The sequence below is a fragment of the Erpetoichthys calabaricus genome, chromosome 4 (genome assembly GCF_900747795.2).
Source record: "Erpetoichthys calabaricus chromosome 4, fErpCal1.3, whole genome shotgun sequence".
Taxonomy (NCBI): Eukaryota; Metazoa; Chordata; class Cladistia; order Polypteriformes; family Polypteridae; genus Erpetoichthys; species Erpetoichthys calabaricus.
In genome coordinates, this window is record NC_041397.2 from 250,469,453 (window position 1) to 250,591,348 (window position 121,896).

Genomic DNA, 121,896 nt, shown 5'->3' on the forward strand with positions numbered 1-121,896 from the left:
TACTATTGTGCTCCTTTACTTTGTCACACTCCTGATAAAGGCTAAACATCTGAAAAATCTTTAACCTTATATTTTCCACTTTTTTAGAATGTAAATAATCTTTACTTATTTTTTCATATAATAACTTAACATACATAAAATTCTCAAACTTCCATTTGATCCGATTCAGGGTTAATGGAAATCAAAGCCTATCCCAGGCACCTTATATCTGTATGTATGCTATAAATATCCATATTACTAACCGAGAATGCTAAACCGGATGATGGACGCAGGCACATCCGGCCATGGGCCGTAGCTGCAAAAAGACGTACTGCGCCGGCGCAACAAACAGTCCGCGAGAGTCGGCTGAGGACCCGAGAAAGGCGGACAAAAGAGGGCGAGAGAGGCGGATGAGGGTCCGCGAGAGACGCAGGCGCAAAAAGAGTCCGACAAGAGCACAGAAAACAGGAGTGAGCACATACAGAAAGGAGTCACAAAAATGAGGCTCAACAAGCACCAAAATAAGGAAAAAAAACATTAAAGAGTACTCAAACGAGGGGAAAGCACGAAACACATTGCACACGAAACTAAACACACCAAAAAAAAAAGAACAGACGAGCGCACAATAGCAAGGCACGACCATACCCCCGCCACCCTACAGGCACGGGACGGGACGGGACGGGACACACACCAAGAGGGGGATTCAACAAGCCCATGGAAGACCAAAAAAAAGAACACAAAACCACCCCACAGACCCTACAAGCAAGGGACGGGACACACACAAAGAGGGGGATTCAAACAAGACACAGGAACACAAAAAGAAACAAAACGCTCGCGCAACAACGATCCCCCCCCACACATCCATAAGAAAAAATGTCTCGACTCCAAAAACGCAAAGCTCAACTAAAGCTTCTAACTAACGATGTACCTAAAAGTAAAAACTTTATGAACTGCATTAGATCCTACAATAGTTCATTTGCTTTTGCATATACCGGAGTAAATATCAGGCCACCAAAAGGCAATGGACCATACTGCTTTCGCATATGTGCACAAATACTGCATCGCATTGGAACAGTGCACCCTGAAACAAATCAACAACGCAAATATGCACAAATCTACATCCTAGATCTACATGACGCAAACTATCAATCAAAGTGCTGCATCGCAACAGGCACGGATTCAAAACGAAACACCTCCCGTCTCAGACATACGTTAATGGCAGCGAAGGGTAGAACAGGATTATCACACAGCACAGGCAAATCGATTACAGCTCCAAAACAACACGTCCCAAATACTACACATGCAACAACGCGCCTCTCAAACGGCACAAGGAAAACATACACCAGGAAAATTCATTCGGATTAATGAATGTCATTTGCAATCATTGTCATTCAGTTCACTTCCCTGAAGAAACAACTGGCAATACAAGTTATACATTTACACGTTGTTGTCAAAAGGGTCAAATTAGACTGCCTTCTTTACATTCATATACTGAATATCTACAGAGGCTTATAACTGACGATGTACCTGAAAGTGAAATCTTTATCAACTACATTAGATCCTACAAATCGGTATCCACTATGAACATTAACGGTGGCACTGCACGTGACATCCGTCTTGAAAAAATGTTGTTTATTGATGAATGTTCAATGGCATGAAGTCACTTACTCAACACCATTCATAAACTTCTACAAACGTTTATGAATAATAATATTCGATTTGGAGGAAAGGTACTTTTATGAGGAGGAGATTTTAGACAGTGATTAGCTATTCTTCCAGATGCCATGCACTCAGCTATTGTTCAGTGCACCTTAAAATACGCAGACAATTGGCATTACTTTCAAAAGATTCAGTTAGTAAAAAAGATACGATGTCCAGAACCAGATCATAACAATTGCTCATTACAACTGAGAGATGGTACACTCACCAATACAGATGGACTTCAGCCACATATTATTACAATTCCTCAAGCCTTTATCTGCGACGACTTAGTTACAGAGACATTTGGAACAGCAATCTCATTAGACCAAATGCCCCTTTTAACACAACGCACCATATTATGTCCAAAAAATATTAATGTGGAAAACATAAATACCCAAGTCATTCCATTACTTCCTGGAGAGACACAACTCTTTCTAAGCTCTGACAAACTTGACTCTGATCACAACAATAACCATTTTAAATGACCTTACAAGTTCTGAGCTGGAATTACCTTTTACACTTAAACGGCGTGTACAAAGAAATTTTCAAATAAACCTTTACACTGTGCCACACACTTTATTGTTTGATTTCTATTTGCATCATCTACACCGTCACACTATTCTATATCTCATTCATACATCACGCTCTTTGTCATTCCCAACACCAGGGGTTGGCGAGCGAAGCCCACCCCACAGACCCTACAAGCAACGGACGGGACACACACAAAGAGGGGGATTCAAACAAGACACAGGAACACAAAAAGAAAGAAGACGCTCGCGCAACAACAATCCTCACCCAAACACACACACACATCCATAAGAAGTGACACCCAAAGCCACATATTCTAAAGTGAAAGTCAACACCTTCACACTAGACAGCATAGGTGTCAGCATAGGTGGATCTCCTTACAATAAAGCACTATTAACCGTTCAACTGCAGAAAAGGAAACATATTAACAGTGACTGTGATCCTCCGGAGTGGCAGCAAATCTGTTAATAAATGGTCGTACATGTCACTCAATATTCAAAATACCGGTCCCAATCACAGAGACATCAGTATCCACTATGAACATTCACAGTAGCAATGCCCGAGACATCCGTCTTGCAAAACTGATAATTATTGATGAATGTACAATGGCATCCAGTCACTTACTCAACACCATTGATAAACTTCTACAAACGTTGATGAATAATAATATTCCCTTTGGAGGAAAAGTTCTTTTATTAGGAGGAGATTTTAGACAATGCTTAGCTATTGTTCCACATGCCATGCGCTCAGCTATTGTTCAGTCCACCTTAAAATACGCAGACAATTGGCATTGCTTTAAAACAATACAGTTGGTACAAAACATGCGATGTCCAGATCCAGAATATAACAGTTGGCTAATACAACTGGGAAATGGTACACTCACAAATACAGATGGACTTCACCCAGATATTATTTCCATTCCACAATCCTTTATCTCAGACGACTTAGTAAAAGAGATATTTGGAACAGCAATCACATTAGACCAAATACCCCTGTTAACACAACGCACTATATTATGTCCAAAAAATATTAATGTTAATCACATTAATAACCAAGTCATTTCATTACTTCCTGGAGAGACACAGATCTTTCTAAGCTCAGACAAAGTTGACTCTGATGACGACAATGAACATATAAATTTCCCCTTAGAATATTTGAACACTATTAACCCTGCCGGATTACCACAACACGACCTTGCCCTTAAAAACGGAACAATAATCATGCTATTAAGAAACCTTAACACAAAACAGGGTTTATGCAATGGCACACGGTTAGTCGTCAACACCATGACACACAATGTTATTCAAGCAACAGTTCTTACAGGATCACATGCTAACAATACTGTTCTCATTCCTAGAATTGACCTTACAAGTTCTGAGCTAGAATTACCTTTTACATTGAAACGCCGACAGTTCCCCATTAAACCTGCATTTGCCATGACCATCAACAAATCACAAGGACAAACCATGGACAAGGTTGGCATCTACCTCTCTGAACCCGTTTTTGGACATGGACAACTTTATGTTGCCTTCTCATGTGTTCGCCGTTCATCTGACGTTAAAGTTACAATTATAAATAATCCATGCCAAGGAAGACTCATTCAAGGACAAGACACCATCTTTACTACTAATGTTGTATACAAAGAAATATTCCAATAAAACATTAATATATGACAAACACTCTATTTGTTATTTCTATGGGCATCATCCAAAGCTGCACACTATTCTATATCTAATTCATACATCTGACTCTTTCTCATGTCCCAACGCCAGGGGTTGGCGAGCGAAGCGAGCAGGGGGCGGAGCCCCCTAGTATACATAAGAACAGATAATCATGAATGTATAAAGTAAATGTTTAAAAACAGACTGTTAAAGCTATAAAATGTAAAATCCAACGATGGTAGTAATTTAATTAACTATTACCACATTGAGTAAATGAACAGGACCTGTGACAGACTGTGTGATTAACCCAACTCATTGATTTACTTGGATCAGTGGTTCATTTTGATTCATAGATGGCACTGATTTTGCAATTCATTCATAGCTGCATCTTTTGTTCCTAATGAGATTAAAAAATGCAAGTGTTTTTTTGTAGCATGTACAATAATAAGGGTAAGTAATTAACTGTGTGGTAATGACTATATAGGCCATTTCAAGCTATATGTCAAACAGTAATACATTTCTATAAATATAGCTGAAGTTAAAACTGTTTGGGTGTTATTTTACATATAATTAATACATTTCATGTTGATGGTGGCCAATAGAATTGAAATAAATGCAATCATCGGAATAACACTTTAAACGAAGACATAGGAATAAAAAGCATGGTCAACCATTATACACTAAAATTATTTCTATTTAATACGCATATGGGAGTGGAGAGATGTAGCCATGCTAAGAATATCTGAAGAACCAAAGAACTATTGCACTGAAATCTAATATATATCAGTAAATGGATTGGTAAATGGAAAGCTAAACTAATCAGTAAATGAAGTGGTGAACTGAAGGCTGTGTTAATCAGTATGTCATCTGCTTCTGAGTTACTGCTGCAGTTATACAACTGTCAACAAATCAAAAATGGGACAATTTGCTGAATGGCTTACCCCAACATATATAGCAAAATAGCATATCCTTCTGTTTGGCTTTATTATTTAACACTTGATACATTTACTACAATAAACTTATTATATAAAAATGTATTTTTTGAATTTCTCATTTTATTTCTGCAGGGTTTGTGCAGTTCTAACAAAATTACATCAAAAACTATAGTTTTTTTATAGTATCTGTCCTACAGTGCTCATAGTGTCTGAAAAGCAAACAATACTACACAAGATTACAAATACTAATAAAAACAAAAACGAATGAAAATGTTAGTTACTGTTAGCACGGACAGTGCATGAGGTTCTTCAGTTTGGAGTTGGGTGTAATTCTCTGAGAGTGGACCTTGCAAAGCTTGAACTGCAACTCATCCAAAGAACTAAAAACGGGTGTCACAGAATCTCAGCCTTTTCTCAAGGTTACGTAATAACAAGTAGAGAGAAGATGCTTTGGGGTCAGTGTAAACGCAAGAGTCTTGGACAATTATTCAGTCATGATAGGCACACTTCTGGGCTGTGTTGGGAAACAATTTTTGCTGTGTGTTACTTGTTTTAAGTTCCCTGCCCAGTATATTTTCACTCTAGCCATACATCCTTCCTAATTGTGTTCCTCATTTTGTTTTGTAATATGTTTCTGAAAAAAATATTTTTGTTCTTTTTTTCAGAATGCATTTGTTATTTTTAATGTTATTTCATTAAATTCATTTTGCTCCAGTAATTATTTTTTCTTTGGGGCATCACCAATTTCGTATTTTTGTTTGAATGCCATTTTTTGCTTCTAGTATGCAAGGGCACCACCACTTTGCATGTCTGGTTGCCATAATGCTACATAGCTACTACACATGTAATGCATGTGTCATGTGACCTGTGACATCATGGTGGTTACAGTATATTATAAAAGATGAAAGCAGGCATTAAACTACATGCAAACCTTGCCTAAAATGATTTCAATTTAGATTTTGGAGAAAGCTATTAAATTTACATTCTGGGTCATTTTGTTTTATGCCTTTTTTCGTGATAAGGCTGGATAGGTTGAGGCAACTGCAATCCTGAACTGGGTTAAGTAGGTTTAGGAAAAAATAGATGGATGGAGGTATAGATAGCTATTGAGAGTTTTAACAAAAGAGGATCTTTTTCACACCAAGAACTCTCTTGCGTCTTTGTTAGGACTTTACTGGGGCTTTATGCCTGCATTCTGTTTGTATCTGTGTCATTCTTGTTCGTGGTTGGTGTTTATTATTCTAATTTGCTTTCTTTTGTTATTTGTACTTATTTATTTTTTATTATCGTTAATTGTGTGTTAATGCTTTTCTTTCTATTTAGCTAGTCTGTTCAGCTTATGCCCCCCTGTAGTTTAAATGTTCCTCCAATAGAGACAGAGCACCATAATTATACAGATGTGCTGCTTTTAGGAAAGCCCCCTCAAACCTCATTTAAGGAAACTTCCAGTCACAACATGCCGAGAGATAAAGTTCTGTCTTTGCCTTTGGACACTTTATTCTTAATTTCAGATATTCTGAATTTAGCTTTGTGAGATTTGTTTTTTTTGTGGGATTTGTTCCCTATTTGTTACTGAGTTATAGTTTTATGTGCTTTGGTTTATGATCAACAAGATTCTTTAGTGTCAAGGCTTATAGGCTTGTTTTTGACTTTTTAGGTATAAGCCTTTATGATATCTTCCATTAATGTTCCAAAATGTTGAGAATTTTTTAATTCTACCTTTGTGTTTTTATAGTGTGCTATCCGTGCCATTTACTCTTTTTGTTGATTAATTAGAGATCTTCTTTTGTTAATTTTTTTCTTAAAAGCTAAATTAGAGTTTTTAGCAAATTTAGCAAATTAGGCTGGTATTTGGTTTCCCTTCTTTCCCAGTTTTGAATCACAATACTCTTTTACTTTCATGCTAATAAATTCAGTAACTTTTGTTTTGTAATTTTCCTGTTTTTCTAAAAACCTCATTCATACTTATTTATAAAATGTTCTGCTCCATATAAAAATAGTATGCAACTCTAGCAAAACACTTTACCTACCTACAAGAAAACAGGTATAGAAACCCTCTCGACATTAAGACATTATTAAAACTTTCTTTTCCCATAGTAGAATATTTACCCTGTGGAAAGCAATTATAAGTAAAAAATAATCAGCTTGGGTTGGTGCATTTGGTTTTTTTTTTTTTGCTTTTTACAACCTGTCAAAGACATGAAATAGAATAATACCTTCAGTGACTTTTCTCTGTATTTGCATGTGTGAATGTCTCTTCACCGGCACTTCCTTTCTCAAGCGTGTTCTCATAATGTCTTCTTCTAAGATTTTGTCATTATTTTTGAGGCATCTTTCTTGCCTCCTGTTTGGTTTCATATTTTCTGTCTTTGAAGGTGACTCTCTCAGCATGCCTTGTATGCTTTTACTCCTCCTTGTGCATCTCACACTCACACTTCCTCTTTTGTTGCAGCACCAGAGCCAAACTCAATCAAAAAGAAAATCAAAAGAAAAGAAAGCAACCTAGTGGGTTGTTAGAGGTAGGAGGTTGTGGAGGACTTTGTAGAAATTACAAGTAGATTTCAATCTATAAATCCAAACTACACATTAATTTATTTATGTATTGTTTCCATATTTACTCTTTGAAGATGAGGAATAGTCAGAGTGCACAGTCAAGTGGCAGCATCAAAACTAAGAAGTCATGAAAGGTAATGTTTACAACCATTGTCCTCCAGACAGCAGTACTCATTTAGCAAACAGGAGTCAGAGAAGAATCACTAAACCAGTACATCTCTTTGGTTTTTTGGAAAAAATTTTGATTAGCAAAAACAATTGGACTCCACATTCCCATGTTTATTCTCAGGCTTTAAACAATTTGCAAAAGTGACAGATATTCCAGTATATCTAAAGCTAACAAGCAACTTATACATGCAAAAAACATTTTTCTCTATTATAAAGTCCTTTAAATTATTTAAGTATTACAGTTTATAAAGTGTTAGCAAATAAAAAAAAACTTTCAATTATTCCTGTAGTTTATGCAAAATTAACATGAGAACTGGGGGAACGTGCGGGCCAGTCAATGGCATCAATGCCTTTGTCATTCAGGAACTGCCTATACACTCTGGCCACATGATGGAAGGGCCCATTACACCAGCATAAGGTCTAACAATGGCTCTGAGGATTTCATCCCAGTACCTAACAGCAGTCAGGGTACTGTTCTCTAGCACATGGAGGTCTGTGTGACCCTCCAAGGATTTGCCTCCCTAGACCATCACTGACCCACTACCAAACTGATCATGCTGGATGATATTGCAGGCTGCGTAAGGTCACCATGGTGTCTCCAGACTCTTTCACATCTCAGTCTGAACCTTCTTTCATCTGTGAAGAGAGTGGTGAGCCAATGCCAGAGCTGAAATTGTGGTATTCTCTGGCAAATGCCAATCAAGCGCTGTGAGAATAGGTCCAACTAGAGGATTTTGGGCCCTCATGCCACCCTCATGGAGTCTGTTTCTGACAGTTTGGTCAGAAACATGCACAACAGTAGCCAGCTTGAGGTCATTTTGTACAGCTCTAGCAGTTCCTGTTTCTCCTCTCACAAAGGAGCAAATACAGGTCCTGCTAGTGGATTGATGCCCCCTCCAGCTCTCCTTGTGTAATGGCCTGTCTGCTAGTATCTCCTACATGCACTTGAGACCTCTTTATGACAGCACATATGGATATGTCATCCTGAAGGAGCTGGACTACCTGTGCAACCTGAATCTGCTGCAAGTACCGTCTCATGTTACCAGTAGTGACAAGGACACTAGCAAAATGCAAAACTAGAGAAGAATCAGTCAGGATGGATAAGGAGAGGGCAATCATCTGTGGCCACCACATACAAAACCATACCTTGTTTGGGGTTTGTCTTGCTGTTCCCTCTCCAGTGCGCTTGCTGTCACTTTCATTTGCATCAAAGCAGGTGAAGTTGATTCACCATTGTGTATGCTCCATAAATAGACAGACTGATATCCCTGAAGCTTACCTGACCTCTTAATATAACAAGGCAGTAACTGTGGGCACCTGCAGGTCTTATGCCTTATTTATTTATAATATGCCTCCAATTCTGCACCTCCACTGTTTCATCCTCTTGGTTGGGCAAAGTCCCCGCAAAACTAGTACAAACAGCTTATTGTGAAAAATCACTTACCTTTTTGGCTTAGTGTGTCCATTTGTTTCATTTCCTGGACCCTCATCCCGTCCACTGGCTCAGCCTTTTTCTAATCACTTCAGGGTCACCAAATTATGTCATGGAGAAAGGTTCTCTCTCTTGAATGAAGACATTCTTGGAGAAAGACGGGAGTGCAGAAAAAATCTTTATTACATAGCAACGTAACAAGGAGAGCTGACCATGGTGAAAATGTCAAAACTAGGATGTGCAATGGTTTATATTACATTTTTTTACATCATCTATGCAAAATACTCCCCTCCTTCTAGTTCTTCCCACCATTACCTAATTTCCATTATTTGATCAAAACTGGCCATTATTACTTCATACCTTGTGCTGTTGTCCCTGTCGTTTTACTAAAACTTATTCATTGATCAATTACATAATTTAAATTGCAGGCAGGAAGACACATATATGCGATACCGGGCTGCTCAAATGAAAGTTACTTGATGTACAAGTATCTCTCAAGGCTGAAGTTTTAAGCAGCTGCATTTCTAAAACAATTTCCTTCTTGGTTTTTTCATAGTACACACTGTCTTTGACTTTTCATTACGTTATATTGGTGTTTAAGCAAGCAAGTAAAAAGCAGGGCCAGGTGGCTGCATGTAAAATCAAGTTTAGTCATCTTTTCTTTTTGTGTAAAAGTTATTTTATATTAATTTTAAACAAACCATGGATAAGGCACTGAAGCATAAAGTATACAGCATGGCTGTCATAATTTTGCCAAGGTTTCATCACCGGCTTTAGTTTTGTTCATTATTGTCTGTTTCTTTTATTCTTCTTTGGTAAATTATTTTGTTCCATATGTTATTATGTGGGTGGCACAGTGGTGCAGTGGGTAGCGCTGCTGCCTCACAGTTAGGAGACCAGGGTTCGCTTCACGGGTCCTCCCTGCGTGGAGTTTGCATGTTCTCCCTGTGTCTGCGTGGGTTTCCTCCGGGTACTCCGGTTTCCTCCCACAATCCAAAGACATGCAGGTTAAGTGCATTGGCGATTCTAAATTGGCCCTAGTGTGTGCTGGGTGTGTGTGCGCGCCCTGCGGTGGTTTGGCGCCCTGCCTGGGGTTTGTTTCCTGCCTTGCACCCTGTGTTGACTGGGATTGGCTCCAGCAGACCCCCATGACCCTGTAGTTAGGATATAGCGGGTTGGATAATTGATGGATGGATGTGATTACGTTAAGTATTTTCTTACTGTTTAATCATTTTGCAATACTCTTTCATTTCTGTTGTAATCACTCTGCTTTATGTTGAGCCCAGGAGAATAGGGCCTCCCAGTTATGTAGGTGTACAGCTAATAGGGCAGCCTGCTCATCCTCTATTTGAAGGTCCTGAAGGTTTCAGACTAATGGTGGTAGCAATGAGTTTGTCTCTTTTTTATTGACTACCCTGTTTGCAAGAAAAATTTGAATTCTATTACCTAAAATTAGTTTTGGAATTCTTTGATTTTTGTATCATTTGGCCTTTTATATAGTTTGGCCAATTAGTAGTTTGACCTTTAGTATTGCTAGGCCTGTCTTGTATTTTTGCACATTCTGTTGTGAAGCCTGTTGAGTATTTTTACGTTACATAGCTTGGCCTATTAAGTATTTTTACAATTTGTATTACTTGACTTAAATAGTATTATCATCCATTCGTCCATCTATCTCACTGCAGCTAGAGCCTGTCCCAGCAATCATAGGGTGCAGGGCAGGACCAATCCCTGGACAGGACACCAGTCCATCACAGGGCTTGTATTATTATATCTTTGGTATTTCAGCCTTCATATTGCTTGGCTTTTTCCTTATTATTGCTGCATTAAAGCCAGGATTACTTCCCTGGCTTGTGTCTGTTTTCATTTTTTGTAGCTTTCATTGTTTTTGAAGTGTTTGTCATCATTTTATATATTTTCTGTTAATATCATTATATTTGCTTATTATTTAATATGTATGTACTGTATCTTAAAATGTTCTTATATTCTTTGTGCTTTGTAGGTGCAGGTGAAAGAGATAGGGCAGCCATGACACCCTCACCCTTTATATGTAAGGCTGTAGTACTAGGGTGTTGTACCGTGTTAGCCATTATGAATGTAGAGAAAAGCCAAGCAAAATGACACCTTTTATTGGCTAACTAAAAAGATTACAATATGCAAGCTTTCGAGGCAACTCAGGCCCCTTCTTCAGGCAAGATTTACTTAATCTTTTTAGTTAGCCAATATGTAAGGCTGGGAAGCAGGCCCTTCAATGGATCACTGAGTGTTGTTAGAGTTCTTTAGTGAGTATTGTTTATAGGTTTTGTGAATTTTCGCTCCTATTCTTGGACTTTTGTATCTGGATTTCCAATTAGGACTTGTTCTGCTTGGACTGCCTGTTTAGGCAAATTTGTTTTTTCCCTTTTTTCCATTTTCTGTTTTTGTGCTTATTTGGTTGTTTTTTAGAAAGAAACTCTCAAATTATATGGATTCTTGTTTGAACTTGCCTTATCAAGCCAGAGGTTTGATGGTTGCACTACCTGGAAAAGCATTTTTGTGTATTTTTGGAATTTTAAAGTATGTTTTGAACTTTAAAAGCCAGGGCCCCATTTTAGGCCTGTTCAGGCCAAAGCCTCTAGCTACTATCAGCTACGCCACCTTTTATTCTGCACTGTATTCAATTTTTACTTTATTTATTTATTGCTATTTTTTACTACTAACATCTTCTACTGTGACTATCAAACATAGAAGCAAACTATGATATGGCAGAAAAAGTACCTCAGAATTATATGGCTATAACTAAATTTTGAAAGAAAATAGCTACAATAATGCTTCATCATTGAAACAGTCCTAACACATACTGAATGAATCAATTATTTTTTACTTTTATTTATATAAGAACATTTATATAGCACGACATTACAAAGCAAGGTATAATTCAACTTGAAAAACTTTGAGGAGTTTTAAGAAATACAGTAAATAAGAACTGATAGCACAAGGTTGTTGACTGAAAATACATTGAAGATGAATATACAGTAGAATCAGGACCAGAAGGAACTGAACAAAAATCCCCAGTGAAGGTTATAAAAGTCATACTTATATGCATGCAAATCCCAGACAGTCCACACAGCCAAGCCTTTACTGAATTCATCAAAATACAGTACCATAGTGTCATTCTTAGATTATACACTACACTGTAAGACAGGGGTGTCCAGCTCCAATCCTGGTGAGTCAGAGTGGCTCCAGGTTTTCACTCCATTTGCGCCGCTAATTAACTTTATTTAATTGATTTGCCATTTAAGACTCCTACCCTTTAAATCAGGGGTGAGCAACGTTGGTCCTGGAGGGCTACAGTGGTTGCAGATTTGTGTTCCAACCCACTTACTTTAAGAGAAGTCAATGATTGCTGATGAAGCACTTGTTGCTCAGGTGACATTTTTCTACTAAATTTTAGTTGCTTCACTTGTTAAGATTATGAACCCTTCATTGCTTATTTTAGTTTTAATCAGCTATAGTCACTGTTTTGAACTGCTCCTTATTTGCAATAAGATGCAAATGACAAATGAACCAGAAGTTCTCCATCTAACTTGTTTCCATTTATGTCTGTTTGTATTCATCATGTACTGTTTGGGTTAATAAAGTACCCAGAAGGAAACTGAAGAAGATAAATTGAAGAACTGAAAATTATTAATCTGTTTAGGCTTCAGATCATTTGGATAATATCATTAGAAAGGAAAAAAAAAATCTACAATTTAAGAATGACTTGACATTGCAGAGTTAAAACACTAAAAAGTTATGATATTAAATAAGACCTGTTATTAATGGGGGTTATTTGTCCTTCTAAAGAAATAAATGAATACATGAATAGATCAGTTTGTCTTGTTACAGAATTACTTACATTCTCCTCAATCAACCAATCAATCAAAATTTTACTTATAAAGCACATTTAAACGCAACAGATGTTGACTAAAGTCCTGTACATTAACTCAAAAATATATTAAGCATATAAAAATATTTTATGAAACAATTAAAAAAGCATAAATCATATGCTTATGAAAAAGAGTACAATAAAAAATGACACTACTACCTTTAAGCATCTCTGTACTGCAACGAAAATAGAATATGTTTTAAGTGAGATTTAAAATATAAATAGACTTTAAAGAATTAATATAGAGTAGACTATTCTGTAGAACAGTGGCAGCCACAGAAAGTACACAATCAACCTTAAGCATCAACTGAGACCACAGGATAGAAAGAAGTTCTTGATAAGATGATCTCAAAGATACAGCTATGGAGTTTGGGTGAAGGAGGTCTGAGATATAATGTGGTACCAAACCATGAAGTGCTTTAAAGACAAAAAAAGTCTGAATTGAAGCAAGCTAATTAAATTAATTTGGGGTGTTTATAAGAAATTAAATTGTTTACATCATGAGGTAGAAGTACATAATAAACAAGAATAACTACTTCATATATTTAAAATACTAAAATGTGAGATTCAATTTAAATGTTTTCAGATTAAGTCTAAATATTCTCAATTGCAATAGAAATGTGTTGTTTTCACTCTCTGATAAACAAACATAAAGGGCTACATCCTTAGTAAAGGATAAAAATCAAAAATAATATATTCATAATCACTCAACTTGAAAAAATCTAAAACTATACATCACATGTTTATGTTTAAACTGCCTTATGTTTAACCTTGTAGGAAAATAAGGGGCCCCCAGTAATTAATCAAATATTAAAAATATTATATTTGTGATCAGCAACCTTGAAATAGCATAAAACGGCACTCCATGTGTCCATACTGTATTGCCAATCCCAGTTTTTCCCCCCCAAGTATGTATCTCTGCATCCAGGCGGTGAATGTCGAGTAGGAGGGACAATGTTGAGTAGGAGGGGACATACTTGATGGGTGGAATGATGTTTTCAAAATAAAAGTATGTCACACATGAAATTGCCAGAATAAAAGTTTTTAAAGAATACTCTGAGGTTTTCACAGCTTATGTTACATATAATAGGGAAATATAAAATTTAAATATACAATTAAAACAGAATTTACAAGATAAACTGTAAGAAGAGTTAAGCCATGTTCCCAAAACACAGATCTAGACTAAGAACAGCCAGACTAAGATTCACACCACCAACCGGGCAAACTGAATATTACAAAGGCCACCTTGGCCTTTGACAATGCCAATTGGACAGTAAAGTTAAGCCTAGCAGATAGGATCGAGAGGTGCACATTATTACAAACCTTATGTTGTGAAAGCAGATTTATATAAATCCCTTCTCTCTCATTTGGGAAATGAAGACATTTTTATATAGCATTTTACTTGTAAAGCCTATGACATTGTGATGGATCGCTCCAATCCTCCTACAGTCTCTTTGACTTACTTCCATCTGGCAGAAAGTATCATAGCATTCAAACCACTTCTGCCAGGATCTGCAACAGCTTCTACCCCTTGGCCCTCTGGAATCTGAACTGTGCTGTTCAACTCCTCTCAGATCTGCTTCTAGTAGTTGATCCAAATGATATACCATACTCGTACATCTGTCACTATTGTGTTTAATTGTCAATTGTTGTTATCATTAATCTAGAATTAATCATCTAAAATTATTTATTTATTTAATCAATAAGTATAGTATAGTATGGTATAGCTTTAGTAAGGTATACAGTAGTTTCTTACTTGTCCTGCACTTATCTCATTTTTTATGTAACAGTGTATATGTGTTCTGTTTGATTGTGCATATGTTGCAGAGAGGTCCCTCCTACTCAATATTTGGCTCCTGGCAGTAGCGATACCCTTCTCGTCCAATAATATCAAACTGATGAGCCATGTCACTGCAGGTCTATGCCAGCAGTCATAGGACGGAAGTTAAGGTTAGGGGTTTGTATTGTTAGCGTGTATGATAAATGGTTAAGGTTAGGGGTTAGTTAATGTTAGGGGTTAATATTATTAAGGTTAGGGTTTGGTGTGGTTAACATGTCAATCAATTTGATTTGTGATTATCTAGAAGCGTTTATTAACAAACTGCTGGTCTAGCCATGTGGTGATGTCACTTCCGCTCTGAAACTGCTAGAGTAGATTTGCAGTGATGTATGGTGCTCTGGATCTGCAGGCCAATACATATCTTCTTGTCTTTCATAACTAGACATCAATACGAGTCTAAAGGTATATCAGATGTGGGGGTTTTCTCATACGGTGAGCCAGGATGCGTCAGTCAGGTCAGGTCAGGTTGGGGAGCACGTTGCCACACCCACTACACGAATAAACAGCTTGAGATCCTGGTTGGAAACCCCCCAGACAGACAGGCAGTCCAGTCCCACCCTCTGAAAATTACCATATTGCATAGATATTGGGAGTGCCACACACCTCTTTCCAGCAACCTCATGACCCCCTGCTGTACCAATCTGTCTACTGACTTCATAGGAAGAGTCACCAGAGACATGAATATCACTGCAGAGATAAATAAACCTCTCGACAAGATCGACACTCTCTCCGCAGACAGACACACTGCAGACACACTGCTGATGGCTGTGCCTAAGAGGTCATTAAAGGCTTGGATGCCTTCAAGTGATTTCAAGGCATTCATGAGTAATTATTATAGACACGATAATAAAACTTTTGACTAAATTTGGTAAGTTAAGTGAGGGAATGCAGCAGCATCCGATACATACTGTATGTTCTGCCTTCTTTGTAGCAGTCACGAGCAGCTGCAAAGAGGATTGGGGGGAATGACTAACGCCCAAATAGAAAGAACTGCAAAAGTCAAGACGTGAAGAAATAAAAGCATGAACAACGATCTCTAAATCTCATGTAGCACCCACTGTACGATGCTTCCTACTCCCACCCGAATCCGTTTCTTTCTTTAACAGAGTTTGGCCGATAGATGGCGGTAGATCAACGTATTATTACTCTCAATGCTCAAGCGACTTAACCAAGACCAGCGGTACAACGTAGTTGGTCACCGGAAGCGCTCTGTAGGAAAGAAACCAATATCCCATAAAATTGAGACGATGTGAATACGCTGGGAAAAGTGGCACGTTAGCTGTTAAAGAAGATTATGCAGTTAGGTAAGTGATAGTGCCGGATGAGCCGTTGCGCGAGCCAAACGCGGTCTTGTTAGTTCCTTGAGAACAGCGTCAAGAAGCGGTGGATAACGGAGAGAAATGAAGGGTTTTAGATTTCTTGATCATCACTCGCCCGGATTCCCAAGGATCATGTGTCGCAACAGTCTGCTGGTTTATGGAGCCTGTAGTACTGCGCACTGATGCATGGTAAATAGCGTTCTTCTTTGGATTGAGGGATTTGGCACTTTCTCCTTTTGCCCTGTTACTATCAGTTTTAGTATGCGCGGCCACGGTTTTTCTTTTCCTTTTGTTGGTGTCGTGCACTTTATTACGTTCAACTAAATCTGTTTGGTTTTCACTTAATGAACATTTTTTATGTATCTTGAATGTGTTAGCAGTACTTAAGAAATAAAAATAGTAGTGGCTATAGGTTGGTTTTACCAGTCTGTACTCTCCATGAGCCGCTTGGCTGACCTAGGTACTTTATAACCTCCGTCCGGTCTATGGAAGTGCGAAGCACCGTGCCCTCTTGCTGAAAGCAGGCCGCGGCTTAAAGTGCGCGACCGGGGGCTCAAGTTGCCAGATGACGGCGTGGATTGACGGTCAAATGGGGCCATGGAAAAAGAAGCAAGGCGGCGGAGTCACGTCGCGCCCTCGTAAAAACAACGTACGTGGACTTGTCAGACGACTTAAATCCCCGTAACCAAACTTAGCGATAGAAAGTAGAGTTTAACTGAAATAATTCAAGTCACTGAGATCATTTCTAAGATCGGAAACACAAGAAAGGGTCAAGATAGCTCGTCTTTTCAAACTTAAAACTTTGGTAAGTACAGTACATTGCACTCCAGTGTGTTATAGCCACGTAGATCTCCAGACCTTTTTTTCTGACATTGACTTTGTAAATAACTGTATTCTCTCTTTTTTTAAAATAAAAACAGTTAATGGACATGTCAGCATTAATATTATAAAATTCCATACTTTAAGTAAGTTAATACCCATAAAATAATAAAACAAAAAGACTTTTTGTACTGTTCGATTTCAAGGGTCTAGTCAACGATAACAATAGCACAACACCTCAGGTTTCATTCTAACCAAGTAAGATCCAGATTAACGGCGTCGAGTAAGAAGTGTGCCCACTTTATTAGTCGCTATGTCACTTTGTGAATTTCATTTGGGTCACCTTTTGTTTTGAAGTCATACCTTCTTGGCGAGTTCTTTAAAACTACAGCATCGACTATTTATTTACTTAAACTCTGTTTTCTAGTATTTGTTAAACTCTGAGTTTACATTTCCACATAATGAAAATAATTTAGACATTTGATTTTAATACATCACCCTGAGTTATTTATCTTACGTTTTACATTTTTTGTTTCTATTTTAACCTGTGATTTAATTTTTAGGTTACCTTTGTAAATGTATATTTTATTTTTGATGGTTTCCCTGAATTAGTTTTAATTTTGAGAGAATCACTTCAGTTTAGCTTTTGTTTTAGCTAAAAAAAAGTGTTAGATGAAGATTAAGAAGTGTACACTGTTCCTACATAGCAAAGGGATATGGCCAGAAAAGATTTGGTGATGCTTTTTGCTCCAGCCATCTACTTTATACACCGGGTTATATTCTGAAAGTTTTAAATTGCACGTCTCCTGCTTTTATATTCTAGCAATGTTGGTTTGTTTAAGGAGCAGACTTTCACACTGGGCATCTACATTAATTATCTCATCGTAAAAAACCTGGCTCAGATCCCTTACAGCTAAAATTTTATCGCCCAATTTCTAATCTTCCATTTGTGACTAAGATCTTAGAAAAGGTTGTTGCTGCTCAACTTACTGATTATTTAAATTTGCATAACCTGCCTGAGCCTTTTCAGTCTGGATTCAGAGCCCTATATAGCACTGAAAGTGCTTTACTTAAGGTAGCAGATTCTGGAATGGCCACTATTCTAGTTCTTCTTGACTTGAGCGTAGTATTTGAAACAGTTAACCGTAACATTTTACTGTCCCAACTTTCAGCTATTGGTATCTCTGGTGCTGCTCTTTCTTGGTTCACATCATACCTCAGTGATCGCCGATATTACGTCATCATTAGGGGATATAAATCTGCCATTACTTCATACACACAAGGTATCCCTCAGGGGTCAGTTTTCCGTCCAATCCTCTTCAACATCTATATGCTCCCATTAGGTGAGATTATTCGTCGGTATGGTCTGAGCTTCCACTGCTATGATGATGACACACAACTGTATGTAAGTGTTGATGCAACTGCAACATCTTCACCTGTTGCGCTGACTGACTGCATTTGGGAAATCAATCATTGGATGACAGATAATTTTTAAAACTCAATTCTGATAAAACAGAAATCTTATTAGTTGGTGCCAAATCTGTCCCCTCTACCCTTCGTGGGCCAAAAATTGACATTGATGGGATCCTGGTTCAGCCCTCAGCATCAGTCCGTAATTTGGGTGTCATCTTTGATCAGCTTCTTACTTTTCAATCACACATTAGCTCAATAGTACAGACAGCCTTTTTAAATCTTCGCAACATTGTTCATATGCATTCTTTCTTCAGTGTGCAAGATACTGAAACACTCATTCACACTTTCATCACTACCCGTCTGGACTATTGCAATGCTTTGTTTTATGGCCTCCCGACGAAATATATCAATAGATTACAATATGTTCAGAATTCTGCTGCTCGTTTACTTACACACACTAAAAAATCTGCTCACATCACTCCTGTCCTCTATGATTTACATTGGTTCCCAGTTTCTTCATCCATCCATCCATTTTCCAACCTGCTGAATCCGAACACCGGGTCACGGGGGTCTGCTGGAGCCAGTCCCAGCCAACACAGGGCACAAGGCAGGAACCAATCCCGGGCAGGGTGCCAACCCACCGCAGGACACACACAAACACACTCACACACTAGGGCCAATTTAGAATCGCCAATCCACCTAACCTGCATGTCTTTGGACTGTGGGAGGAAACCCACGCAGACACGGGGAGAACATGCAAACTCCACGCAGGGAGGACCCGGGAAGCGAACCCAGGTCCCCAGGTCTCCCAACTGCGAGGCAGCAGCGCTACCCACTGTGCCACCGTGCCGCCCGGTTCCCAGTTTCTTGAAGAATCGAATATAAAATTATTCTTCTCACCTTTAAAGCCCTTCATGGGATAACCCCTCATTATCTGTCGGAGCTGTGCTTACTTACACTCCTGCCCGTGCATTACGATGATCAGATGCTAAGTTACTCACTGTACCTAAATACAGGTTAATAACTATGGGTGGCAGAGCTTTCAGAGTGATAGCCCCTAAAATTTGGAATTCTCTCCTCAGCCTTTGCGAGGAAAAAATCTAGTATTAATTTAAAACTTCTGTTAAAAACACATCTTTTCAATAAGTATTATTCTTTTTTGTGTATGTAATTTCTACTGTCTTGTTAATGTGTGTGTTGAATTGTGAGTGTATGAAAGGCTCTACATAAATAAAACTTATTATTATTATTATTAGTAATAGTAGCTTATGAAGGCTTATGAAGGCAAGTAATTCACACAACCTCCTTAAATGTTCAATAGAATAGCTGTGCAAGCACACCTTCTCATTGTCTGCCTCTGGCTGACTGAGGTAACAGACAGAAGCTTTCTGTAGAGATAAGGTTAACATTTGTTGTGTTCCACAAACCAGACAGCAGCATCCTTGACAGCACAGTAGCTCCTCTTACTGTCAGTGACATGCTCAAGGTACTCCTAGACAGGAACTTCCCATTTACAAATGATTCTTTGTTGTGGGTCCGTGTTCAGTAACATGCTGTTTAGATAACCATATACAGTGATCCCTCGCTATATCGCGCTTCATCTTTCGCGGCTTCACTCCATCGCGGATTTTAAATGTAAGCATATGTGAATATGTATCGCGGATTTTTCACTGCTTCGCGGATGTCTGCAGTCTACAGTACGTGTGCTTCCTCAGTTGATTTGCCCATTTGAATTCAAACAAGGGACGCATTTGCATTCAAACAAGGGACGCTATTGGCGGATGGCTGAGAAGCTACCCAATCAGAGCACGCGGTTAAGTTCCTGTGTGCTGCTGATTGGCTCAGCAACGGAGTGCTGCATTAACCAGGAAGTCTAATCTCACTCATTCAACATTTAATGCACGTTACTGCTAATGCTTCAGGATTGCAGAAAAGGTAAAAGTTTTGGATATGTTGAAGGAAGGAAACGGCTACACCGCTGCAGGACACAATTACAGCATCAATGAGTCCACGATTCTTTTTATTTAAAAAGGAGGAAAAGCATATAAGATCTACGGCCGCAGTGTCCTTTAATCAGGGCGCAAAACGAGTTGCAAGTGGACGTGATAAGGCAGTAGTCTGGATGGAATCTGCTTTAGGGATTTGGATTGAAGAGTGCTGGAAGAAGAACAACGGCGGTGCTAAACAGTCGCCTGAAGAGGCTCCTTTAGAAGAGCTGTAACGCTATCCTTTGTTGTGCAGTAAAATTAAACTCGATCGTTACATCGGACAAGTCGTCGTGTCATTGTTGGTGAGTAACCATAATTAATTATTTACGTACAGTACTTATTACATGTACATAGTTTAGTGTCGCTGTACACACATTTTACTGTATACAATTTTTCTTGCATTGTACGTATTTATTGCTGGTGGCCTGTCTGTTGTAATGGTTGTAACGTATTGATATCGGAGACGCTCGATATCTTTAAAATAATATTTAGGTTTTACTGTATGTAAACTGTGTTTACATACATAATTTCAACGAATCTTACCTAATATCTAAGAGAATACAAAGGGTTTATGCTGTATAACTGTGCGTGAAATGTTTATAATAGTGTGGGAGAGTTTATAAGGGCTTAAAATATATAAAAATAACCATATAAACATATGGTTTCTACTTCGCGGATTTTCTTATTTTGCGGGTGGCTGTGGAACGCAACCCCCGCGATGGAGGAGGGATTACTGTAGTGCAAATCCATTAAGTGAAAAAGGAGGGACAGTCAACAGTGCTGTTCCCACATAGAACTGGGTATTATTAATGAGAAAAAAAAATTGTTTGTTACCCTGCAAGCACTACCTGCTGTTATGCCATAACATTATATAGAATATTTCTATATGTAATAATGTACAAGTTTAATTATAAAACACACTAGAAAATGTATTTATTAAACATTTCAGATGCACACAGTTTATTCATTCATTAATAAAGCTGAACAGATATACTGAATGTTGGTCATGTCCAGAAATAAAAAAAAAAAAAAAAAAATACTGCCTAGGCATCTTTACTGCATTCGGCAGTATGGCAGTCAGTGTGGTGTAGTGGTTAAGGCTTTGGACTTCAAACTCTGAGGTTGTGGGTTCAAATCCCGCTACTTGCATTGTGTGATGATGAACAAATCATTTGACCTGCCTAGGTTCCAATTCAAAAACCAAAAGAAATGGAACCAGTCGTATCATAAATGTTCTAATTCACCTTGGATAAAGGCGTAAGCCAAATAAATAAATGTAAACCTTACTAATAATGTATTAAATAAAATTAGATTATTAAAAATATTTTCAAAGCTCATTTTAAAATTGCTACAAATCACAATTCTTTGTTTTCACCAGAGCTTAAGAACAGAGTATCTAACATTATTGACTTACATTACCAATCTTTAGTCATATGTGCATATAAGTTTATACAAAATTAAACATCCAATAATACATTTATGATCAAATGCATCTGATCCATCTGGAACTAAAGTGTACTATACCAGGAACAAGGCAGAAATTAAACCAGACGCACAGTTAACACAAGAAATTGTGAAAGAAAATGAAAATGCCACTCCTGCTACAATTGGTAAAAAGCATTTAACCATTTTCAGAAACAGCCAAGTGCAGACAGCAAAGATAAGAAAATGTTCAGGCTAATCATAAATGGAATCTTCTATAGGGATGGTCTAGGTTAAAGACTAAGGCCAAATTCACCTCCATATCTTAAGTATTTACTTTTGCACATTTTACAGAAAGTGGTTTTTCCTGCTTTGCTGCCTTCAAACTCATCACATTTCACATATTACTGTGAATAAAACCAGTGTGAATTTTTTCAGAATATTCTATTTCTTAACATATTTTATAAACTTGATGGTGGACGTAATTCTTCCTAAACTGTTTCTCTAAATCCGCTGCTTAACTCACCTCAGACATTAAGGCTTTCTTCTTCATATCTAGGCTGGTTGTGAAATATTTGGTCACTGAGTTTTGCTTCACCCAGTTTCACAAACCAGTTACTTCAAATCCAGTAACCGGCAACCTGCCCATGGATAACATTCACAATGAGTGGTTAGAATTCAAACCATTTGGTCTTCAGTTTTCAAAGGATTCACCTATACGCTGTCTCTGCATATTCTTATTAATTACTGGGAGGTGAGCAGTTGTGCTGTTCTTCTTTTGTAAACGTTTGGTGGGAGGGTTTTTGTGATTTGCTTCTTTGTGTTGCTGGAAAATTTTGCATGCTGAAGTTGTGTGCGCCCACACATTCATCAACAGTAGTCTATTGGCAACTGATTTATTTAAAAAATGGAACAACAGATTCTTGTTTCTATGCATTTTAATTTTATTTCTTCAGATTTCTGAGTTACCGTAGTTTTCTCACTGTGTTTAGTTTACTTTTATTGAATTTGGCAAAATGCTTTTTTAGTAGATTTAATTAGTTTTCCCAATAATGTGATAACATTTGTTTTCACTTTTAATTTTAGTAGGCAGATTCAAAAACTGATGTCTGTATTGATGGGCCTTTGTAGTGCTATCTTCACTTAGCATTTTAAGTTGTCTTGACATATAATTGTGTTTTTTTTTTTTTTGGGTCCCAATTTAATTCTAAGGTACAAAATGTGTTATTCTATTGAACAGACAGTGTGATCAACTGATTGGGATAGTTGACTGTAAAGGTTATTGCTGCTATTTCAGTTCTAACCACAAACTTGATGTGTGGCTTTGAGAAAGTCACAGATATTGCCATTGTTTATTGTTGAATATATATTTTCAAATATTTTTATTATAATTTTGTACCTGTAAAATACTTTGGGGATGTGATCCCATTTGAAAGGTACCATATATAATAAAGCATTTGTGTTGCTTAGTTTGCATGAATCAATTTTCAGTGAAAATCAGTTTTTTAATGACATTAATGCACTATTATTTAAAAAAAAAAAATCTCAGTTAGAAATGGTTGTGGCATTTAGAAAAGCAAATGTGCCATTTAAGGCAGTGTTTCAATGAAGGTGAGGTTTGCTGTTGGTGAACTTGTCAGAATACAGTTTTCTTACACAGATGGTAATTTTGTCAAATTTCATAGTTTTTGTGTATTCTTCCACCAACTGAATTAAAGCGGCTTCACTTGGAAATCAAATTCGCACTTGGAGGATCTGTACAAAACTTTTTCAAAACCTGGTAGGATCTAATCAATAACATTTTAGAATAAGCATTTAAATTGAAGAAGCAGGTTCTCTCCCCTCTTTTACTCCATTTATCTTTATTCATTTATTAATTTATCTATTTACTTATTTTTACTAGGCAGCACAGTGGTGTAGTGGTAGCGCTCCTGCCTCTCAGTTAGAACCGGGTTCGCTTCCCAGGTCCTCCTAGCATGGCGTTTGCATGTTCTCCTCGTGTCTGTGTGGGTTTCCTGTGGGCGCTCCGGTTTCCTCCCACAGTCCGAAGACATGCAGGTTAGGTCGATTGGCGATTCTAAATTGGCCCTAGTGTGTGCTTGGTGTGTTTGTGTGTGTCCTGCGGTGGGTTGGCATCCTGCCCAGGATTGGTTCCTGCCTTGTGCCCTGTGTTGGCTGGGATTGGCTCCAGCAGACCCCCGTGACCCTGTGTTGAGATTCAGCAGGTTGGAAAATGGATGGATGGATGGATTATTTTAACTAGCGTTAAGTTTTACTCTGCTGGCTTAGCTCTCTTTCTCAGAGGTGGGGGTCGATTTGTTTCGAATCTTTTTTTTTGTTGTTGTTGTAAAACTTGAGTTATTTGTATGGAATGCAATTTGATTTTAATAAAATAAAAAAAATAAAAAAATGAAGCAGCTTCACTTGGTAACTGAGTTGGTGACCACTACGATTGTAGCAGACATTGTATAAAAGACTGTGTATGTAAGCAGGTGAAGTGATAAGCTGGTGTCTCATCTGGGGTTAGTTCTGCCTTGCACTCAGTGCTGGCATAATAAATTCAAACCGTCTGCAGCCCTATTATAGATTACGTTTATTCATTAAATGGATGGATATATGGATGAAAGTTAAAGTTCCTACCCATTAATCCAAATTTAGTGCAGCAAATTAACATTGTATAATGCCTATGCTTGAAAAGCCATACTGAGCCTGCCATCAGAAGATGGCAATTTCCCTGCCGTAGTTATTTGTGTGTTTTCAGTCACTTTAAATAATTATATATTTGTCAAATGCAGCTTTTTATGTTCCTTAGGTAAAAAATGAATTAAGTATTCTTTTTTCTTTAACATCAACATTGTGGGCTCTTGTCACAGCAAAATACAGCAACACCATTTGTTTCAATTATGGCATTCAACATGAGTTCCCTTAGTGGGTTGGCTCTGAATACCTGTGACCTTGAAGTGAATTAATGGAGTTTGGCAATGTTATATTTATTTGTCCATGGAGTTGCAGTTTTATTCTGCAGGGTTGTTCTTGTTTCAGTTCCTCATCTACCCTGTTAGTTGCTTAGTCCCTCCAAACATTGCTAAACATAATGTTGGCACAGGGTTGCTATAGAGATGAACTGAAGTTCTCTAAGTGAGGCAGTGTGCTTGGTTTTAGTTCAAACCTCTGATATATGTAAGCTTCAGATGGGATTAAAAGAGATCTTTTTTAAATAATCTGATAATCTGTTCTTTCTTGCTGCTGTACCCGATACTAAAGATACATTTTTGCTACATGAATTACATTTTTTCCAAAAGAAGAAACAGCTATTCTTGATTTCACTGTAATTTGTTTATTCCGTCTTGAGAAATGTATATTAAACCGCAATTCATTCGCTATTGACACTGTGTTTAGACATTGAGGTGTCACTGATCTTGCATTAGTACTATGTGTTTTGATTTCTATTTCCCTGTGACATGAGAAAATTGGGAACAGAAAAAGAGCAACAGTATTAATTACTTAAGCTACACCTTTGGCTGCAGATTTTGGAAATGTTTGCATCATGCAACCTGAATATAGTATAGGCACTGTCTTCATTATCAGCTTTTACAAGACTGGGTTTATACAAAACTATTTTACAGTGCTAAATACCAAAAAACATGAGTAACTAGTTTTTACTAGACAAGGATGTGCATTGTTTAATGACCCTTTTTATTACATAAGGTACTGATTGAAGTGTGTTTTCTTTCAATGTTTCTTTGCCAACACTTTTTGTGTAGAGGTTGTTGGAATCATAGTCTGTGTTCCAGACTATGGGGTATTTGTATCTATTTTTGTGGTACATCATTAATATACTTTTTGTTTAATAAAATATACTTTTTATTTTTCTTACAGGAGCCAGGTAATATATTTCAATGACAATTCTAAATGAGAGTTCACTTTCCTGTGCTAGATATCCCTTTTCAAAGTTATTTCAGCATTTAGTTATGTAGTAATTCTTAATGAAACACTTTAAATATATTCTGCCTTCAAAGTTATAAAACCATGAAGTGTAAATCTGCATTGTGTAGTGTAATCTACTGTCTGTTTCTATGGAAGTTGTATTGTCACATTTTGTTTTTTTCTTCACATAAATTATTTTTGGTGACATTGAATTTGCTGATGTTAGGAAAATTAAATTGGAAAATAGAGTTCTGTTTACATTGTACAAAAGTAAAATGTATTCTAAAGGTTAATTTTTGTATTTTATATTTTACATATTTCTGCTAATACATTGCACTGAAGTTACCTTATTAAGATACCAATTCAGTAGTGTGTACTAGAATTGCATAGCCTTTCAGGCACACAATAGCATTTCGCGGGTGCCAGACCTGCTCACAGCTTGCTTACTCATTTGTGATCCAAATGTGACCATGACCTGCTCAATAGTACGTGCATAGATCTAGTTTTACAATAGGGGCCATGTCAGCTTTTGGTTTAACAGCTGCTACAGTCCCATAAAAAAAGCAACTTTTTAGTTTTTATTTTTATTTTTCACTCTGGAGTATAATAAAGTATTAACTATTGCAGAGTGTTTTGCAAACATGCTTTTAAGGACATTTTCAAGATTCTTCTTCACTTTTTAATTTTTAGGCTCTGTTCATTGTGAACTGAAAAAACAGCCTCCATTTTGCTTTTTAATAACTACAAATTAAACTCTACTGAACTGTTGCTTTATTGTGCATTGTTTTTACATATGTATGCCTTTATAGGGGAAAAAAATTTAAAAAAAGAGAGATGTAAGACATACATTAGAATTATAAGCCTAGCATATTTTTGCCCAGTTGTTCAGCATGTTAAGATACAGTGTATCTCCATTCCGTGTAGATTATAGTAGGGTTTATGAATTTAAGGTATTATGCTAATTAGATCCTCAACTCCATTTGTTGAATCATGGCATTCCCTCAGGTTCTCAGACTTGCATCTGGTAAAAATTAAAAAGTAAGGCAGTACCTTTTTATATTTACAACAGCAAGAAATCTACAAGCAATATAAACATTAGTGATGGAGCAGCAATTAAGGTGGTTTTTTCTTAATTTTTACATATATATAAAGAGATCACAATCTATGTAAAACCATGACGAAACCATTTCTTCTGACAAACCCATTTGTACCATTTGAAATGTTTCAATACTAACTCTGTCCATATTTAAGTGCCTTGACCATTGTGGGGTTTTTTTTCTTTTCCTCTCCTGACAGACCACTTTAATTTGATTGGTAGAGATTTAGGCATTGTTCAGAAGGAAGGTAATTTTGTATTGTGGAACAGTAGAAGAGATCTGTACATTGCAATATATTTCTGAATTGATAATACTTTATTATACACAATATTACCCAATAAACATACTTTAGCACTTCCTGTTTTTTATCATGCCTCAGATTGAAAGATCCCCTACACAACCAAGCAATGTTATGATAAACCATCTCTACTAGGAATTACCTTCATATTTTTCATCTTGCCCCAGTCACCCCTCCTCACCAAGAAATAGGTTATTGTGCTTTCGACACCATCCAATTCAAACATCTTACAAATCTAGAATCTTGTCAACTCCAACATTCCTCAGACAGCAACGAATGGGCAGTTTATACTTCATGCTCAGAACTTGTACGCGCACACATTATAGATACCACACATTCCCAGCATTCATTTGATGCATCCTCTGAGCACATCCTTAGAAATTAACATAACATGTGAACGAGTTGCTGTATCGGCAAGAAATTGAGAAGCGCAATGTGATAAAGTCGAAACGTGACATCAGAGTCTCTGTTTACTATGTACATTTGACAGAAAGCTGCTTTGCAGATCCCACAGGATCAATGTGTGTGTTTCAATGTTTGAAGAATGGTTCGATGTGGAGAAGCAAGATGCCAACATACAAATGCATTCGTGGTGCACAGGGACACAGTGAAAAAGTCTTAATTTGTGATTAATGTGGAAATTTAGGCTTTCATCTTGAAATGTCCACTTTAATCTGGTAGTTTACTTTATCATTAAAGTAGACAGTTTAAAATGTCATCTTAAAACCGACCCAGTTGTTAATCACTATGTTTTACCATATCTTTTTCTGTAATCACAATCACAAAGAATCGTGTGTTGACAGCAGCCTTCTTTTTGGAAGGGGTCGACATACCGGCTGAACAGTATTCTATTAGTCTACTTTAAAGTCTGTTTTAAAATTTGCAAATTCATTGTTCTGTACCCCAACCAAAACTCCATCATTTTCCAGAAAAAGACCTTTCTTGATTTTCTCTGTTAGTGAACACTTCATGTTTTCATATCTTCAGTCAAGATCTAATAGTAGATAAAGGGCATATGAGTGAACAAATTATACTTTCTTAAGTTACTCAGTGTTAGATGGCTTTGTTCATTCACTATCTGGTTATTTGTGGTGAAAAAAAAAAAAATTACCCCCTGTCTAACTGACAGTTAAACTTTTGGCTGTAATGACTGCAGCCAAACCCTATAATTCAGTATCAGTCTTTCACAACGCTATGTTTTACCCCACTCTTCCTTGCTGAACTGCGCTAACTCAAAACTCTGGTAGGTGTCCAAGAACGTCTTGTGCCAAGCCCTACCACAAAATCTCAGTGGCATTCTTGTATTAAGGATGGTCCAACCAGGTGCCCACAAGGTGTTGCTGTTTGCAAAATAAGTAATGAGTAGTGATGAGCGAATTGTGCAGTTTCCTACACAATGACTTCTGTAAAATCACAGAAATGTTTAGGATCTTCGCCACTCTCACCAAAATGCATTGGAGTCGATGAGTAAAGAGGAACTGAACTAGTTTGGAGTGGATTCTAATGTTGCAATGGTCTTTTATGTATCCCTGAGGGCTAGGGAAGCATCTACCAACTATGCTGGACTGATTATTGTAGCCAGAAATGTGATCTGAGCTGTAAGGCAGCAGTGGTAACCACTGTGCTACCATGCCTTAAACAATAAAAGACCCAGATGGTCCTAAGAGAGATCCTATCGTGGGGCAAACATTGACTGTGCCATGAAGTGGCAGTATGGGACTGTCTTCTTGCAGTGTCTGAAGATGTAGTTCCTGGTACAGCTGGAATGTCTTTTTTTTGTTTCCCATGTATCTGTGCAGATGCTTCACCCTTTCTTCCTCCATCAAGAATAAACACGTCAATATTAAAAAAAATAAAATAAAAAAAAATAAACAGGTTTTTATTCTGATATGATGAAGGGCGGGGCTCCTTTGAGGGTTATTTTCATATATAGCTGGGTACATGGCCAATTACGCATGCAGTTTAGCAATGCATCACACATTCCTGAAACACATTGGCAATGAGCTTGCAATAGGTATTAGCAGTGTGCAATATGTATCGTCTACAATAATATCATAATTGCTGTTTTAACTATATCCGAGCTGAAATTGAGTATGTTACTCTGCCAAAAACAATCAAAAACACGTCTTGAGAGTCCACACATTCACTGTCTTACGTAACCTAGCAGGATAGACTACTGTGTGTGTGTGCATGGTCAGTGAACCCAAAGTGAAACTAAGCGTAACTACATAAAACTGAGTGAGCATACTGTGCTGGGGTTAACAGCATTGCAGGCTACGTTGTTAAGATTTAATTGCAAGACGTGGATCATCCTCACTTGTGTGGATATGGTTTGGTTTTGGAAAGACTGATGTTGCTTAAAAAATGATATTTCTTAAACAATGATCTGGTATGGAGCCTCATGGTGTTAGGCCAAAAAATAGCCAAAAATCAGTTCAAACAAATTATAATTCATTCAAACAGATTTTATTTTTGTAAGAAGTGTATGCCCATCAGGTGCATTTTATTTCGCAAGCCACCTTGGTTGTTTTTGTGGGGATTGGAGGGGATGGTTTGTACTTGTTTCCAAAGTACATTTCTTTCAATATTTAAAACACCTTTCGTGTCGTCATAGCGTGATGAGGAGAAAGGGAGAAAAAAAGTCTTAGCAGCTATTTAAAAAAAAAAAAAAATACACACACACACAGAGGAATGGAATTCAGCAAAGGCGAGTCTCTGCATACGGTCATTAAAAAAGAGTTCAAGAGCTATTTGATGTTACCTGTGGAGGACAGTAATGCAAATCCTATTGAGTGGTGGGAAACACAAGAAGTACATTTTCCCCAAATTGGGGAAACTTGCAAAAAAAACTACCTGTGCATCCCTGCCTCAAGCAACCCTTCTGAAAGAGCTTTCAACACCAGAGGAAATAATGTCAATGTCAATTTATTTATATAGCACATTTAAACAAACATAGTAATGCTGTGGCCAAAGTGCTTTACAAAAATAGAACAAATTAACATAAAACATAAATAGAAATAAAATATATGAACATAAAATAAAATACATAATAAATAGAAGTAATGTTATATACATAAAAAACAGAAGTAATGTAATATAATCACAAAGAGGAAGCCATCAGTATTACTGAAGGTAACTGAATGCAAGTTAGTAGAAATGAGTCTTTAATCTTGTTTTAAACAGTTCAATTGTAGATGACTCCTTTATATGATAAGGTAAAGAGTTCCACAGGCGAGGTGCGACAGCTGCAAAAGACCTGTCCCCCCTTGGTTTTACACTTGGTGCGAGGGACAACCAGAGACAGCTGACCCGAAGATCTAAGCACTCTAGATGGCTGATGTAAAACACACAGTTCAGATAAATAGGCAGGAACAAGCCCATGTAAAGATTTAAAAACTAGCAGCAGGATTTTAAAATCAATTCGAAAACTGACAGGCAGCCAGTGTAAAGAAGCTAAAATAGGAGAGACAGAGTCATACTTTCTTGCCCCAAACCAGAAAGCGAGCGGCAGCATTTTGTACCAACTGTAACCTGTGTATTAAGGATTTGTTAATCCCAGAATACAGCGAGTTTCAGTAATCGAGGCAAGAAAAAATAAACGCATGAGTAGCTATCTCAAGATCCCTAGAAGATAAAAAAGGCTTTATCTTACCTAATAGACGAAGTTGGAAAAAGCAACTCTTGACTACAGAATTTGTTTCTCAAAAGAGAGGTTACTGTCAAAGTAACCTGTAACACCAAGATTGCGGACTTGAGGTTTGGAAAAGACAGAGAAAGAGCCGAGAAGACCAAGACCAATTTGGGCTTTAGCTGATGGACCCACTATAAGCACCTCCGTTTTATTTTGATTTAGATCAAGAAAATTATTAGCCATCCAGGATCTTATTTCAGACAGACAGTTGTGGAGTTGATTTGTTGTAGAGTTGCAGACAGGAATATAAACCTGAGTATCATCAGCATAGCAGTGAAAAGAAATGTTAAATTTCCTAAAAATTGCTCCAATAGGGTGAAGGTATATGGAGAATAAAATAGGACCCAAAATGGATCCCTGAAGAACACCATATTTAAGAGAAGCAGTAGATGAAGAAGAGGAATTAAAAGTCACTGAAAAGTGTCTACCAGTTAAATATGACCTGAACCAGTTAAGAGCAGCCCCTTTAAGCCCAACAAGATGGTCAAGTCGCATCAGCAATATTTCATGGTCAATAGTGTCAAAGGCAGCGGACAGGTCAAGGAGGAGAAGGACTGCCGCATCACCTGAGTCAGTAATAAGAGAGATGTCGTTGAACACTTTCAGGAGTGCCGTTTCAACACTATGATAACACCTAAAGCCAGATTGGTAGATCTCAAATAAATTATTAGAGTTAAAGTGATCAACCAATTGATTATAAATAATTCTTTCTAGAATTTTAGCCAGAAATGGCAGTTGGGAAATTGGACGAAAATTAGCTAAAACTCCAGGGTCTAATTCTGCCTTTTTAAGACCGGGACGGACTGCATCATGTTTAAAAAATGAGGGCACAACACCCGAACTAATAGAATCATTGATGATGGCTAATAAGGGTGGGCCCAACACATCAAAGGCTTCCACTAGGAGACGTGGTGGTACAATATCCAGAGGACTGGGAGCTGGTTTAAGGGTGTCAATAGTTCTTTTTAGCTGTGAAAGTGAAACTAGATCAAAGGATTCTAAGACAATGTCATGATTAACTGTTTAATTGAATTAAATAAGACCCTAGGATTCTTTGAATGACGGGAAACTAAATCGGCAAAGAAATTTTGTTTCGTTTTCATAACTTCAGCCTGGAAATTGAAAAGAGAAGTCCTAAAAATCTGTTTAGAGACCATCAGTCCATCTTTTTTCCAATGCCGTTCAGCAGTTCGACAGGCGCGGCGCAGTGATCGTGTATTTTCATTAAGCCAGGGAGCAGGTCTACCCTTATTACTACATATCTTGGGCGGAGCAATTGAGTCTAAAATCGTTTTGCAGGAGAAATTAAATTTTACGACGGAATCATCAATATCATTATTTTGGTCATGCACATAAAGAGAAAATGGTTTTAAAATCAGATATAATAGAAGAATTTTAAAAAATAGAAAAAAATGTAAAAGAAACATCACAAAAATCAATATTATTCACTGAAATATCACGAGTAAGAACGAGATCAAGGGTGTGACCGAGAGAGTGGGTTGGCGTATTAATATGCTGTATAAAATCAAATAAGTTCAAAAGTGATAAAAAGTCATTGACCAAAGGTTTCGATTGACAACAAACGTGAATGTTGAAATCACCAACAATAAGAACTTTGTCATGAGAGAGGGTGATATCAGCCAAGAGATCAGAGAATTCAGAAATGAAAGTATCATTAATTACAGGAGGTCTGTAAACCACGGCAAACAGTAGAGAAGGGGAGCTGCACACTTCGAAAAGTTGGAGTTCAAAGCTGCTAAACGGACCCCTTGTAAGGCTCCGACACAAGAACATACTTTTAAAAATAGTGGCAATGCCCCCCCCCCACGACGAGTCAGGCGAGGAGAGTTTAAAAATGAGTAACCTGGTGGAGTCAAGTCAGTAAAACAAGAAGAGTCACCATTTAAAATCCAAGTCTCAGTGATGAAGAAGAAAAGCAGATTATTTGAGGTAATAAAGTCTTGCAGAATAAAAGTTTTATTAGACACTGATCTCACGTTCAAGAGAGCAGCCTTGATAGATGAAGAGCTCGCTGCAGGATGAGCACGGGTGAGTGTGCGAAGATTAGCAGTGTTTACTACTCGATTGCAGGCCGAGGAAAAGTGGTGCTGTCTTGAAATGAAGAGATTAAATCCAGTGTCCAGCGCCCATGAACCAGTGATGGAGTCCTGAGCAGGAGAAGATGGGTCATAAACGACTCGCAGGCATCGGGAAACAAAGCTCTGGGACTTGAGTCAGCGTTGTTTAATGGCAATTCCTGCTCATTTCCCACGACGGCGGCGAGTGCGTTTGCGTCTCCGAGGGGCATTCAATTCACTGATACAGGTGAACACCGGTGTCCAGGTGAAGAAGTCAGGAGATGAATAAAACAAAGGTGGAGTTTCACAAAAAATCCAACCAGGAGATGAAAATTGAGAGGAAAGCAAACCGGAAAATATGTTTAGTAAAGACTAACGATCATAGGACAGTGGCCGTTGGGATAAACTAAAACATAAAAACAAAGTTAAAACATAGACTAGAGAGACGAGCAGATGGCCAGCCACACCAGTTGGCGCCATCTTAGTCGATCATTGAGCAATGATATTGTAACATGTAATACTGCTGCCCTGAAGCCAGTTGCTGTGGACAGACCAGTGCTTCTGACACACAACTTGATGTTTCCACAGTAAAATTTTGCAATTCTTATTTTTTCTGATACCTTAGTGCAATATTGGACAGAACTTGAAATTAGTAATTTGTTTAAAAATGTTATAGGTTGGGTTGTTTTGTATATTTGTGCAGTATATGACAGAACTTGTTTATAAATGCTATAGTTTTATTCTTGTCCAGTATTTTGACAGAAGTTTGTATTTTTTCACAATAGTATACAGTATGTTAGATTTTTTATTCTTGCTTGTATGCTGCACAATTCACCTTACAGCAGAGCAGTTTGTTTACCCAGACTGTAATGTTCATGCCCTGTATTGCAATTATGACTAGTATTTAATCACTTTGGATTTCTATCCTTTTTTTGTCATTAAAGGTGTCTGTTTAAAATACTCTCATTATAGTAGTTTTGTTGGTCTTAGAGCAATTTTTGGTGTAAATCCTGTAGGCTACTTTGAAATGGTTTACTCATACTTGCACAGTTTGATCTCAGTAATACTTTGACTGGTGATTTTAATGTTTTTGTGTTATTTTACTTCAGTTTTAAATAAATATATAAATAAAACCTATTTTCCTTAACTGTTATTTCCACTAATCTCATTAGTAAGCTACAATTAATATCCTATTAGCAAAACCAAGCTAGATCAATAAGACATAACACGTTTTTAAAGGATGCAAAATATCATCTAATTATCGTTATTGTCAAAGTCCCAGAGAATATTGAGATATTAATTTTTTGGCCAATATCACACACCCCTCGTAGCCATGCTTGAAAGTTCTATGCATGGCTGCTACAGCTCTGTTGTAGTTTTCATCAGTGTAATTTCCTATCTATAAAAATACATACATCCATACACTTTTTGTAGTATGTGAAACTGTCTTGGTGTCTGGTCCGGTAAGCCTGTTTCTGGCTACTAGGACCAATGTGTCTGTAACCTATTGGCATGTAGTGTTGTACAGGTAGACTTTCCCAAGTGTGTGTTTAATTGCAGTATGATGAACTTTCATTTTTACTTTGGGCTTGCCATTTATTATGAGCGCTGCCAGATTACTATCTAGGGAATGCTGTAGGAATAAGATGTTATGTAGATTGGAATGGAAGTGAAAATGCATCTTTTGATTTTCACTCATCAGCACAGACAGCAGCCCTTTTCTATACTGGGGGATGGTGCTAAATTATTTTTAAAAAAAAACCCACACCCAAACATTGTGTTGCTTGTACTTTGTGGATAAGAAGTCCGCAAATGACAATACCTTCCCAAAAAAGTGACTTAGGTATGATGCCCTTGTTTCAAAATAATACAGTATGGTACTGAAAAAATGGGTTTGTGGAAAATCATTGTTTCAATGGTTTGCCAGGCATGCACTGTCCAGCAAAAACCTGGCTGAAAAGTAGTTAGTGTTGCTTCTGATTAGCTCCAGAGCCTTGTGTTCAGGTCATGTAGTGTGTGTAGTTTGCCTGTTCTTTCCATATTATTGGAGGCTGTGCCTTTTCACCTCAAAGGTGTTAGATTCCAAATTTCAGGTGTTACCATTTCAATTTACCGTAGTTCATAGCAAACATTTTCCTGTGCAATAGAGTAGTAGGTTGCAAGACTTTTAATTTATTTCATGTTTAAATCAATGACATGTTGCTGTATTTTGCTGTAAGATAAAGGCAGAGGGTAACATAATGGTATGATGCCAGTCTGGACAAACCAGACATCTGCATATCGGTGTTTTGAGGGTCATGTGAAGTGTGCATGTCTTACTAATGACATGCCTGTCTTGCTAATCATTATTAAAAGAAGTACAGATAAGTTAATTTTAACTTTAGATAAACTTAATTTTCAATTTATTGTTGTCATGGATTGATTTCATAGACTGACTGACTGTATTGAAATTAAGCTGTTTACTGTGTAGATTGTCCCTGATACTCAGTCTTGAGTATCTGATGTTGGACAGCTTTTAATGGGGGCTTTGGTAATTGTACCATTCGTGTTTACAGATATGATGATAGATTGACATTGACTAAATTCTGATGTGGATATTTGACTAACATTTTATACTTAATGGTGCTGGAGTTCTAATTCACTGGTAATGTAGAAATATAGTCACCCTCCCTTCCTTCATTAGTTGTTTTTTACCACTTGTTTGAATGTGGCTCAGTTCAGTGGTAGGGCTACATTATAAAATGTATGTGGCTCGACCGGAACTCTGTACCAAAATTATTACTGCAGAATCTCTTCTGGGTTTAAATCTGGACTTCTAGGTCAGTCCAAGTCTTTAGTTTTGCTTCATTTCAACCATTCAGATGTGGTCTTGCTGGATCATTTTTGATACTGTGTAGGTTTTAACTTGTGGTTTACTCTGATGTATCCTGGCAAATAAGGGATAAACATTTATGGTTGTTCTTGGTCAGCAGTGGTTTCTCAATAACCTGATTATTCACAGATACCTGATTTTTTTTTTTTTTTTTTTTTTTTTTTTTTTTTTAAATGCCATAGAAACTTTTATTCTGATTAGAGAAACTGGATTATTGGCCTATAAGAAATCTGATTAACACAGGTAGATTTCTCTGCAAATAATCTGATTATGTAGCCATGTAAACCCATATCCAGGTTACTTTTAAGGATTTTGTAGTCTGCACATGTCTGTTGCATTCTGTCAGCCTGACCATGTATTTGCTTTGCTTTTAGCAGGCATGGGTGGAAATGTCCACAAAACACATTTCTAGAGGCAAATGTTCTGGTGATTGCATTAGAACTGCTCCTGATTGAAATAACCTGTCTCAATATTTAAGAAATGGCACTTTACATTCCTTTTAATGAAACGGCACACTAGCGCAACTGAACCTTATTTTGCAGTTCCATTCATCAGGTAGGAGCCCAGATCCTCCACGATGCTGCATTCTAGAGCTCTTTTTTCTACAATGAATAAGCTAATACACCACCAGAAAATGTCATTTACCATAACATCTCTGTTAAATACTTCTGCATGTTTTTGGATTTCTATAGCTCAAAAATTGAAAAAATCCACCAGCAACATGCTTCCTCTGTCTCTGCAGGAAATTACATACTTTCCACTATCGCCCAATTTCCCTTACCAACCACCTTATTCTCAGATTTCAGTTTACCAGCTGACAATGATATCTTGGAGCTTACAACAAAATCTAATTCTTCCACATGCCAATTAGATCCAATGCCTACAAGCTTTGTTAAGTCCTGTCTGTCACGTATTTTCCCCATGATAACTACTATATAGTTAACTCTTCCCTTACTACAGGCACGGTCTCCCTCTCACTAAAAACTGTTTCAATTACTCCAATTCTGAAAAAACCTGGCTTAGACCCTAATATCCTTAACAATTATTGGCCTATTTCAAATGTTCCATTCATATCTAAAGTTCTCGAAAAGATGGTTGCTTCCCAACTTCAGTCCCATCTTTCATAAAAATAACCTTTTTGAACAGTTTCAATCTGGGTTTCATCCTAAACACAGCACAGAAACTGCCCTGGTCAAAATCACAAATGATCTTCTCCACTAAATACACTTCTGTTTTCCCTCCAAATACTCTTATGGCATGTCTCCAAGACACTTTCACAACTTTCTCCAATTAAATAGCAATAAAACGTAGGTGCTCCTCATTGGCTCTAAATCTACACTCGCTAAGGTTAACCATTCTTCTATTTTAATTAATAACATAAAAACAAACATCTCTTCCCAGATTAAAAGCCCGGACATTATTCTAGACTGTACCCTCTCTTTTTCTTCCTGTATAAGTAATGTTTCTGACTGCCTTCTTCCATCTCCAAAACATTTCCCGACTTTGTCCTGTTCTTGCGCAAAACAGTCATGAAGTATTGGTTAATGCCCTAGTCACCTCCCGTATAGATTACTGTAATGCTATTTTGTCTGGCATCCCACAAAAACGTATCCATCACTTACAACTTATTCAAAATTCTGCTGCTAGGATAATAACCTGTTTTAAATCCACTGAACATATTATACCAATTGTCTCTCAACTTCACTGGCTCCCTGTTTACTACTGAATACAATACAAAATACAGGTCTTAACATTTAAAGCTCTCCACAACCTCACTGATCTCCTACAGACTTGCACTCCCTCTCACTCACTCAGATCCTCATATGCAGCTTTACTTTTCTGTACCACTCATCAAACTCTGTTCTATGGGAGCTCGAGCATTCTCTCATAGTGTTCCTCAACTCTGGAATTCTCTTCCCTCTCATATTCGTCAACTAGACTCAATAACACATTTTTAAACTGCCCTCAAAACGTTTCTTTTCAAACTGGCATACCAACTATGAATTTAACACTGTTACTGCCTGTTATCTTTGTATGTTTGCTACTACCTCTGTACCTTATTGCTGTTTGATTTTATCTTTGTTTTTATATTTTATTAATGTTGTTTAATTTCATTGTACGGTGACCTTGACTTTTAAGAAAGGTGCCTATTAAATAAAATGTATTATATAGTACTTTATACAGATAGATAGATCTTTATTGTCATTGTATATAATGTTAAATGCGAAAATTGGGACCTCACCTTTAATATTTAAACTTCTTGTATGGTTTAAATAGTAATAGCCTTTCATTATCCTATATGGAATTAGATGAGAAATAAAAATTCTTGACTTGCTCATGCTTTAAGAGCACAATGATGTGATCAATCAACTGTCAGTTCCAATTGTTTTACCTTGTAGAGTGGTGCATTTAAGTGAGTTGAAATTATGGCTAGGTTATTAGCCCTTTAATAAGGTGCCATACATAAACCTAATATAGAAATGAAGGCTTCACATTCATCCTTCTGTTGTTATGAACATGGTTATGGTTCTCCGTCTAACCCGTCATTCATTTTCTGAGTTGTTTAGTTCAATGCCACTGGTAGCTGGTGCATATCCTGGATTTGGGCAGGGTGTCACCCTTGCACTCATCCACTCATCTGTCTACAACAATGATAAAATATATTAATATTTTTCAAAAAGAAAATTAAACATTTAATTGCTGAAAACATCAGCAAACACTGTTAGGTTTTTGAAGTTAAAGTAATGTTTACTAGAATAACAACTTAAATGTGACTAATGTAGTGAAAGGACAACTAACAAATGGTGGCGTACTAATTTATTTTTGACTTAGGAAATGTATTGTTACAGCATAAAAGATCATAATAAAAATACTGAATGGATAAATTTGTGTACAAATCTTTTGTCATGCAGAAAGTTATGACTTTCAAATGGACTGAATACTTTTGCATTCCGCTGTATATTTTAACAGTACAGAAGTGAATGAGATGCTGTTTCCAGATGGGAGAAATTACTATCGGTACAATAGCCCATTCTGGATTTGTGCACAGGATTAAATTTCCATCCATTCATCCATCCATTTTCCAACCCGCTGAAGGGTCAGGGGGGTCTGCTGGAACCAATCCCAGCCAACACAGGGCGCAAGGCAGGGAACCTATCCCAGGCAGGGCGCCAACCCACCGCAGGACACACACCCATACACCAAGCACACACTAGGGCCAATTTAGAATCGCCAATCGACCTAACCTGCATGTCTTTGGACTGTGGGAGGAAACTGGAGCACCTGGAGGAGACCAATGCAGACATGGGGAGAACATGCAAACTCCACGCAGGGAGGACCTGGGAAGCGAACCCTGCAGCGCTACCACTGCGCCACCGTGCCACCCTAGGATTAAATTTGATTTCACAAATTAAAGTATCAGGTACTTGTAACATTTGAAATTTGAGTTAATTTGACTTGTTGATTAAACATTACTCTTCATAAGTGTTACTAATCAGTTACTGTCTCTATATTCTTAATGCTGACCTGATGATGCTGCAACCGTTCATTTGTTTTTACATTGGGGACAATTTCCCCTCCATCACATGAAATTTAAGCCCTACTAATTTGAAGTAATGAAAAGAATTTGGAAGGTGGCCAATTCCTTTTTATGGCATTGAGTGTAGAGTTGTGGTCAATATTATTGGAGTCTGTGCATCTTAGAGAAAGAAAGAGAGAGAGAGAGGTTAGGAGCATGCGCTGATACAGCGCATTGCCGCAGCCACCACATGACAAACCAACTCAGGATCCCAGATTAGGACTTGAGTGTAGCCATGTAATGGGTGACACCTCAGCACCACACTAGTTTAGATGGAGTTGGAACAGTGTGAGGTTTTTTATGGTAGCTGGAGTGCCAGTTCTGCCACCAACCCCCAGGTTGAAGAGCAGGAGAAACTACCCACAATAAGCTTATCATTGGCTACAGTAATGTTTGGAGGCTGTCATCACTGTGAAAGGTTGTGCAACCAGGTATTAGGGAAGGAGCCTTTATTGGGTCTTTTCATTTTCTTCTATGAAGGGAAAAAAAAATTAACAAAACTTCATGTAAGTTTAAGAGGGTTTTTTGTTGCATAACTTTAGACATCCTATTAAAATATTCTGATGATAATATATTTTCATTTTTGTGAAGATATTGTACTGATATATTTAAAATTGCAAGGGTACTGATAATATACTGACCACAACATATCAACATCCTGTGACAATTTACATTGTTTCAGTCACTAGCTCTGTTTTGCACTCTACGCATTACTTACTGTAGGTTATTTTTCACTAAATGGTAGAACCTCAACTTCTGTAATTTAACTTTATGTAAACTGTTAACTAGACAATAAAAATAAAGAAGCAGAGTGTAAAAAAAAAATGATCTTAGTTGAACCGAGTGACAATCTTTTCCCACATATTGTGTAAGAGGGGCCTGTCATAATGTTGTTCTGTCTCACTCGCTACAATATGGGGTGTCTCATATACTCTTGTACATCAGGGATGCTTTGCAATGAAACATTTGCGTAAGATGTATTACTTATCATTACAGAATGACATGTACAGAGATGTTACTATGGCTTGGCCATATGGGGGAAAGAAATCTTACTACAGTAATTTTTTTCATATCAGTCGATATCAATATATATACAGTATAAATCAAATCACTATTTCTGTCAAGCTTAAAGGTTCCTTTTTTACTCTTAAGTGAGATGTGAAGATATAAGGTTAATTTTGGTTTAAATATTTTTTTCTGTCAGAAGTTGAACATGACAGATGTACTGTATAACATTGTACAACTGTGTTTCAAATAAATAAAATAGGTGTATATAATAAACCAAAATCGTAATTCTGACCAGTCAAAAGCTTCAAGTGTTACAGGAGAACACAAACAAAAACTAAATTGTTTGGTCAATTAAAAATAAATAAAATAAGTAATACAAAATAAGAAAGTCTCAATTCTTACTAGTCAAAAGCTTTCAAGTTGTACAGGAGAACACAAATTTGTTGGTCAACTCCAAATAAGTAAAATCTAAATTCTTTAAAATCTAATTTCTTTAATCTAAAACTCAAATTTTAAAGCTTTCAAGTTTTACATGAGAACACAAAATAAATTCTTTGTTCATTTACAAATAAATCAAGTAGGTATTAACACTAGAATCCCTGAAGCCTACAAAAAAATTCATAATGTCGGATCACCTTAAATTCCCTCGTACCTTGTCATCAGTGTCTTTGTTTTGAAAATGTGTTGGTCAGCACTGGCAGTAGGCAGCCTGCTCACTCATCCCCCACCAAGGCAGCTAAAGTCAAATCAGACGCAGAATTCTCAGGGATGAAGTCACTTTATCTAAGAGTGAGTTGTCCGGAATTGTATAGGGTAAATGATGTATCATTATTTGGAATACACAAGTTTCAAGTGTGTTCCGTGTCTACAACAATCTGTTTAAATGTTGGATGACAGGAAATGCGAGGCAAGAAATGTTGATCTCATAACTAAAACAGAAACTTTTTTCATGTTATAGTAATAATGGCAAAATGCTGACGTTAAATGTACAATGTGTGAAGACTGAAGTTCAAATATCAAATAAACAGTTTCACAAAAGGTATAACAAGTGCAGTTTTATTCAAGAATATAACTGGAAAATATGTTGCTGTCAATGTGTAAAAACCGAAGCCCACATAATCATAATCAAGAGGTTGCAGGTTCAAGCCTGGGTCTTTCCCGTTTTTACCGTTTTAATAGTGAGCTGCTATTATTATTACTATTATATAATAAAAACATACATTTGATTTGAACCTAATACCCGGTGTAAATTTTTGATAATTGTAAAACATATCACTGAAGGGATAAGCAGACACACAAACACTGGTGAATCATGTCATCTTGGTATCTATTTGAACATTACCCCCCCCCCACCACATCTTGTCCAATCTCCATGTTACGGTGCTTGGTACTGAGAATGCAGACAGACTTCTTTTTGGGCACATACACCATCAGCATGACACTGCCAGACGTAAACACTAGTGTGGAAAATTGATCATGTACTGAAGTAACACTTCACCTGCAGGTGGAAGTTCCCGTCCCACTTTGTTTATGGTACCAAACAGAGATGTGTTGCTGTGCAGCAGTCTATTAGCCAGTGAAGGCGACATGAACAAGTTGTCTGTTGTTACGAATCTGCCTTACTTCTGCACCACCAAACATATGTGTCTACTTTTCGATTCATATTTGGGCTTCGGTTTTTACACATTGACAGCAAAATGTAATTTGAATGATTTCTTTTTCTTCGGTTATATTCTTAAATAAAAGGGAACTTGTTTTATTATAACTTTTGTGAATGTGTTTATTTAATATTTTGACTTCAGTCTTCACACATTATACACTTAACATCAGTATTTTGTCATTATTACTATAAAATGCAAAAAGTTTCTGCTTTAGTTATGTGTTCAACATTTCTTGTCTCGCATTTCCCATCATTCTACATTTTATACAGATCGTTTTAGACAACGGAACCCACATGAAATGTATGCATTTCAAATAACAATGTATCATTTACCATATATAAAGTCCCATTGGAAGATCTGTATTAAATACTGATAAAGCAGAATTGTTGCAAAAAAAAGTGAAAAGGACAACTTGGCCAAAGAGTGGAAACCTTTAGCCACTTCTTTGTACAAGATCATTCTAAACAGGATTATCAACCATACATGACATTTTTCCTTCATGGGAGCAATATTTTATGTGTGTGGGAGTTAGGCAAGACCGTTAAGGTGTGGGTGGGAATGGGGAAAAAAAGTCCATCCTGTTAAGACCTCTACTCCCAAGGCAAAAAAAAAAAGAAATCCCCATTAGTGCAGCACTTGCTTGGGTCTCTGGGAGTATAAAGTCTTGCACTGTGCATGCGCTAAAGGAAGGCCCTGTTTCAGCTGGTACATAAGATTAGTGGTATTACCTGTCTTTGTGGGATCATGCTTTTGACACAATTTACAGTGCACGCTACTGTGCTTCTTGTCAGACTTTAAGTAGCCAAAACATCTCCATACTACCAAATTCATCTGACCCTTCTTTTCAACAATGTCCTCGTCTTTTGAGCCTTGAGCTGTGTCCGTTGGAGTGTCTTCATTGGTAATGCTGATTTTTGAGTTTTTGTTAACATTTTCTGTAATCATTTTCTCTTTTATCCTGCTCCCACTCCTGACGTAAAGGAATGCATGGCTACTCCTACTCTCAGTGCTGTGTATGTCTACCTAACCTGATGTGGCTGTAACTCTATTCCAGCCACGTGATTGGTTTGGTGCAGTACTATTCCTATTGTCATTGGCTTTTTATGTCTGTCAAAACATGAATAGAATGGGTTCTATTAACGTTGTGTTAACCAGGTCTTGAATTTCTATCAAGGAAAAGTTATTTTGTGATAATTTTATCACCCAGCTCTAGTTATCACTTTTATCTAGATTACTTTGAAATCAAAATCTTTTTATGTTCGTGTAAGGATTTATTTCTGTTTTCAGGTCTACAATATGCTTTTTTTTTTTCTGCCGGGCTATTATAAAACACTGTTTTATATAATTCAATCATCTATTTCTGAATTTAAGACTCACTACGAGACTAACATTTGCACCTTGTTTACTTTTTTGCGTTGGTTTAGAAACACTAGATAAACATCAACTACTGTGTATGACCCTGAAAAAGTTTTAGTTAGATAAGCTTTCTAATGTTATTAGCATACTGTATATTTGTATGATCATCTTTGAAACACCAAATTAAGAATGATCATTTAACAAGGATGCATCTGCTGTATTCCACTATTCATTTCTCTTCAACTGATTTGTACGAGTCTCACTAGTTCCTTGCAATACTGACACACTCTAAGTATTGTCACTCATATTTTAAATAAATTTTGTGACATGATTTATAAGCTGTCCTGCTTTTCAAACTCTCCACTGCCAATCCTTATGTACAGATAAGTCTTCACATGAAAGCATCAATTTGAATGTATGCCTCAAGAAACAGCCTTATGGTATTAACACAAGCTAGACATTTATAAGGAAAGTTAAAGGAAAGAATCAAAAGTCAACTTAGTAAACTGACTTTTAATATTTTCTTCATGTAGCTTGCATGTGATTAAGTCCACATATAATTTTCAATATCTTAGACCCATTTCTGACTCTACTGCAATATTGTACAGTCAAAAAATCTGAATATAAATAACATGTTGCTTTTTTTTTTTTTTTTTTTGTTAAGGTTATAATACTCTAACAGCGTAGTTTGATTTGGCTCATTTCCGTTTGAGTTTTGCCCCCTTTACAGTGATTGCTGCTTGTTTTCCACTTTGTTGTTTAACACATGCTTCATCATCTTGTCTATGCCATTGTGTGGTCTAAAGTTATCATTAAGAGGAATCCTGTTACTCTAGAAATTAGTAGCAGGTGGCTAGGCAAACTATAATGGAAACCTAGGAAACTGACTGGCCAGAGGGCTTAAGGGGCTGTCCAGAAGTCTGTCAGTCCAAAGGTCATACAGGGGCTTAGGTTTAAAAGAATGTATTGTCCGTCATCATAGTCATGAGAATCTGCTCTGTTGGTGTATTAGTATGACCCTCATGAGGACCCTTTTTATACACACTTAAAGGCGGAAAGAGTTTTCTGATTAACAAAGGATGATATCATAAAGTGTGTGTTTTAGTAAAAATGATGAGGAAAATGCCATGTACCAACGCTAATAACTTAGTAGGCTCACTTTAGTTCACTTGTTTTTGTTTTTAATTAATAAGAATAAAATAAGAAAAAAAAATGCTCATTGGGGAAAAACAGCTATCTATATAATAGTGTATTTGTCTTAGAAAACATCTAAAAATACAAAGTAACGGTTGCTAAAAGGTTATCAAAAAATAGTTTGTTGCCTTAATCTCATTAGTTTTTATTTAATTCCCTACAACTAAAAGAGTACAAGAATAAATGCATTCCTGCCTTACCAAGATTTATATGATCTTCACTTACACTGTAAAACCATTTTAAAATGATATCAAAGAGTAGATTTTTTTGTTTTTTGTTTTTCCCATCAGTGGGTAAAGTGAAGTATACTCCTGTGACTGCTGAACCCACTTGATTCAGTCAAGGATTACAGAGAGCCTGAGTCTGTCCTTGTAGCTTTTCACAAGTCTGGAGCCAGCTCTGAGTAGGAAACCAGGTCATGGAAGAACACACTGATGCTCGAACTCTCAGTTGCTTGCGCTATCCCTGTTTAGTCAGCCTAAAAGCATGTCTTTAAACTGTGCTGAATATTGCATTTGTATGTACAGCTTACTAAAGAAAGGTATGTTCTTACTTTTAACTTAGTGACATTTATTGAGCATGCGTATTCCTGGTCAGTTATTTATATTCATACAGTACTAATACAGTACTGTACTGTATTAAGTCCCTTAAGTCATATTGTTTGTTTTATATCCTTTTTTATCATCATTCTTAGCACACTGTATAGATTTTTTTTTTATTGTATATTGTTTTGTTATTACTGTTGCTCACATGGGTGCCAAACCTTTAACAGCTTTACAAATCCTTTCTTTGTGTTATGTTACATCATCAGGTTGAGCCTCTCCCATTGTTGATTGTGTAAACTCAAAGAGGTGGAATTGTACCGGCAGAGTTTGAGCACTTGTATGTTTTCTACTTTAACATTTCAACCTGTTAATAATAAATATTAACAGATAAAGGAGTTCAACATGATTACATTACCCCTTCATGGCAGTTTGTATGAAGTGGCACATTGTGAGTCACAACGTAGGTTAACCTGATTCAAAGCCAGAGTGCAGCAGTACAATGTGTACAGTGAGCACTGGTTACAATGGGATGCTGTTGCATTTGCTTTCTTTCCACCCTCACACTGCTTAATCACCTTAATTTTTTCTGTTGAGATTAATTTCCTTTTTTCCTGTAACTGTAAGACAAATGTAACTGAACGTAGTCAAAACTGCTACAAGTAGTAAACTGAGATCAAGACGATTGTAAAGCACATAGGTTGTAAGTCAACAACTGTCTGTTGCTTTTTTTATTTTAAAAGTATATATAATTTTTTATTTCTCATGTGGCAGAATGAAAACAGGAACAGGGCAGTCATTCATGTTCCTGATAGTGAGTGTGGTTGTAAGTTTGTCCTGCTATGAATTAGGATTTTGTCCAGGGATCATTCCTTGTCCTAATGTTCCTGAGGAACAAATAGCCTAATTGAATTGCATAAAGCAATACATTATCAAGAATTAAGTTTAGTAGTAGTTGCCTGCCTTAAAGTTAATTTAGATTCCTTGTTATGCATTACAATTCGATGGCATTGCATATTTTTTATAAAGAATTTGTTTTGCCGTCCTATTTTATTGTTATAGATTTTTGCATCACACACTTTGATTTTTTTATTTTTTTATTATTTTTTTTTTTTAACGTATTTTAATTATCACGCTCTAGAGTTAAAAATGTTGCCTGCTTCCTTTGCTTAAGGGATTTGTTCTTGTGTGTTTCAGAATTCATCAAGTTCATCTGAGTTATCAAATTATCAGTTTAAAGCTGGTAAGTTCAGGAAATAATTGAAGCGGACTGGAAGATTTTTTTTTTTCTTTTGGTGATAGGTAGTTAGGTAAACATTTATTATCCAAAGGGAAACAGAGAACAAAATAGAATATTGTTACACAGATACCAGAAAATAAGGCAAGAGATAATGTGTGGCAACAGTTGTTAGAGTCACCATAAACCCCCACAGGATTTATACAAAAAAAACTGCTCTGAATTCTATGGCCTCCCTAAAATCCATAAAACCCCTCTAAAATTTAGACCTTTGGCCAGCCAGAAGGTGGTCCAACTTATAACATATTTAAAAGACTTTTTCAAAATGCTCAAACATTAAACATATGATTCAGAATATTCTGTTATTAGTGCTGAGACATTGCAACGTCTAAATAATTTATTCATCACTAAGGAGGAGAACATGTCATTTGATACCATGTCGCTGTACACCATGATTCCAATTCATCTGGCCAACCCCTCCATAACAGCAAAAATGAAGCTGGCCACAAAGAACATAATACATCTAATATCACTTTGCCAGAAAACTCACATTAATTTTAATGTAAAATGCTACAAACAGAAAGAAGGCATGTCAATGGTATCTCCATTATTAGGACTCATGGCTGAACTGGTAATGCAGTGATTCAAAGGTGTGGCTCTAACTGAGTTCACACCTAAACTTTGGATACGCTACGTTGATGACACATTCATCATAGTAAAAAGTTACCAGCTGAATGATTTCCACAACCACATCAACACCATATTCCCTGCAATCTAGTTCAAAGGTAACAATCCCATCCTGATTATAGGTGTTTATTGCAAGGAATATTAAGTGGACAAAATATTACACTTTGCTAGCAATCGCCCATTATCGAATAAACCGAGCTGTATTAAGACACTATTTGGAACAGTTCACACCCATTAAAATACCAAGGAGACTAAAAAGAATGAAAGACACTGTCTTTTCCAACTATTTATATAAACTGCTAACCATTGACATTCATCAAACAATGCTTACATAGGAGATGCCAATCAAATCTAACCTAACCCCCCATCCCACCTGGCATACACTTCCTTATCATCATGGGGTATTAGAAGGAACAGCCCATATCCTTTCCAGATCAGGCATCAAAGTAGCACACAAGCCTACAAATACTCTCAAACCTCAAAAACACTCGTAACACGTATTGTATGCAGGAATATCGCAATGATGTCAGAAGGAAGGACCCATGGTCTTTAATTTACGCACATACAAGTTCAACCGGACACACATTTAAATGGGTGTCTATGCAAGTAAAATTCAAGGCTAATACTAAAAGTGCCAGAGAACTGGCTGAATCATGGCTATCCAATGAAAACACCATTAACAGACATTTGGATATGAGCCCAGCATATGTAAGCATGAAAAGAAGAACATGCACATAATAAATAAGACTTTATGATCAACACCCTCTGAACCACACCTTACTAATCTCCCTCCCTCACAAATCAACTTACTAATATACCTTTGTTACAAAGCTGCTTGAAAGAGGCTTTATAAAGGAGGTATTGTAAAGTATTTTCCCCATAATGATATGACATTCTTATATTAGTACTGCTTCCAACCACATCACTACCCTTCTGGACCTATTCCTGTAACTTAAAGCTTAAAAAAAAAAAAAAAAAAAAGCCAAGACCTGATTGGTTACAACTCTACCCACTTCTTCATAGACTTCCTGAATATAGTGTGTTTCGCCTCTATCATTATTGTATTTAAGTAAATTATGACACTTAGCTGTGTTTCCACATGTGATCATTTGTTGTCTTTTATGCTGTGTTTTTACAAGTAACATAATTGAAGGATTCCTTTTTAATAACATGTAGATGCATCTAATCTGTTTTATTTGCTTCTCACTAATATCCAGTAGAGAGAAGTCAAAGTACACTTTAGTGATCTTGTAAAGTTTCACTTTGGTCAGGTAAAACTATATTGAGTACTGTTCCTTTCTAAGGGGATTTTGTACCTCACATAACTGTGGCATTTCGTGTAACTAAGTTTTAATATGTTATACTTTATTGTTTGTTAAAGCAGAAATACGATTAGCTACTCCAGTCTCCTCTGGGATTTTTAAGATGACCTGTTGTTTGCCTTGTCTGGAGTCTCATTGAGCAGGTGGTAAAGTAATGAAAGGCCATGACTAAGTGAGTGTGTGGAGGTTCATTGCGTTGCTGTAAATTATTTAATATTTGGCGTTCATCTCTTCATAGCAGTGTCACAACATTTTATAAAACAAATAGTCTGCTGATTAAATCGTAAACCGAGGGGAATGCAGTGTCTTAGGGTGTTGTATCTGATTGAAGCCCAGCAAATATATAATTAGATGCTGACCTCTGATACTGCTTTAAATCAGATACTGACCTCTGATAATGCTTTAAAATGTAGACTAAAACCTCACAAATAAAACTGGGAAAGACGTATGATTGCCATTTCCTTAAATCCCTTAAGAAGGAAGAGTAATATCCTGCATTTTGGTAATTGCTTAATTTCTTGTAGGTATTACTGTGATTTTGAATTGTAGAAGAGAATTCAAATGTAAAAATGTATTTTTGTTTTATTGGTTAGTATCAATAACCTCTGAAGTTTCAAATGACTACACATTTTACTTGATAAGTACTAGGTATGTGTGTCTCCTGTATGAAGATTTTTGGCATTCTGTTCTCGATGAAAATCTCTGTTTATATCTTCTTCAGTAAACATTATCAAGATAAAATGTGTACCTTTTTTAAAAAAAAAAAAAAAGACTAGCCTCAAGGTTGGTTGGTGTTTTGGATCTTTTCTGAACTTCTGTAAAATTCTTACTGTATTTACAGTATTTAAAAATTTGTGAATTAATTTTTCCTGATATAAGCTAGAAAGTGGAGGAGCTCAGCTGTTCTTGATTAGTTATTTTAGCACACTGACTAGTGGATACTACTAATAAATAGGATTAAAGGACCATTCTGCTACAACAGGGGGTTGGGATTGAAAGCTTTATTTCTCTTGTGGTCATTTGAACAGGAAGGCCTAATAGAGCTGCTGTATTCAGTAGACACAGGTTCTTTTACCCATTGTGTAGCAAGAGGCGGGGAGCTGTCGATTTAAGGCTTCTGTGCCTTGGAAATGTCTTTTCTCCCTGTTCTGATTTGATGAACAACACACTAAGTGTAAAACCTATTTCAGTAATGTGGAAACAGAGGGATTTGTTTCTTTATTAGGTAGTAGAATTGTGTAAATACCAGAAATGTTAAACTTCATTTATGGCTCTTAATGTGCTGAAATCCATTCAATTAAAGAGGCCCTTCGAGGAATGGAAAGCAATACTGTTACACCGAATGCAATGGAGAATCAACATCATAATGTTTGTGTTTTTGGTGTGCTTCCTGTACCAGTTGAGAGGAGGATGTTTGTGGCTTTTTACAGTCATATTTTTAAAATACAGAACAGAAGTCATTCTTTTGCAATAAAATTAATGTTTTTTTAAGTAAAACTAATCAAAGGTGAAAGTGTCTTTACTGTACAATAACAGTTGGGCCAGTGTGTTCCAAAATTGAAACTAAATGTATACATGATGAGTTAGTTGTTTTTTTTGAACATTAGACATCCATTAAGTTATTTATGCTTGCAAAACTAAAATGTTTTTCAATGTCCTCTGTCACTTCTAGGCATTGGTGTGACTCGAGACATAAAAAGTGTAATTTTTAAATGTCTACAGCAAATTAGTAGATTAACCATTTTTTGCATTGCTTGTTGAATTATGTAATACATTTATTAATTTAATTTTTCTTGTTAGTGAAAGTTTTAACTGTTATAGCTTGAAAGTATGTAGTTAATGTACAGCTTAAGTAAATTTAATTTATAAATATAAGATCATGTGAAAAAACAATTTCCACGGGGCTTAATAACAAATACCAAATACAAAATATCAAATAAAATGAATAAAATAAATTAAAAATGTTAACTAGATAGTGCACCTAAGAGTTGGGAATGCTTCATTCTAAATTTTTTCCAGGCTGGTTTTTATTTAACAAGTTTGCTTAAAATCATACAGTACTTTTTCAGTATTACTGTGTTTTATCCAGTAATCCTACACAAAGAGGATCGGGTAAAGTCCTCAACAAGCCAGGTGTTTCTTACTAGCGGCCTGCTCCCTAATGACTTGAGCCCTCGTGCAGCAGCTGCCTGCTATCCTCTTTTGTTCAAACTATTGTTGGAGCACACCCCTTGTTAATTCACAGGCTGCCCGGGGCAGACCTTTCGAGTGACAGCAACTTGCTTATCTTAGAAACCTACAAGCCTGATGTGAGGCGGAGGAGTTGTCTTGCATCTGCCCGTGCAACTGATTGTGAGGTAGTTGGCTCTGATTGGTCAAACAAGGCTACTCTCTAATAGGGAAAGCATAGACATTGTTGCTCCATCTGTTCAGCTATTCATTGTTACACTTGCCTGCCTAGAAGTCTGCAGCAAAAATTGTGTCGAAGAGCTGTTGTTGCACTCACTACAAAGAAGCCAATGTCGGTGTGCTTTCCAGTGAATGTAAGTACTTTGATTGGGTTTAAGAAAAAATAAATTGGGAAATTTGAGTGTCCAAGCTACTGAACCTGTTACTGCTTATTCTATTTGTCCTATCATGGGTAGTTTTGTGGCTGGATAAGTTGTTTTATTTTAATTGGGTCTTCATTTCCATATTTTTACTCGTGATTTTATTAGGATTTACAACTCTGCTCTCAAGTATTTGTGGTAAGTTAAAAACTTTTTTATTTAACTTGTGGAAAAAGTAGGAAACAGATTGTATTGCTCTTAAAACTAATCGTAAATTATGATTTTTAAGCACTTTTCTGTGAGGGTGCTTCTTGGTAATCTGAATACCCTGGTGACTTCAATTTGGCATTAATTTAATATTACCTTAGGTACAAGGTTTTAAAAATACTTACATAATATTTATACAAGAAATTATTTCAATATACTAGTTTACACAACAGTATCACAGTAATTTTCACTTTTAGTATCAAGTATAACATTTATTAAATTACTGTAATGTAAATTGTTTTGTGAAAACTGCTACATAAAAACATACTTTGCTTAAACTTGCATTACTTCATTAAAGGATAAATATTGCCTTGTACCCATTGTTAACAGAAAATCCTCAGGCTGCAGAATAAAGTAGAAATTAAAAAGACAGTGGATGGATAAATATATTGGGGGGAAAAATAAGACTTTTAGCACAAAGTGGTGGATAGATCTGTCACAATGCAAGAATAACTTCACATTAGAACACGAATATGCATATCCTTTCAGCAGATTTTTATCACTAATTATGTAAATTGTAGTACAGGCAGATGACACCTTGTAGTTTGTATGAAGCCTATTGCCAAAAGTGCTTTAAATGAGAAAAATTGTACCATAATATTAAAGGAGTTACACTGTGGTTCATAAAGGGTTAAGAAAAAGCCTCGTCTTTGTGCCACATGCCTCTTTGTGTGAGCATATGCATAAGCCTATTGAAAGTTTTGCGAAGATGGGCAGGCCACCAGTTGCTGATCCCCTGTGGTTCCAGTAGACATCTGTTGCCCCCTTAGCATTAACCAATCTGTTCAAAAGGACACCCTTCCTTTGTTTCTTGCAAGCATACAGACAACAGTTCTTTACTTTACAATAGTAATTAAAGCCCTGTGGACTTGGTTTTACATGTTTACTATAATGTTCTGCATGATAAAAAGTGAATACTGAATTATTATGCAGCATATTTTTATATCATACTTTTTTTAATGCTAACTTTTACGTTACATTTGATGGTGTGCCTCATTTATTAGGAAAGGGAAAGGAAAATGTTCAATAAATGTTCAGTGTTAGTTTACATTTAAAAGCTTTCTCTCAAAGTACTTTTTGACAGTTTTACTTACTTTCATTACATTTTGCTATATTAGTGAAACTGTTAAGTTTGGGTGTATCAAGTAAACCATATAACACTTTGTTTGATAGTCTCTCTTTATACAAAATATAAACATGTCGGAGACATTGTAGAATCTGAGTGCTTAAAAATGTGAAGTATAGTTCAGTTAGTATTGGGATTTGAGTATTGGTTCATGTATGCTGTCATCAAGCGGTGGTAAAGTAACTGTACATAGTGTAGTTTAAAACAAAAGTTATTCCTTAAGCATCTCTTTTTTATAATTTAGACTTGCTTATTAGATGTTTTTTTTTTGGTTTTCAGCAAGTGCCTATTCTAGACTGAAAATTAGATGCAAGTTTTCTTTAGCTGCGACTCCTCTCTTAATGTGGCAGTTTCCTTTTCCTTGAGGTGCACAATGAATAAATCTGTGTGGGTACACTTTACACTTATCACTTAAAATTTAAAGTAATGAAAATATAAATAAACTCCATGTATATAGTTATATGATGTCTTTATCTTAGTGAACCCTGCCTTAGGACTCTTTATAAGTATAGATATATAGTACAAATGCTTGAATATATTTTTCAGAATTGGAGCATAGGTACTATAAATGACTTACTCAGGGTAATAAGAAAGGCAGGGGCCCAAATTACAGAAGTTACCTGGTGGTTTAATATTCAGTGCCATAGCCATTTAGGTACAATACACTGATGAGTGCTTTGTTATGCTCACATTTGAATTATTACTTTACACTTACTGAAACCAAAACAAATTATGAAGATGATGTGGTTGTTTCAAAGTGCGAGTTTGCAACAAGTAAAACTTAACCTGATAAATGTTTCTTTTGCAACCTGAGAACAGAAGGTAACTGATTCAGCTTTGATAACCTTAAACTGAATTATTTTTGTCTGTGTCATTACAATTAATAAAAATCAAACCTTTATATGAATTTCACATAAAAAATTCAGAACAAAATAGTCAAATTTAATCAATTAACAAATTGGAGAGAATATAAAAACACTTTGATAGAGGGGCTGCTATCTCAAGTAAATGAATAAATAGAAATGCCAGTAGACATTTTGTACTTCGTTGTCCACTCCTCTTTAAGTATTTATTCAGACAGTAGTTAAGATGAACTTTTAAATACATAGGCTATTTCATCACAGTGCTATGTCAAATTTTAAATACTTTGGATATTTCACTTACAAACTATATAAGCAATAAAAATACAAAAAAAATGAGTCATTTATTGTGCAGTTTTTGTGAAAGTTAATTAGTTAAGGGCTTTTTTTTCCCCCCATGCTCTTTATTGTAAAATCTAGCTGTCACTAGATGTTGTGTGTTTCATGGAATTCCACATAATTTGTAGCTTGAAGTATTTTACTACATAATAATTTTTCTATGCAAGAAGTACATTTTCAAGTTGTAACAATTCCTATTTGCAACATTTTTAAAGGTGAATATGCCATGTATCAGTGGTATTTTGGGTTTGCAGAATTATGAAAAGTGCCAACTGCAGTGGTTGAGGATTAGCGTTTTGTATGAAAATCTTTCAGTCCACACGTGTCCACCTTTCTGCAGTTTTCTTTTCAGTGCTATTTTTTTTTTTTTTTTTGATGCATTGTTTGCAATAAGTTCATAAAGTTACATTGGGCCAAACTTAACAAAAATTCAGCCATTAACTTGTTCACATACTCAAGATTATTGTTTTATACTAATCTCTTCACATCTCTGCTATTGATTTGCAAAGCTATAAATTTACATACCCCAACCTATCTACATTATCCTCACTGATTGTTTTATACCAGCTTTAAGTTAGTATTATTATTACTGTTGTTATTATTTTTTGTATGATAAACCCTGGAACTCTCTCCCAGGATTATCAGCAAGCGTTTGTTGTTGAAGTGTTTCTCCGACTGACACATGTGCCAGCTGTACTGATTGAAACTGTTCTTTGCAGCTCTGACTTTACCTCTGCTCCAGTGTATTACTTTTCCTGTTTGTAGGAAATTCTACTTTATATAACCCCTGTTCTTTATCATGAAATATTGTTTTCCTAAAGTCTTAAGATCGTGTACACAGAGAAATATAATTCTTAACTGTAGAGAGTTTAATTGCGCCCACCAGTGTGTCAAAATAATGATTGCTGAGCACTTCATTTTTATTGGTAGAATAACGTTCTACAGTACTGTTGTGAGAACTTTGTGTTTTTTGTAAAATAATTGCAAACCTTTTATGATAGTTTTTACTTTGTGGGAACATTTATGTTTTTAGTGTTGATAATAAATACCAAGCATTTGATCAGCATTTCAAGTACATTAAAAAACTAAATGATTATGATGTTGCTTGATGACTCAGCTCAACTTTTGATTAAGAGAAAAGAAAACAGATTCATAAACACATACAGATGTCTATATCCTACTGTCGGAGCAGATTGCAAGGTCTGTAGAACAATAACGTCGCAGTGCCCAGATTGGTTTGGCAGCTTTATTGTTCACAGAGGGTGAGCCAGACACACTTGAGCCTCGGCCTCTTTTGTGGGCCTTTGTTCCTACCAAATTATTCTTTCACTATCATGGCATTCAAGATGACATGCTAATGTAGCAGAAACCTAGCAACTAGAAGCCTGTTGCTAGGCAGCCCTGTTTCCAATAGATTTATCTTTAATAGGTTTTGGAAATGCTTCCTGAAGGCCAAAGCAACAGATAAATTCTTCCTCATCCATGTTTCTTCAGTGATGAACTTGAACTTCAGACATTGTTTATAGAAGTTAAATAATACAGCTACAAGAAATCATGCTAGGTGTCACAGCAGTGGATACAACTGCTAGGAAATTGTTTCTTTAAAAAATAATCAACTTTAATATGACATAACTTAATTTGTAATAGTATAAATAACTAAACATTTTATAACTGTTTTTGCAACTTAAATTTTAAATTATGTATCTTTAAAAATATATATTTTGACTTTAAACATTTTAGCATTTTTTTCACAATGTATATTTAGTCCTACATAATTCTAGGACCCCATGATTCATGGTAGAAAGAACACAGAGGGTGCAAATGGACAAATTCCTACATACTTGAAAATGTTACTAGAAAGCAGAAACATAGTTATGTGGTGGTTAACTTTGTTTAATATAAGTGCCAGGGTTTTATCCAGTGTCTAATCTTTGTCTCTGTGGAGACTACACATTCAACCTGTGTCCTTCTAGGTTAAAAGGAAACTCTAAATTGTTCGAGTGTGTGTGGGTGTGTGTGGATATGTACGTTAAGATTCTATGTGATAAGCTTCGTTCTTGTCTTGTGCCTAGTCTTACTGACATGACTTATGGCTTTTTATAACTAAGTAGTGAAAGATAGGTTCAGGAAATTAATGTATGCATTGATTTACAAGTTGATATCCTAGTAGTAATGGCCAAGATAAAGCAAGTCAAATTCAAATTGATGGTGTGATAAACTAGCTAAACCAAAACTACATATATTTAAATTGTATAAACTTTTTCAGCTCCAATTTAATATTAACGATTTAGCTTTCAGTGTAAAACATAAATGTAGCACTTTTGAAGTAGTCTGAATTTTTTTTTTTGCTTAAATGGAAAATTTAAATATAAAAAGGTCACAGCTTCACATTGCATTACTTAAAAATATGTAATTAGCCATATGGTGTTTGCCTCATTTTAATATTTCACTGGTAGCTATGGAAGAACATGGCCAAGCTTGGTATCCATGAGCTAAGAACAATCTTATTCTTACAATGTTGTAATCGTTCAATGATGGTTAGTTGGTTCAGTTAGTTAGCTCTTCTGGTATTACATAAGCAAACCCAATATCTCGTTTGCCTTTGTACCAAGAATTAAACTTGGACGCAACAGGACATGTTCATATAAAATACCAAGTAATCTGTCTTCCCTGCTTTCTTTTCTATGCTTTCTGCCTCAGGAAGTTGCTATTGATATTCCTCCTTTTTGCAGTAGTGGAAAACTGTCGTCTTGATATGTGTATCCTCTTCTTCTATCCTAGTTAGCAGTAGACCTTTAAATGCATACTACAATAGGGGTAGGCTGCCAAGTCACCTTGTTCAAGCACATGAACCTCTTGCTTTGTACTAGGTACATACAGTTGGTAGACTGTAGGGCAGCTGCACATCAGAAAAAAAAATCATGATTTTATGTGTTGATGATATATTTATGTGTTTAGGTTTATTTGTTTATTCAATGTGTGTTCTAAAATTCTCAGATCTGCTTAATTCAATTCAGGGTCTTGGAGTGCCTCCCCAGCACATGGAGTAAAGTGGAAATCAACCCTAAAGAACCAAACACTTATCACCTAATTATTGCATATGCGGTGGTGACTCTCTATGGTGGTTTTACCCCAGAAAAAAAAAAACTGTTACTAACCAATGAAAGATGTTCTCTACATGACTGCGGGGTGTTTATTGTTACATATGGTTTGTGTAAAAGTTTTCTTTGTGAAACACAATTGAACTAACTGGAGACTGAAACAAAGTAACTGTTCCTGTCCTGATTTGGCACAAAGCAAACAAATTACAAGTGTGAAAACTCTTTGAGACTGACAAAATCTTACCTACTTTTTTCATGTTTGGCTTTTTTATCTTTTTTTTTTTATTATTAATATATCACATGGTATTTGTCACATGAGGTTAGATTTATCTAATTTTAAGTGTTCTTGAGGACTACAGTATATGATTGTTGTCTACTGATATGAAAACTTGTGGAACTCGAGAATGGTTTGCTTAATTTACTGTGGCATGACTCACATTTGATTATCCAAATTGTTAGTATATACCATGCAAGTCGAGCTATTGAACTGTAGTTACCTGGGCTAGGGTACACTGCATTTTAAAGGAAGTTAATTAGTAAACATGGGAAAGTGTGCTGAAGGTAAAGCTATAAACACTTTTTCCTTGCTTCTCTTTGCATTTCTGTACTAAAAATAGCATATTTAGAAAATGGAAGGCTGAAGTTGGTTATACTTTCAGCAAACCTACTGTAAATCTGAAAGATGTCAGCTTCCATATTATGCATTCTTCAGTTCAATGTGTGGGTATATTGTTTTACATCTCATTTTGCTCTACTTGTACATTGTTTTATAATTGAAGTTATCAGTCCTGAGTAAGTGGTCTGATTCATCTGACAACACATTTTCCACTGTAGACTAAATTTGTTAGATGTTTTTACTCAGTGTTTTGTTCTTATTCTTAAAAAGTTATAAACTGTCACTTACTTTGACTGTATTTAATATGAACTATTTAATATGTGCTTTGGGTAATTAGTTTAGTTGTTTTGTTTTTTTTAATCTTACAATACCAACCCAGTGAATCATTTGAAATGTTGTACCCTTCAGAAATGAAACAATTTACTTGCTATGAAAATGCTTGTGAAAACTTTGAATCTTAAATCACACATTTAAAGCATTCACACACACCACTCTTCAATGCTCTGCTCCATGGAATGAGTTATACCCCCATCCCCTCACTCTTGTATAATTTATACTTGGAATTATGCATGTTGTAACAGAACAGCAGGTCATATCACATAATGTACTTAATGAGTACTGTTCTACAGTGTTGCTGTCTGGCTCAAACTAGAGGTGAGGGTATTTTCAAAGCTTGCTTTGTTTTACTGCTTTTACAACTATCACATTATTGATTGTTGTATATTTAAACCAAACATAAAGAAGTTATGGAAATACAGTACCTTAAAGAATATCTGCTCGCCATTTTTAATTGAAAACTTCTATGTCTTTAATAGTAAAACCAGTTTTTAAAGAGAAAAATCTAGTTACAAAATATTTCATGTTATAGGATAATACAGTTGATGTTGTCTGTTTAGGCTGTAGTTTGTAGCTCAGTAAAACATTATATTATTGTAAAGGTTTTTGTCAAGTCTTTTAACAAGTGTTAATGGTTGGTTGTTTTATGCCTGATGCTTCAAGGTAGGTTCCAGCCCAAAAACTTTAAATGGAGCAAAGCTGATTCATTGATGAATTGAATTAATGGACAAATATGACAGACTTTCCCCTTTACTTATCACAGGAGCAGCAGCTGTTAAGATAATTAAATGATGAATACATAACAGGGGTGCTAACAATCCAATTTTCTCTCATTCTACCTATTGGGATGGTGACAGGGATGAAGTTCTCTAAATGTAAGCATCTATGAGGCTGTGAGTGCTCTCCATGTTGCTTTTGTACTTTAATTTTCTTTTATTGAGTTATTACACTTTGCTATTCTAGTAACTTAATGTCACTGCAGTGAAGAATATCAGGAGCTTTTGCCAAAGGAGTCCATTCCTGTCCTTTCCAAAATAATTTACAGAGTCGAAGTAGCAGTCTGTGTGTTAGTGTAATATTCAAATAGCATTTTAAAAGAATATTGTACAGAAATAAGCATAGATGTTTAAAATTTTGTTGAAAAATACGAAAAACCCAGAAAGTGTACTGGAAGGCTGATGAGAGCTTTGTTTATGCAAAATTAGATGATGAGATAAGAGTTTTCATTTTATGTTTTTTTTTGTCTTCTAGGAATACAAGGCACTTTATTTTCAAGAACACCAAAACCTTCTGAGTGTAAAATCAGGCGTATGCGGCAAATTCATGGGCTTAAAGGATCAACTGGATGATGGAATAGATGCCATCCTGGACTTTAACCTGGACTACTTACATGTGGAAAGCACAGATCGACAGCTCAGGGTAATTGCACCTTGGTCCAGGCTAGAGAAACCCAGAATGGACAGAATAAATGCCAGAAACAATGATGGCAGACCAGGATCTGTAGAAGACACCACCTGCAGCAGCTCTTTAGGAGATTCAGAGGATAGTACCAGTTCAGACAGTGAGTCTGAACATGTCACTAGTGCCATACCGGATACAAACTTTTTGACAAAAACACATCGTCAGCTTTGTCGTTCACCTTGTATTGACCCTACTGATACCTTAAGGACAGAAATATTATATAACAGTTCAGAGGATGATCATGGACCATCAAAAGAAGAAAAGAAACCACCAGATGTTGGCAGGGACTACCAGAATAAAATTGAATTTGCACTGAAGTTGGGTTACACAGAGGATCAAGTCCAGCTTGTATTAAGCAAGTTGGGTTCAGATGCTCTTATCAATGATATCCTTGGAGAACTCGTAAAGCTTGGAAGTAAATCTGAGATAGAGCAGCCCCTTTTGAACAGTGGTGCTGGGAGCTGTACGTCTTCCTCTTCATCGTCATCTTCCTGCTCTTCATTATCCTCCTGCCATTCTGCATCTGTTGAGTTACACCGCTCTGATTCTCCTTTCCACGAAGACATAGTTGAAGATGCTGCAAACTTGAGACCTATTGTTATCGATGGAAGTAATGTTGCTATGAGGTAAGTGAAAGAAAAGAAAGTGTTTATTAAAAGCGATTAAATTATTGTGGTGTCTGAGTAAAAGATTAAAGACGGCAGCTATTTTTTTGAGAAAAGCTACAGTATGTATACTTTGTGCCTCTTGCAAAACAAGTATGTAAATGTATTTACAGAGTACAGTCAGTTAGGGCTGGATCATATTTGGACAGTAATGAATGCTGGTAATATCCGTCTATGCCAGATTACTCCAATATTTTTGTTAATAAAAAAATCCTGACTGCTTAATATGTCCGTAAAAGCATATGCACTGGATTCTTGCCTAGTCTGTTAAATATTTATGCAGATGCCCCCAACCTCAGTCTGAACAGCTCTTACCACAGAGCAATGAGTTGCAGCCCTTTTGAAATAGGGCATATAGTCTGAGTTGAATTGTGAAATTGTGGGTTCAGTCTCTGTCAATATGTGACACTGAGCAAGCTGCTTCACTTGCGTGCTTTCCAAAAAAAGTGGCTCAGCTTAGCTGTTCATTTGTAAAACTCCCTAGAATGATATTCACGATAGACGGATGCTGTGTGTCAGGGGTATGGCATCAATCACTAGGAACAAACAATATATTTCCTGATGTTAGAGTTCACTTGCTATCACTTGCTATCAGAATAAGCATTTTGCACTTCTGTTGCAGTTCTGCCTTGATGATGGTGATTGATAAAATGCTCTTAACCACAAATGTGTAAGCCAAAAGTGCTGTTCTTTTCTGTCTTGATAACTGTTACATTTCATTTTTTTGTCTAGCCTAATTTAATATTGTTTGTGTGTGTTTTGATTTTTTTTCTCCCATTAACTTTTATGTTGGCATTATTTTAACAAAATATCTTAAATAATCAATTCAAATAGTTCAATTTCACTTTCACTTAAGAGCCCTGCATGCTAATAACATTGAATTAAATAAAGAAATAAACATACATCACAAAATTAACTACAGTAATCCCTCGCTATATTGCGCTTCGACTTCCGCGACTTCACTCTATCACGGATTTTATATGTAAGCATATTTAAATATATATCGCGGATTTTTTGCTGGTTCGTGGATTTCTGCGGACAATGGGTCTTTTAATTTTTGGTACATGCTTCCTCAGTTGGTTTGCCCAGTTGATTTCATACAAGGGACGCTATTGGCAGATGGCTGAGAAGCTACCCAACCACAGCACGTATTACGTATTAAATAAAACTCCTCAAATATATTGTGAGCACGGGGGTTTTTTCGCACCCCTGGAGGATATGGCCGCTCCTCAAAAAATGCTGAAAGATTACCTTCACATTGCCCCCTTCCTTGCTGGGCTTACATGTGGCTGCTTTGTCAAGTGATATGCTTCCCGCACGGTGCTTCGCATACTTAAAAGATCAAACAGCACATATTGATTTTTTGATTGTTTGGTTTTCTCTCTCTCTCGCTCTGACATTCTTTGCTCCTGATGGAGGGGGTGTGAGCAGGGGGGCTGTTCGCACCCCTAGACGATACGGACGCTCGTCTAAAAATGCTGAAAGATTATCTTCACATTGCTCCCTTCCGTGCAGCTGCTTTGTCAAGCGACATGCTTCCCGCACGGTGCTTCGCATACTTAAAAGCTCGAACGGCACGTATTGATTTTTGATTGTTTGTTTTTCTCTGTCTCTCACTCTCTCAGACATTCTCTGCTCCTGACGGATGGGGTGTGAGCAGAGGGGCTGTTCGCACACTGGCCTAGAGGATACAGACGCTCCTCTAAAAAATGCTGAAAGACTACCTTCACATTGCTCTCTTCCTTGCAGCTGCTTTGTCCGGCGGTGCTTCGCATACTTAAAAGCCAAACAGCCCTAGTGATTTTTGATTGTTTTCTTTTCTCTCTCTCTCTCTCTCTCTCTGACATTCTGTGCTCCTGACGCCCACTCCTTTGAAGAGGAAGATATGTTTGCATTCTTTTAATTGTGAGTCGGAACTGTCATCTCTGTTTTGTCATGGAGCACAGTTTAAACTTTTGAAAAAGAGACAAATGTTTGTTTGCAGTGTTTGAATAACGTTCCTGTCTCTCTACAACCTCCTGTGTTTCTGCGCAAATCTGTGACCCAAGCATGACAATATAAAAATAACCATATAAACATATGGTTTCTACTTCGCGGATTTTCACCTTTAGCGGGGGGTTCTGAAAAGCAACCCCCACGATCGAGGAGGGATTACTGTAAATAGAGAAACATTATGCCATATTTGACATAAACACGGATGCAATCAATGGTCACCTGCTCTTTAACATAAAAAGCTTGCTTCTCCAAATAGCAAGTCAAAATACTGTCAAGTCAGATTTACAGCCAGCTGAGTGGAGGCCATTAGTTTCAATGTTCCCTCTAATTTTTTTTTAATTTTGTTGATGAGCTTGTATGAATAACAGATAACCTGGGGCCTCATGTATGAAAAGTGTGTATGCACAAAAATTGTTGCGTACGCCCGTTTCCACGCTCATATCGTGATGTATAAAAACTAAACTTTGCGTAAATCTATGCACATTTTCACACCAGATCAATCCCTTGCGTATGCAAGTTCTCTGCTCGATTTTGCAAACTGGCGTCAAAGCAGTGCTACCATACCTGTGTGGTTTCCCTTTATTTTTTAGATTCACATCCCTGATGCGGCTTTATCAAATACACTGAAATTAACCACATATCGTTTATTAATTTAAGGCATCTGATTGTAATCAACCTGTAACAATATAATGGTGCACAGAATGGCCACTGTATCAGAGTGTGGAATCACCACTCTACAGCAGCTGATCAGAAAGCTGTACCGCAGATTGTGTCAAGAGCAGGAGAAATATCGGGATAGAGCTTCTAGCACACGCTGCCTCAGCCATGCGCACAGACTATTTGAACTTCTCCTATTCGGGAAACTCTTCCGGGCCTTTCCTGTATGGACCTCGTGGTTCAGAAACCGTTCCATCCCAAGAGCTATAAATGCACTCAATCAGTCCATCAAGTGCTTTCGGTAGAACTGTTTATAATTATAAGTACAATTGCCTCAATCAGTCCATCAAGTGCTCTCGGTAGAACTGTTTATAATTATAAGTACAATTGCCTCACTGTAAACTTACATTAAAGTTGTAATATTGCACAACCTGAGCCACTTATCCTTTCATATTGTATATTTTTCACTGTTCTATTATTATTATTTGTTATTATTTTATCGTTGTTATTTTATCATTTTATAGGAAAGTAAGTTTATGGAGGATTTCCATATTGAATCTCATTGTACCATTCAATAACAATAAAGGAATTCAATTCAGTTGAGAGCACGTATTTACAGATGCTATCTTTGTGGAGCTCTTTATCATTTTAAAGATGAAATGCATTAAAGTATATATATTACATTATATAGATACATTTAAAACTTCATTTAAATAATGTATATTGTTAATGATTAAATATGTGAGGACTCGGTGGACAACGGTAGCGATGAACTGGTGCCCCATTCAGGGATTGTTCATGCCTTGCGCTATATGCTTGCTGGGGCTGGCGCGACCCTGGATGGATAGATGGATGGACAATTAAACATATACTATGAAGATATTTCAGTGTTCCTTAAAAGTTTTGAAGAATCGGCATTCTAAGCTTACAGATGGCTTGACATTTATTAAAGAGCTGATTGTTTGGCGATTGGTTATTTGGTGCCTCAATGTTTAGTACATGATTTAATATCTATCATCATGAAAATTGTCTCAAGTTTACATCTTAGTATTTAAACTGTTCAGAAAGCTGTAACATCATGAATGTAATTTATTCTGTCTACTGTTGGTGTAAGAGAAAGCCCGTTTAAGAAGCAGGTACTGATTGACATATGTAAGAGTACATAGAATACGAAGCATTTAACGTGCTACTTTAGTTACGGTGGGATTTGAGAAACTATTAAACGATTTTAAGATGAAGTTTATGATGTTCAGCTTTAATGACAAAATAAAGTATGCGATTTAAGTGGAAATTTCTACCTTTTTTTCACACTGTGTCCCAGTTTTTTTTTTTTTTTCTCCTCTGTACCCTAATACACGTCCACTCAGACGTTGTGCTACGACTCACCTTTTCACTGCGACTTTGATATCTGACCACTTATTTATGTCAGACACTGCTACTTTCTGAACTTGAACTTTTGAGTTTCTCCGCCACGCTGTCACTCGAACAACTTCCTCTTGTTGTTTATATCAGTACTTAAACCAATGAATAGTATGTTTCTCTTTGTCTGTAGTTGGTATTCACTGAAATTTTTCTTTTTCCCTGTGCTTTTGCCATTGTCATTTCACAGAAGGCAAAACATAAGGGGCTATTTATATTGATTTGCATATTCAGAGGCATTATACTGGGAGGAGTCATAAGAATGTAGAAGTTGGCATACACACAGATTTATGCATCTAAATTTTTTTATGCGTATGCACATTTCCGCTTTTGTCCGTACGCCATGTTTTGGTGTGAATTCTACGCATGGCATTATGCATGAGGTCCCTGGTAATTTCCTTTTACTACTAGTTCTGCTACACTGTACTGGCAGTTAAAGAATGTATGTCAGTGATCCACACCAGGCACAGAGAGTCTTATTTGCGATGACGTGTACATTTTGTGACCAACTTGTGGCCAGTTTGATATACGGCCAAATGGCGCCATAAATCAGTGCATCATTCTATATGTAGCATAAAACATAGTCAAGAGGTTTTGGTTCTATTCAACCCAATAATAGATAGATAGATAGATAGATTGATTGATTTGGCTTTTTACAGAAATTGATTAAATAAATAAATAAATAAATAGGTAAATAAGTAAGTACATAAGTAAATAAATAAATATACACCCACACTTTGGTCTGAACAAACACTGGAATCTCTATAAAGCAAGAAAATTGTCGCCACATGTCTTTCGGCTGCTCCCATTAGGGTTGCCACAGCGGATCATCTTCTTCCATATCGTCCTGTCTTCTGCATCTTGCTCTGTTACACCCACCACCTGAATGTACTCTCTCAGCACATCCATAAACCTCCTCTTAGGCCTTCCTCTTTTCCTCTTCCCTAGCAGCTCTATCGTTAACATTGTGTTCCCAATATACCCAGCATCTCTCCTCTGCACATGTCCAAACCAACGCAATGTCGCCTCTCTGACTTTGTCTCCTAGCCGTCCAACTTGAGCTGACTCTCTAATGTACTCATTTCTAATCCTGTCCATCCTTGTCACACCCAATGCAAATATTAACATCTTTAACTCTGCCAGCTCCGTCTCCTGCTTTCTGGTCAGTGCCACCATCTCCAACCCATATAACATAACTGGTCTCACTACTGTCCTGTAGACCTTCCCTTTCACTCTGCTGATACCTGCCTGTCACAAATTACTCCTGACACTCTTCTCCACCCTGCCTACACTCTTTTTCACCTCTCTTCCACAATCCCTGTTACTTTGAATTGTTGATCCCAAGTATTTCAACTCCTCCACCTTCACCAACTCTACTCTGACTTGGCCATCACAGTGAGTCATTGTGCAGGCATATTGCTGTTGGTATAAAGGAGCCCCAGTAGCGTTTCCTTGACACGCTTTTGCTTAGAGTGTGCAAGAAACATTATCTAAGTGACTTTTACTGTGGTTTGGTTAACGGTGGCAGAAATTATAAATCTTGCTTCTCAGAAACCACATAGTTTCTGCAGAATAATGTGTACTGTCAGAAAATGCACATAATCTCAAGTTTGTTCCATATTTACCCCAATAGTGTCAATAGTCCCCAGATGTCAAACCAGTACAGCATCTTTGGGATGACGTAAAATGGTACTTTTCACAGTGTAAAATTCTGGCTACAAAGACTGTGGTGCTCTCAAGTAAATATGAAACAACCATTGCCAAAATACATTTCTAGAACTTGTTTGAATTTATGCTTTAAAAAATCTTGTAACACAATAAAATCTTTTGAGTGTTTATAGTTGTTTTGCTGCAGATTCTTAATTGTGTTAGTTCAGCAGCATTGTTTCTTGTTTTGTTTTTGTAAGCCAAATGTCTAGCTAATAAATGAAAAATAGTGGCCTGTACTCCTTGCTACCATGATAGGATCTAGTTCCTGTGGTTCAAATTTGAAGAATGTTCTTACAGAAAGTGACTAGATGGATCTTTTTATCTAATTCATTTACCACAGTAACAGTCGATAAGGCTACATTTTCTATCTACAAAGGATTTTACAGGTTCTGTAGTATGTATTTTGTTTGTAGTTCATGTACATGTTGTGCATACTAACGTTATGTGGGCCTGTCTGTATGTATAAGCTGTTTTTGCTTTTTTCTTTTTTAAGCTATACAGACATGGAGATTACTTGTTTAGAGGTTACAAGTTGTGCTTTTAAATGTTTTAGTGTATTTCATGAAGCATAATTCCCATTGAAAGCTTTTTTTTTTTTAGTGGGGGGGGGGGGGGTGTTCATTCATGATTTACACTTATAACCACCCCAATAAGTCCCTTATTGGAAGAGTAAGGGTGAGGGGAATGAGTGGAAAATCCCCTTATTAAATATATAAGAATTGGAAATTGTGCTTTGGTATCGGATTTGCAAAATACAAAGCATCATTTTTGACTAGCACCACCAGTTTCTTACCAGCATGGAATGAACCTTGCATCAGTCTGCAAATATCAGTTTGTGTTGGATCAGAAATGTGGCACATGAATTTTATTTAATGTGGTATACTCCTACCTTTTTTCCCATACCCTGCTGCCACCTCATACATGCAGCACTTATTTATACTGTATTCAGCATGTGTACTGTATATGTGTATATATATCACTCAAATTCTTCTGGTGCAGCAATGCTAATGCATTGCTCAAGGTCCATGTGTGTCTTACTATACTTGTTTCAGTTGAATTTCATAAAGTTTCCTTGCCTAGTGTTATTGCCCCTGCTGAAATGAGACAAAGTAGAATTTAAAAAAAAAAAAAAAAAAGACCCTGAAATGGATAAATGCTTTCTCACATTTAGGTGGTGAAAAGTCAAGCAAAATGACACCTTTTATTGGCTAACTTAAAAGATTACAATATGCAAGCTTTCGAGGCAACTCCGGTTCCTTCTTCAGGCAAGATGTAAACTAGCCAATAAAAGGTGTCATTTTGCTGGACTTTTCACTACATTCATAATGGCTAACATGGTACAACACCCTAGTACTACTCACATTTAGGTGGGATATATATACATTTTTACAGTGAGTAAGAAGCCTCCCACTAGCCTATTTTTTAAGATCCTCTGTTCCCCCTTCCCCTAAAGTTTTGTTGTGAGAAAAGCCTTAAATGATGCAAAAAGCAACTGTCAGCCGTCACACCAAGACCTGTGGAGGAAGATGTATTTGAAGATGAATATATCAGCCATACCAGCCTTAGCTAAGGAAAGGGATTCCTCAAAAGGTTCAAGAGTTCAATGATCACAACTTTAGCTTTATTATTATTATATATTTTTTCAAAATATTTTCTGTTTTTAAACCATTGTACACTGGGACATACTACCTTCCTTGCGTGGCTAGCACAAGTAATCATCAAAATCTTTTCTGTTCTTGCTGAAGTTATCTCAATGCCTGTTGGCAGAATACACCTATTTTGCCTGTTGTCAGATGCTGTAATCTCAGTGACTAATTTGGCACTGTGTACCTAGTTACTGTATCTTGACAGATTATCACATAAAGAAATTTACTTGGTGTGCACATTCACAAGGTTTGATCTGCTTTAACAGTAGCTTGCCAAAAAATTTTTTTTGATGAGGTCAGCTGAAGTGAGAGCTAGTCCTATGAGAACATTCATCTGATGACATGGCAAATGTAGGATCTCATAAATTAAGGCAAAACTGTCCTTAGAATGATTGCAGGCTGTGCAACACCAATTACACACCTATTTCCCAAGTACCTTAAGTTTCTAACAAATTTAAACATCCTTCACTGCTTTAATTGAATAAGTATTTACAAAAAGAATGCTATATAGCATTTATCAAATTACACACATCTTTCCTTTTAAGAGGGCATGACTCTCAACAGAGCTAAGATCTTAAGCCAGTAGAAGCGCAAGATCTTAGCTTCTCGGAGATGTTTCTTTTTTTCACTTTTTCCTTACGTTCTCACATCATGCAGTGTGCTCTAATTTTTAATGATCGCTTCACAAAGACAATCTCCTGGAGGAGTTCTGATTTGATGCTACCAACTCTAAAATAGCTACCTTGTCCAAGAAATAAATGATTCATGCTATATCAAGCCCTATCCATAAATGCTCCTTTAAAGCCAGCCAGAAATATTAAGCTAGGAGACAGAAAAAGACACAATAATCTTTATTTAATGAGGATTACAGAACACAGTGAAGGAAATAATATGGCAGGTTGGATTAATGAAGTTTTAGGGTTTTTTTCCAGTAATTGAAAGATGCCATTGAGTATACTCTACATCAAACTACACTGCTTATCCAAAACCCTGAATTTTGTGATTCCTTTATTATATGGACTGGCAACTGGTATTCCAAGAGGCTAGTAGAGCTCTAAACCGGTCATGTAAGCAGCATAAAGTCCATTTTTTGCCCCCTTACTACCCTTCCACAACTAGCCTAGCATATAAGGCAATAATTCCTCTTTTGAAGAAAGCTCAATAAGTCATTCTTTCTGCATTTTAACCCCACTCATCTTAAGTTTTCATATAGCTTGATACTGATTAATGAAGTGAAGAAGGCTTTCAGCAGTTATCAATAATTTTTTGTCAATGGATACCCTCTCTGTAGTTGCTGTGCATCTGTATTTTTACGCAGCTGTACTCTTAGTGTAAGTATGAACAGATGTTTCCTTTCAGACCTTTCTCATAAGAGAGTCTTAGTCATTTATGTTGCTGAGTGTTTGTTTTCATACTGCTGTGTTCAATGTATAAATATGAGTGAATGTTTACTTCTGGATGTTTCTCCCATGTATGCCTTTGTCATTTATCATATCGGTATTCTTAAAAGGGAATTGTGGCAGGCAGCCTCCATCCCCACAGCATAGGGAATCAGCCTCTAGCAGCCTTATGTTACGATAAGCACGTCCTCCCTTTGCATCTGTTCCATTATAGACTGACTTTGTTTATGGTTTATAGTTTCACCATCATTATCTAATAGTGTTTGCGGGCTTCATGGCTTTGAAGGAAAGTTCAGGGTGCTTGCTTGCACTCTAGGTTTTAGTCACGTGCATTGACTAAACACTTCATTTTTTACTTCAAAATTCAACCCATTAGCAAAGCAATTTCCATAATGGGATTGGGAACTGTTAGACTAAGCTTCTTTCATCCTTTCTTTAATTGGTGGGTTTAGAGTGGGATTCTTTGTGAATGTATTACATAAATTTTCTTGCTTTACAAATACTCATTCATCTTAAAATGCTTTGTCCTTTCATTATGACACTCTTAACTATGAGTGACTTGGTGGCTCTGACCTGGAATATTAGGGGCCTTGAACTAAATAATGCCCACAAATATTTTGTTTCCTGGACTGCTTATTGCATAATATAATGGCAGTATCCAGTAAACTAAACTCACTTTAGGCAACATGCCATGCTTTTCTGCTAAGATATAGTCTTGGAAACACAGGGTTTTAATTATAATTAGGAGCACACCATCTAGGATTCTGTGGGCAGATTATGTTTTTGCTTCATAGAGATAGCAGGCAGAAAAATGGCTTTATACATTCCCAGACTCATATCAATCCTAGTTTTAGTCATCTCTCTCATAGCAGCATTCTCAAAGTGATGGGTTATGATAGGCCTATGAGTCAAAGAATTATTTAGTCTACATATGCCATCTGTAGTTTCAGACCCAAATTTAACAGATGTTTTCAGATTAATGAATCCTGCCGCTAAAGAATTTTTTCTTGCCACAGTGAACAATTTAGAATTGACTGCATTCTCACGTCTCAGTCTCCTTCACGTATTATTACAGAAGGTAACATTATTGCTAGTGCCCTATCTGATCATAAATCCATTTTGTTTAAAACTTCATCTTTCTTATTTGCTTACTCAGGACACCAGATGGACTGGCAAACTCTCAATATTACATAATCCAGCCTTTTGCTCAAAACATTGCCGATCTTCAAAAATTTAATGTAATTCAGGACTATGTTGAAGATCTTATATACATATTTCTTGCCATTAAGGGATTTCTTGTTCCCTTATTAGTGTAATTTAATCATAACAGGCAAATTACTTAACTGGAATCACAGCTTGCAACTTTGTAACACACACGGCCCCATGTGGTTGACTGAAACTGGAGGCTAAACTCTTGCACTTTCTGTTATCTATATATATAAAATCCCTATGTGCATCCAGGTGTCCGTGTGTGGGTGTCTTCTGATGACGTGTGCAGGGCACGGTGCGATGCGCGATACTGTATTACTGTCAGAGAAAGTTAGAGGCGTTACGGAAATACAAACCAGTATTACTGCGAGAGGAAATTAAAGGTACACAATACAGTGACTCATATTACAGCCACATACAAGCCAGTATTACTGTCAGAGGAGATTAAAGGCATATTACCGACGCGCATGCCTGTATTACCATCAGAGAAAATTAAAGGTATATTACGGACGTACAAGCCAGCGGACGTACAAGACGGTATCCTTCAATAAGGGCGCGCACAGGCATCCTTCAGTAAGGGCGCGCACAAAAAGGCGAGCCTCAAAAGGGCGACCTCAATTGGGCGCAGCGAATAAAGGCGTGCGTAAATAAAGATCTGCACCTTTGTTGCTCTTCACATATTTCAGAGCCATTTAAACTAAATTATCTACAAACGCCTTTATTCGCCGCTCTCAATTGAGGTCGCCCTTTTGAAGCTCGCCTTTTTGTGCGCGCCCTTATTGAATAGAACCGTACAAGACAGTATTACTATCACAGAAAATTAAAGACACACAATACACAGCGGCAGCCCACGAAGAACGGTCAGCTCAGCAAGTAAACATCAACAAAAGAAAGGCTGAAAGAAAGAAAAATACGACCAACAAAAAGCATGAGGTCAAAGTCCCTTGCCATTTAATATAGACTGTTCCTACTAATGTTTATGCACTACTGTAATAGCGCCCGTTATTGTAACGGGCTAAATGACTAGTACATATATAATCCAGTGATCTACTTTATCAAGCTGAATTGTAATATGATCACAATTCTGAGTACCCTTCTCCTGAACAGTATAAAGACACTTAGGACTACGCTAGTTACAACTTTATATTCTTGATGAACTCTGACTCGTTAGCGAAGCTAATTTATATAATGGCTTCAAACAATAGCACAACATTAAATGCACAAAGACCAGACAGATCTGGTCCAGGCTTGTTTTTCACAGTTAATATATGTCATCTCCTTTATTGTATCAGCAGGGCCCACCAGTTGCCAACCCCAACAGCATTATTGTCATTGGATGCAGAAAAAACATTTTAACTAAATGAATTGTGTGTACTGGTGGCATGGGCAAGAGTTTAAATGGGGTTTGGCCTTTTATAAATGTGATTAAAATGTTACATTATACTCCTTATGCTTTCCTTACACATTCTAGGATATCTCCAAATTTTAGACTTTCTAGTGGTACCTAGCAGGCTTGCAATCTTTATCCACTATTATTCATCTCTCTTAAGTCCCTAACAGTAGCCTTGTGTTTATTTCAATAAATATTCCCCCATCAGAGATTCTGGTGTCACACTAGTCATTTCTTTATACTCTTATTATGTTTAGGTAACAACTCTGTTAATATCCTTTGTGGTCTTCACTTTTTCATCTCTGAACAACCGCTTTGAGCATTATGACATGCCTAACCCTTTTCATTCACATCTTTTTTTTTATATATCTAGTCATTACAAATATTTGTCACAACAGAGAATCAAATTCAGGTGAATTATAATAAAGCTATGAAATAAATCAAATCCTCAAAATCCTTTTGGATGCACCTTTCCCTGTGTTTTTGTGGCTGATAGACCACCATTAAGATTAATGTTGGTACTGTATAAATTTCAGTAGTGTACTTCTACCCCTCCTTCTCTCCTCCACATACTGGTCAAGATTAAGATCACATCCCTCAAATTTTATCTAGGAAAGTAAGACACTATATTTTAAACAATCCACTTTGGACTGGAATTGATCTCTCTATTATAATAGGAAATCTTTGGACGAGACTTTTTTAAAGAGATAATTTTAAGTCCTGCGAGATGAGACTTTTGCTAGATTTTTTTTTCAAGTCCCACACTCCTCTCAACCATATTCAACCACGCACATGGTCCAATCACCTCTCATTCGTGTGAATGCTTTTGTCAGACACACTTCCTGCGCCCTCAGCTTTTATAAATTTTTACGTTTTCCACATTTTAAGTCGTTTATGAAAAGTCCTCTGTTTCATCCTTTAAAGAAGCTTTTCTGGACAGTGTTGTTATACATACAATTTATTTGTTTCATTCGTAATAGTCAATTTCTGGACAATAATTCAATACGTTCTTGATGACACGTCAACAACTAAGCAAAGAAGAAAAGGCAGCATGTCGAAAACAGGCCCAAAAGCTTTGGAGAGAAAAGAATTTCAAAAAAGAGCAATAATAATCTAAGTGCAAATATGGAAAATAAGGAAAGAATAATCGGCCTGGACCAAGTGGAATTGAAAACCTAGCAGGTCCAAGCGGGGATGGAAATAAAACACAGATTTGAAGACAAAGTAGAACATCGTAAAGAGGTTCAAAAGCGTTTGCATGATACACATGCAGAGCAGGTTAAAGATTATGAAAGTAGTAAAATTCGAAAGGCACGAGAAACTGATAGTAAAGATCACATTACATTAGCGCTAACAAATGGAAATCATTACTCTGTGAAATAATGGAACAGCGAAAAGAGATCGAATATATGGACATAGGTGATATGACAGAAGTATGTAGATATTGTTCTGCTTTAAAGTTTTGTAGATCGTCTAATTCATGTTGCCATCAGGGAAAAGCAGTGTTTCTTCCAATGAAGAGGCATATCTGCGAGAATTAAAAAATTGGTTATTTGACGTATTTTTTTTTACTGAAGTGTTACAGTAAAAGTGTAACTTTAGAAAGTATTTGCTTGTTAATTTCAAAGCCAAACAGAATAAAAATGTTTAACTCAATGAATACCTGTAACGCAACATGAAACGTTCATTTCTTTCAATTTATTACGTTTTACTGTTTTTTACTATGGTTAATTACTCACTGTAATGTAAAAAGTCGGTTTATTTATTAGAGAGAAAGTAGTGCTGGGTGGTATACCAGTTCATACCGAAAACCATTTATTTTTGTTATGATATGGATTTTTCTTATACCGCAATACCGGTTTAAATGGCCTAAACAACGTTTGGAACATGGTGCAGTGGGAAACTGTTTAAGGGGGGACTTTTTTCACTGCTACACTGCTAAACACGCATGCAATGGAGTACATGCGTTAGTGGAGGTATTGAGCGGTGAAAATTGACTCAGAACATTCCGAAGCTGTAGCAGACGATAAAGTTGAACATGATGACACAGAAGAACTTTTGCTGAAAAAAGGAGCTGTGTCTATTGTCTGGAGATTTTGGTTTTAAAAGGTTGGAGGAGGACCAAACAACTATTTACTGCAAATGTTGTCGAGCTAAAGTTGTCGCCAGAGGCGGTAACACGAGCAATTTGCTGTACTACCTTAGCCACAAACATGCTTTGGAGTACCATGAATCTATGGAACTAAGGTTGGCACCCTCCATGTCCTCAGGTAAAACTGAAAAAGCTAGAGGACACTGTAGGAGTGCCTACAACAAAAAAGCAAGCGGTGGATTGAGATAACCAACGCCATTACAATCCATTTAGCTAACATTTCAGTGGACAGAGATTGTTGACATTAACAGAAAGTGTAGTTGGTTTACAAAAATATTTACTCTTTATTCCTTTTCTAAGACATGTTCAGTGCAATACAACTTTTGACAAGCACCTCTGGATATTTTACTAAGTCTAAATGCCTCTTTGGATGGTTGAAAATATATTGTGAAAATTATAGTTTAAGTTGTTCATTTGTTCAATAAAATGGTTCTATATTTTGACTGCAATTGTAATGCAATGTGATTCCTTCTCTTCATTAGTGCCACCCCCTTTATGGGGCCATGCAAACCTGTATTAATACTTGTGTGCACATTAAAAATTTTTTGTACAATTCTCATGACAGTGGAATAGGTTATTTTTAGCCAGTCTACTGCAGTAATTGCAGTGGAAAATGTGGTTAACATCCACTCATGCATGGGGAAAAAAATACCGTTGAATACCGTGAAACTGGTATAATTTTGAAAAATACCGTGATATAGAATTGGTCACCACCCAGCCCTAAGAGAAAGAAGCGATATTCACTCACGGGCATTTATACGTTGCGTTGTCATGATGTAATTCCAAACATGGAATCAAAATTCAATGCGATATTAACGAAAAGTTAATTCCAGTGTTACAGTAGAAGTGTAAGTTTAAAATGTATTTTCATGTTAATTTCAAAGCCAAACAGAACGAAAATGTTTAACTCAACAAATACCGCAATATGAAATATACATTTCTTTCAATTCATTACGTTTTACTGTTTTTAACTATGGTTAATTACTCGCTGTAATGTAAAATAGTTAGTTCTATTATGCATATGTAAACGTTCCCATGAAAATGACAATCGCTTTAAATTGTACATCCGGTTACCCATACCCGGGGGTTAGCGAGTGAAGCAAGCAGGGGGCAGAGCCACCTAGTGCTTTGTAAGTATTTCTCACCATAATTTAATCTATGCTGTCACTCTTCACTCAATATATCATATGGTAATTATTCCATTAGGTAAATGTTGCTAGCTATATACAGTTAGGTCTCATAAATATTTGGACGGAGACAACTTTTTTCTAATTTTGGTTCTGTACATTACCACAATGCGTTTTAAATGAAACAACTCAGATGCAGTTGAAGTGCAGACTTTCAGCTTTAGTTCAGTGGGGTGAACAAAAAACGATTGCATAAAAATGTGAGCCAACTAAAGCATTTTTTTTAACACAATCCCTTCATTTCAGGGGCTCAAAAGTAATTGGACAAATTAAATAACTGGAAATAAAATGTTCATTTCTAATACTTGGTTGAAAACCCTTTGCTGGCAATGACAGCCTGAAGTCTTGAACTCATGGACATCACCAGATGCTGGGTTTCCTCCTTTTTAATGCTCTGCCAGGCCTTTACTTCTGCGTCTTTCAGTTGATGTTTGTTTGTGGGCCTTTCTGGCTGAAGTTTAGTCTTCAACAAGTGAAATGCATGCTTAATTGGGTTAAGATCAGGTCACTGACTTGGCCATTCAAGAATTTTCCACTTCTTTGCTTTAATAAACTCCTGGGTTGCTTTGGCTGTATGTTTTGGGTCATTGTCCATCTGTATCATGAAACGCCACCCAATCAATTTGACTGCATTTAGGTCTCTGAACACCTCAGAATTCATTCAGCTGCTTCAGTCCTGTGTCACATCATCAATAAACACTAGTGTCCCAGTGCCACTGGCAGCCATGCACGCCCAAGCCATCACACTGTTTCCACCGTGTTTTACAGATGATGTGGTATGCTTTGGATAATGAGCTGTTCCACGCCTTCTCCATACTTTTTTCTTGCCATCATTCTGGTAGAGATTGATCTTGGTTTCATCTGTCCAAAGAATGTTTTTCCGGAACTGTGCTGGCTTTTTTAGATGTTCTTTAGCGAAGTCCAATCTAGCCTTTCTATTCTTGAGGCTTATGAGTGGTTTGCACTTTGCAGTGCACCCTCTGTATTTACATTCATGCAGTCTTTTCTTTATGGTAGACTTGGATATCGATACGCCTATCCCCTGGAGAGTGTTGTTCACTTGGTTGGCTGTTGTGAAGGGGTTTCTCTTCACCATGGAAATGATTCTGCGATCATCCACCGCTGTCGTCTTCCGTGGACGTCCAGGTCTTTTTGTGTTGCTGAGTTCACCAGTGCTTGCTTTCCTTTCTCAGGATGTACCAAACTGTAGATTTTACCACTCGTAATATTGTAGCGATTTCTCGGATGGGTTTTTTCTGTTTTCGCAGCTTAAGGATGGCTTCTTTCACCTGCATGGAGAGCTCCTTTAACCGCATGTTGTCTGTTCACAGCAAAATCTTCCACATGCAAGCACCACACCTCAAATCAACTCCAGGCCTTTTATCTGCTTAATTGATAATGACATAACGATGCACTTGCACACACCTGCCAGTGAAATAGCCTTTGAGTCAATTGTCCAATTACTTTTGAGCCCCTGAAATGAAGGGAGTGTGTTAAAAAATGCTTTAGTTGCCACACATTTTTATGCAATTGTTTTGTTCACCCCACTGAATTAAAGCTGAAAGTCTGCACTTCAACTGCATCAGAGTTGTTTCATTTAAAATTCATTGTGGTAATGTACAGAACCAAAATTAGAAAAAAATTGTCTCTGTCCAAATATTTATGGACCTAACTGTATTAGCCGCCTGATAATGACCGATCAGCAGTCAGAATTAGATAGATAGATAGATAGATAGATAGATACTTTATTAATCCCGATGGGAAATTCACACTTATCCAAGTATTTCTTTGTATATGCAATTAGAGAATTGTCTCAAAAGAGTCTGATGCAATTGGAGAATTACCTCAAAAAAGTCTGATTTTATAACATAGAATCTTTAACTTCTGCTATTGGGATTTTCTGGAGAGTATGTTTAAGAAGGATGACAGTTGTAGAAAATAGATGCCTGTTTCATTCAATGTTCTTAGCCTTCCTGTCCAAGACCAGCTTACTGCTACAAGCACCCTTAATAGCTTTTACAGTATGTGGTTTCTTACTAAGGAGAGAGCCATCCAATCTAGACATCTACACACTCTCTTCTCACCTTAAAAAAAAAAAAAGGTTTCTTCTTTCTACCCAACCCACAATAAAACCTCATACATGACATGTCTTTAAATGCTAAGTGGTTATATCCCAAGCACACATCTTTCCAGAAACTACACCTTCAAAAATGTAACCCTAGTTTCCAAAAATGCATATTGTCATCTCTGTGTTTAACTGTTTAACTTTAACTTTAATCTGCATGTTAAACATATAGGTGGAAGGAAGAAAGTTATTTAAAAAAATTCTGACTGGGCAGACACAGTCCAAGTGAGACATTATAGAGGTATTTTGCCACTGGTATAAAGGAACACCAGTACTGTTAAATGATTCATTTGTTGAAAGTACTCATTGTTAGTGTGTCAGAGAGAGGATGTGCATCAAGGTTATTATAGTTTTGCCTTTTTATTAGTTCTATATTTTTTGTGACCTTACTTGGAAATTCAGTTTAGTTTTAGTTTTACTTCATCATGTATTTTTAGTTTTAGTTTAGTTTTTATTTTACAAAGACATTTCTATTTTATTTTTATATATATATATTAGTTTTAGTTTTAGTAATTATGGTATGGCTAAAGAGCTACTATGAAGTTTAGTTTTTGTGTCATAATGAGACAGTACTGTACACTTAACAGGTTTGGGTATAATATGAGTTTAATGTTAGTGGAAGCTTACTATACTACACAACACACTTTACTATTTGGTTTTGTTTCTGTCCGATAAAAAAACAAGCATAATCAAAACCAGGTACTGAATATGAACAATTTTACACAATTTTATAATTTTTTTAATATTTTCTATGTTATTTGTGCTGAACAAATCTGTGCTGCTTGTTGGCACTTTTTTCTTTTCCTTTTATTACCCAGAATTGGCCAATTTGTAATGAAAACTAGGTGAATTTTAAGGTGTGAGGGTTTTTTTTCCTCTAAATGTCTATACCTCACAACATATCTCACTTCAGCGACAATGTGCTTATAATGAATGCCTTCAATTTTGCATTCAAAAATCTCAAACACTGGGCTTTGTTATTTTCTACCAGCCATCTTGATCTCGTGCACAAACAATTTATAGACAGAATTTTGCACCTGCAGGCCTGAAAAGATATTAAAAAAAAAAATAAGAAAAGGGATTCTACTGTGTTTTGACGGGTGTGACCATGAAAATCACGGGGGCTAAGGAAGAACAGGGGTCTTAGGTTTGAATCAGTGTGCAGACCCCACCTAGCTGTATTGAGGGAAACAAAGAAAAACAAGCATGTAGTGTGAAGGTTAGGGACAATGAGACTTAAATAGGCCACCATAAGAACAGTAAACCCATAATGAGCAGCGCAAGAGCATTTAATAAGAGTATGGACAGGCACAAAATTACAGAGACAGCATCTGAGATTAAGAACAATATATACATTATCTAAACCTGTTTGTCCAGAGTAGGATTGCAGGAAACCTGGAGCCTACCCCAGCAGGTTTGTATGCAGACAATGATTATATTATGTACATTAAAGATCCAGCAACAACAAATCAAATTAATAATATATGGAACAATTATTATAAAAGTAAAGTTGAATAAATTGGACTCTGAAGCCGCATAAAAAAAAAAAAACAAAAAAAACGAGTGTGTTCAGGTAAAGCACCACTTCCGGTTGATGGATTTGGCCCAAAAGTCAATGCAGATCTACAATTCTGATGTAACAACCACATGCCAAATTTCATCCGTCTATCTAGTTGTGTTTTTGAGAGATTGCGTTTATACACACACAGACATCATTCCAAAAAACGGTATTTTCGGACTTGGGAGGTCTAAAACGTTGAGTTATCAAAATGTCAAGGTCGAATTTTTTTTCATGATTACTATACTTTCTCTATACTTCGTGTGCAAAGTGGCAGGTGAATTACTGTCAACAAAAAGCAGGCACCTAAGAAATAAACTGAAATGTTACTCATTCTTGATTTTTCTGTCCATACGGTAAAGATTTTGTTGACTAGCACATTCCGATTTCAGGCGTTTGAATTACATCTTGATATACAACAAGTGCAAAGAAAGGTGGCACATAAATCACTTTCTTTTCCACACACTTTACCCGCATATTCAGCTCGCTCTGTCACCGCAAATGCTGTGAACACCCGCCCTCGGTCACCAGCCACCATTCACTGGATGAACTTTCAGTTTTAGAGTTAAAAGTTATAAGGGTTAAAAACCAACAGCAAGAAAATTCATTCAAAAACGAAAACTAAAATTATGTTTAGTAAATTATTATTTTTATTTCAGTTAGTCTTTCCAGCTGCTTTAATAGTTTCATTTAGTTTTAGTTTTTCATTTCGATTTTGTTAATTATTTTATTTCAGTTTACGAAAATGTTTTTTTAGTAATAGTTTCAGTTTTGATTTTAGTTTTCATTAACTATAATAACCTTGATGTGCAGCAATGTTTATAATTGGACTTTTTTTTGTTGTAATTATCTCTTTCGCTACGTCCTCCAGGGATTCCAGAGTTTTTTTTCCCATAGCTGAGTCTGCCATTTTAATTAGTTTGTTGAACTGGTGGGCCTCTCAATTGATGTTACCAACTCAGCACACCATAGAGTTGAAAATTGTCCTGGTCATCACATAGATGTGAAGGATGTCACTATGTGCATTGAAGGAATGCAGTCTTCTAAGGGAAAAAAGCCTCCTCTGCTCTTTCATATATAATTCCTCTGTGTGACGAGACCAGTCTAACGTGTCATTGATGTGGACCTCCAAGTACTTGTAGGAATGCACTACTGGTTCAATGAAAGTCAATAACCAGTTACTTGGTTTTTCTGATGTTAAGTTGCAGACAATTCTCTCTGCACCTAGAAACAAAGTTCTCTACCTGACTGCTATACTTTGTGTCATCCCCCTTTTTGATACACTCCATAAGTGCAGAATCACTTGAGAATTTCTGCATTGACATGACCTGGTGTTATTTTTATAGTTGGGTGTGTACAGAGGGAAGAGAAAAGGAGACAGGTCTGTTCCTTGTGCTCCAGTGTTGCTCATATCCATATAAGAAACACTGTCCTTGAGTCTTACATACTGCAATCTGCCCAACAAATAGTCCATTATCTAGGACACCATAGGCTCATCCACATGCATATATCTGAGCTTACCCCTTAACGGGATTGGCTGGATGGTATTGAAGTCACAGGAGAAATCAAAGTGCTGCCAGCTTTCTCCATGTGAGAGTAAGTATTGTAGAGCAGATAATTGCATAGTTCACTCTAGTTGCATCTCATATAGTCCAGGACCTGTCTCTCAAAGGTCTTCATGATGTGCAGTGGCACTTTCTGGAGCAACAGACAAAATGGATGACTAAAGTTGGTCAGCACCAGCATTGAAAACTTGAGGACTGATTCCACCTTAACTGCCCATCAGTTTCCCTGTTTCGTCAACCATAGCCCTCTGTTTGCTTCTCTGGGTTGTGCCATCCAGCCATCTTCTAACATCTTCCCTCTTTTAGACTTTTTCTCTCTAGGGGTCTCTTATATCTTTTGGAGGGTTGCTAAACTATTCCTGGCCTTCTATAAACTTGTTCTTCTTATCACTAGTGCTTCTTATACAAATATCAGTGTGTGACAGATCCATATTACTAAACGAGAATGGTAAACCGGATATGGACGCAGGGACCTGCCCGTGGACGCAAAAGACATAGTGCGCAAGTGCCACACAAAGCCCCCCCCCCCCCCCCCCCCCCCCCCCCCCGAGTGAAACGGGAGAGACTACGCACGTGCGCAGTCGCAACACAAAGCGCCCCCCCCCCCGCACCAGAGCAAAACGAGTACGAACCGTCAGAGTAGGAAACAAAGTAAAACGTCATAAAGAGGTTAAAGAACAGGGACAAACACATGGAGTGCAGGTTACAGAACAAAGCCCCCCTCCCCAGAGTAAAATGAGAGAGACTACGAACCGTCTGACATGCCGCAAGCAGGATAAAGCGAGGTCAGAAATAAAACACAGAGTAGGAAACAAAGTAAAACTTTATAAAGGGATTAAAGAACGGAGACGAACACATGGAGAGCGGGTTATAGATGATGAAAACTGGAATGCAACTGCTTCAAAAAAACCTAGGCACGAAACACATGCACACCGAGATACAGAATATAAAGGCAGAAACGACGACAGTTAAACGTCCACACCACACATCCTACAACGCGCGTCTCAAACTGCGTAGGCAAAGCAGGCACGGTTTCAACACGACACAGCTCGAGTGACCGAGATACAAACACGCGCCTGCCTGGATATAATTAATGAACGCAGGCGCCTACAACGTGCGTCTGAAATGCTGCAGACCAGGCAGGCACTGCTCCAAAAAGAGAGAGCTCGACTAAACGAGATACAAAGTGAAACGGGAAACACTACAGAGTCCGCAGTGCTCCACAATGCACCGCATAATAGTTCAGAAAGAGCTTCGTAGTAACAGTGGGGAGACCCAGAGTTCCGTATTAAACATAAGTCATCCTCACACGTCCAAACTAGACAGCATAGGTGAATCACATTACAGTGATGCATTATTTACAGTACGATAAACATCACAGTATCGCAAACAAATGAAAATTATTACTCGAAAAAGGCAAAATATATTCACCACGGACCAGGTGTCATTAAAACAAAAGCAGAATAAAGCGAGATCAGAAATGAAACACAGAGTAGAAAGCAAAGTAAAACGTCATAAACAGGTTAAATGAGGGGGCCAAACACATGGACAGCAGGTTACAGATAATGAAGACCGGAATTCAAAAGCTTCAAAAACAAAAGCTCGACTGACCGAGATACAAACTGAAATGGGAAACACTACGGGGTCCGCATTAGTCCACAATGCACCGCATAATAGTACGGACGGAGCTCCGTATTAACAGTGGGGGCCCCAGAGTGACACGGGCGAACGCTCCGTATTAAACGTGCGTCATCCTCACACGTGGCTGCCCAGCAGGGGGTAGGCGAGCGAAGCGAGCAGGGGGCAGAGCCCCCTTGTAGTAATTAATACAATTTAAGACTGATTTCACTCTGAGATATATAAACTGGTATAACCATTAACCTATACCTTACACTTTTTTTTTTCCTCTGCTTCATTAGTGTTATTTCATATCTTTTGCCACTCACTTGGTTTGGAACTAGCATTGTAGGTGTGGTTTGTTTCATCTCTCTTGTAAACTTTGCTACTTGGATTAAAGATTTTTTTGTATTTCTTTAATAGTTTTAAAACAAGAAATGGTTGCAGAAAAAACAAATCAGCATTAGTGCTCATTTTCCTTTCATTGTATGAGTAAGCACCCTCTGTCAAACACACACCCTAGGAGAATTCTTGGCAGAAGTTTGGTCTAAATGTTCCGCTATTCTCAGAAGATATACCCTGGTTCTGTCTGCTGTTACACAAACATTGCCTATGTGGGAAATGCAAATCAATGCCGGTGTGTAAAGAAATAAAAACTTAGTAGCCAATGTGGATATGCCACACCTGTTGGGAAAGTCTCTCTATATAACGCATACCAGCCAAATATCAAAAAGAATGCATATCATCCAAAGATAACTAATTATTGTTTGAAGTGTGAAAGACACATTTCCATCCTCGTATAGTGAGGAATCCAGTAGCTCCTCAGTTTTGCAGTCATTTCTAAAACCATTTTAAATGACAGTGGTAATCTTTGGGGATGCACTTTCCCTTAAGTATATATAAAAATAAAGTGGGAAGCTACTATGTATGGACTGAGATTACTCGTGTTGAAATGATGATGACTAGCTGCAGAGAGTGCCATGATGCAAATAAAAACTGGGGAAATGATTAAGACAATCTTCAGATTTCTAGGAGTGAGCATAAGATTTGTGGAATCTCAGCTTGTCATATCTCAATAAGTCACTAGCAAAATCCTTCAGATGGATTCTTTAATAACTTGGCAGTCCATTCACTGCTGGGGTACACCAGTACACCATACTACTTCCTCAACACAAGTGGAACAAATGAGAGGTTTCACATATGTCATCTTAACTGTAATGTACTGAAAGAAGAATAACTGTCTTCTTTATCAAAGGAGATATATAGTAGCGTGCGGCTGGGACGCCTCCATGCTGGGAGCATTACCTCCCCCGGGACACTAGATGGCAACCCCCCTGGGTTGCAGCGGTGCCTCAGGCTCCCGTAGGGCTTCATGGGATTTGGAGTGTGGTGCAGCCCTGTTGGGATCTGCAGGCACCGCCAGGGGGTGCTGCAGCAGGAGCTGCTGAGCCCTTATGGGCAGTTCTTCCACCATACCTGGAAGTGTTGCTGGAAATGAGTAATCAAGCACCTGGAGCACTTCCAGGTGCGTTGTTAAAGGAGCCAGAGGCCATCGGGGAGCCAGAGTCAGGAGGAGGAGTGACGAAGCTTGACACGAGGAGTGAAGAAAGAGACTTGTGGTATTGTGCTGTGCTTGTGCTTGGACTGTGGCATACTTGTGGGGAACGGGGAAGGTGTTTCCCACAAGGGAAAAAGAAATTAAAATCAAGAGTGTGCATTGAACTTGTGTCCCATGCGTGTCTGTGTCGGGTTCAGCTGGTGGGCCACTAAGAAAAATATATAATAGAGAGAGGGAGCTCAGACGCACATACCCCACTGGAAACCAGTAGTGAAATCAAATCACATTTTATGTGGAGCTACTTGCAGAATGCTGTGTCATTTTGATTAAATGGTTGTCAAGAAAATGCTCCAGATAGAGATGGGGTAAAGCTAAATGTATGACAGTGGTAGACCTTTCCAAAAGATTAAACAAACGGATATATTATACCGTGTTTCTCCGAAAATAAGACAGTGTCTTGTATTAGTTTCAGATCCAAAAAATGCACTAGGGTTTATTTTCGGGTAGGTCTTATGTTTATTGAAGTTCAAAAAAGTAAAGTACATTTCTTCATGTTCAACAATTATACGGTACAAACTACTGGTACGTTAACGCCTGTTCAACAATCAAATCAACATGTACAGTATTCATGTTCTACAAACTACTGTACGAGGGGGTACCCAAAAGAATCCGCAATAGCGCCGTGCTGGACGGAGCCCCCGGAGCACACACCTCCCCCGCCATGGCATGCAAGCACAGAACGACTTACTCTGAGGTAGTGCCCCAAGTTTCAACCCCGTCTCGTGCTGTTCTCGATCCCTGCGGCCAGCGCGCGGCCGCGAACCCCAAAAAAACGCCACACCACACCCCTTCCCAAACGAGAAAAGATTTTTCTCGCCTAAAAAAAAGGTGAAATGCAGCACCCCTCCCAAGCAGGAAACAAAAGCCCACAGCTGCATGCCGACCACAAAGAACGAGAAGAAGCAAAAAACGAGGTTGAAAGCTGTTCCACACTCACCCACCGCAGCAGGAAAAACATGCATCCCAAAAGCCCTGGCCAGCGCAGCGCTACCGGTATCACAGACTCCCTTGAGCACCCCCTCCTATGTTAACTCCGGTTTAACAATCAATATGTATTCATGTTATACAAACTACCGTATGTTAACTGCTTCTACATTTATTCAAATACAATCATGTCATCTTCTTCTAGAATATCATCATAACTCTCCATATCTGAACCTGCAATTCCTTCCTGGATTTCTTTTGACTCTGATTCCTTTACAATTAAGGCCCCAGTCTCTCATGTGCAGCAGTTCTGCTCTCCTTAAATGAACACTTCTTGTCCAGGTAACCTGCTCGTAGTGCATTGACAACTTAGCTTTCAGTGATTTTTATCCCATAAATTCTACACTCAAGTCACCACCTCTTGCAGCTTAGGCTTCACAAAGTTCCCCCGCTGATTTTTATCCATTCTGTTTCCAATGTAATCATTGACTTCTATTCGCAAATGGTCCTTGAATGGCTTGTTTATTGCAATGTCAAGTGTCTGGAGATAGGCTGTCATTCCTGTAGGAATCATTATCTGATCTATTCTTCTCTCTTTAAGGAAGTTCTTCATGTCTTTAGCGTGGTGAGTGCTAGCAGAATCCCAGACTAGCAGACCTCTTTGGGCACCTCGCAAAACACGTGGAAACATTAAATCTACCCACTTTCTTATAAAGGCTTGAGTGCACCATGCCTTCTCGGTTTCAAGAACATAAATACCTGAAACATAGTCGGTCTTCTCTTTCTTGCCCTTAGTGATGATAAGAGGTGGGACCTTCTTTCCATCCAGACGAATTGCCAAAATACAGGACACCCGTGCACTTTCGTAACCAGTGGAGGGAATGTAGATTGACGAGGCGCCCCTCTGATCAATTGTCATTGGAGATCCTTGACCCATATACGCTTCAGTTTCATCCATAGCAATCATATTGGAGAGTTGGTATTTAGTAAAGTCTATGTTGTCAACAAAAGACTTAAATGCTAATGCACGTTTAGTAATTTCAGTGTCATCCAGCTTGAACAGTGTTGTTAATCTTCTTAGTGACGGATCATATCACCGAAGGAATCCATCCAGCCAGTGTTGTGATGCTTTGAAATTGGCTGGACCTAATTCTACCGGTATGTGAGGTGCCATTGCAAGAGCAAATGCTTGAATATCAGCCCTACGCACAACCAAAGCCTTTGCTCTCCTGTCAGCAATCCATTCACAGATGATGTCTTCCAGCTCAGTAAATAATGGTTGCCGATCTGATCCACACTTGCGCTTCTTAGCATGTCCCTCATCCATCTTGTGACTGAGGTTGTCATACTCTGCACGCCATTTTCGTACCATGCGGAGATCCAGCTTATGCTCCTTGCAAAAAGCTGTTAGATTCTTTCCCTGGGAGTTTTCCACGATCCCTTTTCTTGTACTCAACGGAGTAGCTGTTTCTTTTTGCACTCATCATGTCTGGGGGTAAAAATATTTATCTGATGTTATGCTGGACAAAAGACAATGTTTACTCTTTTAACTACTTGTAAAAGTACCTTTACCTTGTAACCAGGGCAGCTTCTAGGCTAAATACGGCAGCTCTCAGGACAGATGCAAAAACGGCAGATTAGCGGTAGGTGTTATTTTCCGGGGAGGACTTATATTAGCGTTACATCAGAAATTACTGCTAGGTCTTACTTTCGGGGAAACACGGTATAAGAACCTACAATTAGGAAGCTAGTCACTAAATTTTAATTCCTTGAAAAAGAACACCATTTGTAAAACTTGCAAGTTTTCAAATTATACAGTGCATCCGAAAAGTATTCACAGCGCATCAATTTTTCCACATTTTGTTATGTTACAGCTTTATTCCAAAATGGATTAAATTCATTTTTTTCCTCAGAATTCTACACACAACACCCCATAATGACAACGTGAAAAAAGTTTACTTGAGATTTTTGCAAATTTATTAAAAATAAAAAAATTGAGAAAGCACATGTACATAAGTATTCACAGCCTTTGCCATGAAGCTCAAAATTGAGCTCAGGTGCATCCTGTTTCCCCTGGTCATCCTTGAGATGTTTCTGCAACTTAATTGGAGCCCATCTGTGGTAAATTCAGTTGATTGGACATGATTTGGAAAGGCACACACCTGTCTATATAAGGTCCCATAGTGAAATCAAAGGAATTGTCTGTAGACCTCCGAGACAGGATTGTCTTGAGGCACAAATCTGGGGAAGGTTACAGAAGAATTTCTGCTGCTTTGAAGGTCCCAATGAGCACAGTGGCCTCCATCATCCATAAGTGGAAGAAGTTCAAAACCACCAGGACTCTTCCTAGAGCTGGCCGGCCATTTAAACTGAGCGATCGGGGGAGAAGGGCCTTAGTCAGGGAGGTGACCAAGAACCCGATGGTCACTCTGTCAGAGCTCCAGAGGTCCTCTGTGGAGAGGAGAACCTTCCAGAAGGACAACCATCTCTGCAGCAATCAGGCCTGTATGGTAGAGTGGCCAGACGGAAGCCACTCCTTAGTAAAAGGCACATGGCAGCCCGTTTGGAGTTTGCCAAAAGGCACCTGAAAGACTCTCAGACCATGAGAAAGAAAATTCTCTGGTCTGATGAGACAAAGATTGAACTCTTTGGTGTGAATGCCAGGCGTCATGTTTGGAGGAAACCAGGCACCGCTCATCACTAGGCCAATACCATCCTTACAGTGAAGCATGGTGGTGGCAGCATCATGCTGTGGGGATGTTTTTCAGCGGCAGGGACTGGGAGACTAGTCAGGATAAAGGGAAAGATGACTGCAGCAATGTACAGAGATATCCTAGATGAAAACCTGCTCCAGAGCGCTCTTGACCTCAGACTGGGGTGACGGTTCATCTTTCAGCAGGACAAAGACCCTAAGCACACAGCCAAGATATCAAAGGAGTGGCTTCAGGACAACTCTTTGAAAGTCCTTGAGTGGCCCAGCCAGAGCCCAGACTTGAATCCGATTGAACATCTTTGGAGAGATCTTAAAATGGCTGGGCACCGCCGCTTCCCATCCAACCTGATGGAGCTTTAGAGGTGCTGCAACGAGGAATGGGCGAAACTGGCCAAGGATAGGTGTGCCAAGCCTGTGGCATCATATTCAAAAAGACTTGAGGCTGTAATTGCTGCCAAAGGTGCATCGACAAAGTATTGAGCAAAGGCTGTGAATACATATACATGTACATGTGATTTCTCAGTTTTTTTATTTTTAATAAATTTGCAAAAACCTCAAGTAAACTTTTTTCACATTGTCATTATGGGGTGTTGTGTGTAGAATTCTGAGGAAAAAAATGAATTTAATCCATTTTGGAATAAGGCTGTAACATAACAAAATGTGGAAAAAGTGATGCGCTGTGAATACTTCCCGGATGCACTGTATATGCTACCTCATAGGTATTCTACCAGCTGCAGAAGTGCTTTGCTTACGTGTATGTTCTCCTGTGCATGCAGATGTGATCTTTGCCACTTTCAAATCCACTAAGCTGTGCTGTGACCAAATGTGTGTTTCGCAAAATCTAGGAGCAATGTGTGCTATTATTTCTCCTATGTATTTGTAAGAGTTATGATTGTATGTTTTGCACTAGAAGGCACTGTCCTATATTAATGTTTTGCATTTTACTTTTATTAGGAATTTGATGCCATGTTCCTTTTTAAAGTACTGCTTGGAACATGTTTTTTTTTCCAAATTAATTTGCCTGCAGAACTTGGTTGAGTACAGTATAATATTGTTTTACCAGTAAACCCCCGATTCTGTAAAGAATCGCAAATGCAAGAATGGCAATCAGTTTCTAATCATACGATCTGTGGAGGAATGAAAAACGATGTAGGGTGGGACCGTCCTGGTAAAGTTTTAATTGAATGAAATAAACACATTTGTACTAAAGCGGTTTCTTTGTGTGGGCGCCTTCGTTCATTGTGGTTATGCATACGGGCTCGTTTAATGACGTCCTTGCTTGTGGTGTTCCCGAAGCGCGTTGTAGGAGTCTCTGTGTATTGTTTTTATGCATGCGGTCTCGTCTTTGTTGTTCTGTGGCAGTGTCGTTAGGCTCCAGTCGTGTACTGTTAGGAATCATAATCCAACCAACTTTTAATATTGAATTACTGTGATGTGATTTCAATATACCACACTGCCTGCATTTGATTCTGCTCGAATGTAAACATCAACTATGTTTTGTTGAGTTAGCTTTCCTGCATTGATTAATGGATTAAACTCGTGTCTTACTGAGAGTCTGTAGGAAAATTATTCTTTCATTGATACACGCGATCTTTTCTGTGCTTGATTTTTTTAAAATCAGCAAATGCCAGCACTCCATCCTTCCTGGCCAGTTGGAAACAGAATGGGGTATGTCAAAGTATCAAGTTTAGGAAAACAAATGTCTATGCGTTGGAATTTAGGTTGGTTGTTTCCATCAGGACGTAAATGCAGGACAATATCGCGGTGAAACGGAGGCTCACCGTCTTTACTTTGAAACACAATTGCTACTTCATCAATAATGGGAACATTGTATCGTCTCGGATCCTTTTCTTTGTCCTTTATTAGCACTAAGGCAGTTTTAGTTGGTGCCACACCCTCCGCCTCGGCTTTTGTATTGGCTTCTTTTTCAACCTCATGTAGCATTTTTATAGAGTGAGCTAATGGGTGATTGTTTATGACTTCAGCTACGTTTCTCATTATCAGCTCTGTGCATTGCTTGTTTTCAGGAAGGTTCATTCGTTGATAAACTGCGTCATTTAAATCTAAGACGTAAATTTGGGCATATTTGCGGTCGTGATTTGGCTCAGGGTGCACAGTTCCAATCTGATGCAATATTTGTCCACACACGCGAAAGCAGTATGGGCCATTCCCAGGTGGTGGCTTGATATTAACCCCGGTAGATGCAAAAGCAAATGAACTATTGTAGGATCTAATGCATTCCATAAAGCTTTTACTTTTGGGTACATTGTTAGTCAAAAGCTTCCGTAAATATGCAGCCTAACTTGACCTTTTTGACAACAACATGTAAACTCATCAGTTGTACTGGCAGTTTTTTCTTTAAGGAAGTTAAGTGAATGACAATGACTGCAAATGACACTCATTAATCCCAATGAATTTTTATGAACAGTGGACTCATTATAGAATGCGTTCTCAGCTAACTGGCGGAATTGTTCAGCGGCTGTCCGTCGTTCCTGTCTTTGGCTTTTTCTTTGTTGGAATACTGAATGTCTTAAACCTTTTACACAACTTTGTAGCCTTTCTGCAGTTTCTTTTTGGATCCATGCCTCTCTGGCATCTGGTGTTGCAGAAGCGCGTTGTAGGTGCCTTCGTTCATTGTTTTTATCCATATGGGTTCGGTTGTGTATTTGTAATCGTTGAGCTCTTTGTTTTTGGACCTGTGACTCCTTTGCTTGTGCTGTTTCAGAGGTGCATTGTAGGCACCTTCGTTCATTGTTTTTATCCATACAGGCTCGTTTTTGTATTTCCGTTATTTGAGCTGTTTCTTTTTGGAGCCGTGACTTCTTTGCTTTTGGTGTTTCTGAAGTGCGTTGTAGGAGCCTCCGTTTATTGTTTTTATCCATGCGGTGTCATTTTTGTTTCTCTGTGGCCGTGTCGTTAGGTACAACTCTTACTTTTAATACTGAATTACTGTTATGTGATTGCACAGTGGATTAGAGCAGGTTTAGTTCACAGGTTGTGTTGTTTGGGTGCCACCTACTGACTCTGGGAAGCCGCTGGGTCTGACTCTGAGGCGCAGTGCGCATACGATGCGTCCGCTGTCCGTGCATAAATTAAACTGTGGTTTAGTAATATAGATTATTTGGTATGTCCTTTCCATGCTGTCTAGCCTGTAGTCAGTCATCCCAACTAATAGGGAAGCTATAGACTTGGGCAATGAGAGGAAGAGGAGCAGTTAACATTGCTTGCAATATATATATTTTTTTCTTGCTATGCAAAAGAAGGCTTCCCTTTTTTTAACTCCTATTTTCTTTTTTAGTTTTTGCACTTAGTGATTTTTTTTTTTTTTTTAAGTGACTAGCACATTCCAGCTGCCACATATGTATTCTGGCTCATCAACAAATGCACTGTCTTTGGCAGTCAGTCTTTATTTTATACACTTCTCGCAGCATGCATCATTGCAAAACACATTGCACTGATACTTCTGTTGTACATTTTTTCCCAACATTATCCTAAAATAGCTGTTTTAATACTAATTTATATCTGTTGTTAGAGGTTTTACAATGCTGCTCTTCCTGTTGTACCGTTTTGATTATTTGTGAAATGCCTTGAAACTTAGAAAGGTGCTATATAAATATATTATTATTACAGAAGCAGTTGCTTTACAGTTTATCCTGCCTAAATTTGTGCCTCTTGGGGCTGATTGTGGGTCCTTCAGAGAAACATCATGAAGCCGTCACTTCACTCTCTTGTCTAATGGAATGGCTTCCCATTAGTTATCGACATCAAAAATGAACATACATATGTATCACAAATGTATCATAGTTATGTGTTGCCTTTTTAAAAAAATCAAGTCTTTTTGTCAGTAAAGTAGAAATGAATAAATTACTACACTTTTTCAGCTTTATCTCCCTTCTTTCTCACACTCCAGAAGATGATGTTGTATTAGGACATCAGTTTTTTTTTCGTCTCTTGAATACTTGTTTTTACTGATTGGTATTTGAGTATGTAGTTTCCTATGGACATGATTAATCAGTACAGCTCTTTTCAGAATACCCAATCATTTTTGAAGGATAATATAAATGGATAATAATGGCAACAATAAATTTATTTTGTTCACTACTCTGTGTTCTTCACCAAAGCTTTGTTTTACAAATGAATTATCTAAACTTTGTTATTTATGCCTGAAACAAGAAAGACATTTTCGCCTTGTTATGCAGCATGCTGTTTATATTTCAGTTTTAAGCAGATAACCCAATGAGGCAGTTTGCCAGTTTTAAACGTGAGGCCACACAGGACTTGCTGGAAAGCAGTACTGAGTTGACCAGGTGCTGCATCACAGAGTACTGCCCAAGGCTGACAAGAGGGAGTCAGTGCTTTCGTTTTTTAGCTACATAACTGAGCAACACTCCTGGAGATATTATCATGTAATAAAAAACACAGGGCTCATGAATACAGGAATATTGGGAGAATCTCTAGTGTAAAGCCCTTGTTACAAAATGACTACCTCCAGACCTCTTAAGTGAAGTTAAACTGAAAACAAGAAAGGGGAATATTGGTTGCAGAGATGTAGCAATGGCCACTTGGTACAATGTAAAAAATGAAAATAAAAAGGTGGGAGGTAAAAATGAAGTGTATTGGACAACTGGGTGATGAAGCATCCCATTTAACAGAAGATTACACCAATGTAAAGTAGACCCAAGATACAGCAGTTTTCTTGTTTTGTCTGTTTGTTGTATTTGAGTCTGCCCTTTTTTATTGTTGTGTTTGTGAATGAGCCATTTTTGACACTTGAAGCTCTGTGGCAATTCTATTTCATGTATAAATCTTGGAATGTAAACAGCAGCAGATAACTGGAAGTGCATGTTTACATATAAAAAGTTGGGCATCCTCATTTTTAGGTTTGAATTTTTGCTCATGTTTTTCTGTAACTAATAATCAGTCTCCCCCACCCCCCAGACAGTCTACTAATACATCTTTTGTGCTAGCCATGTATTCTTGGCATAAGTCCGCGTTGATATGCTGCATAATTAAAAGATTACACATATACTAGTAAATAATGAGTAGTGTTGATAATGCCTAGTATCACTTCTAAGAACATTGTTTTAGCTTTACTTATTATAGGTGTATTTACTAGTTAGTTTAGTTTTAATTTAGGTACATTGTGAATGAGTAAAAACCAACAATACTTCATGAGAAAACATAATTTTTTACAAATCTATTAATGATTAGTGCACCTGGGAACTAAATAGTAATATAACCAGACTCTCTGCGATCCTTAGATTAAGTAGCTTTTGTAAATCAACAAATGGATGATGGATATTTTAGTGCCATCTCAGTTTCGCAGACGTGTCAGTTTTCTAAGTCCCCTTAATATTTATTTTGTTAATTTTTGTTAAACAGCCCTTTTTTTCTCTTCCACCGGTCACATAACTGATTTGCTTGGGCAGCTATTCTGTAGTTAATTAGATTGTATTTGGTGACCATTTCCACAACACCCACTACTGTGCATGCCTCAGTGTTCCCTCTGAATCATTGAGCCTGTTTAATAGTGATCGGTTTTGAATAAAAGGATCTTAATCTCAAGGTAAAAAGGCTATATTATTATTTGTGACACCTTAAAAGACTTCTGGTTTAGTGTCCCATTGTGGCTTTGGCATCTGTTCCTGCTCTCAATTTAGTGTTTATGTATTTTGCTGGTCATTTGTTTGTTTTCTTTAGCTTGCAGGACCAATTGCAGATAGTGTGCCTAATTCCAGTTTCCAATGAACTGGTTAGCTAAAATAACCTGTTGCAAGCTCATTGATTGGCTATGGACTAGGTATATGTTATTTGTATGAGTAATTAGGGGCCTGCCAGCACCAGTTTGTACAAAGAGAGATTATAATTTTATATATACCAACTGAGTTATCTCTCTATTATAAAAAGAAATCCTGTCCTGATAGTCTACGATACGTGATCATCTCAAAAGATAATTTAAAGACCTGCGAGACGAAAGAGACCTGCCACGGTGCGTCTCACGGGAACATACAACGAGAGTCTTGCAAGACACACCCTACTTACAAGCAATATCAAAAAAAACAAATCAGTAGTGTAAAGGCAGTCATGCAGCACACACAGCTCCAGGGCTCTCAGTGCATATAAAGTGTATAAGGTCAGTACGATAGAAATGAAATGAATAGGGTAGAAATAAAACGTTGACGATTAAACGAAGAAGAAAGAAAAGCGCGGAGGACAGAGACCCAAAAGTGATGGAGAGAAAAAAATTCTAAAAAGAAAAACAATAATCTAGGTTCAAATTTAGAAAATGAGGAACGTGATGATCAGCCCGGAACAAGTGAAATGGAAAAAAAAGCACGTCCAATCGGGCGCGGAGAAAAGAGACTCAAATGTGTTGAACAGAAAAAAGAGCAAAAAAGATTAATTGAGGTGCAAATTCAGAAAATAAGGAAAGTAATTATCAGCCTGGAACAAATGGAATTGAAAAAAAGCACGTCTAATCCGGCTCAGAATTAAAAGACAATGAGTAAAAGAAAATGGAACTTCATAAAGACGTTTACAAACGCTGACGCTAAACACATGCAGAGCAGGTTAGAGACTACGAAACCAGGGAAATTAGAAAGGCTCAAAAAAAAAACAAAAAAAAAACGGCGCTATACACATGTGGAGAAAGCTGCGACAGCAGCTACCCTAGCCGAACGCGAGCAGCGTTATACATCCTGCAAGAAAGAATTCAGCCACGCCCGTGGCCAGAAATAAAAGACAGGTATTGCTTTTACAACATCACGCGAGACCAGGCAGTGAGCCATCATTTAAAACAAGTCAACAGACCTCTATGCTAGCAGTTGTTGGATTGCTTTTGGCAGGCAAGCATCGTGTGCTTGGAACTCTTAAAACAACGACATGCGACAGGCAGAAGAGGCAGCTAGCAAGCAGCAAAAAGACAGCAAATGATTCAAAGGCATATCCTTAGCGTACGTTCAGCCGAAACACCCTTCACAACATGAGCAGTAGCCTATTACACGTCCGGGAAGAAAGAGATGTAAACACGCACGGGGCAGGAAATAAAGAAACAAGTATTGTTTTTATAAAAGTTTTTAAAGTAAAAGTGAAAATAATGCATATGTAACAATTCACAAGAAAATAACAATCTCTTTAAATTGTAGGTTGCCTGCCTAAGGTAAAGTCACCCCCGATGAATGGGAACGTGGGAATGAGGGGTCCTTTCATCGGATTAGCGCTATTTCAGATGTGGAATGGCAAAATGCTACATTTACCCCAGGAGTCAAAAACGTTCTGTCTAGCCCTTGTACAAAAACCTAGACAAAAGCTGGGGTATGACCTTGGTAACCCCATGGAACTGTGAGAGGAAAATAGCACGACTTTACAGACAAGAGTCCAATGCAGAACTCTACTTACTTTTTTACTTTGTAAAAAAAATTATTAACTGCCAATGATGTAGATCGTTTTGTCTGTGCTGAAATTCCAAACAGAGAAACCTATCCTGACCTCATTAAAAAGATTCAACATATTGGGACTCGCAAGATTACAAATATTGTTTTTACAGAAGTTCTGAAATAAAAGTGAAACTAATGAAATAGCAGCAATTCAAAGAAAAAAATCTTAAAAGTGTGTATCCGGAAAACCAAACACGGGGGTTGTCGAGCGAAGCGAGCAGGGGGCGAAGCTCCCTAGTTAAATAAAATGTTATGATCATTTCAAACAAAAGTGAACCTCTACCAAAGGTTGGAACAAGTGAAATATCAGTAAAATATTGTCATTGTACTGCATTGTAAACTACTTTTGCTTTCTTGTCCTTTTCCAGAACTGGCTAAATCATCTTTATTGATGATTACTGTACTGCAATATAATTTAACTGGCTGTTTCTCCAACTCCATTTGATAGGAGTGCTTGAAGGGGTAAACAAAGAAGATTTTAGTGGATGCAAAGCAATTCAGGGCTTTTTTCTCTCCAATGGTGAATTAACATGGAACCTTTTTTGGTGTTTGTCAACTAAGTATTGTTCAACATATTGTGCTCTGTAAGAAAATGAAACTATTGCAGAAATAGAAAGTTAATGGACTATGTATACCTGATGGTAATGAATATTAATGTACCTCCAGAAGTATAAAATGGACATTTCTACATATGGAAACATTATTTTAAATATGAAGTATTGTAATCTCAATTATTGAGAGCCCTACTACAAACATTAATGGCCATCTGATGAGGCTTCTCCAAAGCTTACAATAAATTTAGTCGGTGTACCAATCTTGTGTTGAGTACCATAATCAAGTATTCTCAGTCTTACTGTGGTATATGTTGAGATATGTATAATCCACTATTAAAAATAAAATTTATGTGTAATTAAGTCAGGGTTTCTTCCTTTCAGGTGTAAATATTTGACACACTTTGCCTATAAAGATATGATTTTTTTCCCCCCAATTTCTGTGAAATAAAAAGGGAAAACTACATTTAAATCTACTTAGAAATAAAAAAATGACACTCAATAGTATAAAATAGAAAATCTTAATGTTATTACATCATGACCAAATTTTTGGCATTAGACTGAGCCTTAGTCTTAGCCTTAGAGTTTAGTGAGGATTCAGCAGTTCCTATCCCTATTGGTTATAGAAGATACATATATTTTATATATTGTGACACGTGAGTTGCTGCCTTGCACCCAAAAGACGAGACTGAGTCTAAGGATTTCAGGAAAATCAGCTTTATACAGCTTGAAACAGTAATAGCAAGGTTATTTATTACAGTGGGAGCTACCACTCTACTACACACACAGTGCAAATGGGTAGGGCCAGGGCCAAGTCATTGGTCAAGTTATAGTGTTCCTTGCATCACCCATCGGGTGATAGACGCATTGCACGAGGAGGCAGCGAGCTTGCCGTTGCCTCTGTGGTGCTGTGAACCTGTGGCCTCAGCAATGGACAAGGAACCCACGACAGACGTGTCAATCGAGTTTTGGCGTGTCACCCTGTTGGGGAGTATCTCGAAAGAGTTAAAAAAAATCTCACAATATTTTAGAGGAACAGCAGATATTTAATGTATTGGTTTGCTGTCTTTGCCACCAAATCCATTTCTAAAAATTACTGTTGGATACAACCCTGCTTATGAGAAAACCCAATGGGGAGCCCAAAAACAATCCAACATCATTGGTTTGCACATAATCCTTGGTGCTAGCTTGGGGAAGAAAGAAATAAGACACATTTTTTTCCTGGAAGCCAGTTAGAATGTTGCATTCTCTTTAATAGTAAATTGTAAGTGTAGAGCCAAATATAATAATGCATTTATATCATTCCCTTATAGGTCAGGATGGAAAGAATAATAGTTGTATGTCAGCTTTAATCACAACATACCAGATGTGGTAAGATGACATTAAAGACATCAAGAATGGTTTCTGGTTCTGTGATAACTTGCAGAGTTAAAATAGTTATATTTGCATTGACTGAACAATGTTTTTTATTTAAAGGCAGGTTTAAAGGACCAAGTGTTTTGTAAATAAGGGCACCATTTGAGCAAAATACAACTAGTAAGAATATTTAGTTGACTAGTAACAATATTTAGTTAGGTAAAAACACTCTTACAAAAAACAGTGCACTGTATATCAAGGAAAATATTGTGTTATTTATAAGTATTTAAAGAAAACATTTTTATTATAATTTTAAAGCATAAATATTTAATACCTGTTCACCCTTGACCGTAAGATTCATATTCCATTATTGTATTCTTTTCAGCCACGGTAACAAGGAAGTGTTTTCCTGTCATGGAATTAAACTAACAGTGGACTGGTTTTTAGACCGCGGCCATAAAGACATTACAGTTTTTGTTCCTGCCTGGCGAAAAGAACAATCAAGACCTGATGCTCTTATCACAGGTAATTTTTTTTTTTATTCAGTCTTATTTTTTTTCTGGTGTACAATGCTAATGTGAAATATAAAAAGACATTAAAGATTAGAAAGAGAATTTTTTTAACATCAAATTCAAATGTAATGCAGTATGGTGTTCTGCCACGACAGGTTACAACCGGGACACCAATGTATTAGAAAGGTGCATGAGTAGGTTATTCGAGAAATGTTTAGTCTAGGCTATGAGGGGTTGGGGGGGTTCCAGGGAGTTTAGGACAGGTCATGTTTAGAACTGTACATGGAGGAATAAAGAGTACTGTAGAAATAAAAATGCATAGTAATGTAAATTCTAACCCAGTGCTTAAATGCTAAAATAAACTGAATAACATATTAAAAATAGCTTGCCTTAATGCTAGAGGTATCAAAAATAAAACGAGTTGGAGTTGTATGTAGCTGAGCATAATTATGATATAACAATAATGGAAACATGGCTAAATATCAAAGATGGGGATGAGTATAACATAGAGGGAAAGATAGTCACAACAGCAGAGGTGGTGTTTTTTTTTTTGTTTGTTAAACAGAATTTAAATACAAGTCCTCTTCTGCTGGACGATGAGCTCCATTTTGGTGAGGACTTCACCTAGACAGCTTTAAGAAAAGAGGCCTTATTTTATGAGTGTGTTATAGACTACCTAATGCAGACAGTAATTTCAATGCACATCTATTGAGTAATATTAAAAAGGCAAGGATACTATAGGCATGGGGGAGTTTTTAGAAGTAATAATGTATTTTAACACAGTATGTGGGGATTCTCCGACTGGCTGCCAATCTGAATTGACCAATTTTCATTACATAAAGTCTTGATCGGTGATTGGTAACTTGGCCAATCACAAAAAATGGATCTTTTCAGTCCCTACTTTTCTTAGCTTTACGGTAAAGGAGCACAACAAATACATTACATGAGTTATCATGGTGATTGAGTCAGTGTGCCCTTTTTTTTCTTTTTTTTTTGTTTGGGAGAAAACTTCCTGCAGGCTTATTTTAGTGTAGGAGGTATTTTCTGCAAAAAACGAAATTATAAAATGCAATTTGCTTTTCATATGCAATTTCATTTTCAGGATCTATGTGCAAGAATGCTGCAAAAATTAAAAATAAAATGAAATAACACCATTTGAAATTTCATTTTCAAAGACTACACACAAGAATGCTGCAAAAATACAAAGTAAAATGAAATAACCCCATTTGCAATTTCATTTTCAGCCTGAACAGCAATGAAGCTGCAAAAATGAAAAGTAAGACACATTTCCCACTTTGCATTTTTATTTTCAAGTTCTCGGCCTGCAAATAACATGGGTCAGTGGTGTTTGGCTTTACTGTAGTGCCACTTCGATCGATAGAATGTTTCTTATTTTGACTGTGTTTAATTCACGTGATTTTGATCTTTTCACCCCCATACTGCGAGCTTCACAGCGAAGCCATCTCACAAAATCCAAAGACCATCCATAATTGTAGTTCTGAAGTAATTAATGCATATTTAATCACAATATTTAACATGAAATTAGCCTTTATTACATCATAATTTACATTTATTTACACTGAAGTGCAAACAGGATGCTTTGTATTTTTGTAATATTATAGTGTAGCATCTCCAGGACCAGATAATATTTAATATTTAAGTAGGCCAGCGAGTACATAATATAAATCGTTGGACTGAAAAATGGCAAATATTATCCTGTTACATAAAAAGGGTGACTGGGAAGATCTAAGCAACTATAGGCCAGTAAGCTTAACATGCATCACAGGAAAATTAATAGAGAATTCTTCAGGATAAGATTGAGCAACACATGGCAAGAAAAGGAGTTTTACTGAACAGTCAGCATGGTTCAAACGAGGCAGGACATGTTGTAACAACATGCCAGAATTCAATAAGGAAGCAAAAGAATATGAAGCATATGATATTATTTATCTTGACTTTCAGAAAGCATTTGATAAGATCCATCCTTTAGGTTGGACATCCAAACTAAAAGAAGTGGTAGTACACGGTATTTGCAGATGAGTGCAAAATTGGCTCAGACACAGGAAGCAGGAGGTTATAGTGTGAGGAGCCCTTTTTAGAACTGGCTAATGTTAAGAGTGGTGTTCCACAGGGGTCAGTGCTAAGGATGCTGCTATTATTAATATATATAAATGATTTTGATAGGAATATAAGTAACATGCTGGTTAAGTTTGCAGATGACACCAAATAGGTGAATTGGCAGATAATCTGGAATCCATTGAATCATTACAGGGGGGCTTGGTCAACATACAGGCTTGAGCAGATTTGAGGCAGATGAAATTTAATGCAAGTAAATGTAAAGTGTTAACATTTAGGAAGTAAAAATGTTAGGTTTGAATACATAATGAGAGGCCTGAAAATCAAAGTACTCCTTATCAGAAGGATTTAGAAGTCGTAGTGGACTGTACACTATCAACTTCCAGACAGTGTTCAGAAGCTATTATGAAGGCTAACAGAATATTAGGTTATATAGCACAATGTGTACAGTACAAGTCCGAAGAGATAATAATGCTCAAGCTTTATGTACTGGTGAGGTCTCGTCTGGAGTACTGTGTAGAGAGTACTAGAAAAAGTAAGATGAGACATGATTGAAGTGTTTAAAATTATGAAGGGAATTCGTACAGTTGATTGAGACTGTTAATTTAAAATCAGTTCATCAAGAACACGGGGACACAGTTGGAAACCTGTTAAGGGTAAATTTCACATAAACATTAGGAAGTTTTTCTTTGCACAGAGAACCATAAGGAGTAAGCTGCCAAGTAATGTGGTAGACAGTATGACTTTAGAGAGTTTTAAAACAACAGCTCTTTTTTTTTTTTTTTTTTTTTAGAAGAATTAGGTGCATAGCACTGGGGTAATTTATTGGGCTGAATGGCCTGTTTTCATCTAGATTGTTCTAATGTTCTACCAGTAAATTAATTTAAAAAAACAAATAGATAAATGGCAGTTAAATACAGTTAAACTGTTTAACATTAGATGACAAAGTCTTACATGTTGTGACAGTAGGCTTTATGTGTCAGAGTTTTTACCCTTCTTGCACAGTTTCTTCAATAGCTACCTGGAGTAGGTGTAAACCAGCATGTGAGGCTAGCTAAGCTAAAAAAAAAGTTTTTCAGATTTGTTTTACATTGGTTCCTTCCTCATTTTTTGGAGTCAGCAATATATTGGAAGAGGGTAGCAGGGAATTGTAGCAAGTAAGGAAGCTAGAATTTACAATATTCCCACAGTCAGAAGGATTACAGTTGGTTTTAGCAAGCCAAAGTTAAGTAAAATAAGATGGTCGGTGGTGTGAGGTGTGACAGTTCTACTGATCCTATGGTTACCAACCATAAGTGCCATACTTCACAACTTTTCCAGCAATTTTTTAGTCATAGACATCATTTAATTTAAGTTGGTGGTTTGGTTTTGTTTCAAGTTGCAGGTGTGGGCTTATGTGTATGTCAGAGCCAAAAACCAGTAAATTCTCACCCAAAAGTACAATGCCATTGATGATGTCCTATGGAAAGAAGGACCCCAAAAGTTTTGGAGCATGTAAGCAGAAGTGAGTCTCGTCTCCCTGGTATCTGTTTGTTTTAACACAATTGAATTGAATGAGGAAAATGAAAGGACAGATGTTGCATCTAAACTGTCATACCTGCAAAGACTTTGAACATTCACTGGCGCTCTTAGACAGCATGCAGTCGGCTGTCAAAATGAGACAAGTTTGTAATACTTTGGAAATCTGAAATTGTACTTAAAAACGTCTGCACAGAGTTATGAATGTTGTCATCCCCTCCAATTCTTGATCTTGTAATCTATCATCCTTGAGGCAATGAGGTCCAGCAACTGCAGTTGTTGAGCTCGATATCCTCTTCCTGTACAAGTCACATAATGTGCCATCGACTTTACTTGGAAGAGTAACAGTGGAACAGAGTGCCAAAGTGGGATACAGAGGAAAGGAATAGAATAGAGGAGGGTCGGTAACAATTCATAATGATTACGGAGCCTTTATTTTTGAATAATTAAATGGGATGCACAAACCACTGTGTTTCTTCGTGCTGGTCCCAAGCCCGGATAAATGGGGAGGGTTACGTCAGGAAGGGCATCCGGTGTAAAATTTTGCCAAATCAATATGCGGATAACAATACAAATTTCCATACTGGATCGGTCGAGCCCCGGGTTAATATTAACCGACACCAGTACTGTTAGCCAACAGGGTGCCAGACTATCAAGCGAGGTGCTGGCGGAAATTGGGCTACTGTTGGCTGAAGAAGAGGGGGGAGACGTGTCCGGAGGCAGGAGGAGAGAAGGAAAGTAAAGAGAGTGGAACTGAGGGTAGGAACTTTGAATGTTGGCAGTATGACTGGTAAGGGGAGAGAGTTAGCAGATATGATGGAAAGAAGGAAGGTTGATATATTGTGCGTGCAAGAGACTAGATGGAAGGGGAGTAAGACCAGGTGGATTGGAGTTGGATTCAAATTGTTCTATCATGGTGTGGATGGGAGGAGAAATGGGGTAGGAGTTATTCTGAAGGAATAGTATGCCAAGAGTGTTTTGGACATGAAAAGAGCGTCAGGCAGAGTAATGATTATGAAGCTGGAAATTGGAGGTGTGATGATGAATGTTGTTAGTGCATATGCACCGCAAGTTGGGTGGGCAATGGGTGAGAAAGAAGATTTTTGGAGTGAGTTGGATGAAGTGATGAACAGTGTACCCAAGGGACAGAAAGTGGTGATTGGAGCGGATTTCAATTGACATGTTGGTGAAGGGAACAGTGGTGATGAGGAGGTGATGAGTAGGTATGGTGTCAAGGAGAGGAATGGAGAAGGTCAGAGGATAGTGGATTTGCCAAAAGGATGGACATGGCTGCTGTGAATATGTATTTTAAGAAGAGGGAGGACATAGGGTTACGTACAAGAGTGGAGGAAGATGCACACAGGTAGATTTACATCCTATGCAGAAGAGTTGATCTGAAGGAGATTGAAGACTGCAAAGTAGTGGCAGGGGAAAGTAGTTAAGCAGCATAGGATGGTGGTCTGTAGGATGACGTTGGAGATCAAGAAGAGGAAGAGAGTGAGGGCAGAGCCAAGGATCAAATGGTGGAAGTTGAAAAAGGAAGACTGCAAGGTTGAGTTTGGGGAGGAGGTGAGACAGGCACTGGGTGGCAATGAAGTTACCAGACAGCTGGGAAACTACAGCAGATATAGTAAGGGTGACAGCAAGAAGGGTGCTTGGCGTGACATCTGGAAAGAGGAAGGAGGAAAAGGAAACCTGTTGGTGGAATGAGGAAATACAGGAGAGTATACAGAGGAAGAGGATGGCAAAGAAGAAGTGGGATAGTCAGAGAGATGCAGAAAGTAGACAAGAGTACAAGGAGATAAGGCGCAAGGTGAAGAGAGAGGTGGCAAAGGCTAAAGAAAAGGCGTATGATGAGTTGTATGAGAGGTTGGACACTAAGGAGGGAGGAAAGGACCTGTACCGATTGGCTAGACAGAGGGACCGAGCTGGGAAAGCTATGCAGCAGGTTAGGGTGATAAAGGATAAAGATGGAAACATACTCACAAGCGAGGAGTGTGTTGAGTAGATGGAAGAGTACTTCGAGAGGCTGAAGAATGAAGAGAACTAGAGAGAGAAGAGGTTAGATGATGTGGAGATAGTGAATCAGGAAGTGGAACAGATTAGCAAGGAGGAAGTAAGGACAGCTATGAAGAGGATGAACAATGGAAAGGCCGTTGGTCCAGATGACATACCTATGAAAGCATGGAGGTGTTTAGGAGTGATGGGAGTGGAGTTTTTAACCAGATTATTTAATGGAATCTTGGGAAGTGAGAGGATGCCTGAGGAGTGGAGAAGTAGTGTACTGGTGCCGATATTTAAGAATAAGGGGGATTTGCAGGACTGCAGTAACTACAGGGGAATAAAATTGTTGAGCCACAGCATGAAGTTATGGGAAAGAGTAGTGGAAGCTAGGTTAAGAAGTGAGGTGATGATTAGCGAGCAGCAGTATGGTTTCATGCCAAGAAAGAGCACCACAAATCCAATGTTTGCTTTTTGGATGTTGATGGAGAAGTTTAGAGAAGGCCAGATGGAGTTATATTGCGTCTTTGTGGACCTGGAGAATGCTCTAGAGAGGAGAGGAATGAAGGTCAGTAGAAACAAGACAGATTACATGTGTGTAAATGAGAGAGAGGTCAGTGGAATGGTGAGGATGCAGGGAGTAGAGTTGGCGAAGGTGGATGAGTTTAAATACTTGGGATCAACAGTACAGAGTAATGGGGATTGTGGAAGAGAGGTGAAAAAGAGAGTGCAGTCTGGGTGGAATGGGTGGAGAAGAGAGTCAGGAGTAATTTGTGACAGACGGGTATCAGCAAGAGAGAAAGGGAAGGTCTACAGGACGGTAGTGAGACCAGCTATGTTATATGGGTTGGAGACGGTGGCACTGACCAGAAAGCAGGAGACAGAGCTGGAGGTGGCAGAGTTAAAGATGCTAAGATTTGCACTGGGTGTAACGAGGACAGATAGGATTAGAAATGAGTATATTAGAGAGTCAGCTCAAGTTGGACGGTTGGGAGACAAAGTCAGAAAGGCGAGATTGCGCTGGTTCGGACATGTGCAGAGGAGAGATGCTGGGTATATTGGGAGAAGGATGCTAAGGATAGAGCTGCCAGGAAAGAGGAAAAGAGGAAGGCCTAAGTGAAGGTTTATGGATGTGGTGAGAGAGGACATGCAGGTGATGGGTGTAACAGAGCAAGATGCAGAGGACAGAAAGATATGGAAGAAGATGATCCGCTGTGGCAACCCTTAACGGGAGCAGCCGAAAGAAGAAGAAGAAATAACAAAAGGAGTCTTGGTAATAAAGACCTAAGCAGCAACTCTGGACTAATGTAGTGAGTCTTCAGCCTGAGTTTAAATGCTGAGACCAAAAGAGAATCACATACTTGGGAAGGCAATCATTTTATAGTAAGGAATTTTATAACTAAAACTTCCCCTGTAGTTTTGTTTATCTTACAATTTTTAGAAGATTAGTATCTTTTCCTAGGGTAAACTCCATAATACATGTTTGTTAAGTTTTGTTAAGTGTACAGACCTAAAGTCATTTAAAGATCAATATGTTAGAACCAGGATTCTGAAACTGGCTCTAAATTTAACTGAAAATCATGGTGGAGAGTTCATAACAGGACTTACACTGCTGTATTTCCTATCTCATTAATAACTTTTGCTGTAGCAATTGACTGAAAAATGAAAACTATAAAATGAAACAATTTTAAAAGTGGCAAATTGTCCATAAAGCAGTTTTTGGTTAGTGTAGCAGTATGAGTGCTGAATAATATCCTTGTGTCAAAAGGTAAAATTTAAATTGCATGCTGATTTAACAAAACAAATAATGATTTTAAAGACAACAAAAACATTTTCAGTTAATAAGGAAGTGTGGAATAATAAACTGCAATTTCAAGATGTCAGTGTTGTTCACCAAAAATAATCCCAGTTTTATATAGTAGCTTAGAAGTGTACTATTAACCTTGCATCAGTTTATATACAGAGGTTAATGTAACCCAAGTTCCCAGTATAAATTAATTTTGTGAGAAAACACTAGGTAAAAATAGAAACACTGAAGTTATTCTTTAAATTCAGATGCTGATACATATACAGAAAGTATATGTACTGTGTCAGATATTAGAAACAAACAATAGCGCACATTCAAAAAAATGTTTTCAGTTAAAAAAAAGAAATGAAACATGATGCTTGGTCTAAACTGTTTTTCATCATTACCGTATACTGATAATGATTTTACATTAAATACGTATTCTTAAAAGAATTTGGAAATGAGGAACATAGTTTTTTCTCTTGCAAGTAAATTTTTGTTTTTAAACTTTCAAAGTGAACTATTAAAATGTGTACTATAAACTGATGAATTTTATTTATTCATTTAAAAAAAAAAAAAATTCAAACAAGAGTTTTTTGTGTTTCTGACTGGGTAGTTAAAGCAGCCATCTGCATAAGAACAGGTTAGCCCAGACTAAACCTGATTGGTGTGAATATTTAACCTTCTACCTGCCACCAATCATAGCTGGATTTATTGCATAATTTTGTTTTCCATACATCAAATAATTTCTACTGAAAAAGCATGGGCAAAGACTTCTCAGACATGCTTTGACTACATTCAAGGAGTTATAAAGCACATTAATGGGTCATATTGTTTAACTTATATTCTGCATTTGCGGAGTCTGTGCAAAATGTAACTGATTTAAAAGCATAGCATAAAAATTAAAGACTGCTGTACATTTGTTGAAAAATACAAGGAACTGCTTAGGTTCATATTCTGCCAGCCACTGCACAGATCTTCCTGTTCTTTCCATTTCAGAAAAAGTAATTTTTTCAGTTTGAATGCATTATGATCACATGCTTTATTGAGATTAATAAAAGGCAGATTTCATTGTACGTTTGTTAGTTGGAAGTATAATTCTTTGTCTTGATGTTAAATCTGGTAATTGAGTAAAACAATATTAACATTCCAAAACCTATTTAATATGGCAACAGCGGCCAGTAGAACATTATATTTGTTTGAAGTGATTTGAATACTTATAACACTGTGCTTACCTTTAAATATGATTAGGAAGTAATAGAGGCTTAGTTTAGCTAACTTTAGAAGTCCATTGGAAGAATTAGAAAAATATAATTAAATGCAACTAAACCAGCATATAGTTTTTGTTTTGCACATAAATCATTTAAATGTACATAATGCAAATTTATTTGAATATGTGTATTGATGTTTGACTTTACAATTATGTATTTTCTCCACTGCAACAGACCAGGAAATCTTAAGAAGATTAGAAAAAGAGAAAATTTTGGTCTTCACCCCTTCCCGCCGTGTGCAGGGTCGAAGAGTTGTCTGTTATGATGACCGATTCATAGTGAAGCTTGCCTATGAGTCTGATGGTATCATTGTATCAAATGACAACTACAGAGATTTGGCCAATGAAAAACCAGAATGGAAGAAGTTTATTGACGAGCGACTACTTATGTATTCCTTTGTTAATGACAAGTGAGTAAACTTTACTTCTCTAATCAGACATAACCTCTAGGGTTTTGGAAAAACAAAATTAAAAAAGTCAATTTAAAAGAAAAGAATATTTGAATATGGTCACATTTTCCTTGAAGAAAAGATGATAGGCAATGACCTGTTTTGTTACTATATGGGTAATGATTCAAATCTAGTCTCTTGGTTTAGGGCACAGTTTTACATAGTGTTTTTAGAGATCATTCTTTCAGTATTAATTTCAAATTGGTTATTAGTATAAATAGTTCCAAATGTCACAAGTAAGTTTGTGTTGTGAACCATGTACATTAATAACATAAAAACATCTTGATGCAAAAAGATACATTACTAAAAGTTGCATGTTTCTTCTAATTTCTAAACTTAACTGTTTCTTGAACCTCCTCAGTAATTGTGCTGCTAGATTAAGATGCACTTTGTCTTCCCTTTATAAAGTTACTTTGAAACACAATCTGTTCATTTTTTTTTACCTGGAAAAAAAATTATTGAAAAATATATTATGAAAAAAGAAATTCACAAGGTTAACTAAATATATACTGTGGACATCTAATTTATATTGAAAGAGAAAATGTGGCATTATGAACAATTTCAGATAGGTTTTGATTTGAAAAAAATAAGTGTATAAAAAACCTTTAACCATTTAGAAGTAATCATTAGCTTTGGAAACTAAATATATGCTACTTCAGAACGCAAATGACTTTAGCTGCAGGTGGAAGCTCCTGTCGCACTTTACACAACTGTTGTTACGGTTCTGCATTTGACCAGAAACATCTCTATAGGCTTTATGGCCTTAGTCTCGGAAAGTCTTTCTCCCATGGGATGACTGGAATCTTTTCCTGAATAAGGAGTGGTATTGCACATGTACTTTGTCAGCATGCCTATGTCGATCAAACACAGGAAACTCTGCAGCCTACTTGTGACTTCACTCTGTAGGAAATAAATAAATCAAGGTAAATAGATAAATAACATTTGATCTGGGTTTTACATAAGTAACATATACATTTTTTTCATATAAAGACTATCATAAAACATCACAAACTAAACTTTGCACTATACCTTGGCGAGCTCGGTATGCACTGCTGTTTCGTTGAAGGACATATGTATGGGGCAGATTCACTGGCAGGATGACGCCTGACCTTTGTGCTGCATCCAAACGGTGCTGTCTTTCGCCTTTACGCCTGGTGTAGCTGCGTTGTTCCTATGTGTGAGTAGACGTTTCTTATAGGGAGGGCTTCTGTTCTCTTTCTCCGATGTAGAACCTTCATCCTCATCTGAGTTCACCTTTGTTATAGCATGTATTATTTGAAAACAGCAGTGTCAGATGGGAGGGATCTTAAACGTGACTGAGATAACAAAACAATTTAAAAAAACAAAAAACCTAACCTTTTACAAGTACCGTAAATTTACACTGGCTGTTAGACTCAATGGTAATTCTGAGAAGTGGCTGCAATTGAACCTGCGACCTGTTGATTATGAGACAGCAGTTCTTACCGCTGCACCACCCAAGCCGTTGTGTCAATGTTGTACCCAAACCTGATTTCATTTTCTTCGATTATATTCTTGAATAAAAGCACACTTGTTTTGTTATATGTTTACGTTTTGTGAAAGTGTTGATATTTGAATACACTTCATGTCAAAATTTTCTCGTTAGCACTATAACATGAAAAAAGTTGTTTTTAGGTATGTGTTCAACATTTCGTGCATTTCCAGTCATCCTACATTTAAATTGGTCCTTGTAGACATGGAACACACATGAAATGCATTTGTTCCACATAACGATATATTATTTACCCTATACAACTCCAGGCATCTCATACCTAAATAAATAAGACTTGAGCTGGGAGAACTTTTTGCCCTTTCTGCAGGGGTGTGGTTTGGTGGGATAGCAGGCTGCTTGTGTTGATGGACACATTTACAAAACAAAAGAAGCTGATGGGGGAGGTGCGAAGGAATTTAAAGTGGCCCGGGATTGCGAGTTTTTTTTTAGGCTTCAGGGATTCTACTGTTAAGACAGTTGCTAGTATTAACTTGAGGAATCAGAGTTGGAATTCTGCCATGTGCAAATATAAAGATGGTATTTACATTATGTTTTTGATTGCACCTTCTTGTTTATTTACAGTACTGATCAAAAAGGTCTACAAAGAAAGTTGTTTTTGAAGTAGTTATTTTAGAAATGTTTATTTGTGTATTATTTATTGGTACAAAATCTAAATTGAGCTAATTAAGGAACAAACTAAAGGATTTTGTTAAAACACAAAGATGCTTGCTATCTAAAATATGTTTATTTGGAATGATAAGATGAGCTTATGCCTTATATTGTTGAAGGTTGTATTTTGGCAGTTGTTTTTTTTTTTTTGATACTGATAAGAACAGTTAGTGGTTTTTCTAAGAACAATTGAAGTATTGAGCATTGAGTTACTTAACATGTGATTGACATTTAGTTCGGGTATTAGCTTTGCTGACTTGTATAAAGGTAGTTTAAAAGAGCTGGCATATGTTTATTGTGTTTATAACACAATATATTTCTTATGAACTCTTAGGTTTATGCCACCTGATGATCCTTTGGGTCGCCATGGTCCAAGCTTGGATAACTTCCTTCGTAAAAGGCCTGTCATACCAGAACACAAAAAACAACCTTGCCCATATGGTATGTTTAGACTATGTGTTTCTTTTTTTTTTTTTCCTTATTTCCCATCTGAATACATAACTGGTTAGAAACAGTATATCTATCCTGAATAACTTTTGATATGCTTAATCATAGAACTAAAATGTTTTTTTTTCAGTTCTAAGCAATATAATGTAGTTAATGAGGATAAGGATTATATAAGTAATGACTTAATGAACTGTTTAGACAAATTTCACAGCTCCTTTAAAAGTGTTTTAAAAGCCAGAAGTACATTTAAAACTGTGAGATCTTAAGTTTTGTTTTGTTTTTTTTTTGGCTAAATACACACACACACTAATATGCCAACTGCAAATGTAATTTGTTTTAAACTTAAATCCTTTACAGCAGTTTTGACACCTGCACCGAGCTGGGTGGATGTGGCTATGGCAGTTGCACGGTGGATGTCATTAAATCTGAGCAGTGCCGCACAAAACATGCAAATAAAGTTAACAGATCAACCTTACTGCCAGTGCAGCCCTAGACTGTAAATTTGTCATAAGCCCATTAGAGCTATTCACAAGAATGTTGTTTGATCCCATTCCGTCACATACTCTGACTGCTTCCGTTCTCTACATAGTTTTCTATTGAACTTTGCCCAGGCTATGAAATAAACTTAATAGAAGTAGTTTAAAATATGTTAACAGTGGACTTTTATTTTAATAAAAACCAAGTCCACCATGTTTTGCGACAGTATTGATGAAGTATTGAGCAAGCTGCTAAAAGCCTTTACCAGCTACACAATCATAGGGATGAGTGTCTTCACACATAAACAAGTTCCACACAATATGCTGTTTTTTATGCTAACAGGCAATGATCTCAATCACAATTGGTTTTGCCAGGGAGCAATAAACGGAACTCCAATTGTTCAGCTACTTTCAATGTGGATATAAATCCAGTAAAAATCTGATCCAGATGTCTGACTTCCCCATCCTTCTTACTCTTCTATTCTGGCCAGTTTTGATTACCCTTTACACATCTGTGTTCTCAATATGCTTTGAAAATGTGGAGCTCAGAAGTGAAATCACAAAAATAACTGCAATTGGATTACCATTGAATGTTTAATATGTAAACAAGCCTCTGTTTTTTTCCAAAAGCAGTAAGATTTTACTTGTTTTATTGCTTGAGTTTTATTGCACATTATTGAGAAATTGTCATGTCACATTTCACAATATTGACATTCATTTCTTGCCTGCACAGGAATGAAAAGGTCCTATACCCAGATCTTTTTCATTGAGTCCTCCTCTGTATTCACTAACACCCTTGTTTGTCATAGACTAGAAGATGAACATCTTAATTTAGAAACCATACTGTAAAATGATTAATCATTACAGATTAGTAAAGTCTCATATGAAAAGTATATTTAGAAACTTGGCTGGTAAATGCAGCAGACTTGTTCTTTATACTACTTTTTGCTTTATGAAAATAGATAATACAAAAATGATTTTACCTGTTAAGAAAAGTAAACTCCAGTATTCACTTTGCATAATGTTTTTCTCCCTGGAGAGAGTCACAGTAAGTTATGTTTTATGAATTATTTTGATTCAGTGATAACTAGTGCTGCCTCCAAATACCTTATTCATACGAAGAATTCCCTTTTTCCCTTACATAGAAAATTCTTAGATATGCATAACATTTCAAAGAGCTGTTTTACTATAATATGTCATTTAAAGTGAATAGGGCCAGAAACTATAGTAACATTTTTCCTTTGTCTTTTTAGGGAAGAAGTGCACATATGGACACAAGTGCAAATTTTACCATCCTGAAAGAGGATCACAGCCGCAACGCTCCGTAGCTGATGAGCTTCGAGCCAGTGCTAAAAGCACTGCAGCTAAGACTATTACTGAAGCAGGTCTTGTAAAAAGTCACAGTATGCCGAACAGCTGCAAAATTGAGAGCAGCTTTGACGTCAAACGCACAGCTCCAAAGAGGCAATCAGATCCTAGTATAAGGACTGTTTCCCATGAGACAGAAGAAAAGCAAAGTGCCAAAACCAAAGCTGAAATTCGCTCTGCTCCCTCACTTCTGAATAAAAATAATAATCCCCTTCAAAAACCTCAGCCAGCTCCTCCATTAAATAATGTCCTTCCTCCTTCCGTTCTGTGTTACTCTCAGGAACAAAGAACACCTATGACTGTGTCCAAAAACCACGGAACGGCAAAATCATATAGTGAGCAGTATCCCAAATGTGATTCCCCTGGTGACATTAGCTATTATTCTATGATAAGTGGCTATAACAAACTCAGTATTTCAGGACATCAGAGCCCTGATAGACACTTCAATGTTGATCGAATTAGTTCTGTTGCTTCTGACTGTAGTAGTGAGGGGAGTATGAGCTGTAGCAGCAGTGATTCTTTTGTAGGGTACAATGAACGGTCTTATATGAGCTCCCCAGACCCACTGGTAGATGAAAACATCAAGTGTCATCATCACCATCATCACCCTCATAGCCGTGCTTCATCACAGCCATTTTCCCATAACTACCATGATGCTTTGACGCGGGTTCAGAGTTACGGACAAGAAGAACCTAAACTTCGTCCTAAGCCACCTGTTCCGTATCTTCCACCAAATTTGCAGCATCCTGCAATTAGTGCACGCTCTAGCTGTCCAAGTGAGTATAATGCCACACAAACTCACCAGCAAGCTCATCAGGCATGTCACCTAAGCAGGGCTTTGGTTACCACAAGAATTGATAGTATCTCAGACTCGCGCCTTTATGAGAGCACTCCACTGAGACAAAGGAAGCCATGTTCAGGTCAGGAGCGCTTTGGGAGTTGGGACAGTTTGAACTATGGAATGGATGCTTATTCCTACCACCAACCGTATTCATTGCCCAACAAGCCCACCCAACCCTGCTATGAGCAGTTCACATTCCAAAGTCTACCTGAGAACAGGGATCAGGCTTGGAGGATGCCATGGGGTCGCAACTTATCCCAGCAAGAACCCTCCAACCCTTCACGTTACCAAGATATTCGAGACAAAATTTTTGTAAACCTCTGCAATATCTTCCCAGCTGACCTAGTGCGGCTGGTAATGAACAGAAATCCTGATATTATGGATGCTCAGCAGCTGGCTGCTGCCATTCTGGCAGAGAAATCTCAATCAGGATATTGAACACATATGTACACTTCACAGAAGATACAGAATGTTCTTTCTTTCTGTTTGTCAGCATTAATTTTGAGGAAGGATTGCTTCGGCAGCATTCTTCTACTGTTTAAAGTCTGCACTGACAAAACACTGTTGCAGGCAACCAATTTTTTGAAATCTGTACAACGTCTCTGTGAAACTACGTCATCACAGCGTTATCTCCTTACATGACATGCCATGCTGTGAAATATGTGACATCTTCTCACCCTTATAAGCTTGCATTAGGAGGTAAAATGTAATTATGGTGACAGCTACCCTCTGACTTTACAGATTTCATTGTGTGTATGTTTTTTTATTTTTTGCACTTTTCTGTTGTCTGATTGAGCACAGTTTTTTTTTTTTTTTTTTCTTTTTGTTTTTGGAAGCTTGCTCTGCAGAGGAGATCCAAGATCTGAGGCACTTTTATTCTGTTATCTAATTTGAGAAATGTTTTGAAGTTTAGGCAATCATTTTTTAAAAAGGAAACTCCACTCATTTGTTTCAGGGTAATGGAAGCTAATGCGTGATTAGAACGTTTTACTTGTACTCTTTTGCTTTGCCAGTCTTGTAAGCAGACTGTACTAATGCACTTTTTTTTGTGAAATCACACTAGAAGCCTAACAGCCTTAAGACTGGCCTGGGATTGGGCAGTAGTTGAATACTGCTGTAACTATAAAAAGAAAGGCCTTTATGGCGGGGGTGCTTAAAATTCATGTAGCATGTGGAAGGGTGGTAAGCAGACCTCTTCCAGCTCTGTACACCAGCTTATAAGATGGCAAGCCAGGCTAGAGTAAGTCCGCTTCAGGCGGGTTAAACGACGCTTTTAAATGGAGGAGAGCAATGTGTTCAGGTGCGTTAACACAGCTCTTACTGTCAGCTTCCAAGAAAACAAGGTCCCTCTCTTGTTCCAAAGGGTAGAGTTTTTCGTATTATTCTGTTTGTATTTGTGTTTGTCTTATTATTCTCAATGTACTTTTTGTGGTCTAATTACGTTTGTGTGCTACTTTTATTTTCTTTTAATGAGAGCAAACACCATTGCAATCGCAAAAAGAAGCCTCTTGAGAATATGCAACAAAGTGTTTATAAAGCACTGTAGTACTTTTTAATTTTATTTACCTAAATGAATAAGTTATTATTTTATGATAATTATTTTTTGTACAGTATTGTCTGTTTGTTACAAAGTTAGTGACAGAGTGTTTTTTTAGGAGGTTTGAATCTTGCCATACATTTAGCAGTAGTTATCAGACAAGATGTCTGTGTACCTTAGTTTTAGTAAGGGATGTTCCTGGCATTTCACTTGTGGGCTTCTGCTAGCTGCTATTGCAGCTCTTTCACTTCACCGAGAAGCCTGAATTGCTCACAGATCCTGCTTCCTTTCCTGTCAGATCTGTGATGATATTTTGCCTGAAAAGATTGGTTTCCGTATTCCTTTTTACATGTTCTGCAAACTTGTGTTTTCTAAAGTTTTACTAAGTCTTCAGTCTGTTGAAGGGACATTCCTGCCTTCCTGATTATGAGAAAGATTTAAAATGTCAGCCTTTGTAAGATTCTGTTCAGTATTGGTCATTTTAAAGAGGACAGCTTTTGGTTGCTAGTGGAACTGTACTTATTCTGAGCTGTCTGTTTTCTTTCCTTTTTACAGAGTTTTGTAACTTTTTATAACACTGCATAGCATTGAAGCACTTCTGATTTTAGTCTTCCCCATGGTCATTACTCACTACGGACAAGGCAGAGAATGTCCCTTTTTCGAGAAACATTCACCAAGGCCACTGTACAGTTTTCCGTAGCTGCTATCAGCATTGCACTTGATAGCCAGAAAACGCCTTTCTTGTTGATACAAATTGTATCTTTTAAATTAATGACAGATTTTTATATATAAATATATATGTAATGTACAGTAGATATTGGCACACACTGAACTGTTATTAAAGATATTTTGGGCAACATTTTATCATTTATTTTTATTTAAATGGGCAGAATTTTCAATTACAGGAGGAAAAAAATGCTGGATTGGGGGGATTGGCTTTAAAATTAGTTGGGATATTATGTCAATCGGCACAGTGAAGTTACAGTACAGTATTCTAAGCTCATTTTCAGTAATATGTATTCAAATTCTAAATCTGCTGTTTTTTGGGGTGTATTGTTGGCTTTTGGGGTAACATCCTAATTTACTGGAGTCATCCCTAAACAAAAGCCAAGGTAAAATGCTGCCTGAAATAATGTCCTAGCACCTTCTTGAATAATATAACCTTCATTCTACCTGTGTGGCACTGTGTGTTGGCGCTGGTAGGTTTTGGGTATACAGTAAATGCTTCTACATGGCATTGTGTTTATTGACATTTCCAATAATCTGAACCATGTTCAGTTAAAATCTTTCAGGTGTTTTTTTTTTTTGTTTGTTTTCTTTTTAACTGCTTTTTTGTTTTCCGTATAAAAAGTATTGTTGACATACTCTGACTACAGAGTGATTTGAAAATGCTGGCTTGCTGCATTGAATATAGCTTTCTGTTTGTTTTCTTCATCTTCTAAGCTATGTGTATTTAAGTAACAATTCTGTATAATAAATGTACAAGAGGAACGGCTGGCCTACCTCGGGCATGCTCCTGCCTAGCATTCGACATTGTTGGATAGGCGCCTGGCTCCTCTCGCCTCTTCACTGGGCTACGAGGGTTCAGAAAATGCGTGCATGCCTGCATGAAAGAGTGAGCGGCTTGTCCAGTCTACTTCATATGTATACGGTGTGTCTATCTGTCTTTTCTGTGCAGGATGGGAACCTTCACTTATTCTTTAAGTGTGTAATTTTATTGGTCTTTATGAAATTAGTCTACCAGAAACAGATTGCTATTTTAGTGTTTGAAGAAACATGGTAGGAACTATTAAAACGAATGTGCTACATTAATTGTAAGGTGGCATTCTCCTTGGGTTCTTGATACCATACAAACTGCCAGCCTATGTATTGGAAGGCTTCTGTTTGGTATTATAGAGAAGAAATAAGAATCAGTTGTACATTATGATTGTGCAGTATATTTTATACTGTTCTTGCTACTAAAAAAAAAATGTTATCACATCTGTGCAAGTTAATTCTGCACCTGCGATACATCTGCTTGTAACTTCCAACAAAATATGCATGGATTTTAGTATGTCAATTATTTGTTTTAAGTGCTTTTTAATAAAAAAAAAAATTAGCTTTAAATCCATTTGCTCCAAATGAAAATCAAATCAGCCAGCAGTTGCTCAAGCGTAACAATAACTTATCAGAAAGTAGGATACGGATTGCGTGTTGTTTTACTGTTAGTGTAAAGCAGGAGTGAACGGCCGCCTTATCTATCACACTTGACGTCTTAAAACAGTAAAAGTGACCATATAGTGCCTGCAGCTAAGCATGGGATCAAAGCCTGATTGATGTGCATTTGCAGTACTCAGTGGCGCTTGTTACACTTTTGGGCGTCGTGTTCCGGAATTCATTATATTTGTTCACTTTGTGTTAAGAAACTAGAAAAGACAACATTATCACTTAATTTTTAATGAATGGAGGAAATGTATAGAATGGATCTTTTTAATACACTTCTAACATAGGAAAATGGCTAATTTACTGAGAAATTCATGTGAGAATAAAGTTGCGTATCATCTGTCCCTTGACCCAGATGTACAGTGCAGCTTGTTGTTCAGTTGTGTTGTTTTTCAGCATGAAGTAATATGACATAAGAAGGATAAAAACAGCACGGCACATCACAGCATAGATCAAGTCTCTTGGAGATGTGTGAGACTTTTTAGGATAGAATTCTCTCTATTATGGTGCCACTTGAAATTCCTCAAGGAATCACTTCTCTTTCCAGAGTATTTTAAGCAGCTTTTTCTCAAAACTAAAATTTAAGGGGGCATCATGACAGGAGATCACTTGTGTGAATGCATGGAAGTGAAAATATAAAGCGAGATTAAAAAAAAAGGCCAATAGGGAGGCAAATGCTGGCCTGAGCATGAGAGTTTCTCCTGCCATGATGTCCTGCAGTATCTACAGAGGAATGCGCATCAAACTTTTCGGTTTACACAACCTATTTGTGAATGTGCATCAGCTCATGTGTGCAATTTAAGTACCGTATACATGCTATGCTTGCCATAAGAGTATAGTACTTGAGTTAAGCCATGCATTTGACTATTAACATTAATGTCTGTTATAATTGGATTTTTTAAAATTTTTTTTTTAATTAAGCCATTTATCTCAATGAATGGAGGTGTGTGACTGTGTGTGGTGTTGTTTTTTGCTCATACAGCAGTAAATATTTTGCACCCTGCTCCTTTGGCATAGTGTAATCGGAGAAAAGTGAAAGGTCTGTGGAGGTGTGTGTGTGAGGAGTTGGGCTTCATTATCCTAACAGATATTTGCATTTTATCACAAGTATTAACCTGCTCAATGCCATAGCCTTACAGTTATCAGGCGACCATAGCCTAGTCTTTAAATGGCTTTTTATACTGGCACATAATTATTTTATAATAAAGAATTTACATGGCATATTTTACTACCAAATGGACTTGAACCAAAACTTGTATGCAGTAATGAGTCTGAATGTGTATTTTTATATATACTGTATATAAAGAATGCCTATTAACATCAAATCAAGCTGGATGTTTAGAGTCTTATTGGTTTAATGTTTAAATCGTAGCAAGTGGTTACACTGTTGAATAACAGGAGTAATACCATGGATTGAGAAATTATTCAGACCCCTTCACCCTCTACACTTTTGTGTTGTAGGTTTCATTTTAAATGCATACATTTGACATTGTCAGTATACACGCATTAAATCAAAATGACAAAAGTGAAATTGTTTTCAGAAAGGTTATCAAAAACGTATTAAAAGTCAAAACCTCATTCATAAAATGATGTAGACCCTTAATTCAGTACTTAGTAGAAGACCCTTTGGCAGCAGGTACATCTTTGAGTTTTCTTGGCTAAGTCTCTACAAGCTTTGCACATCTTGATTTGGGCTTTTTTTTTTTTTTGGTTAATCCCATTCTTCCCAGCAGATCCTCTCAAGCTCCATTAAATTGGATGGGAAGTGTCTGCAAACTGCCATCATCTTCAGGTCTCTCTATAGATGTTTCTTGGAGTTCAAGTCTGGGCTTTGGTTGGCCCACTCGGACAATCCAAGGCTTGTCCCAAAGCTACTCCAGCATTGTCTTGCTATGTGCTTTAGGTCACTGGTATGCCAAAAGGTAAACAGTCGCCCCCCTCCGAAGTCACGTGCCCTCTGCAGGGAGCAGGTTTTCTTCAAGGACCTCTCTCTGTATTTGACAGCATTCATTCTTCCCTCAGTTCTGATCATTCTCCATGACCCTGCCACTGTATTGCACCCCTGTAGCATGATGCTCTCTCCACCATGCTTCACTGTACGGATGGCAAAAGAGATACCTCTTGGGGTTCTTCCCAAAGAGTTCAGCATCAAACCAGAGCAAACTCCAAGTGGGCTGTTGCGTGCATGTTCCTCAAGAGTTGCCTCCATCTAGCCACGCAGGCATAAACACCTGACTGACAGAGCTCTGCTGAAATGGCCGTCCTTCTGACAGGTCCTCCAGTCTCAGCAGAGGACTTCTGAAGCTCGGTAAGAGAGACCATTGGTTTCTTGGTCAGCTACATGGCCAAAGCCTTTCTTCTTGTCCTGTTGCTCAGTTTGGAAGGATGGCCAACTCTAGGAAGAGTCCTGGTGGTTCCAGACTTCTTCCATCTCAAAATTGTTGAGGCTACTCAAAGCTTTAGAAATGGCTTGATATCTGTACTTTGATCTGTGCCTCTCCACATTTTCTTTGTGGAGGTCTCCAGAGATTTCCTTGGGCTTCATGGTTTCGATTTTGTCCTGATATGCATTTGGAATTGTGAGGCCTTAGATATGCAGGTGTGTGCACCTCACTAAGTGATGTCCAATCAAATTCTAGAGCAAACGCGACACACCCCCATACTTGTATGAATGAGAGATTTCAGTTTGTGGTTATTAATTAAATTGCAAACCTTTCTGAGAACATGTTTTCACTTTGATTGATGGGCAAAAATGTCAAATGAATCCATTTAAAATGAAATCTACAACAATAAAGTATCTATCTATCTATCTATCTATCTATCTATCTATCTATCTATCTATCTATCTATCTATCTATCTATCTATCTATCTATCTATCTATCTATCTATCTATCTATCTATCTATCTATCTATCTATCTATCTATCTATCTAACACAAAGTGCAGAGAGTGATGGGAGTCAGAGTACGTTCCAAATCCACTGACCCAAAGCAAATTTTCCGAGTAAACATGAATTTGGCAGATTATCAAGGGACGGACTGAACTGTAATGCTGCACATCCATTCATCTGCTCTGTGAGACTCTGAGGTCCGAGTCAGTGCTATGAAATGGAGTGCAAGCGACACAAGTGTCAAACGCAGCGTCTGCCATTGAATTCCTTCTCATGACTCGTTCTGGGTGTTCATCTTAATGAATTGTTCTTGTGTGACAGCAGGCCCACCAGAAGTCACTGCATGCTGTGTGTTTAGTGTTTGTGGGAGAAAATAAAATGCATTACTGCAGAAAACCATGGAGTCGTATTTTTGTTTGTTTTGTGATTTTATTGTTTCAGATCTTTAAGTTAACACATGATGCATACAAGGAGGAGGAGGTTGGGAGCAGGCGCTGATTAGTGTGTTGCCGCACCCACCACAAGCTGCACCACCTGGATGGGGACTTGAGTGCAGCGGGTGACACCTCGGCACCACACTGGAACAGTGGCAGGTTTTTTATGGTGGTTGGAGTGCCAATCTTGCCACCAACCCCCACATTTTCCCTGTAAGTTGGAGGACCTGCTTGCAGCGCTTGATGCTGGTTAAGTAAGGTACAGCATGAAATCACATTACATTAGAAATTATAAGGCAGGGTCGAGGACTTCAGGCCCACACAGTGGAGGTCTTACCTTCTACCAGTGGGCTAAGTCTTACCAGGAGAAGGTGGGCTTCACAGTTTGGCAGCATTGGGTGTGGGCATCAATGGTGTTTATCATATTTAATGAGAAGGCCATGCGGGACATTGAGGCTGCAGCAGTCGTTGCACTATTTTGCAGAATCGGTCCTGATAGCGACGTTCACACAAATCACTGGTTCTTCTGCGAGATCTCAACAAAAGACGCGTGATTTGTGGCTGCCATGGGAATGTTTGAGACGTTCATTTGAGGAGTGCGAGGCCCAAGAAGAAATGAAGACTTGACAAGTACGTGTCACAGGTGAACACATGGGAGGCTCAACTCCTGGCTGGCGAACCCGTTTCAAGAATGAAGTTTTATCTAAAAAATGTAACCCATGTGTTTACCAGCAATGAAAGACCTGAACACTGCAGTAGACAAGAGTTGTACAAGGAATGACGAAGATGGCTTCTTAGGCTGTCAAAAAAATAGAGGCTAAAGGCGATGGATAAAAATGAAGAGGGTCTCCAAGGCATACCAAGTGGCATCTGTCCTTCAGTTTGAAACGAACCCACAGAACACGATGTGCAGCTGACTTTTCTCCTCTTACTGCGTCCGACCCTACCAGCAAGTGACAAACGTCAATATCGCAAGATCTAACGAGGTTTAAATAAATGTTAATAAAGAGAATATGCATCTGCAGGGCACCACTATTCCGTGTCAAAAAGATGGATTCTAAACTTGATCCACGGACCACCTCCAAAAAAAAAATTCAGAAAGAAAATGCACTTTAATTTGCTTTACAAGCCCCCCTGGTTTGGCACCCAACCCCCAGTTGTGACCAGAATCACGAAATTTTATAAATATGTAAAAGAAAAATTATTATTTAACAGTAAAAATCATGAAATTAGAATAAAATATCTACTCTTACCGACTGGAGTATTCCTGTTAAACTGAGGTCCACTATGCTCGATGAGTATTTATAAGAAACTAAACGATCCATTCGTTTTAACTGATATTCTTATAGAATAGATACTTTTTTTTAAAAAAAGTACTAGTTTTCATGTGATTTTTTTTTAAATAAAAGTGGTATGAAATGGGTCATCATAACTCGACCTTCGGCTAACTAAATCACCTAAATACAAACATTGGTGTTATGAATAGGTTATTTTTTTAATAGTTTGTTCATGTGAAAGAGAGTTTACTCGATCAAAACTAATGTAATTTATTGAATTAAAATAAATTATTTAAATAATGATTTATTGAAATTAAAAACCACAACTTTCTTGATATTTTAATTTATAATTTTAAAAACGGAATAAGAATCTGAAAATCTAACAACATCACACGAAAGCTGGATAAATTCTGAGAAGAATGATATGAAACATATGTAGGCTTTAAAATAAGGCCGATTTAAAGCATGACAAAAATGTCACACAATATCGTTGCACTTTTAGGCTTAGGATTTTAAATATATAGAGTAGATATATCATGAACTATTCTTGATTTTTGCAGTCAGTCTTTGTAATAAAAGCATTTGTGTAATGCAGTGGCGTAGCAAGGTCTGGTGGCACCCGGTGTGGAGTTTAAACTTGTCACCCCCATGTGCACCAAAATATAAAATGAAATTTATTGAGAAAGCAATTTTTTTATTCAATTGGTTAAGTAAAGAGGGTATAATGTTAATTTATTTTGTAAACAATTTTTTATGAATAAAAAAAGTAAAATTCCTTTTTATTAGTAAGCCAGTTTAATGTACAATGTAAGAAATCTTTTTTCATAGTGATAGTACCTAGTGCATAACTTTATTATTATTATAAGAGTTTCATTCTGTAGGCTCTAATCCAACAAACTGTACTTTAACATGATACTTAGAATCTCTTCTTTCTAACTTTTTGTTCTGCAAATTTTGAAATTACGTCATCAAAATTGATACCTTCAGCTACACTTTTTTCAATTGACAAAATGGCAAAGTTAGAGAGTCGTGCTTGGTTCATAGTGGATCTGAGATAATTCTTGATTAGTTTGAGTTTCGAAAAACTCCTCTCATATGATGCAACAGAACAGATCAAGAGAACGCCAATGATAATTTCCCAATACTGCCCCTTCTTGGCCTCTGATTTGTCGCCAATTAACCAGAATTGTGACACATGATTTCGTCGTGTGTCCCGGCTCGTATGTATAGGGGCCTTAAGATAGTAGGATGGGGAGGGAGATATTGTCCGTTCGCTCGTAGAACGATCATGGTCGGTTCTAGAGCGGACAATACTTACCCACCCCACTGTCTAAAATGTTTTGTGCCGACTATATTATTATGATGTTCGGGTTAAAAATATCATCTTGTTGCACAGAACGACTTGGGGCGATGATATATTTGTGGCAGGGATGAGACAATGAGTCACAGGACTGGTTGTTTGTTTACTTGAGCACCAGCACAGTTTAAAAGAAACGAGACAGAACACCCCCTCCCCCCACGCACCACATAATACTAAATCGTGACAGCATCACATCGTTCACCTACAATTTGCTGCAATTAGGGATTGTTAAAGCCCATGTAAATTATTTGACATGTTATTTTATGTAACAAAAAGGCACATTAATACAAAACCGGCAATTTTTTTGTCACCCCTCAGAGCTGGTACCTGGTGCGGGCCGCACCCGCCTTCCTACGTCACTGGCGTAATGACAATTGACTTTTGTGGATACTACTTTAAATATTTCAAGTGTGCAAACCGCCTGAAAATGAAAATAAAAAAACACTTGGAAGCAGAAAAACTTCAGTTCACTCCTCTTTCTTTTCAAGGACGTCAGGCTTGTAAACCGGACGAGTAAAACAGCAAATCGATCAAGTGCAGCCTACATAAATGTCTGGCTGTTCATTTAACCTGACGAGTTCCACACACACACACACAGACAGCCATCTTTGGTCATTCAAACGCACCTCTGGACAGGCTTGAATGTGCCGCCGCACTTGTTATGTTCTTCTCTTTCCACCAACAATGGATCACGTGATCGCGTTTTATTTCCAATTTCATCTATGAGACTGGCTTTAATCACAAAACAGGCCTGTGTTGTTTATTTCTTTATTTTTCTTTTCTGTGGCCCTAATCCACATTTTGCTGTTCAGGTGACATGACTGCGCCTTGGCACTCTGTAACTGGTGGTCTTGCTTTCTGAATCTCCTTTTTCCACCACATATATAGGAAGTTCGTCCTTAGCCATGTTCGCTGTTGTAACGTTCATAACTTCATTCAGGCATTTTTTTTTTTGTCCATAAAACAATATGCTGGTGAATGAGTTGGTCATTGTCGATCGGCTTCAAGTTGGTGTCACTTTGTGTCATTCTTGGTGTCAAACGAAGCTGTTGCTCGCCATTTGCAGACGCAAGCTCATTTCGCTGGGATGGCTGCACTTGGGCTGCGTAAAAAGGTTGCTTGTGTTGCCCACGAAGCAAAGTTTACACATTCATTTGGTCAACGCCAGGATTTTTAAAACCAAACCAGGAGCCGATGCTTGATGCTCCATTTCCAGGGTCTGTTTGTATGCCTTCGTGGAAGCAACGCCAGCAAGTGCAAGTTGGAGGCTGTTGAGTTTACGTTTCACGTCGACAGAGAAGTCCATTTTTGTTTTTTTAAAACTGGCCAGCCCGTCTACCTTCATGAGGCGGTTGAATAGTTTAATAGAATTGTGATTCATGGGTAAAGGTTTTAAACTATCATTAAACACCACTTAAAACTAAAAATCCTCATCGTTACATACCGTATAGGCCTAATGATTACACCAGTCTACAAAAAATATTTTTTGTTTGCAACTGGGAAGTTCAGAGCAGCT

General features: G+C 37.4%; 1 protein-coding gene across 2 annotated transcripts; it reads left to right on the forward strand.

Annotated features, from left to right (window-relative positions):
• Positions 1–15,861: 15,861 nt before the first annotated feature.
• Positions 15,862–117,695, forward strand: LOC114650766 (probable ribonuclease ZC3H12C). Of its 2 annotated transcripts, none has more exons than XM_028800606.2 (6): positions 15,862–16,005; positions 58,655–59,490; positions 96,143–96,282; positions 105,096–105,330; positions 107,883–107,989; positions 109,725–117,695. In XM_028800606.2, exons 2-6 carry the CDS (start codon positions 58,727–58,729, stop codon positions 111,116–111,118), a joined length of 2,640 nt encoding a protein of 879 aa, XP_028656439.1. In that variant the 5' UTR covers positions 15,862–16,005; positions 58,655–58,726; the 3' UTR covers positions 111,119–117,695. The 2 variants fall into 2 exon arrangements, with proteins under 2 accessions (XP_028656439.1, XP_028656438.1); XM_028800605.2 differs by lacking the exon at positions 15,862–16,005 and adding an exon at positions 16,026–16,209.
• The last annotated feature ends 4,201 nt before the right edge of the window (positions 117,696–121,896 follow it).

Excerpts from the sequence above, each read along its gene's own strand:
- LOC114650766 (XM_028800605.2), top strand. Across the intron at positions 59,491-96,142 it reads GGAAGTAATGTTGCTATGAG|CCACGGTAACAAGGAAGTGT; the intron begins GTAAGTGAAAGA and ends TATTCTTTTCAG. Across the intron at positions 107,990-109,724 it reads AAAACAACCTTGCCCATATG|GGAAGAAGTGCACATATGGA; the intron begins GTATGTTTAGAC and ends TTGTCTTTTTAG.